Raw genomic sequence first — 124,740 nt, forward strand, 5'->3', positions numbered from 1 at the left:
TAGATTTCAACCAATAGAAAAATAGATTAGATTAAAAAGTTAATAAATTTTGCATTGAAATCATAAAACGACACTTATTTTGAAACGAAAATTTTGCTCCAAAACGACATATTATAATAAGAAAGTCTTTAGTTGGGACAGAATAAATTAAAATAAGAAGTCTTAATTAGAGGTTTAGCCCTGGAAATGAAGTCTCAATGGTGGTTCAACTTCTAGTGTCATGACATGTCCCGTCGTAAATGCCTCAACGCAGCAGGCCAATAGAAAATAATAATAATCCTAAGTACACTTAATTTTAGACTAAACCAATTAATTATTTACAAATCAATAATCCCTAACTATAAGTTGATGTACCAACTGCTGAACAATTGCATATTTTCTAAGCAACTTTTACACATTGTATAATCTTAGATTTATTTTCCACCCTAAAGTAAACGATTATTCCAAAATACTTCCTTTTCTATATAAAACAACTATATATAATTGCTGCTAAAAATAAAATAATATATATATATATATATATATATATATATATATATGTGCGGATTAGATGACTAATTAAATGGCCTTTAACTATTTAAAAAATACCAAATGGCCTATTGTGAAATTTAAATCATTTGCAAAAACTACACCTCACCAAACCAAGAACAATAAATATATAATTATGGATTATAGGAGTTGTTAAGCTAACTTAAGTTGTTACAAATGACGATTATAGAAATGAAAGAAATAGTATGATTAAGATAGCTTCGTCCTTATTGCTGAATAATTATGGTTTCGAGTCATCAGTTCTCTATAGGCAACCAATTAAAACCTTAGGAATTTTCTGTAACCGGTATACCATTTTGTTGTTGGGACAGTGACATCTACTAGCTTCGCTAGTGATCATAGGAGTCCGAAATGGTATGGAGCACGAGTTAGATGAATTTTATTTGTAGTCTAATACAAAAATCCTAGCAAGTTTTTTGGGGAAAAAATGAAGTTTAGTACCCTCGTCAAGATCATCAACAGTCAAAGCATGAATCTGGAGATATTTGAAGTTCTCCAAGACATCTACCTTCTATCTACATCATTTAAGATTATTAAGTTTGCTTTTATTTTTATATCGCTAAATGCCCAAACTGATTTTTTGGCTAAACAGACCCTTTGAACTTTAAACTCTTCTTCTGTCTAATTATTTTAATGAAAAGCTCAGTTTGAACAAAAAAAAAAGTACCCATGCAATTCGACTAGTTCAACTAATTTTAAAGTTTCCAATATATGTTTATGTTTTCGTTGGTGATTCGCGGTCAGTGATCTTTATAACATCAAAAAAAAATCATACAATTATTTGGCACAATTATGTTTATTAAAATTATACCTAGAACAGTGTTCAAAAATACATATCTATATATAAGTGAAGTGTTACAAAAAAAAAATATAAGTGAAATAGAATCAAGGACACTGATTGTGGCTATCGAATCTTTGGTTCGCCTTTTATGGGCTTAATGCAATGTATGTTTGATATTCACAAATATTAAAAATGTTGTTTTTTGCGTCGTTCAACACTCTTCAAAAAAAAAAAACAATTTGGATTGTAATCTTTTTTGGTCATATGCGTATGTGTACACACGTATGTATACCATGTCTACCGTACATGTACAATTGACTAGTTAAGCAGGAGGTGATATGGAACTAATGCGCATTAATTACACCTTATGGTTACATTCCAAATGAACTTTATATAACGAGGCATATTATTTTCCTTTTTTTTTTTGAAAAGGCTTGTTAATTTTCGTCTATATTGTTACACGTAAGTCCAACTCATCGCCGGCAAAGGAGGATTATTGAACTACTTCTTTACTAAAGAATACATTCATAAATTTTCCAAAAAATAAATTATATGAAATTCAAGAATAGTAGAATCTCAGGAAATATAATTTATGTATGCAACAATTTAAGTAATATATAATTACATAATGGCAGCAAATAAAATTTAGCACGTTAAATTTTTTTTTTTTTTTTTTTTTTGATAACTCTGGTATCTGGGCAGCCACATTCCCAACTATATCCCCAAGAGGGTCCAGCGCCCCAACGGAAGGAATGTTAAATCCGTTGTGGCCAAAGCTCAAACCCAGGTGGCGGGCAGTACAGTTGTACTTTCTTTACCACCAAACTACGAGCACTTGGTTTAAAAACTGTTTAGGGTTAACTTTTTATATTGACTAGCCCCACCGCTTGCGCGGCCCCAAATCCAGGAAATCTCTCTCCTCCGGCTTGGACCTACGGATTAATGTATACTCCGCTTGCCCCTACTCGTATGGGGAAACCCCTCTGGCTTGGACCTACGGTTGGTATACACCGCTTGCCCCTACTCGTATGAAGAAGGATTTATTTGGAGAGACATAGTACCACCCTGCTGTCCCCGAGAATCGAACTGACGACCTCGGGTAGGCATGTGTGAGAAGATTCGTTGGGACCACTAGGCCACCAACGCTTCTCAAAACTGTTTAGGGTTAACTTTTTATAGTGACTAGTCCCACCGCTTGCGCGGCCCCAAATCCAGGAAATCTCTCCCCGGCTTGGACCTACGGATTAATGTATATTTCGCTTGCCCCTACTCGTATGGAGAAACCCCTCCGGCTTGGACCTACGGTTGGTATACACCGCTTGCCCCTACTCGTATGAGGAAGGATTTATTTGGAGAGGCATAGTACCACCCTGCTGTCCCCGAGAATCGAACTGACGATCTCGGATAGGCATGTTTGAGAAGATTCGCTGGGACCACTAGGCCACCAACGCTTCTCAAAACTGTTTAGGATTAACTTTTTATAGTGACTAGCTCCACCGCTTGCGCGGCCTCAAATCCAGGAAATCTTTCCCTTCCGGCTTGGACCTACGGATTAATGTATATTCCGCTTGCCCCTACTCGTATGGGGAAACCCCTCCGGCTTAGATCTACGGTTGGTATACACCGCTTGCCCCTACTCGTATGAGGAAGAATTTATTTGGAGAGGCATAGTACCATCCTACTGTCCCCGAGAATCGAACTGACGACCTCGGGTAGGCATGTGTGAGAAGATTCGCTGGGACCACTAGGCCACCAACGCTTCTCAAAAAACTTGTGAAAATATTTCTACAATTGTATAATTTGCATAGTACTGGAATATAATGCAATATTATTACCCTTTATAATTTTCATTATAATGGAATTTAATATAATTCTGATTATAAACATATGTTTAACAACTAACTACAATTCATGAAAATTTACATTTTTAAACATAGTTTCATATGGTCAACACATATTTTTGTGATGCATTTTAAATTTTGTACGTAACATAATTTCATTTAAAGAAAATTGTGTTTTCTTTTAATAGCTGGTTTATTCACTGTCAAACGGAAAAAAAAAATCAACTACTTATGAACAGATAGATCGCTAAATATTTATTCATTTGCTTAATGAACTTCTACTTGCATATTTTAAGCTAAATTGAAAATATACATTCTGCATTTTGTTTAGTATTGTGTATTATTTTTGATAAACATAGTAGTATCATCACTTTGCAGATTAGCAATGAAAATCTACATACAAATACGATAACGGTAAGAGAGGAACATGAGAGGCTAGATCTGATAGGATAATAGCATAGTAGCACATGAAATCGAGATTAAACAAATAATATTAATCATTTAATTAGTATGCTTTATAATCTTACGGTAAGATTCGCATTTTGTTGTATGTTAAGGAAGGTGTGTGTTGCAACGTGATGACATTCTAAAACTCCAATAATTATAAGGTTCCCAAGAATTCCAACGAATATCAAAGATTAACGTACTATTCTTTAAATGCATTTAATTTAAATTTTTCTTATTAACTTCTAATAATTTCATTGGACAAGGACGAAGAAGCATGAACTCATATAAGTCGTCTACCTCTCTCTGATCACAACGTAAACAAAAAAAAACATTGATGCTACAGTTAAGCGATCTATTATTAAACTTGATGTTTATATATGGAATCCTTTATATATACAGGAAGTTTGAACTCCTATATCTTAAAACTCGACTAGATAGAATCTCCAAGATTCTTGATGTCTTCATTTAGATTAAGATTAAAATTCTCCTTGTTTACTTATTAACTATACATATTTTGTATTTTACGAAGCTAATGTTTTTTCGTAAACCTATGAAAGGTAATGTTTTAACTATGTTTGCTTGAATACTGATACTTTATATTCAGATTACTGTATGCAATTTTTTTCTTAAAGGAATGACATATGTTCGTTACCTGTTGTATTCTACTTGAAACTAAACTACCACCAAATACAGTAATTTGTTTCATACCCCTCCATGGCTCCATCCACTAAACTAATATAATTGACAAGCATTTAACTGTTTCATTATTGTTTATGAAAATGAAAATCATTTGAGGTAATACTTAAAATAATCTGCATTAGCTCATTATTAGCTTGGTCAACGTCTCAAACTATATATGGCTTCTATATGCTTAACTAATTCAAGTGGATGTGAAAATATACTTAAATAAATGGATAATCAGAGACTGAGGACAGACATATCTAGCCAGGCCAAACAATAATATATACCCAATATTTTCGTTTTCTAACCAAACCAGAATAATAAAGTTCACAAGAAATATATAAAATAGCATTGTATCTCTGAACTTTACAAACTTCTACATCATATATGATGTTCACAAGTTGCTAACCTAGAATATTTTTTTTAAACTATTGACTCGTTTTCCTCTTCTCAAAACTTTCTTACTTTACGCATAGTGGTGTAAAGAATCATAACAATCGGTACAAACGCAACAACCACGTTTAGTCGTTGTTTAAATTCAGAGTATATATTATATACCCGTGTGGTGGTTAATCATCACTTGTTGTTTCGCAAATTCAACGGAGAAAATACTCGGTCACTTTGTACAAGATTATCTCAGATATGGATTTGTAAATTTCAGTATTTTTAGTACTAGCATATACGGTATCGTCATAATCGAATATTATAAGAATTTGCATCAATCTCTATATGGTTCGTAAGAATATTAGACTGAAAAGTTATACTTTAATCTCAATAACACTGGTCTCGATACATGCCAGTGGTGCAGACGTACACGTGGCAAGCCGTCTAATATATCGGACGTGGCGCGAATACGTCAAGTGGTTCCAGCTGGCATCCACTTAGATGAAAAATGGATATAACTTGCTAAGTAATTCAACAGACAAAATTCCAAAAAAAATAATAAAATGAATTCTAAGAAAATTACCTTAATAACATGTGAGTGTGACATAGTGGTTGGCTTATTAATTTCATAATAAACTTATTTATGTTGTTGTTTTTATTTTCATGTCCCATTTTCAATCTTTATTCTGAAGTTAAAAGCTATAACTCACTTGTAGTTCTCATAATAAAACAAACTGATTGCTAAACTTTTATCATTTTATATTATTAGCAATCATTTTTGCTAGGGCATATTCGAAGAGCCAAAAGAAATGGTTTTTTTTTTCGTTATAGAGAGAAATAAGCAAAATCTTTTTAATAATGATTGTTTAGGTATAGGCTTATTAGGAGAAGTGTATTCACAGGCTGTCGTGTGTGAACTTTATTAATTTTTGTTGTTCTTCGAAATTCGAATGATGCAAGGAAACAGCTGGCCGTATCACAACAAGACACTGTCATCGTTGTTGGTGTACGCGAAGGGATATAGGAGTATATATCTTATCATTTTTGTATTTCTATTTGTAATTATTATTCGTGAAATTTAAATAGGTCTTTTTCAGAATCTTTTCATTATTCATCAGAATGAAAGCTGTTTCTAGGGTTCCCCTTTTCTATGTGCTTCATAAATCGTAATTTAGATATTTCAGTTTATTTGATACTTTTTAAAAAAAAAAAAGTTGCAAAATCACTAATGTTCTTGTTATTTTAGATAAAAATAATATTTTTTTAGATAAAAATAATGTTGTTTCAAATTAGGACAAACTACATCATATTTATTATGCATTTTTGTTGGTTCATAATATGTATTATGTATTTTATTAGTTAAATTATATTATGGAATTAAGATTTAAATATAATCAAGATAAATTGTATAAAAATTTTCACATTTTTAAAAACTTAAACACCAACTAAAATAAAACAGGATTAAATATAATTATTCAATCAAAACAACTAGTTTAATAAGATTTCAAACTTATTGTATTGGGAATTTATAATCTTCGTTTTTAATTTTAAAACAATTACCAAATTATTAAAAACGATTATCAAATTCTTTTAAACATATAGTATAAAACACACGACTATTATTTTATACATTTTTTATTTTCTAAAAATTTTAGTATAATGTTCTAAATGAAAATATATCCAGAATAGCTCAGTATTCATGTGAACCTATACCTCAAAGGACCCACCAGAAACTCCCCAATAACATTATTATTAACTATATATAAAAACGCATTAAAATTCTCGTAATCACACTTTAAGTTACATCTTGTAAAACCACTTGTAATCACTTAAGCTAAAGAAAGAAGTTTAAAGTCAAAAAACAAGAGATTAACTTTAAATTAACTACATTACAGTTTAACAAATTAAATTTAAAAAAAAAAAAACTTCCATGTGGTCTCTTCTTCCTTCCTTCCTTTAAGAACGCGTTACAGACATTGATCAGACTTCGCGCCGCCCACCTCTCTCTCTCTCTCTCTTTTTCTCTCTCACACGTTTTTTTTTTCCATTTTCTCACCATCGCCGGAGACTTTTGACAATCCTCTTTCTTTAAACCTCTCTTTTTCTCCATTACCCAAACCACAAGGAGATCTCTCTTCTTCCTTCTTTTGAACATGGCGTTACCAAAGACCAGTAACACCATCAGCAGCAGCAGCAACAAGAAGAAAGTTTCATACATCTCAGTCCCTTCTCAGATCATAAACTCTCTCTCCTCTTCATCTCTCCAATCCCTTCTCGTCTCCCCCAAGAAGTCATCATCACGATGCACCACCAACAGGCTCAGCTACAGAAACCCAAGAATCTGGTTCTTGACTCTCTTCCTCGTCTCTCTCTTCGGCATGTTCAAACTCGGACTCAACGTTGACCCCATCTCTCTCCCTTTCTCACGTCACCCTTGCTCCACGACTAGCTTCGACGGAGGAGAAGAAGAAGAACACCGCGTCGTTTCTCATCTCGGCCTCTTCTCGGAGAACGACACGCAGTCCAACTCGTCTTCTTCTGTGTACCATCGAAAGAACGAGACTTCGCCTGCGGAAGGCGACTTCTGGAAGCAACCTGATGGGTTAGGGTTTAAGCCGTGTCTTGGATTCACCGGTCAGTATAGAAAAGACAGCAACTCGATCCTCAAGAACAGGTGGAAGTACCTTCTCGTTGTTGTCTCTGGTGGGATGAATCAGCAGAGGAACCAGATTGTTGATGCTGTTATCATCGCTAGGATCCTTGGTGCTTCTCTCGTTGTCCCTGTGCTTCAAGTCAACGTCATCTGGGGTGACGAAAGGTATAATAATTATAATAATAATAATAATAATAATCATAAGCTATGAAAAATATTTCAAATTAATTATAATTTGTATGTTTTGAATTTATAGCGAGTTCGCGGATATATTCGATTTGGAGCATTTCAAGAATGTTTTAGCGGATGATGTTCATATAGTTTCGTCATTACCGTCAACACATGTTATGACAAGACCTGTCGAAGAGAAAAGAACTCCACTTCACGCTTCTCCTCAATGGATTCGTGCTCATTACCTCAAGCGAGTAAGATTCGTTTACAAGAAACTCTGTTTCTTTACTCTGTTTTATTAAGTGCTCTGTTTTATAAGGCTAACTCTGTTTCCTCTGTTTCTGCAGATAAACAGAGAAAGAGTGTTACTTCTCCGTGGCCTAGATTCAAGGCTCTCCAACGACCTTCCTTCTGATCTCCAGAAACTCCGATGCAAGGTAGCTTTCCAAGCGTTGAGATTCTCACCGAGGATTCTAGAACTAGGCAACAAGCTAGCGTCGAGAATGCGTAGCGAAGGACAGTATCTGTCACTTCATCTGAGGATGGAGAAAGACGTTTGGGTTAGAACCGGTTGTCTCCCCGGTTTAACACCCGAGTTCGACGAGATAGTCAACAGCGAGAGAGAACGCCACCCGGAGCTTCTCACCGGTCGTTCAAACATGACTTACAACCAGCGCAAACTCGCTGGCCTATGCCCTTTGACAGCTCTAGAAGTCACGAGGCTGCTTAAAGCCTTAGAAGCACCAAAAGACGCGAGAATCTACTGGGCGGGAGGAGAGCCTCTAGGTGGAAAAGAGGCTTTGGAGCCGTTAACCAAAGAGTTCCCTCACCTCTACAACAAACATGATCTTGCATTGCCCGGTGAGCTCGAACCATTCGCCAAGAAAGCTTCGGTTATGGCTGCGATAGACTACATCGTCTGCGAGAAGAGCGATGTTTTCATACCGTCGCACGGTGGGAACATGGGACACGCGTTACAAGGGCAAAGAGCTTACGCTGGTCACAAGAAGTACATCACTCCTAATAAGAGACAGATGCTTCCTTACTTCATGAATGCCTCGCTACCTGAACCGGAGTTCAACAGGATTGTGAAGGATCTTCATCGGGAGTCTTTAGGACAGCCTGAGTTGAGAACGAGCAAAGGTGGTAAAGATGTTACTAAACATCCTGTTCCAGAGTGTATGTGTTCAGATAGACAGCAACAACAATAACAACGATAAGTCAGAGAGGCTCAAGGTGGTTGGTTCGTGCAGTATTCTTTTAGTTCTTTTTTTTTTTTGCCTTGATTTGGAGTATATATTACGAGTTGTGTATTCTTTGAATTGAGGTTTATTTACGTGGGAAGTAGAATAGGAATGAGATATGATATGATTCTTTGATTCGATTTATTTGAACTGTAATTATATATTACAGAGTTTGTATACGATTATACTTGTACCATATATAAATAAAAAGCAACATTTGACAACATCTAAAAGTGTGGTTTCTTTTTTTGGCTAAAACGATGAGGAAAAGAAATAGTCCTTAAACCTGAGGATGATCTTTTTCTAGTTTGAGCTAACGACGTTTGATACATCAAAAAGAACATGCGTTAATTTGCAATATATCTGTAATATATTTGGGTGTAACAGATTCTCGCAGATGAAGTAGTATCAGCTGATGGGTCTAGTTATGACTGGAGGCAAAAAGGATTCATGAGTTGATGTTGAATAATCTCATTGATGAACATCTTCTAATGTTTTTTTTGTTGTTCATACAAACAAATCTTGTTTCTTTAGTCTGAAACAATGAATGTCATAACCCAACAACGAGTTTGATTTCTCTTTTCTAATTGGGCCTAAGACCAGGCCCAGCTAAAAGAGTAATTTCCAAATAGTGACTTCATTCATGGGTCAAAAAGAACAATCATGGTCCAAAATGCTGGTCTTTGTTACACTTTTCATTCTTACGACACCGGACCATGGAGAAAGCAAGGAAGATGTTCCACGCCAGTCTTCTCTTCCTTCCTGTGTTCATGTCTGGCCTGCTTATACACCCTGTCTATGATGATAACTACCAACCAGTCGTAGAGCTAACCGGTTTATCAAACTCTGCGACAGGTGAAGTAATAAAAACTCTAAGAAAGAAAGAAACGTGCTGCTCAACCTCCTGTGGCTTATGCATCTGCTGCACCGTTTCCTTTCCTTCCAGCTCCTTCCTTCTATTCTCCATGAAAAGCAAAAATCTCGTGAAGAGTAATAGAATTATTCTGAAACTGTTTTTTGAGTTTAATCTTTGGTACTAATAAGGTATCGGAGAACACATACCACCAGTTTTGTGTATTTTTGGCTCCACAATATATTTTTATTTTATTTAAAGTTTATAACAACACATAGTCAAATATATATACCTAGCTGCAATCTTGTAAATAATTATTAGTAAAATAAATTATGAGATTACTATATTGATGATTTTATAACAATAATATCCTTTGTATTATCATGATTTTATGTTTAGTTATTTTATTTTGTAAAAGTTTTGTGAACTTCTTACACATGAATATTGTACATATATTATTTTGCATTACATCAAATTATTTTTATTACATTTGTATTTGCCCCATTTTAAAAAATAAATAAATTCTTATGTTAACTTACATAATCAATAATAAATCGCATTTTTTTTTGGAAGAACAAAAATCTAAACTTTTAGGCTTTTTTATTGTAGAATTATCAAAAGATGATTCACTTCAATAGCAAAAAAAAAAAACGAACCAAAATAGATTCATACTAGTACCCGGCTTTTGGTTTTTGGCAATAAAAATCCGAGAACCGATGTTAAGAGACTTAAACCGGTTGGTTAAATGTTTCGACGACGGCTACAATAAGAGGAGAGGACAGACAGAACACAGAAGGCAGAGGGTGGAGAAAAATAACGATGGCGACGAGGCTGAAAGCGATGGGGAGTTTGCCGAAACTGATACAAAGCATGAGGAAAGAAGCTCCAAAGCATTGCAATCCAGTTTTGCCGTCTCTGAGACGAGCTTTCTCCCTCTACGACCAGATCAATCTCATTGACAATGTCCCCGAAGACCAGCTCCGCTTCCAAGAGTAATCAAATCAAATCAAATCAATCAATTCGAACATCTACGTTTTGGGTTTTTGGTGTTTGATTTCTCAGTGTTGGTTGGGGCTGTGCAGGTTTAACGAGACGAGTTTCACGGTGAATGGAGTCAAATACGAAGGTAGCTTGCTCTGTGTTGGGAACTTGCTTATGTCATGGACCCCTCGTCAATTCTCTGAGATTACCCCTGATAGGTTGGTGAATCCTCTATTTAGGCCAAAGGTTGAGACTTTGCCTAGTCATTGGTTTAGATTCTAACCAATGTTCTATATGTCACAACCTGATGCTGACTATTTGTGTCTGTTTTGTGTGAAAGTTGTCATTGCTTTTGATGTTCCTTGTCATCAAGGGTTGATTTTGATGTGTGTTGATCAAACTTTTGGTATATGTCTGTTGCTATTGCTCTTATGCTCGTTGTCTGTTGCTATTGCTAAAACATTTCTCTTTCCATGGATGCAGTTTGTCTATCTTCCAGACAATTCGTCCCATTCCAGGTAATAATAATATTTGTTTCGTGGTCATTTTAACAACTAGATTTGCATTCCCATTGGTTGATCAACTAGCAGGTAACAATAATATTTGTTTCTTTCATTTCAGAGCTCTTAATTGTTGGTTGTGGAAGAAACATCCACCCGGTAACTCCCGAGCTCCGTCAGTTTGTCAAGTCTATTGGGATGAAGCTAGAAACCGTTGATTCTGTATGTTTCCTTCTTATAATATCCCTAACAGCTTTCCCCACCCCAAAGCTTACTTATACGTTTTATATATTGGATTGTTTGATTCAGAGAAATGCTGCATCAACTTACAACATTCTGAATGAAGAAGGAAGGGTCGTTGCTGCTGCATTGCTTCCGTATGGTGTTACATCTTAAGAAAAAAAACCTAGCAACTCGACCTCGATCTGTATAATTGTTGATGAATGTCATGTCCAGACTTCATCTATTGTGAACATAAACCGAAACCCCATCGGCTTTTTATCTTTGCTTCTCGAGCTTAATAACAGACGCTGTAGCAAATATGAAACCTTGTCATTACATTTCTCACCTTTCAATATATTATCCATAATTTTAACTTTATTTTAAATTTGATATTATTTTCTTTTCAAATTTACTTTTTAATGATAATCATTTTTATAAACATCTTATTTTTTTCCATGAAAAAATAAAATTAACGTTCATAAAATTATTTATAAATGTTTTAAAATTATTTATAAGAAATTATAAATTCAAGCCCACTCTTTAAATGTTAAACCATAAACAATAATCAATAAACTCTAATCAATATTTAAGCAATTTTTCATATATTGGAAAATATAAATTAAATTTTAATCTTATTAGTTAATAATGGTAAATTATAAACTTTGAAAAAATTAAATGTATTCATTAAATTTCTACTTAATATTTATGAGAAATAGTTAATTAAAAACATATTTATGATTAAAATCTAATGTTTTGTTAATGAACGGAAAATCTAAAACATTCGTCATTTTGAAATGGAGGGAATAAATGATGTTAACATAAGATTCAAACCAATTATCCTTGAGAGCACATTTAGAAATATCTAAAATAATTTTATTATCTAGCCAAGCGAAGTTACATTTTCCACTTTAAAACTATGTTAATGATCACAACCCTATGACTTCTTGTATGATACATAACAAAAGAGAGAAAGATCAAGCAACGGCGGCCAAAACACCAACAAACGGAGCAACTGTGGCGATCACAGGTTCACAGTGCTGGAAATCAGTCCTCTCATCTCCATAATTATCGTTCTCGTCGGGTCCTCCCACAAGTGCTCCGGTTAGTACATTAGGGTTTGGTGCAGGATTGTTATACCAATTGGTAAACCCTGCCGTGCACGTCACAGCGTTGATGCTCTTTTTGATCGACACTATAGAGGCTCCTCTATGGTGTGGTCTCTTAGGATAATTAGTTCCGAATCCAACCATGTAGCTCATGTTCTTCGGGTTTGACCCAAGTATGTACTCTACCTATATAAAACAATATATCATGTGTAAATTGTTAGGCAATGTTGGTCGTTGGGTATAGACAAGTGAAACATTGGTACTATATTGTATAATACGTTTTAGCTACCTGAGAACGGGAGATGCTAAGAAGATCAGAAGCTTGAAGAGTTCCACCGGGACAGTTGATGGATGCATTGGCGGTTTTAAGATACTTAGAATAGGCAGAGAGGACGAAGGAAGCGGTGGTGGTGTATTGGAGGTTGTTCCACGGCAAGAACCAAAGCAAACCTCCCTGAGTTTTCTTAACGTTATTGGAGCCCTTTTGAGCACAGTTGCAAATGAAATTCTCAGCCATACTCTTGTACTCTTCCAACTTATTGTTGCTCTCTCCTTTCCCTTCGAGTACAAGCTGCATTTGCAAAAATTAAAAAGTTAAGTCTTGTTTACTTCTTGTCACACAAGTTAATGGAAATAGACATATAAAACCTACCTTGGCCATCAAGACTTGTGCACCCACGAACTTATCATCCCATGCAAAAACAGTCCTTGTACCTCCGACATTAGATGCTTCATTTAAATAGTTGAGATACATTTTGTTATTAGTGGCACGGTGGAGCCAAGCTGCGGCCCATAATAACTCATCTTCGTATCCACTGCTCGCGTAGAAGCCACCTGCGTTAGATATGGAGCTTTGGTAGACGCCAGGGTAAGCCTTGGCGAATTCAAATAGATCTTTTGCATGACCAATAAGTTTTTCGGCATAGGCTGCATCATATGGCGCAAAGGCTAGTGAAGCCGCAGCCATAGCTGCAGCTGTCTCGCCTGCTAGGTCAGCACCTGGATGCTGAGCATCAATACGGTAAGAAGGACGCGGAGTTGTCATATCCTCTGGTCTCATCCAGCACGCGTGGTCTGAGTAGCCGTCTCCCACTTGTCCGTAAAGAACATTGGGCTCTGGGTGGGCGTTGATGAGATAGTCAGTGGCCCATTTGAGAGCTGCAAGGACGTTTTTATGCTCTTTATGAGCCTTAAGCTGCGATGCCATCTCTACACTGCTCCAAGCTAGCATTGTCGTCGTGAACGCAAACGGGAATCCAAACTTCATGTTATCTCCAGCATCATAGTACCCCCCGGTGAGATCAACCTGTTTTTTTACAATTAGCACATATATAACATGTTGTACTTATTAATATTATATTAGGCCCGTCTCAGTTTATTTCTAGACTGTTTGGAAAAAAATATTAACGCTACACTAAAAAAAATGATGATATATTATAGCCCTAGTCTAAACTTTTAAAAAGATAAATTTTTATTTATTTTAAAATTAGATCATATATATACCATGTTTAATTGCTCAACGTACACATAATAAAAGACGGTTATGACATAGTACTAAATAAGATAATTCTCATGTTGATAAACAAAAGAAAAAAAAAGAGAAGGGTTTTAATTACATGGGCATCAGAACCGTCTCTAAGTGCAGAATCTCCTCTCCAGTTAACTCTTTGGTTAGACGGCAACTTCCCGGAGCGTTGAGCTTCGAAATACAGAAGAGTATTTGTGAGAGCTTCTCCATAACTTCCAGAGATAGCCCCATGAGTCATCGGCATTGACAGTAGCACAATGAACAGAGTACTTGTCCATAAGCATTGTGAAGAGCCATTTCTCAGTTGAGACATCGTTTTTCTAATTAATCTTGTGACCAACTTTTACTTGTGCTTATATGTATCTATGTGTGCAACTATTTGTAGGGAATCTATAAGATGGTATCTATGGCTAATTAAGAATCTTTGACTACAATTTTCTAGTCACAAAGTACATTTAGATATGTGATTATCTGTGAGATTGTATTTTGGTCATGATATGTATATACCCATCCATATACCCATCCATATATATCCATCTTATCTATGAAAGGATAAGTACAATATTTATCTACTATAAAAAATCATATTAGGTCTATTTCATTAACTACATATATTTTATTGTTTATATTAATTTATGATATATATAACATTTTAAAAAACTTTTAAGAATTATAAATATATTAATAATAAATTAATTTTAATTATAAATTTAAATTTTACTTTTAGTTATAACAAAATATATTGAGGAAAATCTAACAAAACCTTATTAAAAATTCTAAATATATTTTTAAATTAATGCATTTATTAATTTCGTATTTATTAAAAATTCTCTCATATGTGTCACTATCTCAATAGTTGGTTTTTATTTAAACTTAAACTTTATTTTAAATTACTTAATAACAATAATATAATATGTGTAAATATGTAAGGTAGATACTCTATCACTAAATATGCTCTAAGACCCCACCGAAGCATCTGGGCTTAGGGCATCTCCATCCTCATTCCATATTTTATTTCATTTATAGAGTAAATGAAGTGGTAAATGGAGTAGTAATTAAACAAAAATAAAAGCATTACTCCATTTATAGAGTAATGTTTTTATTTTTTGTTCATTACTCTATTTTTTCACTCCATTTACTCTATAATATAAACTAGATTTTGATCCGCGCTACGAAAGCGCGGGTATTATTTTTCAATTTTATGAAATATGTTATTTGTTTGTAATTATTGAATTTATTTATTTTAATAAAATTTTCTTTATAATAAATTCGACACATAGAGTGTCTCTGGTAAATTATGTATTTCTCTAATTTTGTTTTATTCGCTCCTCAATCAACATATTTATTTGGCTTGTTGTATATTTTTAAAAAATATGATGATATTTGTTTTTCATGTAATTATTAGGGTTTGGCAAAATGAATCCAAGGAACAGAACTGATACCAATCCGTAAATATAGTACCAAATCTTAACATAAATTGATTAAATATTCAAATTATTCAAAATTTTGTTAGTTAGAGAACCGAATCGGATCCGAACCAAAGCATCCGTGTACCTGAATTTATCTGAAAATAGATTTATATACTTATATATTAATTATTTTTATATTTAATGTATATAAAACATCAAGAATGATACTTTTAAATTGGTTTAAAATACTTGAAAATATATATAGATAGTCAAAAACAAATATCTGAAATAGTTAAAGTATGCTCAAATCACCAAAAATACTTAAAATAATTATTGATTTCGTATCCAAAATTTTAAATCAAACCAATTGATATGTTAAGCTTAAGTATTCTGACATATGTTATTTAAATTTATAGGTAATATATTACTTTATTTATAGATTTTGAGAATTTAAAATATATAGTGATTTAAAACTTTAAAAATAATCTAAATAGGTTATCCAAACCCAAACCAAACCCGCAAAGATCCGAATCAAACTCAAACAAAAGTTTAGAAACATTCTAATAGGACTGAAATCTTTGACTTCGAAAACCTGAAACGCAAACCGATCAGAACCAAACCCGTATGGATGTCTGAAAACCCATCCTTAGTCATTATTATATATCGTATAATTTCATCATATAATTAATTGTATTTTATATGTATCATCATATAAGTAATCATATAATTAAAAATATTTAATACGTATCATCATATAAATAATTACATATATTATATTTTAAAAACTTAATATGAAATATAAAAACTATAATTTGAGTTGGTATTGCAAATTGGGCTTTGTATTGTATTTTTCTTATATATTGACAACATTCTTTTATAATGGACTTAATAACTTAAGTCCATTACTTTTTCTGTTTAATACTACTATCTTTGTTTCCAAACAAATTTTTTTTTTAAAAAAGACTACAATCCATGTTTCCAAATACACCAAATTTTTTTAATACTCTTATCCAAGTATCCAAACACACCGAAATTGTACTTCGGCTTTAATAAGATAGATGGAGTAGAATATGCAGTGAGGATGGAAATGTTCTTAATAGTTCTACACAATTATTATTCGACAGTATTTGCACGTGCCATAATTTGTTTTCTAAAAAAATTAATATTATTCATATTCAGTAACTTATTTGCTTTATCAATATGAACTGTGTCTAGAAATATAAATTAATTTAAAATTTTGATAATCTAAATCAAAGATATAAAGTTTTTTTTTGAGAAACCGAAGATATAAAGTTTACACCGATAAAATCATATGGAAGTAACTATTTTCACAATATCAAATCATTTTTTGTATAGCCTTCATTACTCAAAATGTAGTTTCATAAGCATTGTGAATATCTGTTTTTCAGTTGAGACATTGTGTTCTAAACTTCTAGTTAATCTTATACTATTTCAAGACCATATGTACAACATTTACATATGTTGACATCTATGTGTATGTATTCAACTATTTATAGGGAATCGACAAGTTGTAATCTATGACTAATTAAGGATCATTAATTATATTTTTTACTCAAAAAGCACTAGCTAAAAGTTGTAGCCTAAAACGCATGATATTATAGATATCTTCACATTGTCTGAAAAGATCCTGCAATGTATTGGTGATGGGTATATAACGCAGGTTATGTAGGTAAGGTTATGAAAATATTTAAAAAAAAAATATTAACTAAGGGGGGTATATTCAACTGAGAATTTCAGGTAATTTGTATTAAAATGACAAATCCACTGTTATTCAAACATGAATTTTAAAAATTCATTTAAAATCCACTGTTATTGAATTTGACATTTCGTAAAGTACTCTGAAATCCACTGTTATTGAAAATATTTTAAGTTGTGGGATTTTAAAGTTTTGATGTGATTTTAGGGTGTTTGGGTGGAGTTTCTTAGTTAAAAAAAATAAAACTCAAATCTCATTGTTTTAGGTGATATTCTAGAATAGTTTAACAAAAATCACATAAATCTCTGCAACTTATTAAAATCATCTAAAACTCCATTAAAAATCAAATCACATCAAATGCTAAATTGAATACATCCCCCTAAATGTCAGTAGATATGTGGATATGTGTGGATTTGTTTTTTGTCAACATATGTATGTTATTTTTAGTTATAGACCCATATATATGCTCAGAGAAAAAAAAGAAACAAATTAAGCTATCTTTAAACTATTATTTCTTTTTCTAATTTTCTACTCTCTGTTTTATGATAAATGTCACTTTAAATTTTTAATTTTGTTTCAAAAATATCATTCTACAATCACATTGTAAATTTGTATATTAAATTTAATTTTCACTTTAAATCATTCTCATTTAATTAATTATACATTAAATAATAGTATATTAATCAATTATACAAATTTTTTATTTTTTTGGAAATGTCAAAGTGTCACTTATTTAGAAATGTAGGAAGTATCTTATTATTATCCATATTGTCACTGCAGTGAATCTTACATTTTGTATAAGATTTTAGTTTCGTTTTTTGTCTCTTTTCTTCTTTATTTAAACCTCAAACTTATTTTTTTATTGCTTCGTTTTCTTTTTTCTTTGTTCATTATAAGTAATTTTCTAATCATTCTTACTTAAAGTTTTTTTTTTTTGGTAAAATTTTAAGATTTATACCAGATTTTCTGTTATGAGTTACATCATGTGGTGAGACCACTTATTACAACAAGAAAGGAAATAGCAGAAAGGACAACATGAAATAAAGCTAGGGTACATCAAAAATGAAAGATAAATAAAGCTGGAGAAGTGATGGTTGAGACTGTGATGAAGATGGAAAAGAGAGCAGCATGTCTCTAACCATTCGATCAATCTTGGAGAACAGCACCGAAGCAGGGGAAGATGAGGTGGTGAAGATGTGCGCATTTCGTTCTCTCCATAAGCAATAGATGGTAACCTGCAGCTTGAGAACAGAACCAGCTCCAGGAACAGACGTGAACCGGTGATCTCGCAGAAGAGATGCACACTCCAGAATTAAAATCGGAGGAGACAGTAGAAAACTCCCAACACAAAAATGCGACCAGACAGAGGAGGCATATGAGCATCGAAAGAACAAGTGATCATGGGTTTCTTCCCCTGAAGTACAGAGCATGCAGTTTGTGGGAACGTTCATCTCCCCAAGAAGACAAACGATCCCTAGTAGGAAGCCGCTGCAACACTGATAACCAAGTTATAAATGAACACCAAGGGATTTCTTCTTTAAACCAGACCAAGTTGACCCAGGAAACTGGCTTAGCAGCCACTCGAATTTGTTCCCAAGTTTTCTTAGTAGAGAATTTTTTATCATAGCTGCTGTAACCACTGCGCCATAGATAGTAGTCTTTACCTCTTGTAGGAGATGGTGGAGGCATTGTTGAGAGTACTATTTGTAGTGTCTCAACTGCATACGATCTAGCTGCTGGAAGTTGCCAATTTCCATCATGCGTTGCCTCTGAAACTGTAGAGGATAAGGAAAGTCGAAGATCTCTTGGACCTGTAGGACTAATTGCAGAGATCAGAGGCCCCATATCAGTCCACCGGTCAAACCAAAAAAACCCAGACCTGCCATCTCCTATAGCACACCTGAGGAAGTACTCTACCATCTGCTTAATAGAGATCATATTTCGCACCGTTGCAGAGACCCGTGCTGTAGATTCCATTATCCAGTAGGAGTTTCGGTGGAAGACATTATTGGATAGATAGCGACTCCATAGGGACTCAGGAGAGGAAAAATAGTTCCAGACTCTTTTCAACTGAAAAACAGACTGATAGTCTTCAAGCTTCCTGATACCCAGCCCTCTGTCCGTGTAGTTTAATTTAGCCAAAGAGGATAACAGTTTTAAGTACCTATATCGCTAGACCTAAAGCTATAAAAGATAATAAACACAAAACCTCTATAAACATATCAGAAAATAAATAGTTGTAGAGGCATGTGTTTAGATGAAATCTTGATTAATAAGCATATTATGGACCTGAAGCTCATATTTCTTAGTTAACAACCAACAATGGAATCAAAGTTTAAAAAGAAAAAACAATGAATGCTGTTTAGCCTAGGTTTAAATGTAACCAGTAAGAGAATCTCCAAAAGACACTCTATAACTTCATATTTGAAGTTTTTTGTTCTCCAAAAGAAAACTTCAAAACTTCAAATTTGAAGTTTTTAGTAGTGAAACTTCAAATATAGAGTGTCGCTACTCAAAACTTCAAATTTGAAGTTTCACATTTTTATTTGCATTTTGGTCCTTACAATTATATTATTCCATTTTATGATTCTTATATATTTTGTTGTTTATCATTTTAATCTTTAAAAAAGTTCATATCTTATAATATTTCATATTTGTTTTCATAAATTTTAGTTTTACACATAAAACTAAATATAAACCTTAAAATAAAAAGTTTTTAGGTTTAAAAACATTTTTAGACTTCAAATATGAAGTTTAGAAACATCTTTAAACTTCAAATACGAAGTTTTGCAAGCTTCAAAATATAGTGTCTTTTTCTTGTAGTTTAATATTTAGTTATGTATTTATATTTATAATTTATATATTTACTGAAAGTTTTTATTAATTAATATTAATGTTATATTTTTATATATGTGCTAGTTATTTATAAGTTTTATGGATTTATATTAATTATAACAAATATATGGACCATAGTATAAAATACAAATAACTTTGAAGTTAAGTTTGAAGTTTTTCTTTTGGAGAAGAACACACTAAAACTTCAAATTTAGAGTTTTGCAAACTCTAAAATAGAGTGTTCTTTTTGGAGATGCTCTAAGTACGAATTTCATAATTTTGGCACGTACAAAACACTGTCAAAATCCGTGAAGAATAAGTTAACAACATAGCAGTCACAGAAATAGTAATACGTCACGCTGGTGGAACTCACATTTATGGAGTTCATGGGTTTTATTTAATTACTCTAACATTATTTAATACTTAATTAAAAGGTGGTGAGTATGTATATAGATACCGTTTATGAACTGTAAATTAATGCAGAATATTTTTATTTTGGTCCAACTAGTTTAATGATCAAACATAAGTTACTGAAGTCGGAATTTCATGCGCTCGATTGTGTTTTATTTTCTTTTCAGAAAATATTTTTTATCTACTTTGGTTTTTTTCTTTGGAGAAGTAGTTTGCTAGCTATATCCAAAATTATACATGTTTTACACAAGAAAAATAAAAAAGAAAAATCAAACCTTGTCTTGTCATAAAAGACAAATTTCCTTGTAATAGTGACAACGTTGCTTCCTGCTATTTCGTGTGGAGGCCACTTAGTTAAGCGATGACTAATGTGTGTTATAAATGGATAACTGAAAGAGAGGTTCACAATGAGCTAAGCTCATAAGTCAAAACTACTAAGTTAGAGTAGTTGCCAGGAATTTTCCTACAACTAATTCATAAACCATATACAAGATACAGTCACAAAAAGAAAAAAACTATAAGCAAAGTAACACTTATCTAAAAGCATACAGATTTATATAATCCGTCAAGAACTATGGAGACTCCTGATGTGTGTATATATATATATTACAAAAGTACGAGATTCCTAAATGATTAATTAGAATAGTGTAACGTTTAGTCTTATATAGACGATTATTGTTCACCAAACCATTGTTTGAAAGACTAAAACCACTTGTAGGAGACTTGGACCAACTTTTACCGATGGTGGCTATAGGTACAGTGGGTAAGAAAATTGCAAAGTGGTGAAGAAAAAGAAATATCCGAGGAGGAGTGTACTGTATTTCTCTTACCTTTTTTTTTATTACATCATTTCTCTACCTTTTACAACCTTGCTTGAACACAAGTCATTCTCTAACTTTTATTTATTTATATATTTCTTTTTGTAAATTGATTCTCTAACTTTATTCGGTGACGAATTTTGGTGGATGTGGAATAAATCGCATCAGTAAATTAAGTTTCCATACATCAAAGTTGTTTGTCGATAAGAAAAAAAACAAACAATATTTTAAACACTGGTTTACGGATCGTTCAGAAAAACATTGGTTTACGGCAAATTAAACAAGGATAAAATAAAAATTATAAACATAGATATTAACTGCTCCAATATTATGTAAAATCTACATTGATTAAATGCTAGTTTTGATATTTTCCTATCACCTAATGTATTTGTACTATTTCAATTCTTTTTCTATTTAAAATGATTTTTAGGATTTTCTTTCTTTTTTCCATTTTATATTATTTTGAAAGGCTGGCATTTATGATGTTTAATTCATCTGGCAGGTTGTTGTTCAAAAAAAAAAAGAAAAAAAAATCATTTGGCAGGTTCTACAGTATGTTGTTCTTCAAAGATAAATAAAAGTTAGAAGTTTTGTAGCCAGGAGATATAATTTGTTCAAGTTCTGAATATTTTCGCAAATACATTGATTGGATAACTACTAACAGAAATATTCTTACATAACCATTAAAAAAAATTGTTACAGATATAACCTCTAAAAATTAAAATGATCAAAGTGTTTTAATTAAAATGTAAATATACATTTATATATTTAATTTTAAGTAATCTAAATTTTAAGTTTTATAATTAAGAGATAAAGTTTTGGTTGGGGTTTAAAAAAATTTTAAAATATTTAAAGTCTTAAAACAAAAAAAAAGAAATAGTTTTTAAATGATTTTTAAATTTCAACAAAAAAAAATCTTTTTGAGAACAAAATAGAAAAAGAGAAAACTAACGAATCAGCTTATTATACCAGTTTATCACACAAATGCATTAGAAAACATCGTGTTATTGTTGCTTCTATTAAAAGTTTTTTTAATAATATTTTTGATGTAATATATGATTCGTGTCATATGTTAAATTGATTTGAAATCAATAAAGATCAAATATTATAAAAAAAACTGAAAAGGATAAAAAAAAATCAGAAACAACAAATAAAAGTTATAAAAACCGAATTTAAAACCATATAATTTGAAATTATAATTTATTTATTTATATTTATATATCTAATATTTAACAACTTTTTACTTCTTTAATAAAATATATTTTAATCATTTTAAAGGTTTTTTAGTAAAAGTTTTTTAAAAAATATATTCGAGAGAATTGTGGAGCTGCTGCACAACAAGGTATGTCACCAGCTTATTTGTGTAATATCCAAATAGAAATAGAAAATTAGTTTTCTAAATGTGTAATGTTTTTGGTTGCTTGACAAAAATTTTTTTTGTGGTTATAGAGTGCAAACTTCTGTTTAAAAAAAAAGTATTATATATGTATATATATTATCTACAAGTCTAAGATATTGATAAATTTGAGTTCAAGTCTTTCATTAATTAAAGAACAAATGTAATGAGGACTACAGAGCTAAAAGCCTACGCATCGGAGGCGAAGGCTCCTTTAGTGAATAACTCAATCACGCCGGGAGGAACAATCAACGCAAGCAGAGGATTTCCCTGCGGCACCGGCGGGACCTGAGCTCTACAAAGAGGACACGTGGACCTTTTCTCCAGCCAAGGATCGATGCAATCGGCGTGGAAACAGTGACTGCACGCCGTTAACCGCCTCATCTTCTCTCCCTCCGCCGTATCTTGAAGACAAATAGAACAGTACGGTGACGACGAATCGTCTTCCTCCGCCGTTCTCTTCCCCCATCTCCAGCGGCGGCGAATGGTGAATGTACGGTAGCGACGCCACGGACGGCTGGCGAGGAAACAAGCGAGTCTAAGGAAGAGACGTAGAGAGAAGACGACGACGGTGGAGATAATGACGGACTCTCCGATTAACTGAGAGAACCTAATCACAGATTCAAGAAACATTTTCAGACAAAGTATTCTCAGACGATAAGATGTTCTGAAGAATTTGGCACAACTAACTAAGCTGTGTCTGAAGGTGTATATATAAAGGGTTTATCTCGATGAAGTGAACGGTTGAGATTTAAAAGTACCTGGACTTATCATTAACGGCGGCGATATATAATATTTTTGTAGTTTCGAAGCACGTAGTAAAAATCGTCAATTTTGATCGAATGGTTCGTGAATTTGACTAAGCAATCTTCAATAATTAAAATTATTTCAAAATGGTCAATAGTCGTTAGAATTCTCCAGTCTACGTTACGTTTATTATATGATGGCGAGTATTGAGCTTAGCTTTAGATTTAATTAGTTTATCAACTCTAAAAAGCTCGTTTATAGTTTTTAATAATATAAAAATACGGTACAACGAACCCGCTCAAAACATATTTAACGTAGTCCAGTTTCCTACCTCTTGTGTACATAATTCAAACAAAATAACAGAACTAGAGTGTAACTGTCCGCAGAAAGCAAAAAAAAACGTTTTTCATTTATTTAACGTTGGTCTGGATGTACGATGATGTATACTAGGGTCACACAAGCAGGCCAAGACTATACAAATTATGGCCCAGCCAATAAATACAATACTTATTTTGTCGGCTACTGGATTTAAACAGGTAAATGCTGGCCCAACAAAAATAAATAACAGAAAGATAAGATCTTGGATATTTCTGACAACTAATTTAATATTAGTTTATAACAATCAACACAAAACACAAAAAACAAGCTCTAGTGAGAAACGAAAACTGGCTACCTTGCACTAAATACAGGCTCTGCATCAGGTCTAGACTGTGCTCTGCGTGTGTACTTCAGTAGCAAACCTTCCATAGAAAGTCTAGGAACTTGAAGATCCCTACAATAACATTTAAAACACACAATCAATATAAAAAATCCAAACAAAAAAAACTCATAATAATCTGATCAAAATCATTACCTTAAGTAAGGCTCCAAGTCTTTCCATTCCCACTTCGGTCTGTGTTTAAACAGCACAGCGAACCGCTCCGCTGGAGTCGACGGCAGAGACCGTACGCTAAACGTGTAAACCCTCGTCTCGATCCCAATCCTCTCACTCAAAACCTCACCTTCAAGCATCTCCAACTTTCCTTCCATCCCTTCCGGTATCTTCTTCCTCCACTCTTCCATAAAACTCTCCACCCTCATCTTCTCCTCTCTCAGCACCTGCCTAGCGAAGTGCAAACACACAAGCCTCGGCTCCAGCTTCCACTTACCAGCTCCCTTCACCTCAGAGCCAAACACGCGCAAACAGTGGCTCGCGAGTTCGCTAGGGAACTCATCAGCAACCAGCGCGCTGACAACATCCTCCTCGTCTAGACCATCGAAACACCAACCGTTCAGGACACAGTTGTTAAGCAGCATCCTCAAAATCATGTCTAGGTAACTCTCGTCTACAATCCTCCAGTAACCGTCAATCTCGATAGCAGAGAGACTCTCCAACCCCTTGCGTAACTCCTCATCGCTCGCTTGGATTATGTTAACCAAATCACTCCACGTGTACAAAGCTAGATTCTTCTCTGTCCCATCGTCATCCATCATCATGGCATCATCTACTTCACCAGGACCAAAAGGCCTTTCCAAGAGAAGCTGCTTGAGTTTGTCAAGCTTAGGAGAAACCTCGACGAGCTCCATGTTACCAGGAGCGAGTTTGATGACAGATACTTTATCATCATTCGCATCATCATCTTGGATGAAACAAGGGCAGTTTGTTGGAGGAATAAGGAACATGGAGTTAGAGTTACCAACAAACTTGATTGCATAAGTCTTTGACTTGGTGCAGAGCACAGCATCCTCATCAGGTAGTCCTCTCAACGTTACCCTGAAGACAACACTAAGCAGCTTTTAACACGATTCGAACCCGGGGCCCAATCTAAATTAAATTAAACATTAAAAAAAAAAATTAAATTCACTCTAAATTGATTCTACAAACAAGGCCTGAGGTTATCAGATCTTAACCTTCCGTTGAAGATATCTGAGATGAGATTGTTATCGGCTTCTAGAAGAAGAAGATCATCGTGAGGCCCAAAGCATGGGTGATACGAGATCGGCACCGAAGATCCAACACCCAGATTTATCACTGCTTCCGCTCCTCCTCCTCCGTTTCTCCCACTATCTTCCATTGGCTATGTGATTCGAGTAGAGTCGCAGAAATCAAAGCGAAGACGACGATTTCTTTCGTGAGAGATGATGGAACATTTTCGTCGCTAGGGTTCTCCTTCTCCTTCTCCTTCTCTTCTCTTCTCCCGCTCAATCTCCAGCTTCGCGCCTTTGTTTCGGGCGCGTACTAGGTTTTGATTCTAATTCCGCTTAACGAATCTTGAGGCCCAATTCTTAAGGCCCAAACCACGAAAAGACTCAGACTACAGACTTATGTTTTTCATAAGATCTAACTTAGAGCATCCGAATTTTTCAAACAATTTTTTTTTAATGAATAGCTCAATCTTTAAAACAAAAAAAAACTTTCTATTAAAATATTACTATTTTTTATAATAAAACGAAACTTTAGATGAAAAACTATAGATTTTACAATCTCAAGTTTCGTTAAAATTTTACAATATATTAGAATTTTAGAATTATTGCAAGCCTCCAAAATTTTATTATTTTGTATATATAGTAACAGCAGATTTTTAATTAGCAAATTTTATCGTATAGAAAATTAGAGATGAAATGCAAGCCCAATGATAAAATTAGAGAATAAAATGTAAACCCAAATAATAAGCACTGTGACAGAAGAGAACAAGGGCTTTAAAAATAAAGTATCCAATACTATGACAGAGAGAGCAAGGCCCGAAGTGGTCCAAAGGAGAAACAGACGAACAAGCGTGTGTGAGTGTGGTATAATATAAAACGACGACGTCTCATATCACTAACACTTGTTGTCGGCTTCCACCCTCCACGAGCCCCAAGCTTTTTGAATTGCCGTCACATGCTCGTCTTTCCCTTTTTATAAGATGTATATACACTGGAATCAATCAATCATTATTTATGCAAATGAATTTTTGTTTCTGTTATTCTCAATCACCACTAAGAATTATTTCATGATTGTTTTTTCTTAAAGTTGACAGAAAGTGGAGTATTTTCAAATGTTTCAATTTGTCTACCACCGTATCTTTGCATTCAGGACCATATAATTTTTATATGGAATAATTATAGAATAGATATTAAAATATCAACGCACAAAAAGACTTGATAATTTCACAATTAGACAGACAATAATAACTATACATGTACAAATAAAAAAACGTGTTTTTGATAAAGAATAAATGGAAGCTTCGTTTTTGTAGTTTTCCATGGAAGTTCCGATGCATTGTTCATATGTCGTTGACATACGAAGTCCCTAAGTATGGTTTTAATGAGTCAAATTAAGAGGACGTTTAGTTTAACATTCTTTATGGTTAAGTTAATAAGGTAATCATTACATATGCCATTTGTGATGAAGTGGTGTGTGTTTTGACAATGATAAGAAAGCAAATGTCAACGACAATAGGAATCATGAAAACTATGAAACGTTCATCTACCCACTACAAGCAACAACAACAAGCACACCCAAAAAGAAAAAAGAAATGAAAATACTAGTGACATTAATTAATTAAATATGGATGAGATTTATCTTTAACCACAAGTAAGTGTTAATCATCATCAACATTGCAACCAAATGACATTTTGGTTTATATACTTAACCAAACGGTAACGTGTCAAAGCCTTTATTAGCTGAAAATTGTATTTTTCCTTTTTTTTCCTGAAAGTTTTTCATTTACTCTCAGCGATTCTCTTCCTTAATAGATCCTCTCTTTCTCTCTCTCTACAAGAGAAGCTTCAGAGACAGAAGAAGAAGACAACTTTCTCGAACTCACCAGATCTTTCTTCTTGTTCTTCTCTGTCGTAAAGTTTCCAACTTTTTTCTCCGATGAGGTGTAAGAGACACACAGTTGATTTCAGTAGCAGTATCGGCGTATGCGCTTCTTGTCTCCGCGAACGTCTCTTCTCTCTCGCCGCTTCAACCGCCGCGTCTGAAGATAACCGTCACCCTCCTCCTCCTCGTCCTCTGGTTTTCCCTCGCTCTGTTTCTCCTTACGTCTCCGCTAGAAAATCCGACGCCTCCTCAAGAGGAGGAGGAGACAGCTCGTTACCTTCTTCTCGTAACAGATTCTTCCAAACGCCGCAAGTGAGCTCCACTGGCGCCGGAGGAGGAGGAGGAGGACCATCGTCGTCGGAAAAAGTCTTCGACTCCGGCAGATCGTATAAGAAGAAACAGAGCACGCTATCTCGGTTCTCTAGCTTGTTCAGGTCGAGATCCGACGAGTTTCGAGACTCCTTCTCTCCTCCCTCGTCGTCGTCTTCCTCCTCGTGGCTCACGAAAGTTCTCTCCTTTCGATCGAAAAAGCCATCGCCCAACGACACGTGCTACATCGAGGATTTGATCGCGTCCGAGTCAAGAAACCGGCCTAGGCAGAGATACTGCAGAGGAATGTCGCCGGCGACGGTGGATTACGACGTCGAGGAAACTCCCGAGAGAGTGAAAAGAACGCCGGCGGCGGGGATGGGAACTCCGGGAAGAAGAAAGACGGCGATGATCGGCGCGGGGATGGGTTTCTGCTTGAGTCCACTGGTGAGAGCGAAACCTAACTGTTCTTCTAACTGGAAAGGGAAACTCCCGCCGGAATTTGGGTACGCCGGTGGTGAGATGAAGTCTCCGGCGAGGCCTCACATTTCGACGGCGTCTTCTTTTTGCGCGAACCGGTCTAAGAAGCTTGTCGATTTAGGACGGGTTGATCCGCGCCGTTGATGTTCTGTTTTTTCTTTTTTTTTGTGTTTGGTCGTTATCAGACCGTTCTATACGTAATTACATGAATACCCTTCACAAGATTCATATGAATAGGTTTATTATATAGTGGCTTTTACTATGCCAACAGATAAAGAGTGAAATTTTTCTTTTTATATACTTTTAATGAAACAGTGAAAGTCTTATTGTGGATTATAATTTAGAAGAAGAACAAATCTAAATGATATATTTTAGAAGAAGAAGAGAAGAAGAAATCTATTTCATGTCAGAATTATGAAATAGTGTCTTTTTGAAGTTTTCAAATCAAGAATCAATGTGCTTTGTGAGTAAATAATAAATGTGACACATACCCTTGTGTTACCCTTAACCTGGAAAAACAAAGTCTGACTTTTTAAAAGAGTTACTCACTTCATGGAAAAGTCAAAGTTAACCATTAAAGAAATCCAATTTACTAGTCTCACTAGTAGACGACATCAAAGATAAAAGAGGAAACCTAGAAGAAAAGGGCATGTAGATCCAATATCATAGGTCTCAATTTCGACTAAAGTTGAAGACTTTTTTGAAGATCCTCATCCCTGTACCCATCTAAGAGAGTTTCAAAGATTATAAAGAGTAAAGTCTATGTATGAGTTTAATAAACAAAATATACGAGGTGGGTCCAAATTCATTTTAAATTCGATGGGTCCAGTCCATAGCCGTAAGAAATGAATAATATTGTAAAGAACTTACACTTGTAGATTTTTCGCCATCTTAAACCATCAACGGTCCAGTTACAGAAAAAAAAAACCATCAACGGTCATAAAAGGGAAGGTTGGCATTTAATGAGTTTTGAGGGGGAGAAAATAGTGTTATATCGTGGCTCTACCATCTCCACTCTCACCTACATCTTCACTTATATCAAGTTACTCATTCTGTTTTTTTTTTTTTTTTGGAGGGGGTCTCTCTTTAATTATGGCCATTATTGCGAATTATGTACATTTGATAGTTGGAAAATTCAAATAGTACACTATTTTGATATTTTCATTTATATACTTTTAGTTATTAGTTGGTATTATATATGGCAATTTGATTGATATACCATTATTAATTGTGAAGTGTGTCATTAGATAAACAAAGCTCAAAAAATTAGTTTTTCAACTACACCAAAAATTAGTTTTCAATTACTTAAGATAATTAAAAAACACTCAGTTTGTTTAAAAATGATCCATACTTTATATATTTCGCGCATATTAATTTTTGATTAGAAACACATTATTTTTTGTTACATATTTCTAATAAGTTTTAACCAATCTAATTTTAATAAACACAATCAATATTTTTGAAGCCAACAATTTACCATTATTATTTAACAAAAACTGCAATGAAAATGTAAAAAATGTATTTTTAAATTTTTTTTTTTAAATATAGATCAGCCTAAGGTTTGTCGGAAAAAAAAAGTAGATCAGCCTAAGGTGAATTAATACGTTAATACAGTATTCTTTTGTTTTTCTTCACAATAACTAATAATAACATCAGAAAAACATTGAAATAACATATACTCCTAAGCGTTCTATCAAATAGCTTACACGGTGTAAGTTACACCAGAGATTTTCGCAGAGAAAGCTTATTTTAAAACTATTTTTTTTATTAAGGTTATGGAACAAGGGGAATACCTGGGGAGAGTGAAACTTTGAATTTAACCATCTCATTAAAGCAGTCTGACCAGACGACATGTGTTCCAACTTAATTCTCTGTTTCTTTATGGGTAAAACACAAAAAGACTATTCTATGCTGCTTTGCTTTCTCTATCCACATGTCTTCACATGGAAGAAGAAGAAACGAGATGAGTGTGCTCACAGTTATATAATTAAAATCATAGACATACAAATCACAGTGCTGAAGCAGAGTATTTGAAACTCCAAAGACAAAGTCACTCTAAAAAAAATCTGATTATAAAGCAGGCAAAAATTTTACAGACGAACGATGATAGTGTTTGGGATAATGCGAAGGCTCGAGGACTTTTGTGTGTGTGTGTGTGTTTAGTTGTTGTTCTAACAAGAGCATCCTCCTGATTGCTGTTGAGCCAAAGATGCATTTGCATTGGAAGATTTGAGATTGACATCAACCATGTCCTCTTGCTTTGTGGAAGACAGTGTTTCCATTCCTGGCAAAGCTGCTGCTATCTTACGGAAAAGCGCCTAGCAAAGAGAGACCATATGAATGAAGAGGATGCATCATTAATCAGTAGATTGGTATTAATGTATAGGTTAATTAATGACGGGACTAAACAAGGTTAAGACTAAAGTGAATTTAGCAGGATTTTTTCTTCTTGTTGTCCAATAAAATCTTAGGGAAGATGTGAAGAAGAGAAGATATTTGTTACCTTAATGTTGAAGCCTGCTTTGGCACTGGTTTCGATAAACATTACATTAAGCTCACGAGCCTTAGCTTCTGCTTCCTCTATCGACACTTGCCTGAGAAAACAAACAATTTATTAGCAAGGCCCCAGCGGCAGTAACAAATACGACCAAACACCGTTAGGTGTAAAGGGTGTTGACCACAACGAAGCCTCTATAGATTAGTATATACAGTTGAGCATCAAATGATTTTTTTTTTTCATTTATTATTTTGTTGGGACGTTTGGGAGCATACTCAATGCCACCCGAAAAATAATAGTACAAAAAGACACTCTAATGGTAGTAAACATACATACCAAATTTGAAGTCTCAATAACTATTTGAACAGTAATTTTGCACATGACCATGGGATAGAAAAAACATGTACAGGAAGAAAGAGATGGCGCTACCTCTAACTCTAATGGTAGAGATCATGATTACCTTTTGTCCACAAGGTCGGTTTTATTTCCCACAAGTACAACAATGACATCACTACCACGCTCGGTCCTAACCTCATCGATCCACTTAGTAGTGTTTAGGAAGGATTGCCTGCCTATACGCCAACGGAAAACAATATAATGATCAACTTTCACAAAGCAAGAACTCTGATGAATCAAAAATGCAGAAGAGATGAAAACGCATTTACTCATAAGATCACTGAATATCACAGCCGCAAGAGAAGTTAAAAAAAGCAGAGAAAAAAAGAGGGAAGGGCACTACTACACATACTTGCAACATCATAGACAATAACAGCAACAGAAGAGTCCCTAATGTAACTGGGAATAAGACTCCTGAACCTCTCTTGCCCAGCTGTATCCCTAATCATATATGATTCCATCTCTCAATTGTTAAAGTATCAATCAAACCATCATCATCTCAGTGCTGGAAACATAAAAAGAGGTTCCCAGTTCTCTCACCATAGCTGCAGCCTGACAGTTCGGTCTTCAAGGTACATTGTTTTCGATAGAAAATCAATACCAATCGTGGCCTGAAAGATCACCAAACCAACACAAACTACTGAGAAAAAGGTGTATAACGATGATCACTCACTATCAAAATCTTAAAACGTTGGTATGATCATATCTCCAAATCAAGATCAGATTTGCGTATAATGATGATACATTCACTTAACTATCAAAAGCCTAAACGTAATATGATCATCATATCTACATATCAAAGATCAGAGGATCAGTGTGAGTTAGTCAAAGCTCCTTTTAACAGTTTCTACGATCTTCTACAGTGAAACAAAGCCTAGATCAGTAGCGATGATGAGAGGTTAAAAGGAAGATCGCTACATGATCTACAAACCCCTAGCTTACACAGCGAGATCAGGAAACCGTTATTGAAGCTAGAATAGAATGGAGAGTAGTAGATCGGGATTAAACCTGGTAAGTGTTGTCGAATTTGTCGTACATGAATCGAGTGATGATGCTCGTCTTTCCCACGGATTGATCTCCCAGAAACACCAGCTTATACTTGGCCAGCGCCGACACCGGAGCCATTATTCCTCCGGATTGGATCAAGCTAGCCGGAACGATCTCAGATACGCCGAGAAAGGAGTTTTCAAATTACTGGGGACCCATACAAAGAAGACGAATGGGTCACTTATGTGAAATTATAAACTTATTGGGGTTAATTTACAAATTGGACGCATTATATTATAACTAAATTGATAACGTTCTGGGCTGTATTAGCAAGGCCCATCAAATTGGACCAGGCTTTTAAAGTAGTGTGCACGTGATAAGAACGTGCAATTAGCTTTCTTTTACTCTTTCGTGTTCGTGTTGTATTGTATCTCATCAAATCCCTAAAAAAACTCTCGAGCTCGACGGAAATGGCACTGAGAAATGCACTTCTTCGCCACCTTAGGGTTCCGGTGACAGTGAGAGGATCGAAACAGTCTCCGATCAGGTTCATCCGTGCTTTCTCTTCGCACGATGATCATCTCAGCAAGCAAGATGTCGTCGACAGAGTCCTCGACGTTGTCAAAAGCTTCCCTAAAGTCGATCCCGCTAAGGTCAGTCAGTTTCTATCTTCGTTAATAATAATTACTCGGATTAGGACAAGACTTTTGCTGTTTATGCGGGATCAAAAATCAAACCGTAGTTCCTGTCTTTTTCTTTTTTGTTATCCACATTTAATTGTAATGTAAATCAGTTATGTCTTAAATGGAGCTTTTGGTTGAGATTCATATTGTTGTTGTTGTTGTTGATGAGTTTTTATAATCACATGTGAATCACATAGGTGACACCTGATGTTCATTTCCAAAAGGATTTGGGATTAGATAGTTTGGACACGGTGGAGATTGTGATGGCTATTGAAGAGGAGTTCAAGCTTGAGATCCCTGACAAGGAAGCTGACAAGATCGATTCCTGCTCTCTTGCCATTGAATACGTTTTCAATCATCCTATGTCTAGCTAAACACACTCTGCTATCACTTATGTTTTTTTTAGTTATAAACTCAGTTCTTTCCTGATCATGTGACTTCCATAATAATTCAGTTCTGGTTTGAGAGGCATGCTTGACTCTTTGAACAGTTTCAATCTCCTTGAGGAACCTTATGTCTTGATTGTTTTGTAATTCGACACTTTTTTGGTGTAATTACAATCTACCTTATTCAACCAAAGGGGTTTTTGTTCTCTTGATTCAAATGATAACTGCATCATTAACTCCAATCAAAATCTAGTCTTTCCACTCCAGATTTTGTAAACATTTATAGAACTAAAATGGAACAATATCAGGTTGCTGTTTTCTTATATATTTTAAAAATTTTAAATAACTTTTATTTTAAACTTGTTCACATACAAATTTTTGAAAGAATATTTTTATTAAAAATATATTTTTTTTAAATATCAATAATTGCTAATATTTTTTTAAGAATATTTTTTTAAATATCAATAATTGCTACTAAAAATAATTGCTAATATTTTTTTTTTAAGTACCGCATATCCAATATTTCCCAGTTACTGATAAGGCCCATTTAATTTATGAAGAAGCCCATGTTAGTCAAAGTAAAAAGCCCATGAAAAAGCTTAAACCCCGTCTGCCTCCTCAGTTAGGTAGTAGTACGCCAGGAGAGATAAGGAAGGAGAAAACAAAAAGGAAGAAGAGGAGAAGAAGTAGAAAATGGCGAATCTCAACTCAGCAATTGACTCAGTGTTCTGGGACCAGAACCTTTCTTCACCTCAAACCCTCCAAGGCACAGCTCGCTCTGTTCCCGGCGAGCCATTTCCCGTCGACGGCGCAAGAGCCAGCCGCTCTCACCGCATTCAACAGCTCTCTCTTCTCCGCGAAGGCTTCCCCCTCGGAGTCATCCCTGCTTTTGGTCCTTCTTCCGACAAGAGACTCGGCTCTTTCTCTCTCAACTCTCTCTTGCTCTCTCCTTCCTCTTCCAACTGGTAAACAACAAATCTTTAACACTTTTGTCTTTGTTGCTTTTGAGTGAGTAAAATGCTTAAAGGTTTAGACTTTGAATACAAAAACAGCAAAAGAGTCTGTCTTTTTTTATTTCTCAGTGTTGTTGATGAGACATAAAAACTAGTTCTGTCTGTTTGTTTTTTCACTTAAATTCTGTAACTTTTAACTACTCTCCTTGCTGTTTTAGTGAGAACAATCAGTTTTGTCTTTAGTGTTTGGAGTGAGTAAAGTTTTTGACTTTGAATACAAAAAAAAAACAGCAAAATAGTCTGTCTTTCTTTCTCAGTGTTTTTGATGAGACATAAGACTAGTTCTGTTTGGTTTTCTTTTCACTTACATTTCTTTATCTTTAACTCCTCTCCTGCTTTTTTAGTCAGAACAAATCAGTTTTGAGTAAGAGCTTAAAGGTTTTTGAATCTGAAAACACAAAAACAGCAGTAGGAGAAGTTGTCTTTGTTTCTCAGTGTTTTCTTGAGACAAGAAATGTGACTTAGTTATGTATGGGATTGTTAAAGGTGGGCAGGATTGGTTGGGCAGTTCAAGCCAAAGAAGCTCTTTGCTGATATCAAAACTAGTATCAGCAAGGCAGAGGAGTGGGATCTACAGCTTTTCAAAAACACAACAAAACACATTGTAGACAAGTCTCTTTACTCGGTTGGTCTATGGACTCAGATTGCACTAGGCTCTTCTTCCTCTCTCTTGCTGAGCGCTGAGCGTCTTGGCGATAAAGACGGGATCAGAAAGAAGCTGATGTTTGTTCATCCGGTAAACGCATCTCTTCTCATCATTTTGATAAATTGGTTCTTTTCTTTGTATGTTTTAAGGCACTTAAATGTTTTTTGTTTTGAGCAGCTTGAGAAACATGATCTCACTGTGGAAGCAGCTTGGCCAGACTTGTTTTTGGACCATAAAGGACGCTTCTGGGATGTTCCTGAGTCGTTAAACTTTGATGTCTCGTCTCTTGCTCCAGAGACGACAGGGCTTCACTACCGTTTTGGTGTACACAAGAGCAAAGGTGATCCTCAGCAAGTGAACGCTGCTGAGAGTAGTGGTGGTGATGCTCCTCCTGCTTCTTTGATGCCTGGTTTATGCGCCAAGGCTGCGGTTTCATACAAAGCTAACAGAGTCCTGTGGAGGCCGAAAGAGAAAGAAGAAGAAGAAGAAGATGATGATGTTGATTCACCTGTTTTTCTTCCTTACGATTTACGCCTCAAAGAGCCTCACGCAGCAGTTTCAGGAATAGTAGGTAGCAGCTTGGCAGCTTGGATTACAGGGCGAGACATCATCATGAAGAGGAGTCCGATAAGCGCAGATGTGTTTGGTTCTGCTTGCTGTACGTTTCAGAAAGGGAGGTTTAGTAAGCTGTATGGTGATCTAACGAGAGTAGATGCTCGTGTGGACGTTTCCTCAGCTTCTGCTCTTGCTAAAAGAATCTTCCACGCAATCAGAAGATCTTCAGGTAGTGAGAAAACAGATGATGACGCAACATCAGCAAGTTCTCCCAGGCTCAACCTTATATTCCAGCAACAGGTATACTAAGCTTCTTCTTCTTCCAAAGATCAAAGCATTTGATGAAAGTAATTAAATTATAACCCATTTTTGTGCAGGTTGCAGGACCAATCGTTTTCAAAGTTGATTCGCAGTTTGAGGTTGGTGCAGGGAAGTTCGGTGCAGAAATGGAAGATCTGGTCTACAGTTTGAACTACTCGTTGAGGCTTCTCGAGTCTGGGAAAGTCGTGGCTTGGTATTCACCAAAGAGGAAAGAAGGCATGGTCGAGCTTCGAGTTTTTGAGTTTTAAATATTTTTTTAGTTTCTTTGTATCATTAAATCAGAAGATGGTAGACATGGCAAAGTCTTATTTAATTGGTTTAACAAGTTCAAGATCTTTTATTTTTGATTGTCTAAAACGATCTCAAATGTTATAAATGATTTGTCACAAAACAAAACAAACTTATATCTTCTCAGAAAAACGTTGGATGTATCCTCTTTTCTTCGGACAAGAACTCTTCACTCCACGAGGGCCAACAAGTCGATCTCTTTACAAAAGCAATGCCTAGCACCAGTTTTTGAGTTTTAAAATCTTTTAGTTTCTTTGTATCAGAAGATGCTAGACATTGGTTTAACAAGTTGAAGATCTTTTGTTTATGATTTGTTTGAAATGATCTCAATTCTCAAATGATAATATAAATGACTGAAAGATTGTCACAAAACAAAGTCTGAAAATTACAGTAAGCAACTTAAAATCTTCAAGGAACACACTGCAAGTAATCATCTCACTCACTCCACGAGGGCCAACAAGTCGCTCTCTTTACAAAAGCAATGCCTAGCACTGGTCCCCAAATCGACCTGAACAATAAATTTATAGACTAACTTCAATTCATTGCAGAGAAGCTAATTTCACTGTGAAGAAGGCAAAACATAACTAACTAACCTCATATGCGCTCACGTCAGAGAACAGAACCTGTGGAAAAAGCAAAGGCGAAACAAGTGAACAAACATTCACAGTAGTTTACAATAATGGTTATGACTTTGAGAGTAAAAAAAAAGAAAGAACCTAACCTTCTTTCCAGGTCCAACTTGTTGTCCAACCTCAGAACCAACAGAGACAACCTATATAATATGATTAAAGTCATATACTTAAAAGACCATGAAGTCACATGTAACATATAACAAGGGAGCAAATGATGCATTACCTCTCCGGTTAGGTACCTCTCAAACTTAACAGCTGCTTTAGGCAACAACACTCCACCTGAGGTTGTCTGCATATAATCCACATTCACATCAAATAAATAATCTAAATAATTGGCAACCAAACAGAGCTAATCTCAGCTACTACACTGTCTTCTTAGTAATCAGACCATAAAGGAGATGAGATAAAGACCTGAGCAAGCTCTTCAAGACGAACAAGAACCCTGTCTGCTTGAGGAACAACCTGTGCAATAATACAACAATCTCCGAATTAGTTAAAAATAATAATGAAAATGAATACACTTTGGGTGAAATAAAACGGGAAAAGACAGAACCTTTGCCGGTTCCCATTTCGTAGAAACAGCTTTGACTCTAAGACAACCTCTTCGGCTTCCTGAAAAGAAGAAACAAACAAATCATTAAAAAGGCTGAAGCTTTTCATAAGTTTTGAACTTTTGTGTCAGTTACCGAGAAGCTTATGGTTAGCTAGAGCAGGAGTGGTGGTTTTAACCGGAATAGCAAAGAAGGGTTTTGGTAGAGAGACAAAAGTGGACGAAGAAGCCATTGCTTAGATAAGGTCTTTTCTTTTCTTTTTCTCTCTCTTTTGCAGAAGTATCAGATCTTCTGATAGTTTGGTTCTTATGTTTTTCAAAATGGGCCAAAATGTTACGGCCCATCAGCTTAGGCCTAACCAATAAGATCCATTTCACAGAGATCAAAGTACATTGGAAAATTCAATACTTTCAAGGACTATGAAACAAAGCAAAATCACAAGTTCATCATGATTGGGGAACAAAAAAAGAAAGTTTACATGTGTTAGTTAGTATACATGAATCTATGGTCATCATGTCAGGATCCTCTTCAGCTGCCAAACCCAAGAGTACATAATACCAACAGCACAGTAGGTTGAGATCAACATCAAAGGCATGAATGCAAATCTGTCACCTAGAAAATAAGGATGCAAGAACTGAGACACTATCTCTACTATAACCAAACCCATCAGATAGCTCTTCTCAATACATCCAATCTCAAACTTGCTCTTCTTGCTTTCACCATCTTCCTTCTTCTCCTTCAACGCATATTGAGCCGAAAAGCCAAGCCACATTACCATGGAGTGGAGCAACAGCAACAGAACCTTGATTGGATACTCCCGGGGCTCGTATAATAGTGGAAAGAGCGAGTAGCAAGACACTGCAGGAAGGAGATTTAAAGAGATCGTCAAGAAACTGCAAATGTCAAGTGCTGGTTACAAAAAATGTTAGTATATAATATACCTATGGAAACCAAAAAGTAGTGTTTAGCATCTTCTAAACTCTGCACTGCAACGATTGCAAGTGGGATAGTGAAGTGAAGCGACGCTTTCTCATGGACATGCCATCCAAACAGAAACCCGCATGTGTATGCATAAGCTATCCACCTAGCGACAAGCCCGGGTTGGGGTTTTCTCCAAGCTTTGATGAGACACGGAGTAAGAGCAAGTAGCACCATTACAAAAGTTGTCAACGGAGTGATCTGCATTAGCAACAGTCCACACAGTTAAGAGTTAGCAGACCATTCGGACTGATAAGTGTGTGATTGTTAGTGAGAGTACCGTACCTGAGGGAGAACTGCGAAAGGTGAAGAGTCGCCAACTAAACCTCCAGTGAAAGAAGCAGAAGGAACCTGAACGTCGACGCCGAGCTTACGCAGCGAAAAGGCAAGACCTTTGTCGAGTATTATATAGAAAACCCAAAAGTTAGGTGCCCAGTAAGCATGGCACAGTCCTCTCCCAAAAGGAAACATTCGACTTATCACTTGCTGTATCTGCAACACAACAACAACACTACATACCATAAGATGATAGTACATAGAGTCACTGATCAAACTAGGACATGTTTTCTATTAACCTTAAAAGCTTTAAAAACAAAAAACTTAACCTGTCCATTGTATATAAACGGTCCAAAGGCTGCAGCAAAAACCGCCACAACCACAGCACCAAGAGTCAAAAGCCTTCTTAAACCGGTAGCTAAACCGGACCAGCAATAATGCCTAAGCAGATAAACGAAGTAAACCGGAGCAGCGACAGCGAACAAATGCTTGAAACACAAAACAACAGCGAACAGAAACCCACCGACCAGATCTCTCCCATCCTGCAGAAACGAAACCGACAGCAACAGCCACCCAAGGAGAAACCCGTTGTACTGAAAATGAACATGATCCACGATCAACAGCCCCGGAGACAAAACCACCAAAACGCAGATCAGGTTCCGACTCAAAGGCTCCGCCTTTCGAGTCAGCCTGAGAACGCCGAGGAGGAGGCAGAGATCCGAGGCCATCGCGGTGATCCGCTGGAAGTAGACGACGGAGTCCGCGGCGTAGCCGAGACCCGAGTGGAGATCCGTGATTTTGGGGTCGACGAGAGGGGCGAAGAAGGAGAGGAAGCGCTCGAAGTAGGCGAAGAAGGGAGGGTAGTCGAGCGTCCACTGGCTGGTCTCGTCGAGGTACCATTGGGAGAGAGGGAGAGAGTGTGTGATCGCTAGCCAGTTGCGGTGGACCTCAAAGTCTGTGCTTCTGTACGACGGGATTAGAAGGAGTTTCACGGAGGTTGCTACGGCGAAGAGCCAGAGTAGGAGTCGCCCGTCACCGTTGTTCCGGTGATCCATCTCGGAACCGATAAGAGTGTAGAAACAATACGGACCGGATATTACAAAAAAAAAAGCCTAATATTGGGCCAGGTAAAAGCCCATAACAGAGTTTTACGTGGAGTTGAAGACGTGGCGATACATAATTGGTGTAACAGATGACATGGCACCACGTACTTACTTATATACGGCGGAGATTATTTACGATAAGAAATCAACAGCTGTATTCAGCAGTTTTGTTAGATCACGCCTTTACAAAAATCTAAGGGGCTTTATTGGGCCAAGGAAAAGCCCATGACTAAAGGTGTTGACGGAGTAAAACGTGGAGTTGTACACACGGCACTACATAATTGGTTCGGATATATAACACGACACTGAAATTACGTAGAGGTAGATTAAATCTTAACCGTAGGTTAAACCAACAGAAATTAATTCCCATGCAACCTTAAGGCCTTTAATTAACCGCCACGTAGCACAAACTCCCAGCTTAGCTGGCGCACGAGCGAGATTCACCACACGTGTCAGTGGCAGGTGAGTGTGTGATAGTAAAAAAAAGGAAAAGGCAGAGAAAACGGGGTACAAGTGCAGCTGTCATGGAGCCGAGGGACAGGGACGTTGATTATTGGGCCTGGGGAGAGGTGATGGTGGGTCCCATAAATAATTAAAGGCCTTTTATAAAAAAGGCTGTGTCTAGTCAGCTCTTCGTTTGATATTCCCAAACTATGGTGGGACCAACTTCCCCACTCGAACGCCTTGTTGCAATGACGACAGATGACAAGTTGTGTGGTCCTGGCTGGCTACTTTCTCTTTTGGACTTTTATTATAATTCATCACATTATACTGCCCTAAAACAGGTTTGTCGATCGTAACGTGAGTCATTGCTTATTCATAAAACGTTGTGTGCTTGACGTGGTCTTTATTTAAATAGTTGATTAAAACAAAACTAGTAGATTTTGTATGACAGTAGTGTTTTCTTACCGTGTGCTTTTAAAAAGACAAAGTGTGTTCTGTTTTCTTATAAATTTCCACTAAGAAAGATTATATAAAGACAAAGTACTAATTGAAAGTCGGTAGTGATATTTGAATTCCACACATGTGACACGTCTAGTACGCAATAATCTGAACTACGGTGGCTATCAAATCTATTACGCTGTAAATTATAGTATATAATGTTTTCTTAATAAGTGAATAAAATACTTTTGACAGAAAAAGTGAATTAAATACTTTGACGGAAAAAAATTTAAACTCCTCCAATAGTTTCTTGGAATTTTTTACCTGGAGCATAACACGTGTAAACTGATGTTTTGTGTCATCACGACATACAAAAGAAACGTTACAGAAGGAATTAACGAAACATTTTTATAAGTACAAAGTTGTAGACCAAGTAAACAAGTGAGAGGCGATTATAAATTCACACAAAGTAACGAAACATTGTCCAGGGGAAATGAATCCTAAGAAAGTAGTAAGCAAAGTACACACTATAACAGTTTTTTTAAAAATAGTTAGTACAAGAAATCAGTAATATATAAGAAAATGTATAACGTAGCAAATTTCATTTAATGTTAATAAATTTTATATTAAGGAAAAGTCCATCCATCATGCGGTTTGCCATGTTATCGTGGCCAACGAATCTTACAAACGCAAGAAGACTTGTTTTATCAAAAGTTAAGGAAAAAAAAGACTTGTTTTGATTCCCCTCGCGAACAAGATCCACTCCTACTGTAGTAATTTATTGTAATAGACTTTTGTGCCTAAGAGAATTAAAAAAAAAAACAAAAGTAACTAGGTACGGACAAAGAGTTTGGTTCATTGTATCTTACTATAACTTTATGGATGAATTCTCCCGGTAAAATTAGCAGAAACAGAATCTAGTACTTCTATTTACCAGACAAAAAAAAAAAAAACTATTGAAGTTTAACGTATACACCTTTCGAGACAGAACGAACAGTAAAAGATGTATTATTAGACCACAGTAGCTATAGTGGTCCATAACACAGGTGATTAGTACAAGTCAATCAGAAAGTCCTTTATATATGGACATCAAATCACTCAGCTTCCTCCTCCTCCCTCTCTAAGCTGAATCTTGATTCTTGAATCTGCTTCTGCAGTTGATTCTCTTCCTTTATTCCAAAGTCTCGTTATTTTTTCAAGAGATTAGTATAAGCAAATGGCTTCATACTACGCTGGGTTTTCAAGTTATGAAGAGCCACACTTTTTGGAATCTTGCTCTCTTTGCCGTAAACACCTTCCTCGTAACTCAGACATCTTCATGTACAGGTACTTACTCCGATCAAAAAGTCATCGCCTTATAATAAACATTTCATTAAATGCTTTTTATTGATATGTTTCTTGATTTTTTTTTTACAGAGGAGACAAGGCGTTTTGTAGCAATGAGTGTAGAGAAGAACAGATCGAGTCTGATGAAGCCAAGGAGAAAAGCTGGAAACTTTCTTCAAGATCTCTCCGTAAAAAATCTTCCGAAGCATCAAAAGATTGCAAAACCGTTCGGACAGGAACCCTCGTGGTGGCTTAGTTAAAAAAGAAAAAAGAAAAAAACTTTTATTACATAAAAGCAAATAGCTTTTTCTATATATATCCTTCGAAAGCCCTTCTTAAGAAACAACCTGAGTAGATTTGCTCTGTGTCTCTCTATGTATCTGGATCGGAGATGATTAGGGTTCTGGGAAAGCTGTAAAGATCTGGTTCTGCCTAAATGAACCAAGAGCTTGGGGAGTAGGAGAAGTGTGGTCTAGGGTTTAATTGGCGGGGTTTAAATTTTGTTTCATGTTACAACAAGAAACAGAGCATACTATGTTCTAATAAATTCAATTTCTTTTTTTTATCTAATGATGATTTTATTAAAACAGAGCCATACTATGGTCTTAATTCAACTTAGTCCTTCTTTATAACTCCATGACTTATGCTCGGACAATTACAGTTTCTATAAGAAAAATGATTTTTTTTATTGTTCATTGCGTAATGCGTTCTCCGACGTTAACTAAGAACTCCGGCGGTTTATTTACACGTGGAGAAAAGAAGCAGCTCTTTTGGGCCTGAATTGAGTTATTAAAGTGACCAATTTGGATTCTCTATTGTCTTCAGTAGCATCAAAACAAAAATGGATAGATTCATAATGTCTGGCCATTTAGAGCCCAAATAATCTGAGCAACATGTAAACAAACTCTTCTAACCGTGATCATTAAAGTAATGATAAAAAAAATATTAACAAAATAATATAAATGAAAATGGTCTAGTTTTAATAAAAAAATGTATTTTTGTTCTACAATTCTTTAAATTAGAATACAGCAAAGGGGTAAGAAGTATTTCTTATGAATGATGTAAATTTTATAGAACTTTTTATTTGGTCACAACCATTTAGATTCACGACTTGGGTACTAAGAAATTAGGACTGTCCAATGATTCATGAAGTATATCGAGGAGACTAAAGTAAACACCAGTTTGTAAGGAAGCGAGACCCATGCCTACCAATGATGAATCTATCAGAATAAACAGAGTTTAATATTGGTGAGACATGTTAGTTGCGTACAATCAACAGGTAAACAACACACAATTAACAGTTAATGCAAAATCAAAACCATATCAGTGAATGATTTAACTTGAATCCCAACAGGTAAATGAATTTCCAGAACCCTCATGTTTTCGTTTCTCTCCCAAGTCCCAACACAGCCAAAGAAAGGCCTGCCGTACATCAGATCAGTTTCTTCCAAGATTACATACAGAAAGCTCAACTCTTCAAGACGTTTTTTCTCATAAGAGCTCTTCTCATCCTCCAATCACCATCAAGAAGAAGGGCTGAGCCACCGAGATTGTGTTATAAACTCATTGCTTCTTGTGTACCTTAAAACCAAAGATTTTAGGAACATAGCTTTGACTCGGCTTCTGCGGTTTCATGTTCCCATGGGCCATGAGGAACAAATGTGGGAATGTAGTCCCAAAATAAGCTCCATCAATGTCTGCAAAAATAACCATTAAGGAAAAAAAAATAAACACTAAGACAAAGTAAACAACAAAACACACTCTTAACATCTCCCAAAGCCTTTTTGAAACAAAGTGGAAAAAAGGATACTGCCTTGGTATTTAGATCGAGGGTAGTAAAGATCCTCGCATTTAGGGCAGTATATCTTCACCGTGCTCGACCTAGGGATATCGGATTGCCCAACAGGAAGACAAGACTGACCGCAGCAGAACACTCTCGGGCATCTCCCGAAATCATAGTTCTTATACTTCTCCAACTAATACAAAACAGATTCATTAAATGTCTTTCAAATAAAAACCAACCAGAAGAAAACAAACCGTAACATAAATAAAGGACTCTTCTTTCATACCATAGCAGTTAGTCCTTTAGTAGTGAGAATGTAACGAACATGAATAAGTCCATATAACATTTCCGCAGCTGATTCCACTAACTCATTCTGTTCTTCAGTAAACATATCACCTAACGTATAAACAAAAATTCAGAACAATAATAACAAACAAAAACCAATGTTCAACGAATCGCTATATTAGACATTTTTCCATAACATATATATTAGACATCTTCATTTCTTTTTGGTTTAATTATAAAATTATTTTATGAGTTATAAAAACTAGATATATAAAAGAATTTGAAATTGCACAAATATGTGGATTTGGACTAACAGTTTAATTTAAAAGATTTAAATCAATTTAGACCAATTTAGAATTTAAACTGTATAAATTGGATTTTAAGAAAATTGTTTCGAGTCAGATGGCTAGACATTGCAAAAAAAAAAAAAAAAAAAACTAACTGATCAAAAGGACATTTAACAAGACTTACTGTTTGAGGATTCAACATCTAAGATGAGATCAAGTGCATAATCATAATAAGGAACTTGACCACTCAACCCACAGAGATTGAAATCATCCTGTACATAATCCTCATCCACTTCACAGAAAAACTCATTCCCTCTCAAGTTACAAAACCACGAGATCCACGACGTTTCACCTTCTGACCCACTCACATCCGATCCTTCACTATCCGTTTCAGATTCAACTCCTAAACCCAAAAAAACAAAACAAAAAATTAATAAAGACAGAACATTTGACTGATGTTTTAAAAAACAGAACAAAACCTTCTTGAAGTTGAGATTTAGCAGTAGTTGAGGTCGAAGGGAACGAATCTCTGTCTTTAGAAGTGGAAGGTGAAGACTTTCTGAGATGTTTGTCTAAAGCTTCGTTGATTCGTTTCCGATCAGTAGCTCCGCCGAGAAGCTCCGATCTCGATGATCCGCCACCGCCCATTATTATGCTGCTTCCACTACTCCGACCCTCCTTGTACATAATAACTCGACTTTTTAAAGTCTTTAAATGTAAGAGGAAGGAGAGATCTGGGGTTTCCTTTTTTTTAATTTGATTTTGTTTGATTGCGGAGAGTAGACGAAAGAGAAGAAGAGGTAAAGAGTGCCTCTGCTTTCTCTCTTCGTCTACTGTTTGTTTTCTTCTCTTTGATTTTTTTTTTAGTTTCTGTTATTATTTATGAATGGGCTTCCCTTATTGGGCCTTGTCTTATTACATTGATTTTGTGAGTGGGGGAAAAATAACACGATACAGAGAAAATAATATGATTCTATATCATAGCTTAGGAAGAAAGGAATCATGAAGCTTTTTTTTTTAATTTTTCTATATATATATATATATTTTTTTTTTGCATAAACACGTTAGTAATGATTGGCTTGCCTTTTCTTCTTGTTAATGATGAGTGTGTTTGGTGGTCTATCCATTGTCTAAACCATTTTCTAAAAAATTAGTATTGAACATTGAAACAAAATTAGTTTGTCAAAATAACGTTATTTAGCCAATTTATCAACATAAATAAAATTTGTGTAAACTAAGTGATAAAATTAAAAAGTGAAAATAATGATGTGTTTACTAAAATCTTAGTTGCTCAAAAAATTGGTTTGTTTGATTTATTTTTATGCCAAAGATGTATGGCTATCATTTGTTATAAAAAAATCAAATTTAAATATCATATTACATCATCGAATGTCTTTGTTGATAGCTCTAAATAGTCAATAGTCTCTTACCAATTAATTCGTTTATTCCAAAGTGTTTTTCAGTATAAACGCTTTTACAAGTTTAATGAACTTTTAACATACTAATTGCTAGGGCTGGGCGTTCGGGTACCCATTCGGGTTTCGGTTCAGTCCATTCGGGTTTCGGGTTTTCGGGGTCAAAGATTTCAGCCCCATTCGGATATTTCTAAATTTTGGTTCGGGTTCGGTTCGGGTCTTTGCGGGTTCGGTTCGAATTCGGATAACCCATTTAAAATGTTTTTAAATTTTCAAAATTCATTATATACTTTAAATTTTCAAAATCTATAAGAAAGATAATATATTACATATAAATTTTCATAACATATATGTCAAAATACCTTAATTTTAACATATAAATTAGTTTTCTTTGAATATTTGGATAAAGAATCAATAGATATTTAACTATTTTGGTGTTTTCAGTATACTTTAGCTATTTTAAACATTTATTTTTGACTATTTGCATATATTTTCTGAGTATTTTGGAAAACTTAAAGGTATCTTATATATTTTTAATATTTTTAATATACATTATATATAAAAATAATGTATATATTTAAGTATATAAATTTATTTCGGATACATTCGGGTACCCAAAATATTTCGGTTCGGATCGGGTTCGGTTTCGGTTCTTTAAATACCGAAATTTTGAACCCGTTCGGATATTTAATCAATTTCGGTTCGGATTTGGTGCTACTTTTTTGGATCGGGTTCGGTTCGGTTTTTCGGGTTCGGATTTTTTTCCCAGCCCTACTAATTGCATTGTCCTCTCACCAACTCATAAACTACATTTTTTTAACAACCTTCTTTTTTTGAACAACCCTCATAAAAACTACATTTATTCTATAATAGTTTGCATCTTTTGCTGGAAAATGTTGAGCCTTTGTGGGGGTTTTTTGAACAAATTAATGTGAACATAAGAATTTTTTTTTTCTTTTATGATAAGAATTAGAGCAAAGTCTATGCATTCAAAATACTTTTGCCTCTCTGACAGCTCAAATTAAAGTTGACTCCTTTGTTTTCCACGCTTTAAAAAAAACTTGCAGCTTTTTCATCTCAAGTCTCAGTTTCCTTCTACACTTAACCAGAAGCACAAAAAGAGAAAGAGAAGCTAGCTCAGAGAGTACTATCCTCAAATCTCAATCAATGTCAGCTTCTGTGGCTGCAGCATCAGTATCAACAACAACAACAGATACAACGTTTATAAAGTGCGTCACTGTTGGGGATGGAGCTGTGGGCAAAACTTGTCTTCTTATCTCCTACACCAGCAACACTTTTCCCACTGTATCAACCTTTCTCTCTTTCTTGAACTGTCTTTTTAATGGCTTTTGGTCATTTTGGTGAATGTGTTGTCCTCGATCGTTATGACAGGATTATGTCCCAACGGTGTTTGACAACTTCAGTGCAAATGTTTTAGTCGATGGCAAAACCGTCAATCTTGGTCTTTGGGATACTGCTGGTAAAATTAAGTCCTTCACTTTCTTTCAAAGTCTTGTTCTTGTATCAGATTCATAACCTCACCATTCTTGTCAAGTTCTATATTTTAATTTGACCCTTTTAAAAAGATGAATTTTATTTCTCAACACTCTTGAAGTTTCTTGGTAGTTGATAAAGAATGGATCTTTACTTTATTACAGGTCAAGAAGATTACAATAGGCTTAGACCATTGAGTTACAGAGCAGCAGATGTTTTCATTCTCGCCTTTTCTCTTATTAGCAGGCCTAGCTTTGAGAATATTGCTAAAAAGGTTTGAAGTTTTTTTTCTTTCTTTCCACTTCAGTTTCACTGCTGCAATGTAACTTTATCACACACACCATCTCATGTGCTTGTGGTTCAATTTTCTTTGGCAGTGGGTCCCGGAGCTGCGACATTATGCCCCTAACGTGCCTATTGTTCTAGTGGGAACTAAATTAGGTTGAAGAAATCACTGTCTTGAGGAATCTAGCATTGGTAAAGTGTTAAGAGAGATCTAATGTGTGTTCTTGCAGATCTAAGAGAAGATAAGAAGTTCCCAATGAATTATCCAGGTGCTTGCACAGTCTCTACAGAACAAGTATGTTTTCTTTACTATTCTTCGATCTTCTTTAATTCTATAATCAGGAACATGTATTAAGAACCAAGCATATTGTTTTCTTAGGGTCAAGAGCTAAGAAAGGAGATAGGAGCATTAGCATATATAGAATGTAGCTCCAAAACACAACAGGTACTAAACCATTAACGCTTGAGTTATTTCTACACTTACTAAAATTTAATCTTTTAAAGAAAAGAGTGTTGATGACAATTATGATGATGATGATGATCTTACAGAACGTGAAGGCGGTGTTTGATGCAGCGATAAAAGTAGTTTTACAGCCTCCTTCAAAAACCAAGAAACAAAAGAGAAGATTTGGTTTCTGCCATGCTCTCTGATCTCAAGCTTCTCTTGCTTGCTTTAAAAAATATGTATATGTTTATAGTGTGTTGCTATCTTCTTAAGTGTGATTTTGTTATCTTCTTTATGAGGTGTGTTGTAATAACAAGCCAAGTCAAGTATATGTAAAAAAAATATGTACATTAAACCAATCTTCAAAAAATACTAATGCGTAAAATTAGGAGAAATTGCCAAAAATACCATTTTCATAGTACCACTTTTCATGTTTACACTAACCACTTTTACCACTACTTTTAGTGAAGGGTTTAGATTTGAAGGTTTAGGATTTAGGATTTAGATTTGATGTTTTAGGGTTTAAGGTACATAGTTTAGGGTTTAGAGTTGAGGATTTAGGGTTTAGAGTTGAGGATTTAGTGTTTATAGTTTAGATTTTAGGGTTTAGAGTTTAGGATATTGAATTTAGGGTATATAGTTTAGGGTTTAGGATTTAAAGTTGAAGATTTTGGGTTTAGGGTTTAGAATTAGAGGTTTAGGATTTAGAATTTGAGATTAGAATTTTGAAAAGCATATAAAAATAAAGATATAAGAGTCTATACCATTTTAATAAATAAGGTATTTTTGAAAATGTGTCTTTAGTGGTGGTAAAGATGAATAATGGTACTTTGAAAGTGGTATTTTTGAAAATTCCCCAATTAGATGCTTTATAGAGAGTTATTATCAACTAAACGGATTATCTGATATTTGTATGGGTATAAGTGTTAGCAAATTATTAATTTCCTTTTCATATATTAAACATTTTTGTATTATATAATTTATTTTTCAGTTTATTTATAAAATTAAATAAAATACACAAATTAGATAAATTTGTAGATTTTACACTAACATTATTGATTAATTTAACATATTTAAATTGATTTATACTGATTTAAATTAATTTAGAACTATTTAAACATATTGAGTATATAAATCAGATGAAAGTTATTTTGTTACAACAGATTTTAACTAGACCGACATTGACATAAAAAATGCTTCTCTTTATGTTAGAAGATCAAACCAGAACCGGTCTGAACAGATCAAACCAGAACCGGAGAACAAGATAGGAAACAAACGGTATTACCGAATAAAAAACCGGATTAGGAGGCATCGGTGATATAAAACCAACACGCTCAAAACAAAAAGATCTCTCTGTTTCTCCAATTAGGTCTCTCCTGCGGTAATAAAAAAAACAAAAGAAAAAGGCACAGGGAAAAAGCGATGCCACCGAGGGTTGTGAAGAGAGGAGGAGGCGCCGCGAGAAGAGGCGGGAGGGTCACGAGATCAGCTGTCAAGGCGCAGACTCCCCCGGTCGAATCCGCCGCCGATGACGAATCTGTTAACATCGCGGAGGTATCTGTCTCCGACGCTGTAGAGACGCCCGAGGTGGACGAGGAAGAGAATCGGTTGGATGATGATTCTAAGCGATTGGATGATTCCGAAGCTGCGGCGAATCCGGATAACGTTGTTACGCCTCAAAGTAAGATCCTTTAAAACATCGTCGTTTTTGATTATAGAATTGTTCAGATTTGATTTGGATTGTGAGATTAGATTCTAGGGCTGACTTTAACATCGTTTTTGACGGTTGTAAGTTTCAATTTAATAAAAAGATTGGGACTTTGAGTAGAATGATTAGGTTTCAGGGCTAACTATTCTAACTTTGTCTGGAAGATAAACGTCTATCTTCTAGGTTTTGTTAACTTTAGGCATAGTCTAGATGTTTTACTCGATTTTACTCGCAGAGGAGACTGTCGATGATTTGGGAAAAGATGAAAGATTGGATTTAGATGACAATGAGCCAGAGTATGATCCTGATGAGTATGGCGGAGAGGAGGAGTTTGAGGAGAGAGAGGATCATCAGTTGGTTAATCAGGAGGAGCTGGAGGAGGATGAACTGGAGGAGGAGTTTGAGGCCGAGGTAGAAGGTGAGGAGATTGGAGATGGTCTGGAGGAGCCTGAGAGCGAAGGAGGTGGTGATGACGATGAAGAAGTCAAGCTCGGAGAAGCTGTTGATGTGGAAGGGGAAGAGCATCATGACGTTCTGGACGATAGACGTAAGCGTAAGGAGTTTGAGATATTCGTTGGGAGCTTGGACAAAGGTGCTACTGAGGAGGACTTGAAGAAAGTGTTTGGTCACGTGGGGGAGGTGACTGAGGTTAGGATTGTGAAGAATCCACAGACGAAGAAGAGCAAGGGTTTTGCTTTCCTTCGTTTTGCAACTGTGGAACAGGCAAAACGAGCTGTGAAGGATCTTAAAAACCCAATGGTAATGGTCTACACTCTAGTGTTTGATGGAGAGTTTGTGTTGGTTTACATTGTATATCATTCTCTTGGTCATTGGGACTGCAGATCAATGGTAAAAAGTGTGGTGTAACTGCCAGCCTAGATAATGATACCCTCTTCATTGCTAACATATGCAAGACATGGAACCTAGAAGCTGTAAGTATCCGGGTGTCCATTGATATGTCAATTAAACCCAACTCTACAGTTCGTGGTAATCTTGACCGTTGGGTCTTTCTTGTGTGTTCCAGCTAAGGGAGAAGCTGAAACACTATGGAGTTGAGAATATGGATGAGATAACTTTGGTAGAGGACAGCAACAATGCCAACATGAATCGAGGGTATGCCTTTTTGGAATTCTCATCTCGCTCAGATGCCACGGATGCTCACAAACGCCTCATAAGGAAGGAAGTGGTGTTTGGACTTGAAAAGCCTGCGAAGGTTTCTTTTGCAGATTCCTTCTTAGATCCGGAAGATGAGATAATGGCGCAGGTACTCACATTGCAGGATCATTTATTTGTTGCAACTTTCATCCTACCATGTCTTCTTTAGAGCCTTGGAGCAGTTTATAAGGGCAGGCATGGGTGCCACCTATTAACTTAATAAGTTCTTCTTTTACGTCTCTGGATGGTAGCTTAGAATGCTTTCTAACGACATTTTAAGATACTTGATTGTTGGTGAATCTATTATAGCTTTTCTGGCTATAGTACTTTTAGTTGAATTGATGTTTTGGTGTTGCAGGTTAAGACTATCTTCATTGATGGTCTGTCAACTTCGTGGAGTGAAGAGCATGTTAGAGATCTTTTGAAAAGATATGGTAAACTTGAAAGAATTGAGCTTGCACGCAATATGCCATCAGCCAGGAGGAAAGATTTTGGCTTTGTAACTTTCGATACTCATGAGGCTGCTGTGGCTTGTGCCAAATCCATCAACAACTCAGAGCTAGGCGAAGGAGAGGACAAGGTATATGCCTATCTTTATGGTCTATCCTTAATTACGCAAGTTTATTCTTGCTTTCTGATTCCTTCCTTTCTTTTCCAGGCAAAAGTGAGGGCACGCTTATCTAGACCACTTCAGAGAGGAGGCAAAGGTAGACAGCCCAGTCGCTCAGACCACCGGTCTAGGCATGGGAGTAGACGATCTGGAAGGAGTTCACTGGCTCGTCTGCCACCTCGTAGCTCTAGAGCCGTTGGACCTAGGGCCCCACCTCCTAGTGCAAAGAGAGCTAGTGGATCAAGAGGAAGACGTCCACGACCACCTCTACCTCCACCTGCAAGAGCTAGGCCCGCTAGGCCCTTGCCACCACCTGCAAGATCTAGGCCCTTACCACCACCTGCAAGATCTAGGCCCTTGCCACCACCTGCTAGGTCATATGACAGAAGACCTCCAGGTACATACCACTGGACTTGTGTTTATCCATGTTCAGTTATTTTTTTCTCTCTTGAGCTTTTTCATGTTGATGTATTTGATTATATCTTTGAAATTGTGTGTTTGCAGTTCCTCCGTATCCAAAGGCTAGCATGAAGAGGGACTATGGTCGGCGTGAGGATCTGCTTCCTCCAAGAAGCAGACCAGCTGTGAGCTATAGTAGCTCCAGGCTTTCTCCTGAGAGGCATCTGTCTTACAGAGATGATTATGCACCTCGTGATTCTGGTTATTCAGATATTCCTAGAGGTTCTTCTCGCTTAGAAACGAGGAGGCCGTACGTGGATGACCTTTACGCTCCGAGATATGAAAGACCTCCTCCAAGTTACAGTGAAGGGAGATCTCGTGCTTATGATGAACCTCTTCCTGGCTCAAAGCGACCATATGCTGCATTGGTCTGATTCATTGTTTTCTCTGACCATTTTATTCTCCAAGTTTTTTTCTTTTCCAATATGGTTGTTTACTTATAACGTGTGTTTATCATTCAGGATGACATTCCTCCTCGTTATGTTGACGTCGATGCTCGTCATTCAAGAGCTCGTCTGGACTATGATCTTGGCCCATCTCAATATGGGGAATCGTATGGTGACCGGTATGTTCTCATTCTGTCTGTGGATATCGTTGTTTATCTCTGTCTGCAATTTCTCTGTGATATGTGTATGTCTTTGTTTCTTACTTCCCATGTTTATTTTAGGATTCCTAGATCTAGTCTAGGATATGGAAGCAGCCGAAGTGCAATGCCGAGTCATGACTCGCGTGGTCCATATAGCAGCAGTCGTCAGGGAATGGAGTATGGAGGAGGTTTGATTGAGAACTTTCTGTTGTGGTTTAACATTTAGCAATACTTCATCGTGTTGTAAACGCTTACATAGCTATGTTGTTTTACTTCAGGTTCGTATAGTAGCAGCGATGTAGGAGGAGGAATGTACTCATCAAGCTATGGTAGTGACATACCACCACCCAGAAGAGATGTAAGTTGCTTCAGAATTGTTCTCTCTCTTTTTTTTCTTTTTGCAGAAGTTAAGTTTGAGAGATAACTTTTGTATTATTGGGAATTACAGGGAGGAGGTAGCTCGTATTCTTCAGTGTACTCAAGTCGTGGATTGGGTGGTAGTAGTTACTCAGGTGGTGGTGGTGGTCCAGGATCATACTACTGAAAGTGAGTTAGTGGTGAGATCTTTTGGTTCCTTCTTTATAACAACTTTTAGGTTGCATTGTTTTGTTGCTTGGATTGCATCCGTTCTCTGAATGTTTAAAGATGTGATTATGATCTACATAGTGATTTATTTTGTAAGTGGAACAGGTTTCGCCAGGAAGGTGGTTTGGCTCTGCAAAGTTATTCAGCAGATAAGCAATTGGTTGCAAAGTTATAAGCATGGGCGAGAGACTGTTGGAATAGAGAGACAAGTAATAATGGGATATCATGAATTGGTTCTTTGTTTTAAGTGGCTTGCATCTTCAACTGCATTTGTATTTGAATCTGTTTTAGATGGTTTGACAAGCTTCTTTTATTATATAAAAGATGTTTCCTTTATTTTTTTATAAAGTATAAAACTCTATTTGATATATTCATATTTTATTATTATGAAGTTTATCTTTCCATCAGTTTCTACTTTCTATTGTTCTTTTCGAAAAGACAAACATTCAGAGCTTATGAGTTTGGCTATCTGTGTGAAAAGTAGGCTTGTATTGAAAGAGAAGTCAATGAAGAAGTTCATACTCCATTAATGTCACATAACAACATTCATGCGGAAACTAAAAGGTGGATGATACTTTACACACACTAAGCTCAACAACATACACACAATTAATTACTCCATTGAAGAAGACACTCTTGTTGCTTTCTTCTTCCTCATCTCCGACATAGTTTTAGCAAATGTCTCCACAATCCGTTGTTGCGACTCCAAAATCATCTTTGTCCGCTTCATCTCCATCTCCATCCTCATCGCTTCAATCTCTCTCACCATCTCCATCTTCTTCTCCTCAGTCCTCAACATCCCATCTCCGAGTAGCTTGATCGCACTCGCAATTGGATCATCATTACACGGCATCATCATCTCACTCCCTCTCTCATCATCTGCTCCGACACGACCAGGTCTCGTATTTGTACTAACACCTGAACTTAGACTCGCCTTGTACTTACCGGACCCCGCAACGCTCACACCCGTCGGTATTCGAATCCTAATCCCGCCGCCGCCACCACCATTCCGGTTAAAAAACCTCGGCGTCGGACCTCCTCCTCCGTCGTCGTTCTCCGTGGCTTCCATACGCTTATAATGAACCCAAGAGGAGACGAACCTCGCCACGGGCACGGATCTCGCCCGCTGGATCTCCGCGCGGTACCTCTGCCTTAGCTTCTCCATCTTGTGCCGGCACTGAACCGCCATTTTCCTCGGCGTCACGCCGGGACACGCGGCGGCCACCGCCTCCGCGACCTCCTCCCAGTGGTCCGCCTTCAAGCTTCCGCGGCCGAGATCGCGCCGTTTGTCACCGTAGGCGTCGATCAGCGCCGTCGTCTCCTCGAGAGACCAGCACGGCGGAGGCAACCGCCTCGAGCTCTTGGACGTCGCCGGGACGGGGTCGGTCTTCGGATCGGCGGTGGAAGGGAGGAGAGCTTGCCGCGGCGGCGAAGATGGATCGTGATTGGACGGAGAATCGGGATCGGACATGATTCAATGGCTTTTGATGCGATGGTTTTCTCGCGGCGGCGATTTCACGTTATAATCGAGGAGATAAGGGAGAGAGAGAGAAGGCGCATTATAATGGTGGTTGGTGTCAGATAGGAGCGCACGTTAGCGGAGTTGGTAAGTGGTGGAGGGTGGTGTGTGCGCCGTCGTGGACGACAATTACGACACGTGGGGATAATTGTAAGCCAACAAGCCACCGTATTCATGGCTGTGGAAATATGGCTAACGTTAGCCGCGTATGACGGGAACGGTAGGTGGCGTATGGTAGACTTGCCATTTCGGAGTCTCTGCTTAATTATTTTTCCTTTAGCAACTCATTACTTATACTGTAATTATAAATGATGAATCTCATAATGATTGTTTTGATTTAAGGCCTTAAAAACTAATATCCCCAGTTTGTTAAAGTGGATTGATGCAAGTGGGCCAGGCCCAGTAATAATATACACCATCAACCTTCTAGACCGGGAGAATCTATAACAGGCTGTCATATACAATCGTTTCATTTAAGCTAGGAAGAAACGAATCTCGTAACGAACATGTGGGAAATAATATATAGTGAAAGTGGAAGTGTTAACACAAGCTTTTTACTAGTTTATTATAGTTACTTTGTCGATTAGTAAGAAAGAGACCAATAATTAGTCTGATTTTTAAGCTTTAACCAGCTTGTTCTTACCTTCAAGAATCTTATAATTTTAAAACAAGAATTTAAACCAAGGAAGGTATTTTATCAGGTACAACATTCTTCATCATCACGCAGTCTCGCTTCCCTTGCTAATATATATACAAGTGTACTTGTCTGAATGTAGATAACTTTAAAATTTAAAGATTGGATATACCTTGGGACCATTGAAAAATGGACCATAGATTGTTTGATGCAGCTCGTTCGGGAGACACGACAACACTTCAGTTGCTACTTCAAGAAGATCCTCTTCTTCTCGACCGTTTCTCTATGTCTTCTCTAGAGAATCCTCTCCATGTCTCAGCCTTCTCCGGCCAAGCTGCCTTCGCGGAAGAAATCTTGCGTCACAAGCAAGAGTTAGCTCTGGAGCAGAACCAACAAGGTTTTAGTCCTCTTCACATTGCTTCAGCCTCAGGGAAGATAGAGGTCGTGAGAGCTCTCCTAAGTGTCGGTCCGAAACATGTTCTCTGCCGCTTGAAGGACAAAGACGAGTCGATTCCTCTTCACTGCGCGGTGCAGAGAGGAAGAGCCGAGGTGGTTAAAGAGCTGGTTTCGTCTTTCCCTGAATCTCTCCGGGAAGTGAATGCTTCTCTTGAGACACCTCTTCACGTTGCTGTTAAGAACAATCAAGTCGAAACTACAAAGTTGTTGCTAGAAGAGATCAAGAAGCGTGACATGTCACCAGGGATCGTTAACATGGGGAATCGAGAAGGCAATACAGTCTTGCATCTTGCAACACTTGGGAAACAACTTCAGGCTAGTTGTTTCTTCTTCTTCTTCTCTACTACGTAGGTTGGGTCCTAGATTTCGTGAGTTATAGATAATCTAGTAAGACTAACATTTTTTAAAAATACAAATAATACATACACTGCTATTTATTAAATTTTCCGTTTTTAATACTTGACACAATCTATTTCTGTTGTAAATTAGACTACATTTTCAGTTTTTTATATAAAATTATGATATGTAAAAGTTTTTTAGTATTTTGCATATTGTTATATTATTATTAATAATAGTGTTAGTATGTCGTCTAATAAAAACAGGGGGAATATGAGAATGATGTATAAGCTAGTTAATTTAACTTTGGACATGAACATGCATCATGCTACGTATTTCTATAATATTTGTTTTATCTACAGATTGTGGAGATGTTAATTGGTGACGATGCAATACTCCCCGGATCGGTAGATGTAAACAGACAAAACAGAAACTGGTTAACACCGAAGGACATACTCGACGTGGTTATTGAAACCGAAGGAGGAAGTGTTTCCGAAATGTACAGAGTTGTTCAAATCTTTCAGACAGCTTCAGCAAATAACGCGCGTACGGAACGTCAACTGCTTAAACGTAGCCATCCTACTAGAAACCCTATTCGTATGATAAAGAATCATATAAACGACGAGATTAATAACTCCACACTCGAACAGCGAGAAACCTTAATGATTGTTGCAACGCTCATAGCCACACTTACATTCACCGGATGTCTTCAGCCTCCGGGAGCTTTCAAGAGTGATGACGCTAACGGTGGTTCACAGAACAACGCCACAAACACAACAAAGACATCACTAGGCCGAACTTTAGATAACATTTTCGGACAAAGGAACAGTACTGCAGGACAAGCGATCATGGCGGATAGGCGGGTTCACTTCACTCTCTACTCTGCCTTCAACGCGATAGGGTTTTTGGTTTCGGTGGCGATGATCTCTCAGCTTACTAAAGGGTTCCCGCTGAGAAACTGGATGAGACTTTGTATTATCTCAGCTGTGTCTACTTATTGTCTTGCAATCGTCTACATAGCACCAGATGAGGATGTTTTTTGGGTCGTGGTTCTTGCGGCAGCATTGCTCTTGGTTCTTCGTGAGCTTTACTTTTTTGTCAAATCGTTGGTCAATGGCATTAAGGCTGCAACGAGTGAAACTTAACTGATCACATCCTTTTGTTGTTGTATTTTGTCCTTCTCATGTTTGGTTTTATGTGTGTGTTTTTCTTCAGATATTTTTTTTGTAACATCTAAATGTTTATAGATATTAAAACACATTACAATATCCCCCAAAAAATGTAAAACCGACAGAATAAACAGATATCCCCAAAAATCAAGTCGATAGAAAACTTGTTTTCTCCTCAATGACAATTGACACATATTAATTAATATCTATAACAATTATATAGAAATAATATAAATTATTTATGATTTTTAAAATTACCTTTTTATGTTATGTAAAATTTGGTTGCGCAAATTAGAAGTAATAGAAATATTTATAAATAAGCTATTCAATATACTTTTTTGGTAGTGCTTAGAAGAACTATAACTAAAAAAGAATGAGATAGATAAATATCTAAACAAATAGTATTTGCTCTGCTTAATGTGTTCTTTTCTCATGTTTGCTTTTATGTATGTGTGTTTTTCTTTATATAATGTTATTTATTTAACATTGTAAAACCAATCTTCAAAATGGGTTTTCTTCTCTGATCTTTTTCGTGTGAATTTGACTTTTTGAGATTAATAAATACAATATCTCGAAAGATGAGTGGAATTTTGAAATGTTCTGTTTCTCCTAATACTCTGACTTGATAAAGTTGATTTTTTTCTTTTTTGACAAAGTTGAAATATTAATCTGTTTAATGTTGAATTCTTGCAATGAGATTTCTCTTTTGACCTAGCACAAGAGAAGAGAAGACAGAGAGAGAGAGATGGAGAAAAATCCTATAATGGAGGCTGCTCGGAAAGGAGACGTCGAGTTCTTACTCCGATCAACGGAATCAGATCCCACTCTTCTTGAAGTTCTCGTCATCAACGGCCAAGAAACTCCGTTACACGTTGCCTCCATGTACGGACACTTGAGTTTCGTCAAAGAAATGTTAAACCTAAGAGAGGATCTCGGAAGAGAGCTGAACAAAGACGGACTAACGCCTCTGCATATAGCAGCATCAATGGGTCACGTTGAAATCGTTAAGGAGCTTCTGGAGAAGCTAAGTGGTGAGATATGTTTGATCAAAGGTAAAGAGAGAAAGATTCCTCTTCATTACGCTGCGATGAGAGGAAAAGTTTGTGTTCTTGATGCATTAGTGTCTGCGAATCCTGAATCTCTTGAAGTAGTCACGGCTCGTGGAGAGACAGTGCTTCATCTTGCGGTTAGGTTCTGTCAGTTTGATGGGTTCGTTGCTTTGTTGGAATGTCTTAAAGAGTTTGATAAGCTTTGCGTGTTGAATAAGCAAGATCATGGTGGAAACACCGTTTTGCACTTGGCTGTTCAAAAGCGACAGTTCGAGGTATTGACTCATCTATCTTTTGGCCGGTCTTGGCCGGTCCTTAAACTTGGGAGATAAATAATTTAGTAAGAATTTACATAAGTTTTTATATAAATTTGAAAACCTATTCACATATATCTTTTTTATTTTTTTCTAAATTTTTATAGAACATAGGCTAATGCTTCACTAGCATATGCTCATGACCGGTTATGATCTCATTTGATTCGGTTTTGTTTATTTAAAGTGTGTATCCCATTGATGTGATATTGCAGGTGGTTGACTTGTTGCTTGGCTCTAGAGGTTCTAGTAACAATACACTCCCAAGAGATTTCATTGAAGTAAACTCTTTGAACTCGAATGGCTTCACACCTCTTGATGTGTTACTTAAGCTTGGAGGTGAACCAGACGACCCAGAGATTCATCAGCTCCTTCTCCAAGCAGGAGCTGTGAGATCTATAGATCACAACACAAGACAACCACCATCAGAAGAACCTCTGATGACACACAAGCAATGGCTTGATTACTTCAAGCACAAGAAAGACAAAATCTCACCTAACGAAATCCGCAGTGTCTTACTAGTTATCGCGATTCTGATAACCACAACGACTTATCAAGCCGCACTAAGTCCCCCAGGAGGAATCTGGCAAGAAGATTATTACTGCATCGGTAGATATTGTCAAGAGAGTGAGACAAAAGGAAGCAAAACCAAACCATTGTTTTACGCAGGAACAACTATAATGGGATCAAAGAGTTGGATCTCTTATGGCATTTTCATCTTCTTGAACTCGGTTGGTTTTTTCACATCTATTGAACTAATCTCATTACTCACAAAAGGTCTCCCTTTCTACCTTGAGCTACAAGTTTCACTGACTGCTCTTGCCTTAACCTATGGATTTGCAATGGCTGCACTTTCTCCTAACTTTGGATTAGGCTTGTTCTTCATGGTTATCTCTGTGGTATTACCCTTAGCGGTAGCAAAACTCCCGAGTCTAATCCGTAAACTTGCCAAGAAAACAAGAATCTCTCCTCTCAGGCATACAACTACAACAACCATCACCTAAGATTCCAATTCCCATGTGTGTTTTACTTGTTTTGTCGTGTATTTGAAGAGGTTAAGAGTCAAAAGGTAAACAATTTTTTTTCCTTTTGAGGTAGTTTTTGTCAATATCCATTATATGTATAAGGTCTCACAAGTCACAGTCACTAAGCCTCATTCAAATTTATTAATTTAAGTGTGATTTCTGTATTGTTACACTGTCTTTGTTCTGCATGTTCTTTTGTGCCCTATATTTAGAACTAGAAACAACAAATCTTTTTTTGGTCGAAGAAACAACAAATCTTATTCACAGATCCCTATCATTGTACCTTATAGCTAATATTACTTTACTTATTAGTACTAAAGTTATTATAACCCATGTTCCTGATCTTACATGGGTAACATTATAAACTTGTGGTTATTCAACACCAAACAAAGATATAGTATATAGTTATTTAAGTTTAGGGTTTATTAGTAATAGTGACATTTTACAATTCTTTAGCCAAGCCAGTCTGTAATGATGCATTATCATATTGAACTTACTGGCTTGATTGATTAAGACACGTTCCTGCCGACAAATCTCTACACTACAGCTACACAAATTCATTAAAAAGAGAAGATTAATCTTGTGAAAATCAAACAGCGAGTTGTTGTTGTTTCTGATGAGAAGCTTCTTCGTCACTGAAGGTAATGACAGGTCTTGGTGGACCAAGAAGGAGAGAGTGAGGTTGAAGAAGAGTCATTTCCTTTTGAAGATAAGAGAAGTAAGAGTGGAATGTGTTTGGCGTCACGTTCAAATCAAAACCTAACCCGAATAAGAAATCAAGCTCCAGAAGATTCATCTCTTTCGTGCTTATCCCTCCCACTTTCGCGTAATACGCATTGTTGTAGTACCTGTTCAGAAAATCAAATCATTTATATCAAATTCAAAACTTTATTAGTATATAACATGAGGTCCAAAGATCCATTTCAGAGGAAAAACAGAGCAGCCATCTTGAGATTAAGACAAAAACAGAGAGAAACAGAGCAGCCAACTTGAGACTAAGACTAAAACAGAGAGAAACAGAGCAGCCATCTTGAGATTCATACAAAAACAGAGAGAAACAGAGCATTTCAGAAACAGGGGAATTGACTGATCATCATTCATTATCTGTGAGACTGTGATATTGAATCCTGAGCTCGACCCTCCACTCAAAACATTCGATTTCAATTATAAAAAAACGAAGAAACTTACCGATCATCGAGGAATTTAGCAGCGACCAAGACGCTTGTAATGAGGAGACGATGAACGTTAAGGGAATTGATGGGAAGGGAAGGTTGACTGTGAGTGAAGCGGTCAAGATAAACGTAAGCCACAACGAAGCAGGAACGGCTACAATGAGCGTATTTGAAAATCCTCTCCAGGTAGCTCTGAATCGTAATGGAAGGTAGACTCAAACCGTGGAACACGGAAACCCTCTGTGACTGAGTAGCGACTTGGCGTTGAAGATCGTTGGACTCCGCAACTCGTTCTAGCAATGAGGATAAGAAGGCTATTAGCTTCGGCATTACTCCTGGATTCTCAAGCTCGGCCATTTTTGGGTTGAGAGAGGAAAAAAGAGAGTTATTTTTTTCTTCCTCTTCTTCTTCTTCTGTGCTCTGCTCTGTTGTTAAGGGCGTGTCTTAAAGTTATATTGGGTAGTTAATTTCAATTTTTATTTATGTAACAGGTAAGTATTTTTCTGATTTTATTTTATTTTATCAGTAAATACCATCTTTTTATCTATTTTATTAAAACATGATATATTAATATAAGTGTGATCTAATTATTTTAATAGAATATATTAGAATTTCTTATTAATCATTAAAAAAACACTATACAAAAAAATATAAATGAGATAAAAAAACATAAATATAAAAACGAAATTTCTAAAAAAAATAAAACAAAAATATATTCACCCGTCATTTTTTTAGGGTAGATCATAATCTAGTTATCTGATTAAAAGTTTAGGAATGTGTCCCTTTTTGGATTTTCAATTGTGTTGTTCATTAACTCTTTGTTCTACCACCGTCGGTGGATCCGAGAAGAAATATGTAAATAATCAACTGATCATTTGGATGGGTTAATGGTTTTTTTGGAAACTAGGGTTAATGATTGTTATTGAATTTAAAAACTTAAGTTGTGACAAGAGTGAAACACATTAACTAATGCATTAAACATGATATATAAAATCCAAGAAAATAAATGTAATATCGTATCTCTTGATATGTACGCAATTATGAAAATATTTGATGTGAATTGAGAAAATTGTATGTAAAAATATAGTAGTACTTATTCATGTGACAGGAAAATGTATCCTAATGATTAAAAAGGAAAAAAAAATGTATCCGACAAACAATAAGGAAAACTGTATTGATTGTTTTTTTGTAAAAAAAACTGTATTAATTATTATGTGTGATTTAATTTTTGGTTTGTAATGTGGAGATGTGATCCCATTTATATCATGTTACATGACATGTGATGAGGAAATTTAAAGTCACGACGATGGTGATCTTACGAAGTGCATGTGTTGCTAATAATGCGAATCAATTTCCCATCTGTTAACCTTTCTTTATAGCCCAAAATAATTAGGATTGCTATATATATAAAATAAATTACAAAATTACAGATCAATCTATGAATAGTTCACTTTTTCGTTGAAAGAAAAGATTTGAACTTTACAGGAGGACAAGTCAAGTTGTGTGACCAACCTTTACATTTTACCGAAAAAAAAAAAACTTGTGTGACCATCGTCTTTCGGAACGTTTCGAGTAATACCTCTGAATTACTAGCTAGCTACGTACAAACTGTTGCATAAAGTTATAGTAAAGTTTTTTGTAAACTAAGTTATAGTAAAGTTCCTAGCTACATTCATGAACCACAAACTGAAGTTGGCAAAATTTGATTAACTAGTGTAGACTTGGCTTATGCGTATATTATGTGGCCATTGATTGTTAAATGTGTTTTTGACAAAAAAACAAACAAAGCTTTAACCACTGGACCAATGAGAAATATTTTTGATTGTTTAATGTTATATTTAGTTTTTCTCTTATGATTCGAGTACTGATCGTATACTTGATTAATGCCTAAATAGGTGTCAAGAAAAACAATTGATTAAACATGACAGCCAGGTTAGATTTTAACTGATTGGGATATAGAGTGATGGAAGAGTAAAGCATGTCTCGTGTCGTGAGAGAAGTAAAGATATATGCTTGTACATACGATATCGATAATATTTAAATTTTAATAATAATAGTATATAGTTTTCTGGAGCATTTGGGGATCACCACTAACTGCGTAACGTGTCTCTCGCTTCTCGTATCTTTTTCGTAACTAATTTCCATGTGACCCTCCCCATCCAGTTCAAATACTACATTTTCTCAAGTTTAACTCATATTAGTGGTATATATATAAAAAATAAAATAAGTATATAACTCTCAATATTGTGCGTTTTAGAGAACATTTAATATGTGATGTATGTAGTATAGGTCTAGTCTAGTTGATACATAATGTGTTAGCATTATATGAAGATCGGTGGACCATCCACATTAGTTGGTAGCTTTTACAATTTTCCAAATTTCTGAATGCGTTTGTAAAACTAAATTGTATTTCCAGTGAAATAAATTATGGGCTTATCATTGGACGTTTATGGAAACGCTCTCTACCTTATCAAAAGCCCAATTAAAATTATAAATCGTAATGTTGAGCCCAGAAAAGAAATATTAACAATGTATAAATAACGTTGAAATGAAGATAAACACAAACAAATCTAGACATATATATTTTACTTTCCAATAAATCTAGTTGTAGAGAAGAATCTCGTAATGTTGATCTCAGAGGAAAAATATGTCCTTACAATAATAATGTTGAAATGAAGATAAACCAAAACAAATCTAGACATCAGATCATAAATCTTTCTTTTTGTCCCTCTAGGTTCTATGCATGATGACACGATGTTGCTATTGGTAGAGGGAATCAATGCCCTATGATATATTTTTTCTTAAAATCCTAAAGAAAAAATGTTTATATTTTCTCTATCGTTACTTTAAAAAGTTTATTATTCCATCTAAGAAAACTATGTCATAATGTTTTTGTCAAAAAAAAAAAAAAACTATGTCATAATGAAATGAGAAGTGTTAACAAATCGTGTAATAAGAGGTGGACCAATAAATGTAAAAGTAACGGATGTGTCAGGGCACAAAATGGGTGGCTTACTCAGTTTTTCACACTCCGCTTGTGTCAGGCACACATTATAAGCAGTGAGTCACATGTCCTGACTCAGTTCTAATGAGTTCGTCGTTCGCCATAGCTTTTTACATCTATAAATATATTAAGTAACCACCTCAATGTTTATATCAAACCTAGTTTTCTTTCAAGAGGCTTCTTTTCAACTAGTTTGCACTTAGTAGAGAGTGAAAAAAGAGTCAGGATGTATGCATTTGTAGAATTTGACTTCGTTCTTCATTACAATGGTCACAGTGCATTTGCAATATCTTTCAAGAACGAAGGTGATGATGACGATGATGTAGTGTATGATTACGCTCCGGCTGCATGAGTAATTCAGCTATAGTTATAACATCTTCATCATTAGGATGAGAGAAGCTTTTCTAGCTAGCTAGATACAACCCTAATTAGCAATATATCCAGTATGTAATATATAGTCATAAATAGACCATGAGCTAGTTTGTAGCTAGGTTGGCCTGAGTGTTATTGTTATACTACTTATAACATTGTAATAAAGTAACGAACTCTTTTTTATATATTATACGCCTCATCTTTAAAACCCGTATTACCAGTTCCATAATGTTTAATAGTGGATAATAATCTCTCGCTGACGTTTGTGAAAATCTTACGCTACGTCACATGTCTTACACTAAACTATTTCAGATATGTATTTGTTTGTTTGTTTATAATATTTATCTCTAAGTTCTTTGACAGTGTGCTGTACTCGTTTGTTGTAAAGCAAGATGAATAACAAAATTGTACACTATTGAGTTCGATTATAGTGGATATCTCGCAACTACTAAACTGATCATAACTTTATATCTAATAGTGTCCTGTTGAACCAATTTAAATAGTGTGTGATAATTTTATTTTCTAAGGGTCCAATTTGGGAACATAAATATACAAGAGATCGATTATGTTGGTGTATTTCATTTTTCTTATAAAGAAAAAGACCTTCCACCTATATTTTTAATATGTTCTTCATCCGGTAAAATAAGTATTTTGCTTCAAAATCACTTTACTTAATGATTGTATTCGGCGTCACCTTATCAACCTCAAACTACCACTATTAAGAGTATATATATAATTATATGTATATTATTACAAACGTAAAGTCAAGAATAAATATAAAACGTCTGATGATATACTATTAAAAAACACATGCATTTTTACCCCAAAAGTATACATGCAATATATCACACATCTATGTGTGCATTATATGTTTGCAGGAAGAGAGAGAGATAAGGATGGAGATTAGAAGGAAGAGAGACAATCATGATCAGGAGAAAAGGAGTCATCAGGGGGAATGTGGCTGTGACGACCTTCGTAAGTTGTAATCACCATTCTACAATCTTCCGACAGCCGCTCCACTCTCTTCTTCACCCTACAGTTGTTGTGCGTGCATCTGTAATAACTTCTGTATATACATATTATTCTTTTATTATTAAACATCAGTAGAAACAATTTAAGATTCAGTCAACCATCCGAAAATAATAAAACAAGAATATCACGAGCCTTATAGTGTATAAACACAATAGACGGAAATATGTAAATATATATTTTTTTTTTGGTAAAAATGTTACGTATGTAGATATATATATTGCAAAATAAAATATTGTTTATATTCTTAATGATGACAGCCTTCGAGGGGACGTACGATAAATACTAGAAATGCAACATACGTACAAAAATTACTCTAAACGTATAAGATGTATAAGGATGTATAAGCAGTCATCTCTAGTAGCTGAGGTTCGGCAACAGTCTAAAGAGAGAATATCATGGATACCCAGCTTTTACGAAACTATCGATCACCAACCAATGTGATTATACGAGAACCGTTAAGCACATGTTATTGGAAGACTATTGGGAATGTTAGTTTAAATTACCTGGGGTGAAGGCTGTTCTTGACGATTTTCTGACCATATTTACGCCATTTGTAGCCATCGTCGAGAACGTCAACATCGCTTTTTGTCTGGAAACAGAATCTTGGTTCTCTTAGTTTCCTTCTTATCTTCACTTTGTTCTTCGACTCTCCACTCCCACTACTTGATCGCCACCTGCAAATGCAACCACTATAATGTATTAGAAACATTATTTGTACCTTCAGGTTTAATCTTATGTATAAATAAATGTTTTGTATTTAGTCTAACGTCTATGGATCTCGTATATATTCAAGGGAAACCTACAAAATTAACAACTGAGTGATGTTGAGGACACCATGGAGAGGAAACGAACTAGAACTAATTTCTTGAAGAATTTATGGCAATAATAATTATAACTTGTGTTAATTAGCTCTATTAGTTGATTATAAAAGAAGAAGAAAGGAGAGAATTCATCTTCAAACTCAAATGAGCTAAATTACCAAGAATTTGAATGTGCGTCATTGTTAATTCCACCTCTAGTATTATCCTGATCATCATTAAGCACCTTTGATCCCAAGGGTCCTTCACCCTACATAACAACCCTCCAAATTAGGATCAGTCAATACTTGAACCATGAAAACAACTAGATCATATGTTTTAGCCAAAAAGGAAAAAAACTTTTAATCATTTATAAACAGATATGTATATGTGTAGAAAGAGATATTATAGCTATACCTGAAGATTATTAGGAAACCCTAGAGGTGCATGAGTAGTATTAGTGGTAGAAGAAGAGTTGTGGATGGGGAAAGAAGGAGATGAGAGAGAAGATGAAGAAGAAGAAGAAAAAAAGGTTAAGACATTGGTTTCTTCAAATGGAATGAGGAAGTTCATATTCTCTTGGATCGTCACTTGTTGTAGATCGTAATTACTAACTACTACTCTCCTTCCTCCTCCTTCCATTTGATGTAATCCCAGTCTCCCTTTTGTTGACTATTGTGTATCAGTTTTTGAATAGTGTATCACACTAATTTTGTCTATATTTAATCTTATAAATTACGTTATAAATGTTTTTTAGACGGTTTATCTTCTCTTGCTTACATATAGAGAGGTAGGGTTTCGTGTGTACGTCCCACACGTGTGAAAAAACCTGTAAACGTATCATCTAATACCTTTCGTGTCTCTGGCAGTCAACTTCATGTGAAGTCTTTATATATAGTCTATAATCATAAGGCGAACAAAACAAGAAATTATTCTGCTATATAGCAGATCATATATGCACTAATTTCTCAATTTATCTTGGTGAAATAGTAATGTTTTGTGTAGTTTTCATCACGTTTCACCGACAGATTTTTGTTTGAGCCGGTTGTACAATAAGTTGATAATGAATGGTGTGGAATTTCATTCCTATCAACTTTAATTAGACAATTCACGACTTTACTTTCATTTATTTAAGCAAGTAACCTACATCATCAATAAACATTCCATAATGAGACCAAACAAGGGTTTGGAGTTTGGACTGATTATTGTTTATCAGCTTTCTGAAGCAACCCTAGGAATAACAATTTTAAGATATTTATTAAAGTAAGACTTATCTTAATTAATTTAGAACTTTGAATATTTTCCTTTCACATGACAAGGTAGAGACTAGAGAGGGAGAGAACTTTCAAGAAGGTAATTGAGTGTGGGGGAGGTACATCAAAGCTTCCATCCATCTCAAGATGTGTCCTAAAGCTGATGATGGAAACGACACCCAGAAAAGTTACCTCTTCTCAAATCATATCGAATCCACCTTCATAAGTTTTGTTTGTAAAATATTCCATTAATTGATTTATTTTTCTTACGGTTCTTTTGGTATTTGTTCCATTTATTGGCATATATTCTAAAAAATGTTAGATGTAAACCAGGTGATAAAAATATTTAAGCACCGTCAAACCTCTCGTATAGTAAAACACAAGTGTTTAGCTTCTATTTTTTTTATATAGCATCGCGAATTTGATAACTACACATAACACAAATACACCTCAGGAAAAGAACAGGCCAACTTCCTTTTACAAATAGCATTACAAAGCAACAATGACTAGTAAAAAGCATATAATATAAACATATTTAATCTTCTTCATCACAATATATAATATAAACATATTAAATCTTCTTTATGACAATATCATAAAACATGATTAAGGTGGATTAAACTAAGTTTCAAATTTACTTTACCGATTGAGTCAACTCCGTAATTAACTATCTACTTAATGAAGAACAGTTACTTAATTAGCCATTAAAGGAACTATAGTACAATTAGTCAGTTTGTTCATTTTATTATCTCACCGACACCAAACCAACCATTAACATGGCCAAGTTAAGTTTCAATACCTAAGGAATTCATATATTTTTTAAAAAATACTTATAGCATTAGTATATAAACAAATTCTTGTATTAATTTAGATTAAACATATTTTTTGTAAGATGTAGTATATGCAAATACAAACACATTTGTAAGAAACAAACGATGCCAATGAAAGGAGAAATTAAGATGAAAGAATGACATTAATTAACTGTAAGGTCATAGGTTGAGAAAAGAGACAAAGAGGGGAATAATAAAAGTTATATAATAGGGGATGAATTCCATGCAACAATGATTACATGTTTCAATCAAATCCCTAAGGAAAATTTTCAAATTTTAATGATGGTGAGAGATTTCTAAGGCATCTTTCTCTCTTATAGGTGCCCACTTTGTCTCCTCCTTTCAATTTCAGTCTTCCTTTTTCTCTTCTTTGTTTCCTCTTTTCTACTTCTTTGAAATTCAAATGAGATGGAAAGCCAATCTTTTTCACTTGGGCCTATAGGATTAATGAACCATAACCCACTTAAACTTCAGGCCCAATAGAGGGGCCAACCAAGTCATATTAGGGTAGAACAGAAAAGACATCTTATTATAGCTTTTTACCAAACATCAGCTAGTGTTGCTTTCATGTACTAAAGATTAAACATCAGGTCTGAAACAGAGTTAAAGACAAAGAACACAGAGAGTTTCACTTAGGTTCTTCAGTCCATCGTCTCTTCACTTCGGATTTGGATCTAACTTCTATAAGATTCCCATCTAAACCATAATCTCTCTCCATCACAAGATTGATCCCTTCATCAGAGTACCATCCTATTCCAACGCATAACACTCCATCTTTCTTCACATCCACGTAAGCAGTCACACCACCTGGTAGCCACATCACAGACACATCCTGCATATCTATCATCTCCTCATCTCCAAACGAAACCGAGGTTTCTGGTAAGTCCCTTCTCTTCAAAGCCTCTGTGCAAAAGTAAACATATGGAGTGGTCTCGCTGCTTTGATCTAGGTCTTCTTCTCCATAGATTGGAGTTGCACTCACTTCAAACACTTTCCATGACCCTGTTAGCTCTGATGGTTGAATACGTTTCCTCTGTGAGAAGGGTTTTAACTCCAGTGGTGCATCGTTGTTACTAAGACATACATAACTCGCTATAGTCAGAGAAAACTGAACATAACAGAGAGAAGAATGTCAAAATCATTTACCTTTGGTCTTCATAGTTTGAAGGACTAACCCACTGTTCTTCATAAACACCAACTCTCATTATCTGTATATCCGCACCACCATTGGCGAACTCTATAGTGTGCACCACTCTCAGTCTCTTATGACAACCCTTCACCAAACACTAGCCACAAAGAGAAAGTAGCAATGAGCACTACCAATACTAACAAACATACAAAAGTAGACATCACATATACCTGCTCAAACTTGAAAGTAGGTGTGAGGTAATAGTTAGACTCACTAATCTCCCCAACAGGGATTGTAACTGGACCTCTAGAATAAGATCCATCCTACACCAAACGAACGAGACAATTAAAAAAACAAAAGTCTAGTACATGTTGTAAGAAAGACGATCAAACCAAACCAAACCTCAAAGTAAACAAGACCAGGCTCATCTCCCATTGAATCCTCTTCCATGACATCACTTGCTTTCAGGTTAAAAGACTCAAACTTTGGCAAACCAGTCTGCTCAACCACCACCTCATCGTTCTGGAAAAACTCTCCGTGAGGATTCAGAGTAACCCAATTGATCTTCCTCTGTATCTCAGTCTCAGATGAAGACTCTCCAGATGGCAAGGCTTCGATCCGTGAGAGAGTGTAGCAATCGTAAAGACTCTCGTTCTTCTTACCCATCTCAAGAGGCTCCATCTCTGCTGTTATGGGAGAGAACACAGCTCCCACGCCTTTCCATATCCCACTTACACTGCTCGCAAACGTTCTCCAAATTGGCTTTATCACTGGTTCCTTTATTTAAAAAAAAAACGATTTTTATGATTAAAAATCATTACTTTAAAAGATGGGTTTTGTATTGAAAGAGACAAAAAGATTGGAACCTCTGTCTGAAGAAGAGTCTCTGTCTCAATCAGCATGGTTCCTGAAACCAAGACTCTGCCTTTCCTTCCTCCTCCGCCTAATCTCTTCCCTCTCTTCCTCCCCTTTGGCTTCCTCTTACGCTTCTCGTTCTCAGCCATCTCGTTATCCACGCTCCACGTATTCTCTTTGTTACCCTTTAGAGTCACTTTCCCTTTGTTTCCCGGACCCTCGTTTGGTTTGTAGCTCTGCTGCGCGAAGATCTTTCGCCCATTGCTGTCGTTCGGTCGCGGTGAACTGTGAATCCCGAAGCATAGATTGTTGTTTCGACATGGAAGTGGAGAAGAAGAAGTGAAGCTTTTGCAGAGATGGAGAAATGGCGTTTGCATCTTTTTGCCAATTTTTGTTTTTTTTGGGTTCGTTCTTCTCAGAGTTTAATCGCGATGTTAACAATAGATGATAGATAAATGGGCCATCGTTAACAAGTTTAGACCCATAGTATTCTATTCAATATTTTAGCCCAAATAAGTCCAAAGTGTTTTCAGTCTGGGCCCATGATGGAAACTTTCAAATGCTTGTGTGTTTGTGTTCGCCACATCTTTTCTTGGATATAGGTTAATCTTGTGACTTAAATATAAAAACAAAATCCGATTTAGTGGCAGGGCTCCACCTAAAATGCAATGCCAGCATGTTTTATATTCATTTTGAAATTTTCAAAATAATATATATTATACTATATACGTTATATTTTTATCTAGAGTCAATAATCAGTATGTATCTGGAGTTTTAATTTAAAGCTGCAGATAATTTGATACCAACTACGCCAAGTTGCATTTCTTAATCATATAAAATAAACATTGCTGGCAATCACTCCTTTAGAGCATCTCCAACAGACCTTTATCCCCTCATTTTTTGAAAGTTTTTACACTCCAACAGACCCTTATCCCTTCAAATTATAAGGGGGTGAACAGTAGACCCTCAAATTTGAGGGGGCACTGTTGAGGCCCTTTAAACACTATTTACTTTTCACTTCAGTCTCTACAATTATATATATTTGACAATAGCATGAATAACTTTTTATATATCATATTTTAGTACTTATCGTTATATTTTCTTAAAACTATCTTGATTAAAATTATTTTTTTAACATTTTTTATATTACTTATAGTTATATTTAATTATATATTTATTTTTTTCTCAAAAATATTTTATTTTAATATGATTCAAATAGTATGTTATTTTTATTTTTGAAAGTTTAATGATTATTGTTAATTATTAATAGTATTTAAGACTAAAGTGTAAATTGTGAATTTTTCTAAAAGTAAATTTGAGGGTGATTGTTGGAGAACCATCCCTTCATCCATTTATTTTAAAGGTGGATCCCATTAAAAATGAGGGGGTTTATTGGAGATGCTCTTAGGAATTTGATAATTTCTGGTCAATTGAGCTATAACGTGTGTATCATCATTGACAGCATAATATTAAAAGTCAACTAATTTTGTTTATTACATGATATAGTCATGTAGAATACGTGAAAACGGTGGAGAAGAGCTGTACATGCGACTCCAAAAGCAATAAGATGATTTATATATATGAACGACTGATGTAGTGGTTCCACACGATTGAAAAGGGAAACGGAAATGAATTATAACTTTATTACAATAACAAAAAAAAGTGAATGGGATAATGATAATCAAATGGCTAAATAATAAGAGCTGCTGACGTGACACACAAGTTTACAACCAAAACCAAGTAGATCAAAACCAAAGCACTGACTCATCCCTGGCAATTACATCCACAAAGCATAACCCAAAACGATCGAGGCTCCGACCAAAACGTAACTCATCACTCCCTTAGAGGCACCACTTTGTCGAGGAGGAGGTGCGGGTGTGGCGGGAGGAGTTCCGGCAGCCGGAGGTGAGTCTGGTGTGGAAGGAGGAGTTCCGGCAGCCGGAGGTGAGTCTGGTGTGGTAGGAGGAGTTCCGGGAGTTGAAGACGGCGGCGTAGGAGCGGCTGGAGTTCCGGAAACAACCGTAACTGCTAGCTTCATGCCATTGAGACAGTGACCAGGTGTAGGGCAGATGTAGTAGTTGGCTCCTGCTGTCTTGAGTTCGATTTTGGTGTCTCCGCCAGAGTGATTCACTGTGGATAGGGAAGTGTCGCAGTTATCATATCCGGCTTTGGTAGTCACATCCACCGAGTGTGAGGAACCATACTTGAACTCTGTAATGAAAAGAAATCAAAACTTAACTGAAGAGTTTCTTGTGGAACAAGCTATTTCTAACCCATCATCTCATAAGTGACCTTTTTCAAAAATAAGTTTTAAATGTGGACAAACCGAACCGAAATAAACAAATATGTATTGAAGAAACAAGCTAATAGTTTTTTTTCCATTATAACTTTTATATTCAAGAAACTGAACCAAATAAATCATACATATCATATTTTTTGGTCTTACTACTAAAGCAAAAACAATACGTTCTGAGTTCTCAAACTAGATGTTAATTCAGGTAATTTTCCATTTTAGAAGCATAGCTTGAAGCTATAAGTTATAAGTTAACAAATGTGGCTCGGATGATGGTTTACCTAGAACGTCACCAACCCTGAAAGTCTTTCCTTTAACCCATTCTGTGTAGTCGACACCACTGGACCACTCTTGAGTGTCTCCTACCGTGTATGTCACAGCGATCGCGGCTGGGACGATGGCCAGTACTAAGAGAAGAGCGGTTGCAGCCATCTTGGACAAACCATTGATTGCCATTTTTTTGCTTAGAAGAAAACAATATAATTGTACTAAAGATGTGAAGAGAAGATAGAGGTTGTGAAAAGAGGAAATGGCGATGGTGTTTGCTTTATAACAAGGAGATGTGAGAACAACTATGATAAATTAACTAAATAGAATGTATGAAAAAGTCGCCGCCTAGCCAACTCATTTAACAACTTCATCCTCTCTTTTTCATTTTTAAAAATACATGTCTTTGTTTTCTAAGACATTGTCATGATACGGACCAATTCTTTGTTCTTATACATTCAAAGGAAAGGATAATTAATCGAACTGCTCTATGGTTCTTTGATTTAAATTATACGAGCCCACCCTAATGAATGCTTCCTATTTGTTTTTTTTAATGTTTTTCTACCTAAAAGTATATGCTGAGAAGTGAGAACATGGGTTTGTTAATATCCATATATGTATAAGGAAAATAATTTATTTCATAATATCAGTTTTTTTTCAAAGAACTATGTGTATATATCAAAAAAAGGCAATTGTATTTATAACTCAATAACATGTTAGAGGGTCTTCAGATTCCGAGATTCTCCTTATTAAATCTGAGCAAATATCAGCTAAAGAGAATTTCATAAAGACACATATACATTTGCAACCCTAGTATTTTCGGCTAGGTTTTCCTCTGTAGAATTCCATAAAGAAACATTTACATTTCATGCAGCAGTATTCGTCTATTTTATACAATTTCACTTGTTATAGTACATTTGAATTTCCATTGTACTCTTTTATTATATTTTATTTTATGTCTAAGTGGGATATGTTTATGGTATTTTCTATTTTTTAGTTTTTTTTTGCGTTGATCGAGTTAGAACATTTGAACTAGACTTTATCAATACGACCTGTACTTAAACGTATATGGTTAATGAAAACGATATGAAAGATTTTGTGTAACAAATCTCATTATTGTTAAATGGAAGGTTTATTCGAAACTTAGAAGCAATTTGTAGAACTTACAAATATTGTCCATCTTTTCATTGTTTCTTGCTTTTTAACTTCTTTATCAGATTCGGTAAGAAATTCTACAGAAGAAAAGATGGACAATATTCGAAACGACATCCTAACTGTTCTAGAAATAAAATAGGAGTAGGAGTAGGATCGGAGATGCCTTTAGGACATCCTTACACTTTCCAATGCTATTTTCATATAGTTGTCGTTTGTTAATAATCAAAGATGGGTATGGTTTTAGCCTTGTAGTATTCGAATTTTTTTTTTCTATGAAAAGATGAATACATACAACCGAAACAACTTTGAAAGCAACTATTAAAAGGGAAATGGTCAACGATAGAACATAAACCAAATAGTATAATGAATCACTATGTCTTGTTACCTGTCGTTTCTCTGACCAAAGCAAATGTTAGGAGATGGAGAAAAGAAAAACAGAATATAAGAGATTGATCATAATGTCAAAGATAGGAGTGATTATAAAAATATATTTGACTTAGAGAGAGCTTCTAGAGGCCGTCCAGAGCGTGCAATGGTGGGATTTGATGGTCATCCACAGCTCCAAGTTCAAAAGGAAAGGAAAAGCTACAAAAAAGAACAAAATGTGTCACAACTACTATGAAATAAATAAAAAATTACTACTTTTATTTTCATGGTGAATTTCATTTTCCTGCTTCTTTTAGTTATAAAATGACAACCTAGTGAAAAATGAAAACTTGCATGCCATTACCAAGCTCAAACTTCCAATTTCGGTTTTCATATATATAAGCCCACTAACTCTGCGGTATATAGAATCACTAATGGGTTTACAAGCAGCCCAAAAACGGCACAAAGTAGGCTTATCTATAACGGCATAGCTGCATAAAAGCGGGCTTGCAAATGGTCCATAAATGTAGAAACTGTGCTCAAGAGCGGCCTATATAAGGTATATAATTAGGCTACTCAGCCAGCCCTTAACGGCACAAAACTGGGCTTCTCTAACCGACATAAGGAAAAACCAATTCGTAGATCTTGAACAGATACATTTCGACATGCCATGTATTGTTCAAAAAAAAGAAGGGTATTGTTTCCAATTCCCAATGCACCTATAGTTATATGCTATATATAGTATCAAATAATACTATACATCATCTTTATTTAGTGCTGGTCCATGTATCTCGACTGATATTCAACCTCACAACTGACGTAGCAGTGTAGCACGCACACGCACAAAAAGATTGTTTCCTTTTTTCCATTAAAATAGAAACCAAATATCTTAAACCTTTGTGAATGGCGGTACATCCAGAGAAACGTGCCACATGAGGATAAGACGAGTTTACCCCTCAAACAAATTACGTTTTTCTGGGATAAAATATGAGTGAATTGTAAAAGCGAATAAAGAATTGTTAAGTTGGTCAGTAGTTGCAAGTGCAAAGAAAAAACAGGCGGTCTTAAGTGTTCAAATAGTACTTTTAGATTCGCCACTGGCGCCAGTTAATATGTTGTACTCTTAATTCTTTTTATATAACCTTTTATAATGCTATCTATATAACTAAAATTGTCGCATATAATTTTTTTTGATAATGCCCCTATATACAACTAAAATTGTCACATAGATATAGGAGAGATTGGATATCCAAACCGAAATCCGAACCGAAATAACAAAATACTCGAATGGGTATTGATTTAGGAGAGATTGGATATCCGAACCCGAACGGGTAATACCCGAACCCGAATGGATATCCGAAAATAACCGAACATATATACTTATCCTTATATTTCTAGTTTTCATCTCTCATTTTATTTAAAATATTTATATTGATGTCACAGTTACTTTAAAATTATATAATATACAGTATATTGATGTCACACATACTTTAAAATTATACAATATACATATAATTATGGAGAAAAATGATTTGATATTCACTTAAAATGAATATCAAGCTTTTTGTTTCATGTATTAACAAAAGTTACATCCAAATTCTAAAAATAGTAGTCAAATGAATGTCTATTTATTTTTGAAATTTATCTCAAAATCTATTAATAATCCAATCTATTAAAAAAATAGAAAGTCTGTTAATCGAAAACTAAATTTCTAAATACAAAAACCTTAAAAATAAAAAATTTATTTTGTTTCCCTTCAAAACCTAAATATCCGAACCCGATTCGAAATAACCGAATCCGAACTAAAAATACCCGAACCCGACCCGAAATTCAGAAATACCCGAACGGATATTATACTCCTATACCGAAATACCCGATCCGAATTCGAACGGGTATCCGAACGCCCACCCCTACATGTGACCTAAATCTATAAACCAGGTCGAGTGCAACTTAAGTCATATCTCTATGGATACACAGTACTTCATGTAGAAGACGCGTCAATTCAGATGCAATTAACTTTGATATATCACTTCATTTAATGTAAAAGATGATCACATAAGCAGCAGGTGGGTTTCCAATACCGTAAGCAAACGAGGAAAAAAGAAGGAAGAAAAGACTTCAAATGGAAACTAATTAAAATTATCTTCTAGAAGACTTCATAATATATGTATAAATACACGTTATGCATGTTGCATACTCTTTAGTAAGCAGCAAATATCAGAAACGGAAGCAAACAGAAAATGGAGGAAACAAAAAAGAGCTTGCTTGATGATTCCTTTACAAGTGCAATGGCACTTACCAATTCAGGTGTGCCTCAAGTGCCTGATCGTTACGTTCTTCCACCATCGCAAAGGCCAGCTCTTGGTTCAGGCATAGGCACCAGAGATGATACAACACTTCCTGTCATTGATCTCTCTCTTTTACAGCAACCTTTGTTTCGGTCACGTGCAATCCATGATATCAACAAAGCCTGCAAGGAGTTTGGTTTCTTTCAGGTAATATATAGTTACATGTAATAAGTCATGCATTCTCACAAATCCGAGCAATTTTGGTGTTTTTACATGTTATATCTAATGCAAGTCATGTCTCGGGTTCATAACAAAACCTTTAGTGAATTTATCGCATCTACCAATCACACTTGCGGATATGACTTACTAGAAAGACGGCTACTGTCTTCTTGTATTTATAACATAAGGATAAAGTCCATGAAAGGACAAAATCATCAATCTAAGTCTTAAACTATAATACAAACTTCATGCATGCATGGTTTTCTCTATTTATATAAGCCCTAACTTTTACTTCCCTACAGGTTGTAAACCATGGGATACCATTACCAGTGGTTAAAGATGCCTTAGATGCAGCAACACAGTTCTTTGACTTACCTGTGGAGGAGAAGATGCTTATGGTGTCATCAAACGTTCACCAGCCAGTAAGATATGGCACAAGCATCAACCATTCAACAGATAAAGTTCACTACTGGAGAGATTTCATTAAACATTACTCTTATCCTCTATCAAAATGGATCGATATGTGGCCATCTAATCCTCCATGCTATAAGTAAGGGAAATAAAAAACAATCTATAGTTCTCTTTTTGTTTTGTTTTTGTTTTTGTTTTTAATTACACACAAAACAATATCCCATCTTTTCTTTTAGGGACAAGGTGGGTAAGTACGCAGAGGCAAGTCACTTGCTACACAAGCAACTACTAGAAGCAATCTCAGAAAGCCTAGGACTGGAGAAACATTACTTACAAGAACAAACTGAAGAAGGCTCACAAGTCATGGCAGTGAACTGTTATCCACCATGTCCTGAACCTGAAGTTACCTTGGGAATGCCACCACACTCGGACTACGGCTCGCTGACCATCTTACTTCAAAGTAGCGAGGGACTCCAGATAATGGATGCCAACAAGAACTGGGTATGTATTCCCTATATCGAAGGAGCTTTGATAGTTCAGTTGGGAGATCAAGTTGAAGTGATGAGCAACGGAATATACAAGAGTGTGATTCATCGTGCAACGGTGAACAGAGATGTCAAGAGGCTATCTTTTGCAAGTATTCACAGTCTACCTTTGCACAAGAAGATAAGTCCAGCACCTGAGCTACTCGATGGAAACAATACAGCAGCCTACGGGGAATTTAGTTTCAACGATTTTCTTAACTACATCTCGGGCAACGATTTTTTACAGGAAAGGTTCATCGATACACTTAAGAAGAGCAGCTCCTGAAGAGATTATGGCAAAGAATTCAACATGGCAAAGCTTCATGGCTCGTCTTTTGAATCAAACTTACGATATATAGTTCACATGAGTTTTATAGTCCATAGATTGTATCTACTCTACGCAAACCACAACCGAGTATAGTTTTTCTGCACACAAACAGATACAGTCTGTTGTTTATTATATCACATAAAATCATAATGAAATGTCATAGTATATGATTTCTTCTATTCTGAAATAAAATGGTGCATGTTTCTAAAACACTGTTTCATATCAAAGCACTCATAAAGGCTAAATTAAATAACTATTAATTTCTAATGATTCAGTTAGTTTATCTAGATGTATATGTTCGGTCTTAGACTCTTAGATCGTTTGAAAGAATGAATAAACATCTATGTGGTAAGAGTCTCTCTGTTTCTTGTTTCTTGGTGACCATATATTAGTATGTAGTAACAAAAGAGATAGCTTTTATCTAGATGTATATGTTCGGTCTCCTTTTGGATGTCAGCTTTCATCCTCCCCAAAGGTTGCATAAGATTGATAGAATCACTCTGCTCAAAGTTCTTGTGGTCGGGAAGTACAGAAAAGAGAAGCATAGCTAAGATAACTTGGACCACAGTTTGCCTCCCAAAGGAAGAAGGGGGCCTCGGCCTCAGAAGTCTAATTATCTGGAACCAAGTCCTTTGTTTGAAATTCATTTGGCTGCTGTTATCAAAATCATCATCTTATTGGGTTGATTGGCACTGGAGCACCCATCTTCAGGACCAGTCTTTTTGGACCATCACCGCCAAGCCTAACGACTCATGGACATGGAGAAAAATGCTTGAGCTCCGCCCGTTGGCTCTGCGCTTTATCAGAACTACGCTTGGTAATGGGCTGGACACGAGCTTTTGGTTTGATATCTGGACTCCTTTTGGTCAACTTATTACCTACATCGGTCCTACGGGTCCTAGATCTTTGCGCCTGAGGAAGGATGCTGTAGTAGCGGACGCCACTAGAGGAGATACATGGGCGCTACCGCATCCGAGATCGCAAAAGGAAGTAGAATTACATACTTACCTCACAACCCTCTCTTTGCCACTTAATATTGATGTTGTTGATAAGTACGATTGGGTTGCTGGTGATACATCTCGCTCTGTTTTCAGGTCATCAGCGACTTGGGAAGCTCTCAGGCCTAGAGAGGAGATTAAGGACTGGCGGGACGTGGTGTGGTTCAAAGGAGCCATTCCGAAGCTGAGTTGCACAATGTGGGTGGCAAACTACGACAGACTGCCAACTAGAGCTAGACTGGAAGCGTGGGGGATGTTGATCTCACCATTATGCCCGCTCTGTGCCTGCCACGATGAAACCAGAGATCATCTCTTCCTCTCATGTCAGTTTAGTAGGGAGATTTGGAAGGCAGTATTCACGCGATGCCGATCTCATACAGCAGTGATCACCAACTGGTCGGAGTTGCTGTCATGGATCAGAACAGCGACCTCTACACGACGAGTCCTCCTACGGAAGATAGCTACCCAATCGATCGTTTATCACATATGGAGACAGAGGAACAATCTGGTGCACAATCAGGCAGTCATACCGGCCGCAACTGTCTTCAGAACCATTGATAACGAGATTAGGAATATCATCTCAGCAAGGAGGCTGAGGAAAAATTATAGTTCTCTTATGAGTCTTTGGCTTTCATAAGGAGCTTGCAATGCTTTTCACTTTGAACCATCTTGTTTTTTAATTTCTTTTTTGCCAAGATGGATTTTAGACTTAGATGTTACCTTGTAAACTCTTTCTTCATTTTATGATATTTACAGTTTAGCAAAAAAAAAAAACAAAAGAGAGAGTTTGTGATTCATATAAAGATCAAAAACACAATTATTCGTAAGTATTTGAGCGAAATATTAGAATCAAAGGCTTAATTCCAAAACACAGAGCAAACAAATCTGCGATCGTTTCACCAGCGGATCAAAATTGTTCTCACAAACAATGTATCCGTGCAAGGCCTAAGGAATCCTATTGGCTATAACAAGCAAAGTGTATCAAATTTTTCGATATGGGAGAAAAGCAGATCGCAGAATATAATAATACTCATCGCATATATATACTTACAGAAGATCAACAAAGATGGTACAGTTTCCTCCGGAAAAGAGCTAAGCCGTCGCGTAAATTTTCCACTAAATCTCTCTAACTACGGCCTCCGCCTCTCGATTCCGGCGACAATTTCTGGATTTTTTTGTTATTCTTTTTTTTTTTTCTTTTTTTTTGGTAAAATGTTAAATTTATTATACCAAGCTTTTAGGTTTTTGACAGAAAATACAAAGAGAACAAGCCGTTTGTATATTTTTCTTTTTTTTTCAAGATTATCTTGATCAGCGTCGTCTTTCATTTTGTTTTCACCCTGACTATTTTATCTTTCTTACCACAGCTAATTTACTTCTATTTTTAATTTTACTATTTAGACGAAAATACCAATTGTTGTCGTAACCAACGGTACAACTTACAAGCTAGGTTGCATGGAAGCTTCTTCATACATCCGCTTCCCGCTTCGGAATCGGAATCGGAAACGGAAGCTTATAGAATCTTTCAGAATCACGATTCCAATGCGCTTCCAAAAAAACCTCTTCAAAAACACGTTGGAAGCTTATGATTCCGTTTTAGAATCACGCTTCCGTTTTAAAAGATACAATGTCATAAGTAAATAAAAATATAAGAAACATTATTTTTGTTTTTATATAATAGTGAAATAGAGAATAAAAATATACAAATATTAAATTTAATATTATAAATTATCTTTATACATTGATGATTTATTAGAGATATATCGTATATATTCAAATAGATTGTGTTAATTATTTACGAAATATTAAAAGTAATTACTATAATAATATCTTATAAACTTACTTTATGTATATTTTCACGGTTTTAACATAAAATCATTTAAAATTATTATAAATGAATAAATGTTTTATTTTTAATTTGAATCTAATAGTCTCTAGTCATATTTGTAATTTTTATATTTTAATATGTGTATGTATATACATATATAAATATACGCTTCCAACATGTTTCCGTTTCCTAATTTTTTAAAAAATCTCGCTTCTACGCTTCCATACAATTCCCCTTCCGCGTATCCACTTCCGTTTCCATGTAACATAGTTTACAAGCCCCACATATATAAAAGCCAAACATTTTTTTTTGTTTACCTCTTGCAATTAGTTAAGAAAATTATGCGCAATATTATAAAAAGAAAAAATCATCTCTTCCAAGATGGAATCGTAAGCAACAAATTAACTCATTCAGCTACCCATGGATGATATATAGTGGTAAGACAGATTTCGATGAGATAATCGACCCGGATTCGAAGCAGTCCACAATACTAAACATACGTGGTCATGCAGATATAAGACTATAGTTTACACTTCAAATGAATACCCAAACAAAAAAAGATTATCCGTAGATTATACTTTTTTTAAGATTAGTCTGGGTACCGAAATATCCCATGTTAATCAAAAAGAAAAATTAATTCATTCAAATTTTTGTTTGAAAATACTTCTTATGTTTTTAATGTATGAAATTTTGGATTAAAACACAAAAATTAATGTTTAATATCAAAACATTTTACATTTTGAAATAACAAAAACTTTTAAAACATTATATATTATGAATCAGAAAGATCATATTTCCAGCTTTTTGAAAAATCTGTAAGATAATATAAGATAGATGGAAATGAGTTTTAATAAGAGACATTGACTTATACAAATATTTCTTAATATATTTTGATGTTAACATTTTCATGTAGGTGATATTTATTTATTTTATTTATTCTGCTTTACAAATATAGTGACAAACTGTATAAACTACAAATAGGAAACTGATGCATATATTAAAGCTTTAAGAAAAATATGGCAAATATTCACAAACTAATAATAGATTTATTTAACACAATTACACAGATAATTGATAATGACGTTGTATTGGTCTAAATGATAAATGACAGTTTAATTATATTTTATTATTTTAAGTTTAAGTTGAGCATGATAGATACTAATGTGAAAATGATAATTACACAAAAATATAGAAAAAGCTTCACACATTCTTATTCATCTACAAAATAATCATCTATATGTATCACAACGACGACGAAGGTTTTCAGACTCGTATATGCCGTTTCCATGCAAGCGAGTTCATGCAAAATATAGAGCTTTTACAAAAAAAAATAATTTATAAATTAATTCTTAAATATTTATTGATTAATATTGTCGTGGAAATATAATTTAAATGAAATATACTTTAAATGAATATAACATGAAGTATTATTTTAACTTTTAAAGGTCTTAATATTGTCGTGGAAATATACTTTAAATGCCCTTTCAAAAAATACTTTAATTTCTCAAAAAAAAAAACTTTAAATGAAATATAACATGAAAATCATATTATTTACAAATTTAAGTAAATAATTATGTTTTATATAATTTATTAATTTTCTAAATTATCAAATGATATAACTACTGCTATATTTTATCGAATGCTAAATTTATTTAGAGTAAAACATTATTATTCAATATTCATGAATAATATTCTACACATTAACTGATTTATTAAAATAATCAAGAACTGATATATTAACCGACTACCTCTGGTTAAATGATATATAATTGGTTTTAGTAGACCATTACATTCTTCATTCTCCGATGATGAAAAATGAAATATGTATATATCTCAGCTAAAAACAACCCCAAAATATTGAATTTCTACTACATACAATAACATATAGAAATTTAATATTTCTCCTGCAAAAAAATAAGAATATTTTTTTTTGCTAAAATAATAAGAATATTTTTTAAAAGCAAAAAGTATTAATATTATGTTTTTAAGAAGTTAAAACTAACTTTCTACGAATTCCAAAATACAGATATTAATTTTTTGACAAAAACAAAATGGCACAAATTGCAAATTCCAATACCCTATTTTTTTTTTTTTGGAAGTATATTATAATATATTTTTTTTTTAATATCATCACAGCTCATAAACGTGTGTGTGTGTGTATAAACCGGACCAAACAGAAGAAGAATCGAATTATAAATAGCATAGAATTTTATACATGATTTTTAAACCGATAACTGGTTAGAAGAATGATACAATGTAATGAACCGAATACTTGTCTGCAGCTGCCTTACCGCTCCCCCCTTTACCAAAAAGAAAACGCCTTACCCTTTTTACAATTTGCTCTGATCACTTGGTCTTGCAAGTTTATTAACCCACACGCTTCAATATTATGCTCAATATTAGATGTTAAAGTCAATTAATTAATGAACTTAACCATGGAGGATGACGAGAAACAAAAAAAAATCCAGTTCCATATTATGCAAAATGGATTGAAATCCTTCTTAAAAAACTTGCATTTTAATTTTACACTCCATCTTTTAAGAAGAAAAACGCAAAACTTAATAATTTTTCACTCCGCAACCATGTATAAAAGTTTCAAAAAAAAAAACCATGTATAAACCATAGATAGAACAGAAAATCATATAAACGAAACAAGATCGGATAAAGAAACTCAAAAAATAAATTAAGTTTGTTGAAGCTAAAATGCGAAATAGCTTGAACTCACCAGCTTGGACTTGAATCTACATATGCATCTGCGCACCAGCAATGTCTAAGTACGTACCTACATGCATAAATATATACAGTCTTGAATCCTTTTAAAGATATATAAAATGTAAGGAAAACAGCAGGCGTGCATGAATCTATCTCTGTTTCAACGGGGCAAATTGTACAAGTTGATCGAAATCTGTTTGTATTATATAATTAAAATCAGATATATTAAAATAATTCACAAATAGGTTTTGGGCCCTTGTATATGAGTCATTCAACCAATAGGGTTGATAGCATAAAGGTCAAAGAAAATATTTGATTTTCTATACGTATGGTTTCATCATTAATAGCTAGCCTATTTGACCACAGGCGATTAATTGCCTACATGCATGGTATATATTTTGTGATATCAGTGTACACAGAACCAGCTAAAGGATTTTTATCTTTCGATTTTATTTGTTTATTTTATAGTACCTTTTGTATAAAATTTCTGACAAAAAGGAAAAAAAAGAAAAAAAAAAAGAAAAAAAGAACCCGTATATTTTTTTTTTGGCAACCCATTTGTATTTATATTAAAACCAAGTTATTACATAGTTTTGATTATTACATCTAGCTTTCTTAGCAAGTTCATCTACTAAACTTAATCTATTTCTAGTTATAAACGAGAAAGTAAAATCAGCATCTTTAGCTGCTTTTGCAATGTCCTGTATCATGGAGATGCTCTCCGTGTTACGGCCTTTCTTAGTAGTTGCTCTTGTGATATACTGAGCCAACTCATCCAATATAGCCTTACAGTCACTCAGGAAATGTACTTTATCAAATGCTAGCGCTCTCATTTGAGTGACTGCCATGCGCAGTGCTTCAGCTTCCGCTTCTCTTGGAGTATTTGTTGCTTGTATGGAAGTGGATCCTTGAAGCAATTGATTGCCTTGCATGCTATGTAAGGACCAACCAATACCTGCCACTTCCATATCATTTCTCCATGAAGCATCAACCTGACAATAATATTTAGCACCCGGCGGTATAGTCTGCTGTAAATGTACCGGTTCCTCCTTTGATCTTTCATTGTTTGTACTCCTTTGATTCAAGCAGCTATTCGCATCCTTCCATTGATTTAAATCTCGTATTGCATCATGAATTACTTTGACTATGTGCTCCCTTTTCTGATGGAAAACAATATTATTTCTCTTTTTCCATACTCTCCATCCAATGTAGAAATTGAGGAGCTCTCTCTTATCTTTTTAGCCAAAGTAATTAACTTATCTATTCTGTGTTGTGTGTCTTCCATGACTTCTGCTTCCCAAGTAACACTTGTAGGCGCCAGAGACCAAATCTCTCTTGTAACTCTGCATTGAAAAAGCAAATGGGATTGTGTTTCAGGATAATCTCCACACATGAGACATTTACCATCAATCTTTATGTTTCTTCTTTTTAGATTTTCCTGCACAGGTAGTCCATTATGCATTATTCTCCACCAAAAGGTTTTAACTTTCGGTGGTAAATCCAACGCCCATATACCTGAGCAGCTTCTCTTCATTTCCTCTGTTAAACACCGATTTCCTTGTTCCTCCTCCTTCAGATGATTCCATAGCTGATTGCTTAGATGGTAACCTGATCTTACAGTGTATTCCCCTGTCTTTGTGAAACTCCATATAGGAGTATCCTGATACATAGCAGAGCCAATCCTTATATTGAGTATATATTGAGCATCGTCTCTGTTTATTATGCTGTTAATAAACTGTTCATTCCAACTTTTGGTTCCTTGAATCATCAGATCTCTAACTCTTAACAGTGGGTAAGCTTCTTTACCTATCCCTGAAGCTGGTTTGGCTGGTTGTTTATGAATCCAATTATCCTCCCATACCCTTATTTTGCTTCCATCTCCCACAATCCATTTCGTTCCTTCCTGTATTAATCTCCTCGCTTGTAATATGCTGCGCCAAGCATAGCTGGAATTTTTGTAAGTGGGAGCCTGCAAAAAATCTGTATGCCTAAAGTATTTAGCTTTCATTACTCTAGCCATCAGAGAAGATGGATTTCTAATAATTCTCCAGCCTTGTTTAGCTACCAGTGCTAAATTAAACATCTCCATATCTCTTATTCCTAGCCCTCCCTCTCTTTTTGAAGCAGTAACCTTTTTCCAACTTATCCATGGAATCTTTTGCTTATCCTTTTGTCCTGACCACCAAAAATTTCGCATACTAGTGGTGATTTCATTAATTAGTTTTTTTGGAAGCAGGAAACAAGACATAGCATATGTTGGTAGAGCTGTAATTACTGTTTTCAATAACACTTCTCTTCCCGCTGGACTTAGAAATCTGTTGTACCAACTATCTAATTTATTTATTACTCTTTGTTTAATATACTCAAAAGCATCCTTTCTTCTACGCCCTATTTTCTCCGGGAGTCCTAAATACTTCCCAAATCCTCCTATTTTTGTAATTCCAGTCATTTTCATCAGATTTTCTTGAGTTGTTTGGGAAATACCTTTAGCGAATGTAATTGCTGACTTGGTAAAATTAACAGCTTGCCCTGGTGCTTTTTGGTACTCTTTAAGTGTTTGCATTAATGTCCTGCATTCATCTTCCGTAGCTCTGCAAAACACTAATGAGTCATCAGCAAAAAGTAAATGGGAGATAGTTGGTCCACCTTGTGATGCTTTATATCCATGGAGATGTTGAAGCCTGATATTATTTTTGATCAGGGCAGACAAACTTCGAATGTATGTAGCTTTTGTTAATATAGTAAAAATGTAATTTGTTTAAATCAAATGTAAAAAATATAAACATAGAATTTTATTATTATTTAGTAAATTGGACCGAATTTGTTTTTGGGAACACAATATAATTTTATTAATCTTCTATTTGTTCGAGTACAATAGTATAGAATTATTCATCTTATTTGATTAAAACTATAAACTACAATCATAAAAAATAAAATGAATATTTTTAGATAAAATGACGCTAAGACAAATTTTTAATACATTGACATTTAAAAAACTCTCAATTGTTTCTTCTGGATCCGCAAATTAAACCTCTACATAAAAAACATTGTAAAAACTGAATTATATATCGGAGACAAATTCTAGAAAATCTCCTTTCGTAGAAATATATTGTTTTGGATTTTTACACGTACACCAAAAAGTACATACATTTACAAAAGTATCTGAACTGCCACTCTTATGATATTTTCTGCTCAAATGATACTGGCGACATTAATTTGAATAAATGATTTTGAATGACATTAATATCATTTGCATTTATTTCTCAAAAAAAAATATCAATTGCATTTTCTTTTGCTTAATATTATTTGTATTTTAACAAATCATTTTAATCTCTAAGATCATACTCTAACCCAAACCATTTAACTCTACAAACAGTATATATCTAAGTTTCATAAAAAAACAGTATATATCTAAATTTCAAAAAAAAAAAAAACAGCACATATCTAGTGAATGATGAGACTAGTCACGTTGAGATCTCATAGCTTTTTTTTTGACGGCTTGAGATCTCATAGCTATATTAGTTATTTCGTACTTGCGCATATTATTATATCGTCAGTGTGACTGTGTGATATACAAAGAACCAAGCAAATACGGTTCGAGGGGGGGGGAGGTAAGAGTCAGCGCAAGTTTTGTCTGTTTTTGGTAAGAAAATACTATATAAATACAACATCTGTCGTTTTGTAGACTGAACTTTTTTTTTTTTGATCAAGTAGACTGAACTTCAACATGCAAAAAGTAAGTATTAATGCTTTTCCATACATATTGATATATTATTCTACTTTTTGCTTTGTTTGAGAATCTTTCCAAAACAAGAACAGTCTACGATAGTTTGAGAAAACCACTGTCCACGTCATATAATACTAATATATATATATATCCACCATTCAAGGGGACGCGGGTACGAATGTCGGCCATATCGAATGTCACAGCATGGCCACGGAGTGCTTTACGCCACTTAAAGGTATCAGCAAAGGCTGGCTCCGGGCCTAGGATGATTACGGGCCTTCGGGCCTTGAACATCCTAGTTAAAAAAAAAAAAATACTAATATATAATTTATTTCGTATAGTATAATATACATAAATGTTTTTTTATTCGTAACACATATACACATAAATGTTTGCGAGTGGCAAATATAGTTATCGACAGAGATAATACGCAGAGTGCTTTTTGGAAAAAAAAATTACTCAGAGTGCTATCAAATTCTGAACGATGCGTAAACCTTATCCGGTTTCGGTTCACGACGAAAAGCGTTAGATACAAGTTGATTTATTTTAATCGGAGAGTTGAGAAGGAAATTTATATTAATCTTTCAAACTTATGAAAACACTAAATTAACCCTCATTTGAGAAAATATCCACGAAAATAAAAATAATCACTTTTTACATTTTAGAAATATTTCTAGTCCAAACTTCGGCCAGAAATCTATAGTTTTCAGATACTAGTTAATAATGGTTCATGCATGGTATATAATCGTATTCGTGAATCTAGTGGGGTGGCATGCATTCAACGAATCCACCGCTCGCTTTATATTTTTTTTTCACTTTTATCCACCGCTTTTTATAGTTTAAGGTTCCAAATGTTGAAGATTTATATTTTAAAAACAAAATTCAGAAACTATATACATTATAAACAAAATAGCCAGCTTTAGTCAAAAAAAAAAACAAAATAGCCAGCTGCTATAATTTATGAGCTATGATAGTTACGATGTCGATGGCCAATAGTTTCTGATAGGACTATAAAAATCATATTCAGTTGAGTTGGGCTTAAGTTAGAATGAATATGAATATACCAGCATAAATGTTTAAATAGGCTTTACTAAAATATAGGAGCCCAAAATCTTGACCAACTTTCGTTTCGGAATGATTCCTCACTGGTAAATACCCAAGACGTTTGTCTTACTGTGCCAGTCGTAGTCTTTTTTTTTTTTTTGGCAAACAGATGATTAATATAGAATCAAAGATGTTCATTACACGGTAGAAAACAAGAAAGCGAGAACCGTTTTTGCAATGGAATCTGCAGTAGCATTGTTCTCACGACCAACAAAAGAGAAAAAGCAAAAAGTGAAAAACGATGATAGTAACTCGATATCCATAGAACTCCGAAAAGTTCCACGGGATATGTCTTCGAGTTGATAGCTCTAGTGAGCTCCTGAGAGTCGGTTCGAAACCAGACGTTGGTGTAGTCTTTGCGCTTTGCATCATGCAGTGCTTTCTTCATAGCCAGCGCTTCCGCCATGAAGGAGGAGGAGACATGCTCTGTCGATTTGGAGCTCTCTGCTGTCGGGCCGGCGTTCGGATCCTCAAAGAACCATCCTAGTTCCGCTTTGCGTGATACAATTCAAGCGGCGTTGGTATTGCACTTGACTACATCTCTGTTCGTCGGAAGCAGAGGTTGCGGCTGGGGTGAGTTCTGTCGTAGTCTAATCTCAGCCTTTTGCTGATTTTGGTGATATATGTTTATATATTTGTAGATTATATGATAAAACTAATGCAATAAACAGTTGCTTTATTAGAATGTGTGATCCCTCCCCCCTCAAATGTTTAAAATCTATGATAAGAAAAGAAAGACAAATATGATAGGATAGTCACAAAATTATTATTTTTATCACAAATACATCACACAAATGTCAAAATGAACAAAACAGATTTCACTAAAAAGATAAAAAAGTACTCATATCTCTAGGATTAACTGATTTATATATGTAAAGTTTAGAATTGGGGTGGAGTTTGGAAGGGGGATGGGGTTTAGGATTTTAAAAATATATAACTAAGATTTAAATTTTAATATAGTGAATTTAAAATAATTTCAAAAAGAATTTTGTATTTTAAAAGAGCATTTAAAAACTGAAAATTTGATAAAAGAAAATTTCGAAAAAGTATCCAGTTTTCTTCAGAAATAAATTTATTAGTATTATTTATTTAAATATTTATTTATATTTTATATATATATATCTATAAAGTAAAGGTATTATTGTCATTTTTTTTAATGAAAGATCATTTTATATTTTTTGTCAGACGACATTTTTAAGTCTTTTTGGGAAATCTGCCAAAAAGGAAAACATATTAATTAAGAAAAAAATAAAATATATTTCTATATGTATATATATCTTTATAATAAAATAATATAAATTATCGATCTCATAATTTATTTTTTTCTTGGATCCACTACCGAAATGTTGATTATGGAAAGTTGATTATATTTCTTTTCAAGAGTTAGAACATCTCTAGTTTTTATTTTATTTTCTACTATAAAATAGAATTTAGAGTAAAATATTCTAATGATTTCTATTTTACTTTCTAATAATAGAGTAAAAATAAATTTATTAATTATATAGCAATATATTTATTTTTTGTTTATCACTTTATTGTTATTATAAAATAAAATAGTACTAAAAATTTTCAATTCTATTATAAAGTTATTATGTTTTGAAATAAAAATAGTGAGAACCATAAAACTTAAAAGCAAGTCAATGGATCCTGTTGACAAACAATAAAAAGATATTCGTGGTTTCAAATTTATATAAGCATGTCTTTTCTTGCTAATTTCATAACTGTTAATTACTAATCAAATTCAAAATAATGCGAAACCGATGATCTCAAACTTTTTTGCTTAGATTTTTATTGAGTTACGAGTCATGTTATGACTGGATGTATTGGACGGTGGTATCATTATATAGAACAATATAGCTTTTATGATAATGAAAGTAAGATTTGAAGGTAATTGAGATTATAAATAACGGCTGGACTTGGACCAGCTCTAAGAACTGATATGAGTTCATATAATTGAAACTTTCACTTTATATATTTATATAGTAGATAGAATATTAAAATGTGGGACTCTTACAGATCCGTAGAAAGTTGTACACTTGGACCAGCCCTTATGTTTGACATCTAAGGTTAAATAGTATTGTTTCTTTTTCTAGGAATATAAATATCATCTATAAAATGAAAATTGAGATTTACAAGATGTAGTTAACAAATTATATTTTATTTGAGCTAATGGAGAAAAAAGATGTAAAAATCTGAGAAGAGATCAAATCGAGTTAGGCGAGAACAAAAGATCTAAAGACAAGATAACTAGCATCGGTAGAAGCTGATTAATCAGGCTACTTTAACAATTTAACATTCTTCAGCAGAGCAAAACAACACCCGCTTAATAACTACCCTCAAATGAATATTAAATATTTTCTCCCTTTAATAAATAAAGAGTGCCATTTTGTATTTTCAATGCAAAATTTTAAATAAAAAAATTGTTTTATCCCTATTATTGTAATGCAATAATTAAAAAGGAAAATTTATTAATGTGTGAGCAAAAGTTCAAAATAGAATTTTTAAATATTTTTTTAATATGTGTACAACACTTTCAGGTGAAACTTATGAAACAGAAAAGAAAAAAGTAATATTTATAATACATTTTTGAATATAATCTACCACTCTAACGCCATCATCAAATAATGTTATCTAGCAGTTTCTTTAGCATTTTAAAGGGTGGGTTGTTTTCAGTATTTATTATGTTAGGATGTTAATAGCTTTTTACAGATTTTAGACTCATAATCTTTCGCAAATCCAAAAATATTTTTAAAAACTTATGATTTATAAAATAATTATATTTTAAATAAAAAACTATTTGTTGATATTTTCATCTATTTATAGTGCCACTAAGTCACCAACATTTCGGTAAGTATTAATAACCTTCTACCGATTAAAAACTAAAGTCTTTCAATACATTACCCACTGAAACTAAACTGCATATATTCCTTACATTAAAATTTTCCCATTATATATATATATATAAAGATTATGGTCTGCTTTCTCCAAGAAATTATTATGGTCTACTAAACTAGTAATAACGTTTTGAAGAATGTGAGCATATTTAAGATTATAAACATGGATATATATTTGCACTAAAAATTAATTGAATTGATAATTACGACAAAAAAATGGATTGATAATTTTGATTGTGTTTCAACAAGTTGTACCTTCTATTTCTGGGAGATATTGCATCTCTTCTAATCTCCTACTCCTATTAAGATAGATATTATCATTATATACTAGAAGTACACATATAGAAAAATATTTAGAGTTCTCTTTTATTTAAAACGAAATGTCACAAAAAAAATTATTAGTTTCACATTAGAAATTAATGTCTCTTACACCTATTCATTATTCCTAAACTAATCGCAAACAAACTAAAATAAATGAAACTAATTAAAAACATAGACAAATAACAATACATTTAAATTCACAACCAACAAAAAAATCTAGCAAATTTGTAAACTTTTCTAGTTATTTGATAGAAATATAGCCCAACTTAAATACATTATCTAAGTTGGGTTTATCATTTTTAAAAAAGTTTAGCTCATATATATTCATGAATTAACTCAATTTTGTTGTTCATAGTATGATCAGATGCACGTTTACTTTTTTAAGAAAAAACTAATGACTATAGAGAAAATTATGTTACAGTAATATTTGTATTATGTGAATTTTTTTTGTCAGAATTTATACTATAATTTTTATAGAGTATATAATAGTGTAAACAACATTTAATTACGTTACGTAAACAAAAAAACACCTGTCCAATCCGGCAGGTCCAATCTAATTTATTACTTAGAACTATATTTTCACATTTAATATAGTTCACAATTAATTGGCCTGGAAAAAGAAGAGAAGATGAATTAACTCTTCAAGTATTCATTTGGAAGTAAAGGGGGAAAGGATCAAATGCAATAATTTAAGTGGTTGGTGAAAGGATATAGAAAAAGAAAATAGTCAACATGAAGGAAAAAATGAGGAAAATGGACCCCTTTAATTTTCAGCAATTCACCTTTGTTGCTTGTCTACATGGGTAAAACTCTATTGAGAATTAAGTCATCCAAGAAAAGAATGAAACTAATTTTTCATGATGACGATTATCTTTAGACATTTGGTTCAAACATTTTCTACAATTATGGAATTTCGAGTAAATATCTTGGCATTGTTAGCTTTTAATGTAAATGCATTTTTATTTCATTGAAAAGTACTGATCATTGAAAAATAAGAAAACTGCTAATAATGATTAAGAATCTCAATATTATATTTTAGATTATAAAATAAACATAACTTAATGTGTATGCAAATGTGTATTATAATATATAGCTAGCTCAAAAGAAGTCTAAAATTTTAATTTCTCTTAGATCTTGATAAAACCGTTCGTTTTAGTTGAAAGATGCAGAAAAAAATTAATCCTCTAAAATATTTTATACGTAGAATCATTTGTCAATATGAGTATCACGAAGATAATTGTATCTTAAAAACATGATTCAAAACATTATTTATCAATATTGCATATGTTGAAGAAAATTAATCATCATATGTAACATTTTAGAAATTAGGAGTATATGATAATATATTTGCAATTTGACCGGTGTTTAAAACAAAGTCCAAAATGATACGTTAATAAAATACTCCCTGATTCATTTTTTTCTTCCAATCAACCATTTTAGGTTGTTGCAAACTTAAAGCTATGTCTTACTAACCCCTGTAAATTTAGATAACTTTTTAAAACATTGATGTTATTTATTTGTAAAGTAGAAGGCCAAACAAATAATTTACGACGAGTTTTTCGAAAATTTGAAAAGAAAGTGAGTAGAAAAGAACAATTGTGGGCTACTGGGACATGGGAGAAGAAACTTCTTTATTACCAAACTAGGTAAAATATCTCCAACAATTCCATTTTTCATGTAAGCTTATTGTCACTATTCACAAAATTAATTTCAAAATTTTCAATTTCTGTTATGATGATCATTTGATATTCGACTCCTCCATAGATATCGTCTTAAAGATCATCGTCTTCTTGCATTAAGTAATCTTATGTAAATATCTCTCGAATCATTTGGAAAGTAAACAATCTTAAAGTGTTTTGTTGAGAGAAACCGCAAATATCAAAGTACGTGTAAACATATCAAGCATACTGCATACATTATATGTACTTGTAGATTTTCACCTGTACAAATTATATAATATTTATTTTATTCTCTTCTTTTTAAATCAACTGAATTTTTGGAGAAAGATTATTTTTTCTAAGAAAGAAATCTACTGACTTCACTTACCTTTTTTTTTTTTTGTAACTTACTGACTTCACTTACTTAAATTCGTAAATTATCACGATAGAAGCTAATGTTCAGGATTAGCCAGAAAAAAGAAAAGAAAGATAATGTTCAGGACCTGAATTCAAACACCAGCTTATTTAATCAAGTTAACATCTTAAGGAAATAACTATTGATAAGAATTTGCCAAACAAACAAAACGTATTGCTCAACATCTCAAAATTGCAGTTACAAAAAAAACATCTCAAAATTGGAAGAAAAAATATACTTATCTAATCATATTAGTCACTCACACACATCTATATATATACACACACACAAAACCACGTTACTGAGAAATGCATATGGTGGTGTTATACTGTTGTGTAGACTTTTGTGTGTGTGCAAAGTGCGAACTGTATAGACCGATATCTAAAAAAGTAGATTCTTCTTACTATCATAAGGTTTGGCTATGGCTTGTTCGAGCCGCGTCTGTATACTTTCAGCTGCCTTTTCACTATTTCTTTTTTCTTTTCTTTTTTGCTAAAAATAGCTCTTTTCACTATTTTTGATGTTTTTGTCAAAAATATAAATAAAATTGTTGTCGTGTTCCAAAAAGATAATAATAATAAAATCGTTGTAAATACCATGCAGAATTTGTATCTGTATATAAAAACTAAATAGCAATGTGTGCATACAAGGCTATCCGACCCCAAAAATCTTTCAACGCAGTTACGCATCTAAAATCATGTTGGAGACTAAGCGCAACCTCAATGAAAATATATAATACAGTTTCTACTTATTAAAAACTGAAAAATATTGATAAAAATGGAGTTAGATAACCAAATGGTTCCGCTGCCTTTGACAAAAACATTTGGTTCAAAAATACAACCCAAGACACACATTTACAATGTGGATAACTCACCTAAAGTGTCTTTTAGAAAGTTTGGGTCGTGCACTTTGATAGTAAATGCTGGTTTGTAACACATAAAAGAAATTAGAGGTCACTTATTTTGCGATGTGAAGTTAATGACGAAAGATTTAGGGTGTGGTGAATAAAAGGCCGGGATTCCGTACTTTCTCTTTTCATAAGTGGATAGGTTTTTATGGACTGGGATGAAAGATTCGTCATTTCCAAAGATACTGTACAAGTTAGTTATTTTTCCTGTAAACTAAAAAAAATAAATTTAAGTCTATCAAAGATACATACCTAACTTTTTGATAGATTGCATTTCTACGGATAGACACTTTTCCAGATATTCAAATAAATCGCAAGCAATAGAACCATATTTATGTGGAGCTAATAACTTTGCACAAAACGAAAGTCGATATATGACTTGGATCAACCGAGTAATTTCTCCTATAGTGGAAACCACTAGACCACGTGGTTATATAGTTCTTCTAACAACGATTTACATGATCTGCAAAGAAAGAAACAATAGGTTGCACAACCACATCTTATCAACACATCCGGCAATTTTCATTGAAAGGCTCATCCGAGATGCAATTTCGGCCAAAAGAAATTGATAACATTTTAGTAGCGTGATGGAAAGTTGGCTCACGTATAAATAACACAATCCCCCTCCCCAACCCAACCAAGTTTAGAGGTTCTTCCCTGTTTTTGTTCTCCAAGGAATAACCTGCTGGTTGTTGATATTTTAACTTTTACAAACAACATCATTTTTCTAATTAAATTCAAAGGTTTGTCAAAAAAGAAAAACGTGAAACCCATAATAATATCTGCTCCTATGAGTTGACTTGATGAAAAATACCATATTGGTAGAAAGATTGGTTATACCCGAAGAAACAAATTACCTTCTTATTGACTTGGAAGACGTCACGTTTTTTTTTTGTTTGATGAAAATACTGAATAGGATACTTGTTAGGGGCAATTTGTGAGATATATATATAAGGGACATAAAAATAAAGAATATGTCCATTCTACAGTATAAATTCATTGATGTGAAAATTTTTTCAAAAAATACCACTATTATCCTTCAGAAAGCGGGTGAACATGTGGAAAGGAAAATAAATAAAAGATGTACTATACAATATTCACTATAGTCTCGACACATTTGTAACAAAACAACAGATACCCACAAAGCGAAATTAGACTATATTATATGCATTATAGTATGGACAAAGCTGCAGGAAAAATAGACATTCACTTGAAACAACATATCATATACCCAAACCATATATTCTAAACCCTAAACACTAAACCCTAAACCCTAAACCCTAAACCCAAACCATATATCCAAACTATATACCTTAAACTATAAACCCTAAATCCAAACCATATACCTTAAACCCTAAACCCAAACCCTAAACCATAAACCCAAACTCTGAACCCAAACCCTAAACCCAAACCATATATCCTAAACCCAAACCCTAATCCTAAACCATAAACCCAAACTTTTATCCATTACGTGACTATACTATACATATTATGGTATGAAATATTCGACACACCCACAGACTTTGTATATATGAAATTCTTTAAAATTTCCTTAGAGAGAAAGATGATGAGTGGCGATGGTATTGGAGAACAAAACAGTGTAACTGATCAAGTAGTAACTAAGAAGAATCAGAAGACAAAGAAGGAGATACAAATTGCAAAATAGGAGAAAAAGAAATGTATCATACTATACTGTAATTTAAAATAGTATGGAACATATGACGCATGATATTGTTCATCTTCTTCCCCAATTCAATCTAACCCAGAACTCTAAACCCAAACTATATACGCTAAACTCAAACCCTAAACCCTAAACCCAAACCATATACGCTAAACCCAAATCATAAACCCAAACCATATATCCTAAACCCAAACCCTAAACCATAAACCCTAAACCCAAACTCTGAAATCTAAACCCAAACCATATACCCTAAACCCAAACCGTATACCCAAACCATATACCCTAAACCCAAACTCTAATCCTAAACCCTGAACCCTAAACCCAAATCTTTTGTCCATTACGTGACTATGCTATACATATTATGGTATGGAATACTCGACACACCCACAAACTTTGTATATATGAAATTCTTTAAAATTTTCTTAGAGAGAAAGATGATGAGTGGCGACGGTGTTGGAGAACAAAACAGTGTAATTGATCAAGTAGTGAATAAGAAGAATCAGGAGGCATATAAGGAGATACAAATGCAAAAGAAGAGAAAAAGAAATATATCATACTATATTGTAATTTAAAATAGTATGGAACATATGACACATGATACTATTCATCTTCTTCCCCAATTCAATTGATCGTTCTTTTCACCTAGATCTTCTGTGAAAACAATTTCCAGTTTCCAAATTAAAAAATGATATCCTACGTATGCCGCACAGTCGAACCATTTATACTTGATTTAACTTCTTTGTTCTCAAACTCAGATTTCTACAAACCTTCTTCTTACAATTCCTTTTTTGCTGTCTGTAATATATTGTAAAGTAGAAACAAATTTTTCATTTTTAGGATAAAGAGACCAAACACTCGTTGGTGTTTACACGCGCTTAGAAAGTATATTTTTGACACTTTACACAACAATATATAACATATCATAGTCAAAATAGTGTTATAGGTATAATTTTTTTTTTCATTTCTTATGTATATGGACTCCGATTTCCTTACTTATTATTCACCGCGTAAGCAAAACTTTCTTTCTGCCGATCTCTCAATCTTAACTTGGTCGGTTCATCACTTTACACATCGGTAAATTAAAAGGGTTGGTTTGGAAGAATCAACATCGATAGAAACATATATTACCGCTATCACTCGGAGATCGATCGGTTTACTTTAATTTTTTGGTATATGAAAAAAGCCCTTTAATTTTTGCCATGATAACGTGGAAAAATGGTCCCGAAAGAAGAAAATGTCCAATGTAAAGGACATTGAAATGGGGCCATGGGGAAAAAAATAGCGTGTGAACTTTGTGGTGTATAGATGTGGTGCTGTGTCCACAAATATATTAATGGTCACGTTGGTTTGATATATCCAAAACGATTTTAAATCAGGGCATGCAAGTACGTGTTATAACCAAAAAAACTAAAGTGGTACATGCAATTTTTGTTTATTACAGAATAGGAAATTAGTTCCCGATTGGTTGGAACACCAAATCATTTTAACTGCTTAATCACTTTGATCGTATCCCTAACGAAGATATTTTCCATGCATCCCATGTGTATCTTTTCCTCTTTATTTATGGCTTATCGTATACGATGAAACTCTTTCTCCAAGTTAGTTTCTGACTTTTATAGTCTATATACTGCAAATAATGTATTTTCTGTGAGAACAATGAGAAGCTGAAGCTTTTTATTACTAGCGATCAAGTCACAACTCCCACGTGAGTAACATTTGAAACGATGTAGTAATGTGAAATGCTTAGAAGTATATAGAGTTATAACATTCTTTCAGAAACCACGACGGTTATAAATACAATTTAAAGAAAACAATCGATACTGTAAAACAGCTAAGAGACTTTATTAATAGCACGAACTATAATATAAATAAAATATGCATGTGCTGTGAAATTTAAATAGTAAGTTCTCACGTTGCCCTTCTTTTATTCCTCCTTCTGTCCGAACAACACATCACATATAAGTCCTAAGTTTAATTGGACTTGTTTTGTGACCCGCGATATGTACAAAACGTTAAAATTTCATGCGAAAGTTTGCATATCGATTAATTCGTAAATTTTTAACAATAGCACATGTGCTCGATTTGACACATAGTGTTGTGTGTAATCCCAAAACAAACAAAAATGTACAACCAAATCAGTGGTTACGCAACTTGGTCCTAGTAATGTTACAAAAAAATGAAGATGGACTTAGTCGATCTTATATAAATTTATATGTTAAAACTACAAATATTTGAATTCACGATATGCATTTTTCATATTCAAAACAATGTGATATGTGTGTTTATAATGGACAATCGTATCAATCGAATTTTTATATAGAAAAGTTTAGACCAATACTATCTATTACGTAACTAGTTTCCAACTTTGATTAATATGAGATTAATTGGAAAGAAGCTTAATTTTTTTGCATATTAAACCCAAAATATACACCATTATACTAATTGATAGAGGTAGAATTGGATACATACTTGTAAAAGTACAACAATTGATATCAGAACCAAAATCACAAAATCTTACAAGAAAACCAAAATATCTTTCAAGTTCAAAGAGTTTAACATCAGTGGAAAAAGAAGTATATGGTAAAGGCAATCAGAGATCCTGAATATTCAGTTGTGGAAAAATCACTTTCAAATTGACCTTGCAATTAAAGGACATATCAAAAATCTCCTTATAACGTTGATTTACAAACATTAGGTGAATAATCCCCTAGTCTATATTTGAGAAGTGATTTGCCACATGTCTTCTCTACAATCGTTTTCACAAAAGAAATTGTGACGTGGCTATTAAGATTGATGACATGTCATATGGTTAAATATGACATGGACAATTACATTTAATGCTAATATATATTTCTGGAAATCTTTTTAGAATATAACAATAACTCATATATTACATTTAATATTGATTTATATTTTGGTAAACTTTGTAGAATATGGTAATAACTCATAAATCATCACTAAATAAATATATTCAAATATGATATTTGAATTTCGAAATATTATATAATTTTACTTTTATAATAATAAAATTTTATTATCTAAATTTTTTAAAATTTTCTGAATTAAAAAAAAAATAAATCGTAATATCATTAGTTTCTTTTAGATATCTACAAATTATATAAATATTATTTAGTTTTAAATTTTGATAACTATACAATTTTATATGATTTTAGTAATTTTGTACAAGTTGATATAATAATTTAACCAAATGAAATAAATAATTTTGTTTATCTAAGATTTTAACTTTATATATATACATATATATTCTTAAATATAATTTAAAAAAAAATATTTTCTCTTAATTTCATGCTTAATTAATGATATTTATATTAATTATTAGTCAAAATAATAAAATATATAATATTAATAAATTACATTTTAAAATATAAAATGTAACTTTTAAAAAATTCATCACTACACATGGTGCATGAAAACACCTAGATTAATAATTGTGACATAGCTACTAAAATTGATGACATATGTTATAGATTAATATGACATGGACAATTATATATAATGTTAATTTATATTTTTGATAAAAAATTTAAAATATGGTAATAACTCATATATTATATTTATTATCGATTTATATTTTTGGACTTTTTAAAAATATGGCAATAACGCATAAATCATCATTAAAATAAATATATTCAATTATGGCATTTCAAATTTTGAAATATCATTTAAATTAAAAATATTTCAAAAATATATACATATTTTTAGAAAATTATAAAATTAAATCATAAAATCAAATTAAATCGTAAAATCATTAGTTTCTTATATATATTTACAGATTTTATAAATATTGTTTAATTTTAATTTTTGATAATTCTGAAATTTTACATATTTATTTAATATATTTAATTAAAATAAATAGATAGAAAAATCTACCTAAGATTATAATTTTAAATATATACATGCACATTCTTAAATATAATTCAAAATAAACAAAATTGATTTTATCTTAATTTTAATGTTCAGTTAAATCAAATTTATATTAAAATATTGATAAGAAAAAATAAAATTTATAATATTAATAAAAAATAAATATAATTTATATTTATCTTTTAAAAAATTTTTAAAATTCTTTTACTGCACATGGTGCAGGAAAACACCTAGTTTATAATTATATAAAAAATGTTAGAAGAAACGTTTCATTAGTGAGTTCGCCAGTACAATGTGTGCCATGTTTCATTGAAGGTTCGAGATCAAGAATTTGTGTGATACTTTGTTTGAGATATTAATAAAATCTCACATTATAACTTCAGATAAATAATACTTTTTCCTTGTTTCATAGTATAAATAGCTTTACAAATATTTTTTTGTTTTAAACTGGAGATAGTTTTTAACATTTGAATGCAATTTTTGTACTTTTTTAATATTGTATGACCAATTAAACTATGTAAGCATTTTATAATTAGTTTAAGTTTATATATTAAATTAATATTCTTTTAAAAGAAACAACTTTTTTAATATGGTGCTACTAACGGAATGAAAAGTACTTAATATTTTGAAAAAGATGAAATATGTAGTATATAAGTAATATTTAACCCTGATAAGTATGAATCATTTTAGGAACAGAGTAAAAACAATGCATAAAATATGGAGAATTAATATTTTAGCATCACCAGAAAAAAAATGATCAATATAAGCAAAAAATGTAGGTTATTAACACTTGGATCATCTGGACCCACTTTTGTAGGGATCAGGATATCCATGTATAATTAAAAAAATAACAATCTAGAATTTGTATCATGAGCTCATACATAATATTATACTAATGAATATAGTTAGACATAATCTAGAAAATAATCCAACAATTTATGTGAATAAATGCGAATCAAAATAAGAAAAAAAACAACCGAAAAACATAAAAGGAAAATTTTGATTGGAACAAATACCCATCTAAATTTTATACAATGATTATATGAATAAATCACTTTTAACTTTTTAGATCCGTATTTCTAGCTTAAAACTTAATATTTTATTATCTTATAAAAACTTCCTTATGTACTATAATGTTTTTAATTCTAAAAATATATGCCATACCAATAAACGTATTCATTTTTACCTATAAATATGTATTTTTGCCGATGTACCGAGAATTATAATTTCCATAGTCAACATGTTTATTATCGACAGCGATATATGTGTTTTGATGAAAAAAAACTGTATTTTTGGTAAATTTGAACAAAAAGGTGCTCTCGTCTCCGAGTGTATTGGCAAGAACTCTATGTGTGTTGATGAAAAAGAGTGTCTTTTGGTTCCTATGAACAAAAAAGGCACTCTCATCTCCGAATGTGTTCGCAAGAACTCTATCTTTGACGTTTACCTTGTTATTTGCATGATTTTCACACCCACCCTTAAACCTAAGTGGGATATGAGCTCTTTCAAAAGGCAAGAGAAGAGTAGTGGAGTCGTTGGGGGTGCATACGTGCGTGCGTACTTTCTTTCAGCATTCATCTAGAGAGTAATTTGGCGGCGAATGGCTAAAGCCGATAGTACCACAACCAGCCAATATGAGCCGAGTCGGTGATGGTTCCTCGCCTGTCAAAGCCTTTTTGAGCCATATCCGTGGAAACCCCACACGTGTCCATTCCAATCAAATCATGGTAGGAAGCGACGGTCAGATATTTATCTCGATCCACACATCTTTCTCTCCTCATCTCAGCCGTCCACTACTCTCGTATGTTGTATCTCGCTATCATACATACTTTTTTTCAACCAAATACCCGTTAAATTCATGTGAAGATTATGATATCCTGCATTTAAAATTGAATATGTGGGTAACGACAACCCTCGTTAAAAAGTACTCCCTCCATTTTTTATTATAAGTCGTTTTAGAACTATACACACAAATTAAGAATATCATTAATTTCTTATATTTTCTAGACAAAAATATCATTAATTATTTAACTAACCATAAATCAACCAATGAAAAAATAGATAGTATTTTATCATTGGTCATACAACATTAACTCTTAATAAATTTTACATAGAAAACCGAAAACGTCATATAATTTGAAACAGAAAAAATTCTCTAAAACGACTTATATAAAAGAACAGAGGGAGTAATAACGTAGAGCTATTGTTAATCATCTTTTTTTTTATCTCAAACACTTTGATTTCACATTCTTTTTTTAGGTGTATGTTGTTAAGTGAAAGACATAGCTTACGTGTACCACATTATTGTGAAAGATTGTTCTCATTCTTCATTAAATATACATAACTCAGCTATCGTTTCTATTGTGGTGTATTTATTGCTTTTACATACACAATACTACTTAATAAAGACCAATGTGTATGTCTCCATTTCATATAAAATTATATTACATTGTGAAACTAATAAATTTTATACTTATATAAGCACAGTCCACAAATTTCATGAGTCAGGTCCTTTCGTTTTCAAAGATCCCTCTAACTCCACTATAAATCCCAAGTTCTCTCACTTCTTTAATCTCCACTATAAAAGGAACTAACTTCATCTCTCTCTCTTCCATCACACCTTCCCTCTTCTTCACTTCATCTTCTTTTTTTTGCTTTAATTCACTTCATCTTCTTACAAAAAAAAAGAATATTATCTTCAAGTACCAGACAGAATCGTCTATTTTAGTTAGAACTCTTATTAATAAAATTTTCATAATTATATTTAAAGCACACACTCTTTTCTCAATAATGAGATTCTCTCTTTCTCCTGCACGTCCGTACAGTGTAGTACCTTCACTACCAAACTACGACGTTGTTTCACACGTAAATGTTAACATGTCGTGGAGCCGTAAATGTAGATGCGTACTTACTCTTCCTTCTCCTACAATATCTACTTCCCGGTCACCGGTTATACCCAAACCAGAAATGTGGGAGGGTTTGCTGCTAAACCAAGATCATAATTCCGGTGAACTGACGTTCTCTGGTTCGAACAGCCCGGTTAAGCTAAACCGTAAATGGAAGGAGTACCAGGGGCTTCAGAATTGGGAAGGTCTTTTAGACCCATTGGACGATAATCTCCGAGGGGAGATTCTCCGGTACGGTCAGTTCGTGGAATCGGCTTACCAGTCCTTCGATTTCGATCCTTCTTCTCCAACCTATGCCACGTGCCAATTTCCGAGGAACACGCTGTTAGACCAATCCGGTTTACCTAACTCCGGTTATCGAGTGACGAAGAACCTCCGTGCCACGTCAGGTATTAACTTACCACGTTGGATTGAGAAAGCGCCTAGCTGGATGGCTACACAGTCCAGCTGGATTGGTTACGTGGCGGTATGTCAAGACAAAGACGAGATCTCACGGCTCGGACGTAGAGACGTCGTCATCTCATTCCGCGGAACCGCCACGTGTCTTGAGTGGTTAGAGAATCTCCGAGCCACGCTGACGCATCTCCCTGATGGGCCGAGTGGACCTAATCTTAACGGGTCTAACTCTGGGCCCATGGTCGAGAGTGGGTTCTTAAGCTTATACACATCAGGGGCCCACAGTTTGAGAGACATGGTAAGAGAGGAGATCTCGAGGCTGCTTCAGTCTTACGGCGACGAGCCGCTGAGTTTAACGATAACGGGACACAGCCTCGGAGCGGCCATCGCGACGTTAGCGGCGTACGATATCAAAACGACGTTTAAACGTGCGCCAATGGTAACCGTCATGTCTTTCGGAGGTCCACGCGTTGGAAACAGATGCTTCAGGAAACTACTTGAGAAGCAAGGCACGAAGGTGTTGAGGATCGTGAACTCCGACGACGTCATCACCAAAGTTCCAGGAGTGGTTTTAGATAACAGAGAGCAAGATAACGTGAAGATGACGGCGTCGATGCCGAGCTGGATACAGAAACGAGTGGAGGAGACGCCGTGGGTTTACGCGGAGGTCGGGAAAGAGCTTCGGCTGAGCAGCCGTGACTCTCCGTACCTGAACGGCATCAATGTTGCCACGTGTCACGAGCTGAAGACGTACCTACATTTGGTAGATGGGTTTGTGAGCTCCACGTGTCCATTCAGAGAAACGGCTCGAAGAGTCCTCCATAGATGAAGATTCATTAGATATACGTAACTTTGTGCATTAAAAAGCATTAAACCGAGAAAGAAAGTCCCGGTTTAGCTCCGGTTAACAGATTAATATCGTTACATTACATGCATCTCTAACTCAGTGGTAGAATTAGAAAGTACAGCTTTAAAAGAGAAAAAGTGTAAAGAAGTCGTAATCTCAAATAATGTATATATATGATTTTTTCTTTCTTTATTATCTTATTAAATTGTGGTTATTAGTCATAAACTTTTAGACGCATGTGTGTCTAAAATCTGAACTCTTAAAGTCGAAAATTGTCTGAACTTGACCGAAAGGAAAGTTAAAAGACATATATAACCCTACTCCGTCCAAATTTGAGAAATTATCTGAGGTGCCAAGCCACGTAAGCACCGACCGGCTGAAGATTTTGACTGAAAATGTACTTTGCAAAATCTAAGAAGGAATCAGTTGCTTGTGAGATCAAAATCCAAAAGCCAAATAAGATCACGCATCATGCGCCGTCCAATACCTTATATACTTATTTTCCTCGTTACTATGAAAACACCCTTACGCGTTATACATTACAACAACATCATTTTGGCTATGCAAAAGCAACCTTGATAAGTTAAATATACAACATTATCGAATAATTGATCCAGTAATCACCCCCACCAGTACTGCTTTTACATTAAAGTTTAATGCTGCACATTACATATTCTCACAGGTTATAGCAAAAAATATGGTATCATTTTCTCGTCCCATATTTCATGGTAAAAATCACTTGTGATAGTATAATGACTATATCTAGTGACATCTTTTATAAAACTTTTTTTTTTTGCATTAGGGTAATCTGTTTAAGTAAACTTTTTTGTTGCTCTCTTCGGTTTTGGTACTCCAGAGTTTTAAAGATAGTTTTAAATCACAACAGAAATCAAGTTGCAAAAAAAAAAATCACAACAGAAATCAGCCATATATCCAAAACTGAAGAGACTTTAAATTCACAAACAAATTAATCTTATCTATTTTACCAAAAACTAATGATGAAACTATCCTATAGTAAAAGAATTACACTAGGTAAATGGTAGTCCTGTCGATCAAAACATCATAAAATGAATGTAAGAGAAGATACTTAACGGATAGGTAACATACTTGGTAATATAATAGACACATTAAATAACACGTACATGTTCGTGAATTTCTAAATATAGTGTTTAATTAATTACTAAAGTAATAGCAAAAGAGCTTACAGAGGGTAAGTGACGTGACGGTGGCGGAGGGGAGGGTACGAATGTCAACATTGAATTTTTTGTTAACTATTTCGTTCGAAGCATTTCTCCTACGAAAATTTCTCAATGTTGAATTTCTCAAAATATAATATTAAAGTACCTTAATATTTACTTGCGAACCTTTTAAAATATAAGAAAATAAAATATAATTTTTAAGAGAATTTGATATGAATTTCTCAAATTTTGAAAAAATTATTAATAAATTTATAAAGATAATAATTTTGGTTTACTATCATGATAAGTACTCAATATGTGATAGTCATATTAATCATGATATGAGTCCAAATGAACTGTTTTCTCATATGTTTCAATTATTTTAGTTTCATTTAATCAAATGAGCAAACGTTCTATGTACGTACACAAAATTCATTACATTAAACTTAACATCATTCAATGTTGATTTCACATTTCAGTATAGTAATTCACTGAGTTACTAAGTGAAAATATTAAAGGTCATTATCATGCGAGGGTAGAAACCAGCAATCGATTTTATTTTTGCTTCCGATTTTATATGTTACTACAAATTACACGTTGTGCAATCAGAATTTCTTTGGTCATGAACAAAACAAAAATGATTTAACTGGCAAGTGCATGCATGACAACGTGCGGTCAACGTCCCTATTTTTATGGTTACATAGAGGGGGAATATATGGCATGCATGATCCAAGCCGTATACGAACATATATAGACACGTCCCAGTCTCAAATATTTATGTACAAATCATATTACCGACCCATACCTAAAATGCTGGGTTTTTTACAGCGCTGAAATATCGAAGATATATCTCTGGATAAATCATTGTAGAAAGTGATCATCACTTGTTACTATCTCTCTCTCATGTAGAGCATCATTACTGGTAGATATCTTCCAATGAATATCTACTATGTATAATAATAGTATTATTTAATTTCATAATTAAAATTTAAAATAAAAGAAAAGCAAAACAATAGAAGGAAGACATCTTGCATTTGAGTTTCTTAATTAATTGTCAGAAATAAGTTATATGCAGAGATACTTATGATACTAATTCTTATTTTTTCTATTAATATGAAGGTGAGAAACTATGCTGGAAGTCATCAATAAAATGTTCTAACTTATACTTTGTTAGAACTCTAACCACATCATTCTTCTGTCAAAATAAAACAAAAATGAAAATATTGGAATGGAAAACCTCCCTATCATAGTTTTTTCGCGGACAGTAAACTGTTCACGAATTTTTGTAATAATTAGAGTTAGATTAGATTAGATTAAGCAAGTCAATAAAATATGGATAGCATTTCCCATTTTCCTCGTTATTGTAGAAACTTTCATTTTTATAAGAATCTCCGACCACTTTTTAATTTAGTCCTCCACACAAAATTATTTTTTGTTCATTTGTGACTTTTCTTTGTTTGCGCTTCTGCATTTTTTTTCTCTACAGTTGTCTTACAATTTTGCCTAGACAGGATTTATAAAGAAATCAAAGAAATTATATTATTGACATGTATTGATATAGAAGGAGAATTAGGACCGTGCTAAACTTATTGTTCATATAAAATTATAAGTACACTTTTTTGTAACTAAATTATAACTACACTTGTTTATGACATTTAAGCTTAAATATTTCATCGTAAAATATTGAAGCTTTTATTTAAATACATAATACTTTTTAGTTAAATGATTTTTTGACAACATGATTCAAAAATTCGTATAACATATAATATAATCTCAAACTAAATAATTATGTTTTTTTGGTATAAAATCGAATAAATTGAAAATGACGGTATATAAACTAAATCGAACCGAAGTAAATATGAATTTAGAATAGTAGTTATATTTCACTAACCGAAATACCAAAAAAACGAAATGAACCAAAACCAATCTGATATCCGGATTGAACATCCATAATCTAAATGAAACCAAACTATTGTTTCATTCTCCAAAATATATTAAAATAACAACTTCATCCCGTGGAAGACGCAGATCTTATCCTATTGTATTGATATAGAAGGAGAATTAGGACCGTGCTAAACTTACTGTTCATATAAAATTATAAGTATACCTTTTTGTAACTAAATTATAAGTACACTTGTTTATGACATTTAAGCTTAAGTAAACATATCACAGTTTCTTGAACAAACAAATTGAAGTTGTTTTTTTTTTTTGAACCACCAATTCTTATTGTTGGTAGAAAAAAAATAATTTACTTGCTGTGTAGATTCAAAAAGTTAAAATATTTTTTTTTTGGTAATCAAGTTAAAATAATTGTATTACATAAGTAGTATATCTCCTAATCTCACATTGTGCGTGGATCATGTGATAGAACCAATCTTTTTTTTTCCGATATGACATCACGAAGCTTTCGGCCTAACTTTTTATGACTCCTTGGAGCTTTCAGCCGATTTGTGAACAAGGACCAACAAAACAATAGTCTAGATCCATGTTCGGAATCGCGCTAGGCGTGAGTCGGGCGGTTGGTACGGGCCTAGCGAGTTGTAAGAAAATCGGAGATTAATCGGGAGTTAATCGGGGATTAATTTTGAGTGTTTTTTTCAATTTTAATAGCTTATGTAATATAAAACATGATTTACCAGGTTTGAAGAGAAAGTTATCGTGGTGTAGTGGTTTCTATGCATATTCTATGTCAAGAGATCCTCAGTTCGAGTAACCCTTGGTTCGTTTTTTATTTTTATTTTGTTTTTAACTCATTAATGGCATAATTGTAAATATCCCTTCATCTTCTTTGTTGTCTCTTCCTTTCCTCTGACCTACTAATTTGCAGCCGTTATCTCATTTCCTCCAACACAAATCAACTTTTTTTTAACGATTTGCTTTGATCTAACTATGTTTCTTTGTTTCTAGCACTGTATTATGATGGATTTGTGAAGAATTTATCATTTTCAAACATGGAAATGTCATAACATGATGTGTGTTTTTTGAAGCCGAGTTTTTGGCCGAACGGAGCCAAATCGCGGCGGAGCTACGACGCCGAACGTTGCACCGGCGAGTAATCGGCCACTACGGCCGCGTTTTAGAACCCTGGTCTAGATATACGCTCAGCGGAGACCACTGAAAAGTCTACAACAGTGATATATTATTATACAACTATATTTCTAATCTCACTGGTTTACAAAAATAATACTATAATACTTTATCTGTTTTCATTTTAATTGTCGTTGTAAAAAAAAAAAATATTTCAAAAAAAATATTTTTCTAAATTTTAATTTAAAATTTATTGATTTTATAAATTAAATATTAGTTGAAATTTTGTTAAATGTATAAATAAAATATACACAATTAAATATTTTTATATATATATATATATATATATATATATATATATATATATATATATATATATATATATATATATATATATATATATATATATATATATATATATATATATATATATATATATATATTTAAATTTAAAACTACAGTTAAAATGTAATGGAATGAAGAATATAGTTTTCAATAAAAAACAGAAAATATACGTCGTTGAACAATATTTATATATACATAAATGAAAGAAAATGTTTTTTCAAAAGAGGGTGTGTGTATACCTTTATGCCTCCTACATCTCAACATTATGCAAAATTGCGGCTGTCCAACAACCACCCAAACGAATTAGTCAAAATCATCGAAATCAATAGATGTCGCAATCTCGCTCACCCAACTCTCACCTTCATTTGAACACCCGTGCACTTTAACCCATCAATTAATTTTTAGTTATTTAACTGTATTATTTTAGAAGTATTTTGACCGTACTATTGTAAATTTAACAGAAAAGGGTGTCTTGCATATTGATTTTGATATAATCAGAGCGTTTTGAGGAATCTAACATTGATTTTAATCTTGGGAGCACAGCATATCTGTTACAGGTGCTTGTTATGTATAAACTGAACCGAATTAATTAATTGAAAATTTGTTATTTTGGTAAGGAAATGTTTTCTTTCAGTTTAAAGTTACAATGACGAACCAGAAGATAACTATTACAAAGTTAAATGTTTTCATAGTTATAAACAATTTAAATAAGAAACACCCAGCAAATATATCTAAAACCAAAACTAAAATTAGATAAAATTATAAAATTATGGTATATTAATTGGTTTCTTTGAAAAGCGGATCATATATTGGGACTGTGGATAGGTATATGTCTTTTTTTTTTTTTTGAAAAAATGGATAGGTATATGTCAAATTGCTGACAACACTTATTTTAAAGCTATTTTCATGAGAACCAGAAAATACAATATGTACACTATGTTCAAAAACATTAAAAATATTAATATCGATATGGAAATAAACTAACAATCATTCCAATAATGATTTTCTGTTATTATGGTCAATAATTAGTAGTTGTGGAATTCCTCGAGTAAGGCGAAGATGGTCCTAAAGGAAAGTGACTTTAAAAGTAGTAGAACTCAAAAATCACTAAGAAGTACGCAATTCTACGTTCACATTTCATGGTGTTATTGAACACATTCACTGGTCAATGGTCATAAACTAAATTGAGTAACTAGCCATCAATGGGTTCCTTCTCTCCAGTGTACTTTTTTCTATATAGAGATTGTTGCTCTTCGACCCGTTTGATATTTATGTGCCACACAATTAATTTGGACCTAACATGCTTTTTTCTATAAGAAAAAGAAATGTCGAGTTACGAACCCGTGTGAACCGGCAAGTTTTGTCTAACAAAACATGTACAAGTAACAACAGTGCAGCCGAAATATATATACTTATTTATTTATACGGTTGAAGACTATGACTGGTTACAAAGAATAAACGAGAAAGAAGAACGAGTCTTTTAAAAGCCTTTTCAAGTTTGGTCTCCAAATTTTGGTTCGAAGTCTGACAAAGCGTGACGCACCCACACGTATATATTTATTTCCTTTATGGGTCTTATATAAACAAATTATAAATTTCAATTTGGTGTTAAGAAAAAATATAAGTCATATTTAAGGCTGGAAAAATAAACTGAATCCAAAAATCCGAACCGAATTCGATCTGATAAAATAAATCTGAATCGATCCGAACCCGACATAAGTACCGAATGAATCTTGTTTTATGGTATTTCGGGTTATGAGTATTATCCGAACATAAATGGATATCCGATAAAACCCGAAACATTCAAAATCTCAAAAAAAATAACTTGTACCAAACATGATCTCAATTTCTAATATGTATCAAAAAAACACTAATATATTATTACATGAAAGTTGATGGTTGAAAGGTGACGGCTGAGGCTTGAACCTTTTATATTTTGATTTTGTTTTCATTAAATAATGTTTTTCATTTCTTAAGAATTTGGTTTTTGTTTTATGATTTCATTTATTTGGTTTTCTATCAATAACTATGTTTATCTTTCTTTTGATTTTGAATAATCACGTTTAATGTTTATTTCTTATTTTTGAATCGATTTTGCTTATGTTTTGGTCATAAAATATGTACAAATCAAATACTTTAAAACCAAAGAACCAATTTTATTTATGTTTTATTTACAAAATAGGTATAAATCAGATATTTTTAAACCAAAGAACCGATTGAGACTCGAATCCGAAAGTATATCTGGCTGTATGGTTCTTTGAAGATTTACTAACTCCGATCTGAACCCGATAGAATCCAAACTAATCCCAAACCGAACTTTCGTATAACCCGAATGGAACTAATTTATCAAAATCCGAAAATCCAAAATCTGATTAGATAAAACCAAGACCCGATTGGAACCCGGAATGCCCAGACTTAGTCATATGACTGTACGAATATGACATGATAACTCCCCAGTTTCCGAACCATGCAATATGTCTAAGTGACAAGCCCATCAACAAAGAGCTCCGAAGCCCATCCACGACTCAGCCAACTTCAAACCAGCTTCTGCAACAAGGATAAGGTGCTCTCGTTTAAGAGATTCAGTCCTCTGAGAGGACCCTCTCCTATATACACGTACACGTGCGTGCTCATGATGAAGCTTATGGTTCTTTAAAAAGTAAAATTAAAATTGTGTCTCTGTTGGGCCTCTCTTTAAATTTGTAAGCCCAGTACCGTTTGTATCAGTGCCCATGAGGCAGAGATATCAATGAAATTATGTTGACAATAAAAATAAAAAAAAAAGGATTTGGTAAACCCTAAAAATACCAATCCGAGACTTTGCGCCTCTCTTGTTCCAAGCAAGAGCAAGCTTCTCCGACCAATCGTCAGATTCGTGTCTGAAACTCAGATTTCTCCAAATAAACGGTAAGATCTGTCGTTGTAAATTTTTTCGCATTGAGGTTCGTTTAGGAACAGAGAAGCTCAAAAGTCACTTTTGTCTTTTTGTCTGTTTCAGAACAATAAAAAAACATGTATAATCGGAAGTTAATGGTGAAGAACAAACAAGGCGTGGATCATGAAGTTGATCCCAACATGAGATTTAGCAAGATTATGGAAGATGTTCAGCAATTTGGTAAACAATTTGGATCCTCTGAATGTTTTTTTCTCTTACGAGTTTAGCACTCAAACATTGGGTGGGTGTAGGTTCTCTCCTTAACTGATTATTTTTAAAATGTTTTTTGAAAAAGCTACAAAACATATGACATGGAAGGATAAGAAAGCTTTGGAGAATCAGAAAGTCACTCAACTTGGTGGAAAGGTCTGATTTTTTTTTTCAATTCTCTGTTTCCGTCACGAGTGATGACTTGGTTCTTCTCAAAGTTTCAATTTTTTTAAATCTATTTTTTCTGTTGCAGGCTCAAAAGAAACAGAGGCTACCACTCAGTGTAGCGAGAGTTCAGATGAAGAAACAGAAAGAAAGAGATGAAAAGATGCTGGAACAGGTTAGAGATGTTTAGATAACCTGGCTCATTAGGAAACTAAGTCTCACTCTTCTCACCTGCTATTGTGGTGGTGTTCTGCAGAATAGGATATTTGGTAGATTTGGAGGACAGTTTGGTGGTGGGATTACGAAGAAACCCGCAGAGAAGAAGAAGCGTACGCCCGAGGAGAGAGTCTTGAAATCAACTTTCGGGAATTTCAGGGGTGGTGTTCTCGATGTTAAGGATTTACTACGTTCTGGTTCTTCTTCAAGAAGTAATGCCGGAGATTACAGTTACGGTAAGAAGTCCAGAGGCATGGGAGGAGAGCTAGGAGGAGGAGGTGGAGGAGGAGGAGGAGGAGACATGAAGAAGAAGGGAAAGAAGAAAGGGAAGAAAGGTAAGAAAGGAGGTGGTAAGAGGAAAGGCAAGTAGTCATCTCTGTTAGCTCTGTAATCTGTAAACCATTTTTTCATGTATCGGCACCAATGATCTAAATCTAATAGCTGAGTTACACATTAAGAGAAGTATGATGTGTCATTTGTTCTAGTTTCATATGCAATCTCTTTGCAATACATCTTTTTGAATCCTATTTGTATTCATCTTTCCAAATTACAAACCTCATCATGAGGAATGATAATAATCATCCTTAGTTTGTATATTAGGTGTAATCCTATTTGCAAAGTACAAAATTTCAATATAAACGATGACAACATACGGGATGGTTGAATATATTTTGCATGGTCGAATATTAGGAAGCTTAGCTTCTAGGATACCCGAAAAAAAATATTTATAGGATGTTGAACTATTATCCATCCTTAATTATTTTTGTAATTGTTTTATTCAATTTGAAATGGTTATTCTTAGTAAAGCTTACTCTTAGTTGTGGAACTTTAGCAAGTGAGTACGTGGAGTGCCTTCGAACATGAGGTGCTTAGTTCTCCAAAATTCGTATACTTACTGGACCATTATTTTGTAGTTGATAAAAAAAGTTCATTAAAGCATTTTAATGAGATAATTTTACAAAAGGATTCTCAATAAATGTATATATTTATAAATATTAGTTTTTAATTATGGATATTCAAAATTATGAGAAACTCACCCCCAAAACTCTCAATTGGAATATTTTAGCTTGAGTTTCTCATAGTTTTGAGATACACAATCTAATTATTTTCTATATTCATATTTATAGTTTTTTGAGAACCTTGCTTAAATACCATTTATAAGTTGCTCGTATATCGTTAGATCATCTCATAATTGCTTTTTGATTTTATCCAATTCTCCAAACTGAAAAGAATCCTGAAAAGCTTTGCGCGTTGAGTTTTTGGATTTAGGCTAAAGAAAAAGCGAGAAAATCACATACATTCCTTTAAATGATTTTTTCTCTCGTTTATTACATTTTCAGGTCAACAACTTTTTTGAATTTCATCTACCTTTAGCCAAAAAAGGATGAAACGTCACATTGAATGGATTTAGGGTTACGTCATTAATGATTGAAGATTTGAAACTTTGAAGTCGTGAATTATTATTACTCAACTATTGTTCTTGCCGAATTGGATATTCTCCTCCCCATTGGAATGATGTGATTTTACGTGAATTAGTGCTTTATGTTGAAAATTTTGAAACCTGAAAGTCAACTATTGATGTTACTCGATTGAGTGAGTGCTTAATGCTGATCGTGCCAAAAAAATATATGTGATGGATTATGATGACAAATCACTTTAATTCCTAGCTGGTAGCAGGACCCATCAACGCCTCGCCGTCCATTTGTTTCCACCATTGTACGTATCCTAAATTGCGACATTAAAATGGTAACACTCCTGTAAGTATTTGTACGTTTCTAAAAATACGAGTAACGTAGTTAATGACACCATCTTTGTCAACTTGTAAGCGACACTTGTATACTATGTAAAGTTGAGTTATACAAGCTTCTCTGTTTTATTATAGTCACCGGCCACAAAGTTAGAAAGTGATAAACCAGCTACTGGACGTATGAAACTTCATCAAATTGGATTAAACGGGAGCTGTACAATCCCACATCTTTAACGTGATCAAGTTGTGTTTATGTAAATTAAATTATGTTTATGTAAATTAAATTACTAGTTCGGCCTCCGGACACTGTTATTAATTTAGAAAAGAAAAAAATAGATTACTGGACATATGTTGAAACAATGTTTATGTATATAAATGCTTTATTGATGTTACTGGACATATGTTGAAACAATTTAGTTCGGCCTCCGGAAATTTACGCATTTAGACATATGTTCATGTATATAAATGTATATTGTTGTGACAATGTTTTAAAAAAAAACTTTTGTTGTGACGATGCTGTCCAAATTACGTTAGTTATTTTGACAAGTTTAATTTGTCTAAGCGATTTAGTAGTGTTTTAGTTATTTTTAAGCGGACGACTAGTTATATCCAATATTTTTATGTGTCTAAGTATAGTAACATTTTCACAATAAACTGAATATACGATTATTAGAGAATAAAACATTATGAACAAAAAATGATGGATAGGCTTGTATATGAAAAAGGACCAAGAATATACGGGCCAAAATAATAAATAAGATTGGGCCGATTTTGATTAAACAAAAAATCCTAAGCTATTTTAAACACGCTGCTGGAAATGTAGAATTAGTCTCGAACCCACATCAAATAGTACTGAGATTTTCTCTGATGAGAAAGTTGTTTTGTAAACAAGACTGTTTGTAAATCGAACAAGTGAGAATTATTAGAATTTTTTTTTTGCTTAAATTTGATGAAATTATTATGTTTTACGTTTAATAACTAGTTTTGAAACAAAAAGTTTACAGTTACAAGACATGGATAGACATCAGTCGAATTTAAAATTTTGATCTTATTCAACCTAGACCAATGACCAACATACATTATAATGTGATATTCGATAAATTAATATATACTAAAAATCTCTATAAATTAATATAGTTTTAAATTGAGTTTTTGGTTCAATTACTATATCGATAAATTAATAATTTCTATAAATTAATAAAAATATAATTTTGGTATATTCCCAACATTATTAGATTATTTTGGCTCGTTTAAGTATATGGATATATATTTTGAATTATAAAAATAATGATGTAAGTGAGGAGGAAAGAATAAAGCATAATTTGATGAGAATGGAAACAGAAGAGTTCAAAAATTAAGAAACGTGTTGCTTTTTCCCTTTGTATTGTTTCGATGTCATAAGTCTATTATTTTTGGTGTTCAAAGTTTCAAACCCTTCTTTATTTTCTTTTAAGTGCTTTTCAGTAAAGAGAAGGGCTCAGATTCAAGTCCCCACCTACAAAGATACCATAGTTAGTACCACACATTCACACCCATTTATTCCACATACCTAAATACAAAATATCATTGCCTAAGAGATTGGTGTTTAGTAAATGGTTTACGATTTAAAATATAGGATAGCGAGGCTACGAAGATGCCAAGATATACAAGTATACCTTATTTTACCCAAAGTTAGCTAAGTGCATATGTTTAAGAGAGCCTTGGACAACTATTCACATAGTATTAGCTCAACAAACTACAAAAAAATGCGTCTAATATTGGACAAATATTATTTCTTCTTTTTTGACAAATATTCACATAGCTAGTTTTGAAATATAACCCATGTATACTTTAAAACAATACAATGTTATACGTCCGAGATATGCTTGCGGAACTTAACATAAGATGTAATATATATTTTAATATTACTAATTATTGTTGAAATTAAATTTCACGGTAACTAGCTACCTCTTTTAAACCCCACCAACATCTATATTAGTAATTCATTTAAGACAAATTTATATTAAAAGATATGGATATTACTTAAAACACATTAAGCAAATAATTACAAGCTAAGTGATATAAAAGATAATAATAAGCTTGAATAAACTCATGGGAATTACAAAATTTGATCCTATTATTACATAAAAAGGACGAGACACTGCATGTGTTTTGGACCGTTTGGTTAGAGAGGTAAAGATAAAACTGACCCAGACAGAGATCTCTTCAAACCACGCGCAATCCATCTGATTAAATATATATCGATTTTACCCTACACCAAAACCTTGTCTTAATAGCCTTTCAACGACTCACTTTAATGGTCATTTTCGTCTTTTACACCTTCTAAGCCGACAACTGTCTCTGTTTGCTTATAATATTTTTTTTGTTCTTACATTACTAGCAGTGCTAATCTCTTAAATAAAAAAATCGTAATAGAATTATCATCGCAGCTTTTATTTACTTTGCAGGCAAATAAAGCATCATTCACTAAGCCCACCATGATTAGAGCGTCGAGGTCCACATTGTTTTTATAATCCAACTATATACTATTCTTATTGCTGAAATTAAGACAATAATCTTATACTACTATTCTTATTGTTTAACTCACAAAACAATGCCCGCTAATCATTGCTTTCAAGTATAATGTCCATTGAACCACAACTGCTCCATTATATATACAGTATATATTGATATGGCCACCACCACCTGCACAAAGAGAGTAGATTCAACATAAATTAGTGGAGTTGAAGAGGCATGATTAATTAAATTACCTTTTTACTATGATCAAGAAACTTTTTACATTGTCAAATACTCCTTACATGCTACTCATCATAACGATCTACTTAGTTTAAAATTTTTAGAACTATGGCATGTCGATGACATTACTCAACTTCTTCTCTTCCTTGTTTCATCTGTTCTTTGAATGGTCACCATTCAAAAAACTCTATGAACAAATAATTCCTATAATAAAGACAAAGATTTATGCGTAGGGGCAACAAAAAATAAAAAGAAAAGTGATGGGAAATGAAGAGAAAAATAAGTAAAAAGCTAATCAACATATGCGATGATGGTGGTGGGTCAAAAAAGTGTTGTTCACAAATCCACAAGGTTTTGATTCCTTGTCTCTTTCGTTCACTATTGTATATTTTATTACACAACAAAAGGAATAGTCCATTCTCTTACAAAATAAAGTTTGTTTCCTTACTATTCACAAATACTACATTGTCTATTCATCTGAACAAACTAGCAACGTATATATATGTATTGTAGTAATTTTCAAAGATTTCATAGAATGTATTAACATGTTTGATACAATGATTTAGTAAATCTAAACCAAGTGATTATAGTTGAAAAATCTATAATCAATATATAGACTTTCATTTTTGACCTAAAAGAAGAGAAAATGGAATCTCTCCACACAAGAAAAACCTCTGATCAAACCAAAACAACAAAAGAAACGTCTCAAACCAAATTGTAGGTTGAAGAAGGAACACAAGCAGGTCCCACTTTAATGACTGGACCCTACTGTATATGGGTCCCACTCTCACTCTCCTTTAATTTTATTTTTTTCCTTTTAAAAATAAAAATAAATTTCTCCGTTACCGTCAGTCGCAGCCTACACAGCTAGTGAGATAGCGCCCACACACACACAGACATAAAGCAAAAGCCTTTAGAGCTTTTCCTTCACCACTCTCAAAATCTTCGAGCCTGCGTATAGGAGACGAGGGTTTCATCTCCTTCTTTCATCGGAGAAAGAAACATTCTTCAAATCTCTCTGCATTGTAACCGGAAAACAGCTCTTCGATTCTCGGGATCTTCATCTCTTGTTTCCGGTTGGTTAACTCTTCCTCTTGTTCCAAAGTCTCTTCCTTTTTGTCGTTTTCTATATGGGTTTTGCAAATGAAAAGCTAAAAATGAAAACTTGGTTCCTTAATCCCTATGTTGTTATCGAAACAATGGAGGATAATACAGACACACAAACTCGTGTTCTGTATCTTTGTCTTGAAACCAAAAAAAAATTAGCCCTGATGGTTGTTGTTATTACCAAATCTATAGTTAATAGAGTTTCTACTTTGATTTAGTAATTTATATAACAAAAAAGGTCCCAGATTTTGTTTGTCTTATCTCTCTAGTGACTGCTAATTTTAATTGATTTACTTTTTTTATTTTGGGGGGGATAGAAGAATCGTATGAATGCTGGATATGGAAAGAGTTGCTGAGCTCAAGAGGCTTCCTAGTAAAGCTCCTCTCTCAACAAGACAACAATACTTAGACTTTGAAAGCAGAGACAACGTTACACATTCCAGGGAACCAGCTGCTCGTTACAACAACAACAAGGGAGTAAGACCAGCGAATCCCACCACCACGACGACGTTAGGGAGAGAGCTAAGCCAAGTTCTGAATGTGCATAGAGAAGATGATACGATGATGATGATGATGGCTGACTTTCAGGAGTTTGAGCCTGTGGTCAGGCCAATGATGGAGTCATCATCAAAGTATCCTCTGCTGGAGATTGAAGAGGTCGTGGCTGATGATGAACCCGGTTCCAGCTCATTCCGTGGCGTTAGTCATCCTCCAGAGCCCGACGACATGGATCTCATAACAACCGTTTACGTCCCTACTTCCAAAGGACCTTTCCTCGAGGAGCCTGCAGCATCTCCCTTCTCCGCGGCTCGCGCGTCTCAGAACACGGATAACTCTCTCCCACCCCTTGATTCGGACAAGGAATGCGTCTGGGACGCTAGCACGAACGCTAGCCCGCATAACAGCAGCGCGGAGAGCGTGAACTTCGCCAGAGCGATGAGTATGGCTAACAGCACCTCTGCAGCTACTACTACGCAGAGGAACGACGTTGTGCTTAGCATGGACAAAAGCTACAACATGGTGTTCGATTCGTTCGAGAGCAGGAGAGCGAGCGACAGCAGCTGCTTGAGCGAAGAGAGCAGCTGGAGCAACTTCACGGGGAGTCTCAACAAGCCGCACAAAGGGAACGATCCGAGGTGGAACGCGATCTTGGCGATCAGGACGAGGGACGGTGTTCTAGGGATGAGCCACTTCAAGCTGCTGAGACGGTTGGGGTGTGGCGATATAGGGAGCGTGTATCTGGCTGAGCTGAGCGGGACGAGGTGTCATTTCGCTGTGAAAGTGATGGACAAGGCTTCGCTTGAGAACAGGAAGAAGCTGAACCGAGCTCAGACCGAGAGGGAGATTCTTCAGCTGTTGGATCATCCGTTTCTGCCGACGTTGTATACTCATTTTGAGACGGATAGGTTCTCTTGTTTGGTTATGGAGTATTGTCCTGGTGGTGATCTTCATACTTTGAGACAGCGCCAGCCTGGGAAGCATTTCTCCGAGTATGCTGCTCGGTATGTCTTTTTTTTTTCGGTTCGATTTGGTTCGGTTCAAAATCCTAGGCCTTTAGTTTCAAACGTTACTAGGCTATAAGTTTCATTCACTTTGATGATCTAAAAACGTTTCCTTTTATTTTTTGTTTTTGGGCAGGTTTTACGCTGCAGAGGTGTTACTAGCACTCGAGTATCTCCACATGCTAGGTGTTGTCTACAGAGACTTGAAACCCGAGAACGTTCTGGTTCGAGACGATGGTCACATAATGCTCTCAGACTTCGATCTCTCCCTGAGATGCGCTGTTTCTCCAACACTCATCAAAACCTTCGACTCAGATCCATCAAGACGAGGTGGCGCCTTCTGCGTTCAACCAGCTTGCATCGAGCCTACGTCATCTTGCATCATCCAACCCTCGTGCTTCCTACCTCGCCGCATCTTCCCTAGCAGAAAGAACAAGACTCGCAAAACGCAGACTGATCTCTTCAAGTCACACCACTCGGGCTCTCTCCCGGAGCTGGTAGCCGAGCCTAACACGAGGTCGATGTCCTTCGTGGGGACGCACGAGTACTTAGCTCCGGAGATCATCAAAGGAGAAGGACACGGGAGCGCGGTGGACTGGTGGACTTTCGGTATCTTCGTGCACGAGCTTTTGTACGGTAAGACGCCGTTTAAAGGGTCGGGAAACAGAGCGACTCTGTTCAACGTGGTGGGAGAACAGCTGAAGTTCCCTGAGTCGCCGGCCACTAGCTACGCGGGGAGGGACTTGGTTCAGGCGTTGCTGGTGAAAGATCCGAAGAGCAGGTTGGGGACGAAGAGAGGAGCGACGGAGATAAAGCAGCATCCGTTTTTCGAAGGAGTGAACTGGGCGTTGATAAGGTGTGGTACTCCTCCTGAAGTGCCGAGAATGATGGAGACCGAACCGCCTCCCAAGTATGGACCGATTGATCCTGTTGGGTTTGGTAGTAATAGCAAGAGAATGATGGGACCACCACCACCACCAGTATCAGCAGCAGCATCAGCAGGAGGAGGAGCAGGGGGAGATACCAAAGCTGGTGGTAAATTTCTAGATTTTGAGTTTTTCTGAAGCTTTGTTGGTTTGTGTTTGGTCTCCTTAATTAGCAGTTTTAGTCTTCTTATCTCTCATAGTAACTTAAGAGGTCCTTTTTTTTGTTTGTATGGGAGATTAAATCTTTATTCCATGTAAAACCAAAACTTTTGTAAGGACATGGAAAGCTCCAAGTCTTGAGAAAATCTCCTTTGGTAATACTACTTGTCGGAATGCATTTTCATCTGACTCAGATAGATCGTTATGTCACTACCATGCTTGTCTTGGTGGTCCAAGAAGAAACCACATGTTCTTCAGACACAGAAGAGAAATGATCACTTTGTCAGACTAGGTAAATGGTTAATGTTCTACTTCTATATGCATTTTTTATTTGTATATTAATCAAATTACTGTTTTGTGTGTTTCTGTAAAAAATTATGGACTAGTATTTAAAATAATTGTGGAATTTAATCAAGTTTTCTGTTGAAACGAATCAATGCTATAAACATAGTTGGAAAAATGATATTATACATTTTAATATATAACTAGATTTTGATCCGCGCTTTTGAAGCGCGGGATATTTTACGATGAAAAATTTCACTAATAATGTAACAAATATTTTGGTTATTTTTAAAGAGTGTGTATTTAAAATATTTTTGCATTTAAATCAGTATTTTTAAATTCAACCCGATTGTGATTATACCGGTTAATCCGGAGATCTGACAATTCAATTTATGTTTTTAAAATATTCATATTAAAAAATTACTAAAACCCGAGACTAACTGATTGAACTGATGGATGACCGATATGTAATCTAATTGGATTTAAATTGTAATAGTTTCATAATTTGTAATCTTATAATCGAAATTTAAAGTTCACTATTTTGCAATTTATGAAATTATGACGTTTCTACAAATTTTAAAGAGAAAATGATAGATATAAAATAACTAAGATTAATTATTGTATTATTTGGAAACATTGATAGTAGTATAAAACATATATTGTTTGGAAACATTGATAGTAGTATAAAGAAATAAGTATATTGTTTGGAAACATGGATAGTAGTATAAAGAAAGGAACATTAGTAACTTAATGTATGTTTAACTATAAAGTATAAAGGTGTATTTAATTTAAAAACTTACAAAATAAATGTTAGTTCCAACAGAATGTTTCTGTTTTAATAAGATAGATTCAGTCTTTATGGTGTGTCCCTTTCCTGTCCCAAGCAACCATGTGGAGTGAACTGTTGTTGTCTTTCCTCATTCATAAGGCTTCAAATTGTTGGGTTGAACTTTGTTCCCATTCTACTAGATCTCCTTGATTTTGACCGAACCAACCTTAACGGGGTATTATTTTATGGGCCTTTGGCCCATTACTGTAGACATTTTTAGATAGATTTTCGCGTTCCCTGCGTAAACATAGATCGCAACATACCAACAACGTCTTTTTAGTTAGAAAAATAATCAAGTATAATTATTTAAATGTTTTTCCTATGTCTAACATGATGTTGCAACGAAATGAACCAGTGGAGTGAGTAAAACAAAAGTCACAGTTAACAAAACGTGTCTTTGACGTACGGCTTTCCCTTTTTACGTCAGGCTTAATAATAACATTTTGTAAAATTCGCCGCCACGTGAAAGTTATGTTGTTTTGATTAGTTTATTGTAATTTGCTTTAGATGGGAAATGATAAATTGTTTAAATACTGGGAGCTTATGGCTTATTCCTCCTTATATAATGAAAAATAACTCCTATGGTTTTGTTTATTGACACCTATATCACTATATGCATCCCCATCCCATACCTGATATTTTTTTCCATTATGTAAATACATTTTTATTAGACCCGTCGTTGTTATAACGAATCTAGCTATTTCCATTGTTTTGTTGACTTCAACTCTTGTCTTGCGCGTTGCAAGTATTTCTAGTTTATATATGTTGTGAAATATGAGGTGAGAGATAGATGGGGACCACTAAGCTTTGTTTATTTTATATGGTGAGAGGAGAGAGTAGTGAATAAGAAACGTGAGAGAGAGGAAGAAGTGATGGTGACTTAAGAGAGAGATAAAGCTTTTTGTTTCTTTTGGTGTAGCAAAATAACGAGAGAGAAGACTGAAATAAAACACACTTACATATTATTACTTTCTGAAGTACAACACTACTATTTATAGTAGTCTCATATTTTGCTTAGTCATTTCTATGTAAGGGAGATGAAGACACGTATTGATAATGATGAATATAATAAAGACAAGTGTTCAATACGTGTAGAGAGATGGAGAATCATTATCTTTTAACACTCCCCCTTGATTATCCATCTTGTATTACATAGTGCCTCGTTAAAAACCTAGTCATGGAAAAACCCAATGGGATAAAAACCATGACAAGGGAAAAAGAGTACACTGACGTAATCTCCTCCTGAGAGTAATGGACATAGTTTTTTCTTCATAGGTCACGCAAACGCCGCATCCCGATACCGTAAACGTGTTTCCGGAATGTTGTAGTCGGAAGAGCTTTGGTGAATAAATCCGCTGGATTGTCGCATGACCGTACATATTCGATGTCCACTTCTTTATTTTTCTCGAGTTCCCGAATGTACGAGAAAAATCTTGGAGGGATGTGCTTCGTTCTGTCGCTCTTAATATAGCCTTCTTTGAGTTGAGCGACGCAAGCCGAGTTATCTTCAAAAACTTTCGTCGGCTCTTTCTTGTTAACTATTCCGCTTGAATCTTGTATGTGGTGACTCATTGATCTCAGCCACACACATTCTCGACATGCTTCGTGAAGCGCAATAGTCTCTGCATGGTTTGAAGAAGTTGCAACCAGAGTTTGTTTTTGGGACCGCCAAGAGATTGCAGTTCCACCAATTGTAAAAACATAGCCGGTTTGCGATCGAGCCTTATGAGGATCTGATAAGTATCCTGCATCTGCAAAACCAACCATACCAAACTCGGGTTTTCTAAAATACATTAACCCTAAATCAACTGTACCTTGTAGATAACGGAACAAATGTTTTATTCCGTTCCAATGCCTGTGAGTAGGAGCAGAGCTATATCTTGCTAAGAGATTAGTTGCAAAAGCAATATCAGGCCTGGTACAGTTTGCCAAGTATAATAGCCCACCGATAGCACTCATATAAGGTACTTCAGGACCTAATATCTTCTCGCTATCTTCGCAGGGTCTAAAAGGATCACTCTCAACATTGAGAGATCTACCAACCATTGAAGTACTCAAAGGAGTCGCTTGGTCCATACGAAAGCGTTTCAATAACCTTTTCGTATAGTTTGATTGATGCACAAATATCCCTTCTCGGAGATGCTCTATCTGGAGCCCAAGACAAAACTTTGTCTTGCCGAGATCTTTCATTTCGAACTCCTCTTTCATATGAGTTCGAGCATCATCAACCTCCTTTTGAGTTCCAATCATGTTCAGGTCATCTACATATACAGCGATGATCACAAAGCCAGATGACGATTTCTTAACAAAAACGCAGGGACATATCGCATTGTTCACATATCCTTTACTCAAGAGATAGTCACTTAAGCGATTGTACCACATGCGTCCGGATTGCTTTAATCCGTATAGTGATCGCTGTAACTTGACCGAACATACCTCCCTGGATTTTTCTTTCAATGCCCCTGGCATTTTTAATCCTTCAGGGAGTCTCATATATATATCATTATCCAACGATCCATACAAATAAGCTGTCACAACGTCCATGAGATGCATTTCAAGACTTTTTGACGCCGTAAGGCTCATCAAAAATCTAAACGTAATTGCATCCATTACCGGGGAATACGTTTCCTCAAAATCAACTCCCGGTCTCTGAGAAAAACCTTGGGCTACTAATCGGGCTTTATATCGTGTTACTTCATTCTTTTCATTTCTTTTTCTCACGAATACCCACTTATACCCAACAGGATTTATATTCTCAGGCGTTATGACAATAGGTCCAAAGACATCTCTTTTATTCAGGGAGAGTAATTCAATTTGAATGGCCTTCTTCCACTCCTCCCAATCATGTCTTTTCTGACATTCTAAAATGGACCTTGGATCGGGATCATCACTTTCGTGATTGATTTCTTTGGACACAGAAAAGGAGAACATTCCATCAACATCTTTTATTTTATTTCTGATCAATAACTTTTGATCAAGGGCGTAGTTGATGGAAATCTCATACTTTTCTGTTCCCTCCTCGTCATCTGGATCCTTATCTTTATTTGGTTCTTCTTGAACCTTTTCACTTATGCCTTCTTTCAGACATTTTTCAATATCAGGTTCTTCTAGAACCTTTTCACTTTGCTCAAACAATTTCTTTTTCTTTCGGGGATTTTTATCTTTCGAACCCGCTGGTCTCCCCCTCTTTAACTGAACCCCAGGTTCATTTATTTTGTTTCCATCAGTTTGTTCCCCAGAAACAACAACTCTTGATGGAACATTTTCAGCGGGTATATATGATTTCGTCACCCTTCTTGTATCTGTGAACGCATCTGGTAACTGGTTTGCCAATTTATGCAAATGCACAATTTTCTGAACTTCCAGCTCTCTTTGATTCGTAGGGGGATCAAGGTGTAACAACGACTGTGTACACCAAGTAATCTCTTTAGGAATTTCTCTAATTCCTCCCCCTAATGCTGGAAATTCATCCTCATTAAAATGGCAATCGGCGAATCTTGCCGTAAACATATCACCAGTTACTGGTTCCAGATATCTTATTATACTTGGTGACGTATAACCCACATATATTCCCAATCTCCTTTGTGGGCCCATTTTTGTTCTTTGTGGCGGAGCTATCGGAACATAGACCGCACACCCAAAGACACGGAGATGGGATACATCTGGCTCTTGCCCAGATGCCAATTGTGATGGGGAGTACTTATGATATGCACTCGGTCTCAACCGAATCAGTGCAGCCGCATGCAATATAGCATGACCCCATACAGAAATTGGGAGCTTTGTTCTCAAGACTAACGGTCTTGCAATCAACTGCAACCGTTTTATCAACGACTCGG

General features: G+C 34.5%; 28 protein-coding genes and 1 long non-coding RNA gene across 40 annotated transcripts; 14 read left to right on the top strand and 15 right to left on the bottom strand.

The window, feature by feature from the left end:
• Positions 1-6,657: 6,657 nt before the first annotated feature.
• Positions 6,658-8,977, top strand: LOC108813213 (O-fucosyltransferase 20). Its single transcript, XM_018585702.2, has 3 exons — positions 6,658-7,501; positions 7,593-7,761; positions 7,855-8,977. The coding sequence occupies exons 1-3, from the start codon at positions 6,837-6,839 to the stop codon at positions 8,716-8,718; spliced, it is 1,698 nt and encodes a 565-aa protein (XP_018441204.2). The 5' UTR covers positions 6,658-6,836; the 3' UTR covers positions 8,719-8,977.
• A 1,393-nt stretch (positions 8,978-10,370) lies between these two features.
• LOC108807378 (uncharacterized) lies at positions 10,371-11,685 on the top strand. Its single transcript, XM_018579656.2, has 5 exons — positions 10,371-10,596; positions 10,687-10,803; positions 11,069-11,103; positions 11,207-11,307; positions 11,395-11,685. Exons 1-5 carry the CDS (start codon positions 10,424-10,426, stop codon positions 11,479-11,481), a joined length of 513 nt encoding a protein of 170 aa, XP_018435158.2. The 5' UTR covers positions 10,371-10,423; the 3' UTR covers positions 11,482-11,685.
• Positions 11,686-12,246: 561 nt separating this feature from the next.
• LOC108810744 (endoglucanase 14-like) lies at positions 12,247-14,336 on the bottom strand. The gene is made up of 4 exons (XM_018582827.2): positions 14,030-14,336; positions 13,066-13,719; positions 12,703-12,984; positions 12,247-12,599 (listed from the first exon to the last, which is right to left on the bottom strand). Exons 1-4 carry the CDS (start codon positions 14,252-14,254, stop codon positions 12,282-12,284), a joined length of 1,479 nt encoding a protein of 492 aa, XP_018438329.1. The 5' UTR covers positions 14,255-14,336; the 3' UTR covers positions 12,247-12,281.
• Positions 14,337-18,113: 3,777 nt separating this feature from the next.
• On the bottom strand, positions 18,114-18,987 carry LOC108808804 (uncharacterized). Its single transcript, XM_056987455.1, has 2 exons — positions 18,616-18,987; positions 18,114-18,563 (listed from the first exon to the last, which is right to left on the bottom strand). The coding sequence occupies exons 1-2, from the start codon at positions 18,985-18,987 to the stop codon at positions 18,114-18,116; spliced, it is 822 nt and encodes a 273-aa protein (XP_056843435.1).
• A 3,729-nt stretch (positions 18,988-22,716) lies between these two features.
• On the bottom strand, positions 22,717-23,160 carry LOC108806367 (E3 ubiquitin-protein ligase EL5). The gene has a single exon (XM_018578460.2). It carries the CDS (start codon positions 23,158-23,160, stop codon positions 22,717-22,719), a length of 444 nt encoding a protein of 147 aa, XP_018433962.1.
• A 655-nt stretch (positions 23,161-23,815) lies between these two features.
• LOC108806366 (uncharacterized) lies at positions 23,816-25,473 on the bottom strand. The gene is made up of 3 exons (XM_018578459.2): positions 25,165-25,473; positions 24,128-25,027; positions 23,816-24,046 (listed from the first exon to the last, which is right to left on the bottom strand). The coding sequence occupies exons 1-3, from the start codon at positions 25,326-25,328 to the stop codon at positions 23,944-23,946; spliced, it is 1,167 nt and encodes a 388-aa protein (XP_018433961.1). The 5' UTR covers positions 25,329-25,473; the 3' UTR covers positions 23,816-23,943.
• Positions 25,474-26,786: 1,313 nt separating this feature from the next.
• LOC108811203 (uncharacterized) lies at positions 26,787-28,247 on the top strand. Its single transcript, XM_018583247.2, has one exon. The coding sequence runs from the start codon at positions 27,116-27,118 to the stop codon at positions 27,992-27,994; it is 879 nt and encodes a 292-aa protein (XP_018438749.1). The 5' UTR covers positions 26,787-27,115; the 3' UTR covers positions 27,995-28,247.
• Positions 28,248-29,814: 1,567 nt separating this feature from the next.
• Positions 29,815-31,989, bottom strand: LOC108806430 (ras-related protein RABH1b). The gene is made up of 6 exons (XM_018578548.2): positions 31,752-31,989; positions 31,284-31,354; positions 31,096-31,184; positions 30,808-30,919; positions 30,354-30,444; positions 29,815-30,168 (listed from the first exon to the last, which is right to left on the bottom strand). The coding sequence occupies exons 1-6, from the start codon at positions 31,866-31,868 to the stop codon at positions 30,022-30,024; spliced, it is 627 nt and encodes a 208-aa protein (XP_018434050.1). The 5' UTR covers positions 31,869-31,989; the 3' UTR covers positions 29,815-30,021.
• A 151-nt stretch (positions 31,990-32,140) lies between these two features.
• LOC108809031 (acyl carrier protein 1, mitochondrial) lies at positions 32,141-33,011 on the top strand. The gene is made up of 2 exons (XM_018581152.2): positions 32,141-32,383; positions 32,611-33,011. The coding sequence occupies exons 1-2, from the start codon at positions 32,201-32,203 to the stop codon at positions 32,785-32,787; spliced, it is 360 nt and encodes a 119-aa protein (XP_018436654.1). The 5' UTR covers positions 32,141-32,200; the 3' UTR covers positions 32,788-33,011.
• A 387-nt stretch (positions 33,012-33,398) lies between these two features.
• LOC108812633 (protein TRIGALACTOSYLDIACYLGLYCEROL 4, chloroplastic) lies at positions 33,399-35,676 on the top strand. Its single transcript, XM_018584948.2, has 4 exons — positions 33,399-33,764; positions 34,299-34,548; positions 34,636-35,313; positions 35,391-35,676. Exons 1-4 carry the CDS (start codon positions 33,493-33,495, stop codon positions 35,580-35,582), a joined length of 1,392 nt encoding a protein of 463 aa, XP_018440450.1. The 5' UTR covers positions 33,399-33,492; the 3' UTR covers positions 35,583-35,676.
• A 267-nt stretch (positions 35,677-35,943) lies between these two features.
• LOC108812632 (10 kDa chaperonin 2, chloroplastic) lies at positions 35,944-37,098 on the bottom strand. The gene is made up of 7 exons (XM_018584947.2): positions 36,941-37,098; positions 36,808-36,866; positions 36,666-36,716; positions 36,478-36,543; positions 36,344-36,394; positions 36,216-36,245; positions 35,944-36,130 (listed from the first exon to the last, which is right to left on the bottom strand). The coding sequence occupies exons 1-7, from the start codon at positions 37,035-37,037 to the stop codon at positions 36,062-36,064; spliced, it is 423 nt and encodes a 140-aa protein (XP_018440449.1). The 5' UTR covers positions 37,038-37,098; the 3' UTR covers positions 35,944-36,061.
• Positions 37,099-37,193: 95 nt separating this feature from the next.
• Positions 37,194-39,158, bottom strand: LOC108812631 (probable dolichyl pyrophosphate Glc1Man9GlcNAc2 alpha-1,3-glucosyltransferase). Its single transcript, XM_018584946.2, has 4 exons — positions 38,389-39,158; positions 38,069-38,275; positions 37,747-37,984; positions 37,194-37,663 (listed from the first exon to the last, which is right to left on the bottom strand). Exons 1-4 carry the CDS (start codon positions 39,112-39,114, stop codon positions 37,317-37,319), a joined length of 1,518 nt encoding a protein of 505 aa, XP_018440448.1. The 5' UTR covers positions 39,115-39,158; the 3' UTR covers positions 37,194-37,316.
• Positions 39,159-41,143: 1,985 nt separating this feature from the next.
• Positions 41,144-41,940, top strand: LOC108809007 (FCS-Like Zinc finger 3). The gene is made up of 2 exons (XM_018581129.2): positions 41,144-41,370; positions 41,461-41,940. The coding sequence occupies exons 1-2, from the start codon at positions 41,261-41,263 to the stop codon at positions 41,624-41,626; spliced, it is 276 nt and encodes a 91-aa protein (XP_018436631.1). The 5' UTR covers positions 41,144-41,260; the 3' UTR covers positions 41,627-41,940.
• Positions 41,941-42,591: 651 nt separating this feature from the next.
• Positions 42,592-44,581, bottom strand: LOC108805979 (putative casein kinase II subunit beta-4). Of its 2 annotated transcripts, none has more exons than XM_018577989.2 (5): positions 44,205-44,581; positions 43,910-44,128; positions 43,440-43,549; positions 43,184-43,346; positions 42,592-43,067 (listed from the first exon to the last, which is right to left on the bottom strand). In XM_018577989.2, the coding sequence occupies exons 1-5, from the start codon at positions 44,410-44,412 to the stop codon at positions 42,934-42,936; spliced, it is 834 nt and encodes a 277-aa protein (XP_018433491.2). In that variant the 5' UTR covers positions 44,413-44,581; the 3' UTR covers positions 42,592-42,933. The 2 variants fall into 2 exon arrangements, with proteins under 2 accessions (XP_018433491.2, XP_018433490.2); XM_018577988.2 differs by having other exon boundaries at positions 43,181-43,346.
• A 1,363-nt stretch (positions 44,582-45,944) lies between these two features.
• LOC108809071 (rac-like GTP-binding protein ARAC9) lies at positions 45,945-47,759 on the top strand. The gene is made up of 7 exons (XM_018581194.2): positions 45,945-46,445; positions 46,533-46,620; positions 46,799-46,908; positions 47,012-47,075; positions 47,150-47,214; positions 47,299-47,364; positions 47,469-47,759. The coding sequence occupies exons 1-7, from the start codon at positions 46,308-46,310 to the stop codon at positions 47,568-47,570; spliced, it is 633 nt and encodes a 210-aa protein (XP_018436696.1). The 5' UTR covers positions 45,945-46,307; the 3' UTR covers positions 47,571-47,759.
• A 955-nt stretch (positions 47,760-48,714) lies between these two features.
• Positions 48,715-52,874, top strand: LOC108835506 (uncharacterized). Of its 5 annotated transcripts, none has more exons than XM_056987878.1 (12): positions 48,715-49,045; positions 49,308-49,831; positions 49,915-50,004; positions 50,097-50,336; positions 50,586-50,807; positions 50,886-51,234; positions 51,342-51,664; positions 51,758-51,861; positions 51,964-52,070; positions 52,161-52,240; positions 52,331-52,439; positions 52,565-52,874. In XM_056987878.1, the coding sequence occupies exons 1-11, from the start codon at positions 48,787-48,789 to the stop codon at positions 52,424-52,426; spliced, it is 2,394 nt and encodes a 797-aa protein (XP_056843858.1). In that variant the 5' UTR covers positions 48,715-48,786; the 3' UTR covers positions 52,427-52,439; positions 52,565-52,874. The 5 variants fall into 5 exon arrangements, with proteins under 5 accessions (XP_056843858.1, XP_056843857.1, XP_056843860.1 ...); XM_056987877.1 differs by having other exon boundaries at positions 52,573-52,874; XM_056987880.1 differs by having other exon boundaries at positions 52,331-52,428.
• Positions 52,875-52,974: 100 nt separating this feature from the next.
• LOC108835507 (trihelix transcription factor ENAP2) lies at positions 52,975-54,273 on the bottom strand. The gene has a single exon (XM_018608752.2). The coding sequence runs from the start codon at positions 53,936-53,938 to the stop codon at positions 53,081-53,083; it is 858 nt and encodes a 285-aa protein (XP_018464254.2). The 5' UTR covers positions 53,939-54,273; the 3' UTR covers positions 52,975-53,080.
• Positions 54,274-54,703: 430 nt separating this feature from the next.
• On the top strand, positions 54,704-56,616 carry LOC130496661 (ankyrin repeat-containing protein BDA1-like). The gene is made up of 2 exons (XM_056988927.1): positions 54,704-55,391; positions 55,775-56,616. Exons 1-2 carry the CDS (start codon positions 54,810-54,812, stop codon positions 56,555-56,557), a joined length of 1,365 nt encoding a protein of 454 aa, XP_056844907.1. The 5' UTR covers positions 54,704-54,809; the 3' UTR covers positions 56,558-56,616.
• On the top strand, positions 55,398-119,971 carry LOC108812839 (serine/threonine-protein kinase D6PK). Of its 2 annotated transcripts, XM_056988926.1 has the most exons (4): positions 55,398-55,411; positions 117,080-117,175; positions 117,524-118,708; positions 118,845-119,971. In XM_056988926.1, the coding sequence occupies exons 3-4, from the start codon at positions 117,537-117,539 to the stop codon at positions 119,770-119,772; spliced, it is 2,100 nt and encodes a 699-aa protein (XP_056844906.1). In that variant the 5' UTR covers positions 55,398-55,411; positions 117,080-117,175; positions 117,524-117,536; the 3' UTR covers positions 119,773-119,971. The 2 variants fall into 2 exon arrangements, with proteins under 2 accessions (XP_056844906.1, XP_018440714.2); XM_018585212.2 differs by lacking the exon at positions 55,398-55,411 and having other exon boundaries at positions 116,974-117,175; positions 117,527-118,708.
• LOC108808803 (ankyrin repeat-containing protein BDA1-like) lies at positions 57,210-59,165 on the top strand. Its single transcript, XM_018580903.2, has 2 exons — positions 57,210-57,905; positions 58,157-59,165. Exons 1-2 carry the CDS (start codon positions 57,327-57,329, stop codon positions 58,943-58,945), a joined length of 1,368 nt encoding a protein of 455 aa, XP_018436405.2. The 5' UTR covers positions 57,210-57,326; the 3' UTR covers positions 58,946-59,165.
• LOC108809112 (cyclin-U4-1) lies at positions 59,369-60,591 on the bottom strand. The gene is made up of 2 exons (XM_018581243.2): positions 60,155-60,591; positions 59,369-59,814 (listed from the first exon to the last, which is right to left on the bottom strand). The coding sequence occupies exons 1-2, from the start codon at positions 60,493-60,495 to the stop codon at positions 59,556-59,558; spliced, it is 600 nt and encodes a 199-aa protein (XP_018436745.2). The 5' UTR covers positions 60,496-60,591; the 3' UTR covers positions 59,369-59,555.
• LOC108807085 (probable WRKY transcription factor 12) lies at positions 64,225-66,200 on the bottom strand. Of its 2 annotated transcripts, none has more exons than XM_018579328.2 (4): positions 65,761-66,200; positions 65,526-65,614; positions 65,050-65,220; positions 64,225-64,580 (listed from the first exon to the last, which is right to left on the bottom strand). In XM_018579328.2, the coding sequence occupies exons 1-4, from the start codon at positions 65,983-65,985 to the stop codon at positions 64,418-64,420; spliced, it is 648 nt and encodes a 215-aa protein (XP_018434830.1). In that variant the 5' UTR covers positions 65,986-66,200; the 3' UTR covers positions 64,225-64,417. The 2 variants fall into 2 exon arrangements, with proteins under 2 accessions (XP_018434830.1, XP_018434832.1); XM_018579330.2 differs by having other exon boundaries at positions 64,225-64,568; positions 65,761-66,162.
• On the bottom strand, positions 67,935-69,828 carry LOC108806154 (uncharacterized). Its single transcript, XM_018578190.2, has 5 exons — positions 69,422-69,828; positions 68,958-69,332; positions 68,786-68,878; positions 68,573-68,712; positions 67,935-68,499 (listed from the first exon to the last, which is right to left on the bottom strand). Exons 1-5 carry the CDS (start codon positions 69,785-69,787, stop codon positions 68,055-68,057), a joined length of 1,419 nt encoding a protein of 472 aa, XP_018433692.2. The 5' UTR covers positions 69,788-69,828; the 3' UTR covers positions 67,935-68,054.
• Positions 71,030-72,257, bottom strand: LOC108809635 (uclacyanin-2). The gene is made up of 2 exons (XM_018581785.2): positions 71,985-72,257; positions 71,030-71,621 (listed from the first exon to the last, which is right to left on the bottom strand). Exons 1-2 carry the CDS (start codon positions 72,157-72,159, stop codon positions 71,188-71,190), a joined length of 609 nt encoding a protein of 202 aa, XP_018437287.1. The 5' UTR covers positions 72,160-72,257; the 3' UTR covers positions 71,030-71,187.
• Positions 75,609-79,795, bottom strand: LOC130496662 (uncharacterized). Of its 5 annotated transcripts, none has more exons than XR_008935828.1 (5): positions 79,311-79,492; positions 77,062-77,359; positions 76,744-76,921; positions 76,326-76,373; positions 75,609-75,961 (listed from the first exon to the last, which is right to left on the bottom strand). It is a non-coding gene; the product is annotated as an uncharacterized LOC130496662 (long non-coding RNA). The 5 variants fall into 5 exon arrangements; XR_008935826.1 differs by lacking the exon at positions 76,326-76,373 and adding an exon at positions 76,374-76,535; XR_008935825.1 differs by lacking the exon at positions 76,326-76,373 and adding an exon at positions 76,374-76,542.
• On the top strand, positions 75,732-77,219 carry LOC108809721 (flavanone 3-dioxygenase 3). Its single transcript, XM_018581878.2, has 3 exons — positions 75,732-75,986; positions 76,301-76,548; positions 76,646-77,219. The coding sequence occupies exons 1-3, from the start codon at positions 75,732-75,734 to the stop codon at positions 77,217-77,219; spliced, it is 1,077 nt and encodes a 358-aa protein (XP_018437380.2).
• Positions 83,349-85,111, bottom strand: LOC108810398 (uncharacterized mitochondrial protein AtMg00310-like). Its single transcript, XM_056988929.1, has 2 exons — positions 84,606-85,111; positions 83,349-84,459 (listed from the first exon to the last, which is right to left on the bottom strand). Exons 1-2 carry the CDS (start codon positions 85,045-85,047, stop codon positions 84,281-84,283), a joined length of 621 nt encoding a protein of 206 aa, XP_056844909.1. The 5' UTR covers positions 85,048-85,111; the 3' UTR covers positions 83,349-84,280.
• LOC108834649 (phospholipase A(1) DAD1, chloroplastic) lies at positions 101,996-103,666 on the top strand. The gene has a single exon (XM_018607976.2). The coding sequence runs from the start codon at positions 102,182-102,184 to the stop codon at positions 103,520-103,522; it is 1,341 nt and encodes a 446-aa protein (XP_018463478.1). The 5' UTR covers positions 101,996-102,181; the 3' UTR covers positions 103,523-103,666.
• On the top strand, positions 110,841-112,222 carry LOC108809108 (uncharacterized). The gene is made up of 5 exons (XM_018581240.2): positions 110,841-110,997; positions 111,089-111,205; positions 111,321-111,391; positions 111,489-111,575; positions 111,657-112,222. The coding sequence occupies exons 2-5, from the start codon at positions 111,103-111,105 to the stop codon at positions 111,984-111,986; spliced, it is 591 nt and encodes a 196-aa protein (XP_018436742.2). The 5' UTR covers positions 110,841-110,997; positions 111,089-111,102; the 3' UTR covers positions 111,987-112,222.
• Positions 119,972-124,740: the final 4,769 nt, after the last annotated feature.

Source organism: Raphanus sativus, chromosome 6, assembly GCF_000801105.2.
Source record: "Raphanus sativus cultivar WK10039 chromosome 6, ASM80110v3, whole genome shotgun sequence".
NCBI classification, from domain to species: domain Eukaryota; kingdom Viridiplantae; phylum Streptophyta; class Magnoliopsida; order Brassicales; family Brassicaceae; genus Raphanus; species Raphanus sativus.

Excerpts from the sequence above, each read along its gene's own strand:
- LOC108834649 (XM_018607976.2), top strand. The coding sequence starts at position 102,182 with ATGAGATTCTCTCTTTCTCCTGCACGTCCGTACAGTGTAGTACCTTCA.
- LOC108808804 (XM_056987455.1), bottom strand. The coding sequence starts at position 18,987 with ATGGTAGAGTACTTCCTCAGGTGTGCTATAGGAGATGGCAGGTCTGGG. Across the intron at positions 18,564-18,615 it reads CAGTTTCCTGGGTCAACTTG|TGTTGCAGCGGCTTCCTACT; the intron begins GTCTGGTTTAAA and ends CTTGGTTATCAG.
- LOC108808803 (XM_018580903.2), top strand. The coding sequence starts at position 57,327 with ATGGAGAAAAATCCTATAATGGAGGCTGCTCGGAAAGGAGACGTCGAG. Across the intron at positions 57,906-58,156 it reads TTCAAAAGCGACAGTTCGAG|GTGGTTGACTTGTTGCTTGG; the intron begins GTATTGACTCAT and ends GTGATATTGCAG.
- LOC108812632 (XM_018584947.2), bottom strand. The coding sequence starts at position 37,037 with ATGGCTTCTTCGTCCACTTTTGTCTCTCTACCAAAACCCTTCTTTGCT. Across the intron at positions 36,717-36,807 it reads CGAAATGGGAACCGGCAAAG|GTTGTTCCTCAAGCAGACAG; the intron begins GTTCTGTCTTTT and ends ATTATTGCACAG. Across the intron at positions 36,246-36,343 it reads AAGTTGGACCTGGAAAGAAG|GTTCTGTTCTCTGACGTGAG; the intron begins GTTAGGTTCTTT and ends CTTTTTCCACAG.
- LOC108835506 (XM_056987878.1), top strand. The coding sequence starts at position 48,787 with ATGCCACCGAGGGTTGTGAAGAGAGGAGGAGGCGCCGCGAGAAGAGGC. Across the intron at positions 49,046-49,307 it reads TAACGTTGTTACGCCTCAAA|AGGAGACTGTCGATGATTTG; the intron begins GTAAGATCCTTT and ends TTTTACTCGCAG. Across the intron at positions 51,235-51,341 it reads ATATGACAGAAGACCTCCAG|TTCCTCCGTATCCAAAGGCT; the intron begins GTACATACCACT and ends GTGTGTTTGCAG.
- LOC108805979 (XM_018577988.2), bottom strand. The coding sequence starts at position 44,412 with ATGTACAAGGAGGGTCGGAGTAGTGGAAGCAGCATAATAATGGGCGGT. Across the intron at positions 43,550-43,909 it reads AGATGTTGAATCCTCAAACA|GTGATATGTTTACTGAAGAA; the intron begins GTAAGTCTTGTT and ends TTTATACGTTAG. Across the intron at positions 43,347-43,439 it reads CTAAAGGACTAACTGCTATG|TTGGAGAAGTATAAGAACTA; the intron begins GTATGAAAGAAG and ends GTTTTGTATTAG.
- LOC108806430 (XM_018578548.2), bottom strand. The coding sequence starts at position 31,868 with ATGGCTCCGGTGTCGGCGCTGGCCAAGTATAAGCTGGTGTTTCTGGGA. Across the intron at positions 30,920-31,095 it reads TATTGTCTATGATGTTGCAA|GCAGGCAATCCTTCCTAAAC; the intron begins GTATGTGTAGTA and ends GTTGGCGTATAG. Across the intron at positions 30,169-30,353 it reads AAGCAGGCTTCAACATTAAG|GCGCTTTTCCGTAAGATAGC; the intron begins GTAACAAATATC and ends TCTCTTTGCTAG.
- LOC108809071 (XM_018581194.2), top strand. The coding sequence starts at position 46,308 with ATGTCAGCTTCTGTGGCTGCAGCATCAGTATCAACAACAACAACAGAT. Across the intron at positions 47,215-47,298 it reads GCACAGTCTCTACAGAACAA|GGTCAAGAGCTAAGAAAGGA; the intron begins GTATGTTTTCTT and ends TTGTTTTCTTAG. Across the intron at positions 47,365-47,468 it reads GTAGCTCCAAAACACAACAG|AACGTGAAGGCGGTGTTTGA; the intron begins GTACTAAACCAT and ends ATGATCTTACAG.
- LOC108809007 (XM_018581129.2), top strand. The coding sequence starts at position 41,261 with ATGGCTTCATACTACGCTGGGTTTTCAAGTTATGAAGAGCCACACTTT. Across the intron at positions 41,371-41,460 it reads TCAGACATCTTCATGTACAG|AGGAGACAAGGCGTTTTGTA; the intron begins GTACTTACTCCG and ends TTTTTTTTACAG.
- LOC108810744 (XM_018582827.2), bottom strand. The coding sequence starts at position 14,254 with ATGTCTCAACTGAGAAATGGCTCTTCACAATGCTTATGGACAAGTACT. Across the intron at positions 12,985-13,065 it reads CACAAGTCTTGATGGCCAAG|CTTGTACTCGAAGGGAAAGG; the intron begins GTAGGTTTTATA and ends TTGCAAATGCAG. Across the intron at positions 12,600-12,702 it reads TTAGCATCTCCCGTTCTCAG|GTAGAGTACATACTTGGGTC; the intron begins GTAGCTAAAACG and ends TGTTTTATATAG.
- LOC108806366 (XM_018578459.2), bottom strand. The coding sequence starts at position 25,328 with ATGGAAGATAGTGGGAGAAACGGAGGAGGAGGAGCGGAAGCAGTGATA. Across the intron at positions 25,028-25,164 it reads TCAGATATCTTCAACGGAAG|GGTAACGTTGAGAGGACTAC; the intron begins GTTAAGATCTGA and ends TGTTGTCTTCAG. Across the intron at positions 24,047-24,127 it reads GACTTGGAGCCTTACTTAAG|GGATCTTCAAGTTCCTAGAC; the intron begins GTAATGATTTTG and ends ATGTTATTGTAG.
- LOC108812633 (XM_018584948.2), top strand. The coding sequence starts at position 33,493 with ATGGCGAATCTCAACTCAGCAATTGACTCAGTGTTCTGGGACCAGAAC. Across the intron at positions 34,549-34,635 it reads AGCTGATGTTTGTTCATCCG|CTTGAGAAACATGATCTCAC; the intron begins GTAAACGCATCT and ends TGTTTTGAGCAG. Across the intron at positions 35,314-35,390 it reads ACCTTATATTCCAGCAACAG|GTTGCAGGACCAATCGTTTT; the intron begins GTATACTAAGCT and ends ATTTTTGTGCAG.
- LOC108809635 (XM_018581785.2), bottom strand. The coding sequence starts at position 72,159 with ATGGCAATCAATGGTTTGTCCAAGATGGCTGCAACCGCTCTTCTCTTA. Across the intron at positions 71,622-71,984 it reads CAGGGTTGGTGACGTTCTAG|AGTTCAAGTATGGTTCCTCA; the intron begins GTAAACCATCAT and ends TTTTCATTACAG.
- LOC108807378 (XM_018579656.2), top strand. The coding sequence starts at position 10,424 with ATGGCGACGAGGCTGAAAGCGATGGGGAGTTTGCCGAAACTGATACAA. Across the intron at positions 10,597-10,686 it reads GACCAGCTCCGCTTCCAAGA|GTTTAACGAGACGAGTTTCA; the intron begins GTAATCAAATCA and ends GGGGCTGTGCAG. Across the intron at positions 10,804-11,068 it reads TCTGAGATTACCCCTGATAG|TTTGTCTATCTTCCAGACAA; the intron begins GTTGGTGAATCC and ends CCATGGATGCAG.
- LOC108835507 (XM_018608752.2), bottom strand. The coding sequence starts at position 53,938 with ATGTCCGATCCCGATTCTCCGTCCAATCACGATCCATCTTCGCCGCCG.
- LOC108807085 (XM_018579328.2), bottom strand. The coding sequence starts at position 65,985 with ATGGAAGGAGGAGGAAGGAGAGTAGTAGTTAGTAATTACGATCTACAA. Across the intron at positions 65,221-65,525 it reads GACGCACATTCAAATTCTTG|GTGGCGATCAAGTAGTGGGA; the intron begins GTAATTTAGCTC and ends TTGCATTTGCAG. Across the intron at positions 64,581-65,049 it reads AAGAACAGCCTTCACCCCAG|AAGTTATTACAGATGCACGC; the intron begins GTAATTTAAACT and ends ATGTATATACAG.
- LOC108813213 (XM_018585702.2), top strand. The coding sequence starts at position 6,837 with ATGGCGTTACCAAAGACCAGTAACACCATCAGCAGCAGCAGCAACAAG. Across the intron at positions 7,502-7,592 it reads GTCATCTGGGGTGACGAAAG|CGAGTTCGCGGATATATTCG; the intron begins GTATAATAATTA and ends TTGAATTTATAG. Across the intron at positions 7,762-7,854 it reads GTGCTCATTACCTCAAGCGA|ATAAACAGAGAAAGAGTGTT; the intron begins GTAAGATTCGTT and ends CTGTTTCTGCAG.
- LOC108809112 (XM_018581243.2), bottom strand. The coding sequence starts at position 60,495 with ATGGCCGAGCTTGAGAATCCAGGAGTAATGCCGAAGCTAATAGCCTTC. Across the intron at positions 59,815-60,154 it reads GCTAAATTCCTCGATGATCG|GTACTACAACAATGCGTATT; the intron begins GTAAGTTTCTTC and ends TTTTCTGAACAG.
- LOC108810398 (XM_056988929.1), bottom strand. The coding sequence starts at position 85,047 with ATGTCTTGTTTCCTGCTTCCAAAAAAACTAATTAATGAAATCACCACT. Across the intron at positions 84,460-84,605 it reads CAAACCAGCTTCAGGGATAG|GATACTCCTATATGGAGTTT; the intron begins GTAAAGAAGCTT and ends GCTATGTATCAG.
- LOC108811203 (XM_018583247.2), top strand. The coding sequence starts at position 27,116 with ATGAGGTGTAAGAGACACACAGTTGATTTCAGTAGCAGTATCGGCGTA.
- LOC108809721 (XM_018581878.2), top strand. The coding sequence starts at position 75,732 with ATGGAGGAAACAAAAAAGAGCTTGCTTGATGATTCCTTTACAAGTGCA. Across the intron at positions 75,987-76,300 it reads AGGAGTTTGGTTTCTTTCAG|GTTGTAAACCATGGGATACC; the intron begins GTAATATATAGT and ends ACTTCCCTACAG. Across the intron at positions 76,549-76,645 it reads TCTAATCCTCCATGCTATAA|GGACAAGGTGGGTAAGTACG; the intron begins GTAAGGGAAATA and ends CTTTTCTTTTAG.
- LOC108806154 (XM_018578190.2), bottom strand. The coding sequence starts at position 69,787 with ATGCAAACGCCATTTCTCCATCTCTGCAAAAGCTTCACTTCTTCTTCT. Across the intron at positions 68,879-68,957 it reads CTGGTCTTGTTTACTTTGAG|GATGGATCTTATTCTAGAGG; the intron begins GTTTGGTTTGGT and ends CGTTTGGTGTAG. Across the intron at positions 68,713-68,785 it reads CTACTTTCAAGTTTGAGCAG|TGTTTGGTGAAGGGTTGTCA; the intron begins GTATATGTGATG and ends CTTTGTGGCTAG.
- LOC108812631 (XM_018584946.2), bottom strand. The coding sequence starts at position 39,114 with ATGGATCACCGGAACAACGGTGACGGGCGACTCCTACTCTGGCTCTTC. Across the intron at positions 38,276-38,388 it reads CGTTTATATACAATGGACAG|ATACAGCAAGTGATAAGTCG; the intron begins GTTAAGTTTTTT and ends GTTGTGTTGCAG. Across the intron at positions 37,985-38,068 it reads CTTTCGCAGTTCTCCCTCAG|ATCACTCCGTTGACAACTTT; the intron begins GTACGGTACTCT and ends TTGCTAATGCAG.
- LOC108812839 (XM_056988926.1), top strand. The coding sequence starts at position 117,537 with ATGCTGGATATGGAAAGAGTTGCTGAGCTCAAGAGGCTTCCTAGTAAA. Across the intron at positions 118,709-118,844 it reads TTCTCCGAGTATGCTGCTCG|GTTTTACGCTGCAGAGGTGT; the intron begins GTATGTCTTTTT and ends GTTTTTGGGCAG.
- LOC108809108 (XM_018581240.2), top strand. The coding sequence starts at position 111,103 with ATGTATAATCGGAAGTTAATGGTGAAGAACAAACAAGGCGTGGATCAT. Across the intron at positions 111,392-111,488 it reads TCACTCAACTTGGTGGAAAG|GCTCAAAAGAAACAGAGGCT; the intron begins GTCTGATTTTTT and ends TTTCTGTTGCAG. Across the intron at positions 111,576-111,656 it reads ATGAAAAGATGCTGGAACAG|AATAGGATATTTGGTAGATT; the intron begins GTTAGAGATGTT and ends GGTGTTCTGCAG.
- LOC130496661 (XM_056988927.1), top strand. The coding sequence starts at position 54,810 with ATGGACCATAGATTGTTTGATGCAGCTCGTTCGGGAGACACGACAACA. Across the intron at positions 55,392-55,774 it reads CACTTGGGAAACAACTTCAG|ATTGTGGAGATGTTAATTGG; the intron begins GCTAGTTGTTTC and ends TTTTATCTACAG.
- LOC108809031 (XM_018581152.2), top strand. The coding sequence starts at position 32,201 with ATGGCACTGAGAAATGCACTTCTTCGCCACCTTAGGGTTCCGGTGACA. Across the intron at positions 32,384-32,610 it reads CTAAAGTCGATCCCGCTAAG|GTGACACCTGATGTTCATTT; the intron begins GTCAGTCAGTTT and ends TGAATCACATAG.
- LOC108806367 (XM_018578460.2), bottom strand. The coding sequence starts at position 23,160 with ATGTTTCTTGAATCTGTGATTAGGTTCTCTCAGTTAATCGGAGAGTCC.